The 144179-nt window shown below is 38.8% G+C and overlaps 1 protein-coding gene across 4 annotated transcripts; it reads right to left on the reverse strand.

Annotated features, from left to right (window-relative positions):
• Positions 1-1530: 1530 nt before the first annotated feature.
• Positions 1531-75689, reverse strand: LCLAT1 (lysocardiolipin acyltransferase 1). Of its 4 annotated transcripts, none has more exons than XM_087717883.1 (7): positions 75571-75686; positions 66212-66306; positions 55880-56048; positions 45746-45944; positions 39730-39876; positions 35163-35279; positions 1531-3466 (listed from the first exon to the last, which is right to left on the reverse strand). In XM_087717883.1, exons 3-7 carry the CDS (start codon positions 56042-56044, stop codon positions 2967-2969), a joined length of 1128 nt encoding a protein of 375 aa, XP_087574009.1. In that variant the 5' UTR covers positions 56045-56048; positions 66212-66306; positions 75571-75686; the 3' UTR covers positions 1531-2966. The 4 variants fall into 4 exon arrangements, with proteins under 4 accessions (XP_087574009.1, XP_087574007.1, XP_087574008.1 ...); XM_087717881.1 differs by having other exon boundaries at positions 66081-66306; positions 75571-75685; XM_087717882.1 differs by having other exon boundaries at positions 66081-66276; positions 75571-75683.
• Between the last annotated feature and the right edge of the window lie 68490 nt (positions 75690-144179).

Consider the following 144179-nt stretch of genomic DNA (forward strand, 5'->3'; position numbering starts at 1 on the left):
CGATTATAATTTGCTGACATGTCTAAAGCCAGTTACTTTTAAAATGATTTAATAAATAATAACTTGTTTAAATAGGTTCGAATGAGATAATCTCAGTTTGTATTTTTGCACTCATATAACATCACAATGTATTTACTCTTTTAAGGCTGAGAACCTTAAAAGCAAGTCCAATTGTTAGCAAAAGACTGTAGGATAGAACTTATACACTTATTTTATGAGCACGGATTACTTTTAATCTTATGTCAATCTTAGTGTGTCATCTAGTGTATGATGTGCCCTTTGATTGGGGGGCGGGCAAGCATCATTTGGTGATGGATGTTATGAAGAGATGAAAGAGTAGGCAGTAGTGATGGAGGGCATAAGGTGAAGACCAGGAGTGGATTGTTCTTAGAGAAGGCAGCCTTGATGCTTGGTATCAATGCTGCATTCCAAGCCCTGGTAGGACTATTTTAGGCATCTGCCAGATGTCAGTTGAATTCCCCCCCCCCCAAGATTTGTTGTACAAGTTAGCAGTCCATTTGAACTTGTGGCTACTGATCGAGTTCAGGTGGTAATCATGGCCAGGATTTACACAAATCCCTCTTTTGCACTAGTTGCACCTATTCCTAGAGACAAGATGCCTTAGTCACTTCTTGGTTAGACTACAGACTACACAGGGCCATCCTTGAAAAGCATTTTGAAGCTACAATTGGTTCAGAATGTAACAGCACATACTCGGTTTTGAGTGCACCATGGTATGCTCATGTTGGCACTGCAGCTCTGGGTGCCATTAAAAATGCTGGTTGTCATCTGAGGCCCAGCATAGCATAGAGCCAGGATACTTTAGAACTACAAATATCCAATTATTTCACTCAGCCCAACGGTTAGATTTGGCATGCAGAGCCGCCCAGGGAACAGCAAAGGACTGGCCCACAGTGAAAACAGAGCTTGGGCGGGCCACGGGCGGCTCTCCTGAGTTCCATTTTCACTGGCAGAGGGTTGCATGAGGCTGTCACAGTCAAAAACAGAGGTCAAGAGGGCTTCCCGAACTCTTGTTTTCGCTAGTAGAGGGTTTGCAGGAGGCTGTCAGGGCTGAAAACAGAGCTCGGGAGCATGTTTTCGCTGGCAGCGTGCTCAGGCCACCACTGGTGCCCCTAAAACGAATGAGCTGGCCACACCCCCTGACAATGTCTCCTCCCGAAGGTCAAGCACAACCCCGTTGCAGCCCTTAATGAAATCGAGTTTGACATCCCTGTGCTAGAGGATCTAAGAATAGAAAATTATGTAATGTCATGAGATTTGGACAATCCAGTCAGTCTTCTGGAAAGCTTTAGAGACTATGCTTCCTTCTCAGACAGGGGAATTAGGATCTTTATGGACCCCAGTATGTGTGTCTATTCTGAGTCAGGATACAGTTTCGTGAGGAATCTTGGTTGGAATTCACTTTTAAAGACTGTATTGGCTTATAACTTTTATATTGTGCTATGTTGCAATGTGTTTTGCTAGCTACCCAGGTTAAGGTATAAAGTCATATAACTTAAATAGTACCAATTTGCGTTTTAAATTCTTTATTGTTGCTCTAGAGTAAATATATTTTATGGCTAAAACATTGACATTTTGATAACATTGGTAATCTAAGACCAGTTTACAGACCTTCCATATGCCAGCAGCTCTTAATACAATTTATTTATAAAATGGTTGTGTGAAAACTTACTATAGGGGCAATGGGGATTGAAAAAGATGTGGAAATAGCTATGACATTTAATATGTTGAACATATAGCTTATAGCTCTGGTATTATTAAAATTCAGAGAAATCTCTTGGCCTGCTGTGTTAAGTGTAAAAGATGAGTGAAGTGCAGCCAGTTCAAGATTTCACCGTAATTCCATTAAAAAAATAGGAGGGAAGATGTGCAGCCATAAAAAGAAAAGAGGGTCCAATTAGGAAATTTGAAAAACAAAATCTAATTCATTACATGGAGTAGAAGCTGGGGGGGAGGGGGGCTGCTTATGGTCAAGCATGGACTGATTTCACAAACGTTCTTCAGTTTTCATGCTAAAAGTATTCTCCTAATTCAGATTTTGAGAAAGAAGACAAACGTTAATAGAAAAACCTTAACGTTTCTTATAGTAATAATCCAATGGGGAAATTTTAAACATTATTTCTATTTTCATACAAAGGGAAAATGAATTTCTATACTTCATCCAGTTTCACGTTGCTTTGCCTGAGCATTTAGCGGTTAGGTTTGCAGGGCAGCTTAAACCTGAATTGGAGATGGACTATGATTTCACCATATGACAAACAATTCACAGGAATGGAATCCTGAAGATAATTTAGGACTTGCAAAAGGACAGTGGGGTCCAGCTCAGTTACCTTTACTAGCACCTTTACTTAGAGGTAAGCCTTATTGACTTTTGGATTCCCCCCACCCCCAAATATAAGAAGTTTTAATAGTTCAAAACTGACTATCTTCATTTATCCGTTTTGTTTTTTCTTTCAGTAGATTAAAATATTTGTTGATTTTGATGACAATAATTGCATCAGCTATTTAACTCTACATATAATGGTAGAGAAATGAAGATAGTCAACTATTAATTGTGTAATAACTTGGGACTTTCAAATCTCATACATTATTTATAGCAAGGCACTGTAAGAATCACAGTCCATAACTTTTAGCTCCCTAGTTTGCCCAGCAATTTAGAGCTATGTATTTAAACAATTCAATGGATATAAACTTTGATTGATCAGCAAATGCTTTTCCAGCGTGGCTGCAGAGGCTAGCTGCGAGAGGAACATTGATACATTCAAAAATTAAAAATTCAATATGAACTTTTGTCCTTTACAAGAAGAGTACAGTGCATTAACCAAAACAGCATTAAGAAAAATTAATTCTCATGCAAAACCTCCTTCCACTATGAAAAATTTATGGCACATCTGAAAAGTGCTCACAAACAACACCCATCCAAACAGTACATACACCAGTTAAATTTAATATCTGTTTACATTGGGTAACCTACGTCTATTAAAAAATTGATGACATGCAAGTTCTATTAATTCAAGTCCACCAAACAGCTTTTCTTGCACAGAGAAAATGACAACTACAACCACAAAATACCATCGTACAAAGTTGTACATGTATAACAGTGCAATCGAAAAGAGTGTGAAAAATGTCCAATACAAGAGGGAAATGCACTTAACAACCAAGACTCTGAGCTCAGATTTACAGGGTGGGATTTTGCTTCTCCCCGACTCATCAAAGTATTTTTTGCCTTCATAGAACTGGCGCAGCCGTTCTTCTTTTTCTTCCCAGCGCTTCTGACACCAGAGTTGCAAGTCTTCTGGAGAGGTTGGCAGGGATTCTACAGAGTATCTGCAGACGTGAAAATGAATTTCCTTGGGAAAATTTCCACACAGAAGATGTTTCTCAGTTTGTGGAATGTTTTGAGGATATGCCACTGTTATGTCATGAACAGCATCAAGGTTATTACCTAAAAAGAAATATAATTATAATTATTAACATTATAATACCATCCTCTCCTCCCCTTTCTCTCTCTGACAAACATACCTAACTTTCTTGCCTCCTATTTTCCCCACCGCTACCACACTATGAAATGGCTTGAGATGACAGGGACAAGCCCAAAGTTATCCAGCCAGCTTTCATATACAGTATCTGTAAGGTCCAGATAGACAGAGAAATGTTGCTGAAGGCTGCCTAGTGTGTAACAGAAATCTGATCTAGTGGCTTAAAGATGTGCTAAATCAGAAAAGTTAATTAGATTCTTCAATGTAGGACTGGCAGATTCAAATATTTCCAGAAAACTATCAAGTAAGGTATGACAGATAATGCTAGGCACACAGGAGAATAATCACCTAAATTGCACAACTTCATTCCGCCAGCAGGTCTAGGACAACTTACCGCAGCCAACTTGTAATGGCCATCTTGCTACGGCCAACGTGGCACAGTCATCTTTAACCGTGGTAAAGGTTTAATTTGTTGTTTAAGAACTGTGGTTTTTCATCCTAGATATACTTAATTTATTGATTTTATTTTTATTTGTGTCTATTTCTGCATTTATAAAGGAAATAAATTAAATTATTAATAAAGTTGATTAATTTAACTAACATAATTAAATACTATTACAATAGGTTTTTTTTAAAGACAACATAGGAATATTAGGAGAGCCCATTTTCAAGAATTCAATTTTCTGCTACTTAAAATATATTATTGTTTGCTAAAGTTTTAAAATTTTAATGGTTTGAGATGAATCTTGTAAGTTAAACCATAAGCTAACAAATAAAATAATTTAAAGCTATACTTACAGTATTTATTTTATTCTTTTTAAAAAATGTTATCTACTGAGTTGGTCTGAAAACGTTTCTAAGTAAAAAAGCTGTACTAAATTAAATGTACCATATGAATAAACTCTTTTGAAGTGAAATTCAAAGACTGAACTTTTTTCCCAACACATGCTATTGCAGCTGGGGTTGAAAGAGTCGCATATGCAAACGATATTGAATATTTTAGAGGCAAAATTCTATCTTGGGCTATTTTTACAAATATGGAGAGCAATTGTTAAAAAGTGTACAGAAGAAACTTTGTATGTGAGATTGTATGCAGCCCTTTGGAACACGACCCAGTTTTTATCAAAATAAACCTCCACAATATTCATGGGATAAATCCATAGTAAAGTCATATATTGAGTTACAAGAATATTTTAAAGGAATAAATGGAGATGTCTGCTTGAAAATAGTGGGCTTTTGCTTTGCCAAAGTATTGTACCCAAGTGGTACTTTAGATTCAGTTCAACCTGCTATTCAGAAGATCAAGTACAAGAACTCAGCTGGTACATCAGTTACAGCCTACCTGGACCAATAAGCCTTAGAAAATGATTATCATCCTTATCATTCATGTTTTGTCTCCTTCAATGTGTTCGGCATGGGTATACTTTGAAGATGGGTCAGAAATTATAGCTGGTGCAAATTGAGCAACCAGATTGTAAAACAAAGCCCATTCTTCTTTTTAAAATTGTTTAATTTATTTTCTATTAAATACATTTCTTAGTGCTTAGTAAACATTGAATTGTCTGGGTATATAATCTCCTTAACAATACAAATTACATTCTTAATCTCAGGCCCTTTTTTCCAACCATTGGTAAAATAAATTCTATGTTTAATAATATCCTACATCCTCTTTCTGTTTAATTTTCAATGTCAATTTATCCATTTATGCACAATCTAGTATCTTCTTGACTATTTCTTCATCGTGGTATATCTTCATTTTTTCTGAATATTATGCAAAAATAATCCTTGCTGCTGTTAAGATATGTAATATTAAATACATACTTTTCTTATCAAGTTTTTCTGATATTATATTACACTGAATAAAACAATTCAGATTTAAAATGTACATGTTTTCCTATGATCTTTGCTGCCCACCTGTGTATCTTCGGCCAAATTTTTGCTTTGACAAGCTGGGGGGGGGAGAACAAAGCCAATTCTGGGGTTCTATACTGTCTACCTGTTGGTTTCCAGGCCCCAAAGTGCTGGTTATAAAGCTATGTTTGACCTAGTACTTGAACCACTTTGCCAAGCATGATTCTCCTAGTCAAATATCAAGAGGAGTCATTCAAAAATACCTCTTCTCCTTTTCAGTTAAGAGCAGTGGGAAACTGAAGAAGGGAATCTTAGCAGTGACTTGATCATTAGGGAACCCAGTCCCCAGAGGGGCATCAACTCCAACTCCCCTTTCATTCTGGATAGCCCTTAAAATCATTTCATTTTGCGAAGCTTGAAGCTCAAAAAAAGACTATGGACATGTTAGCATCAGAAATCTCTCTCTCTCTCTCTCCCTCGCTCTTCCTTCCCACTACCTTTCCCTTTCTAGCAGACAGGTAAGTGATGAAAGATTGCAAGACTTTGTGGGAAACACAACAGTGAAAATGAAGATCATGTGACAGCAGCAACAGCTAGTAAAACTGAAGCAGCCACAACCTCCCCAAATTTCATTTCCTTGCGAGTCATGGGTCCTGGATTGTGGACACATTTGATGTTACCCCATTTGAAATAACTTGGTTCAAAAAATGTTGCACTTTGTATCACACTGACATCCAGCTAAAGATCATGATAAGAAGAGTTTTAAGAGTATATAGATTGCATTCTCTTCCTTTAAATGTTTTAAAATAAATAGCTATTGCTGCCAGCAAATCAGCGATAATAGTTATACTTAAAAAGATGTGAAAATCTGCTGTTTAGATTACTTGTTATAAAAAACATGAAGAACCAATTTCAACAGAAATCATAATGCAAATTACGTGTAAAATGAGATAAGTTTTTTTCGTTCCAATAAAACCTCTAGATACAATAGCATTGCCAGATGTTTCATCAAGATCTAGACTTGAATTTTTCAACAGTCCTTTAAATCAGCCGCTACAGAATGCCTGTAGTTTCTTCCTGATCTTTACAACTAGATTTTAAGCATCATCAACAATCCTTTGAATAGCTTTAAAGTGAAAGACTGAAAGGCTACATGATATATTTACATATTCATTAATGTGACAATTAAATTAGATGTAATAAGATAGCTAATGGTTTTTTAATTCAAGTTTACTGTGAATGCCATAGCTATTATATAATAATCAAATTCTGAAGAACGAAGTAAACATTCCCTAAACCAATGGGGTCTTAGACATCGATACATCAGGATTCTCTTTTGCCACCAAAATTGCTTCTTGAAAGGAAAGTCCTATCCATCAGAGTGATTTATGACTTGGAGGGAGGGGATGGTCATTTCCAGCTGGATCAGCAGACAGAAGACATAATGAAGCTGGTGCAGGAGTTGTAACCCTACTTGGGCAGGAGGACTTAGCTATATGCCTTCATTATCTGGGTGCCCCTTTAAAACAACTAGGAAACTACAGCTCATCCAAAATGTGGTGGTGCGTGGGACATGGAAGCATGTAACATGGATTTCATGCCAACCTTGGTTGTGGATTTGTTTCTGGGTACAATTTAAGGTGCTGGTTTAAACCAACATACATCTTTATGACTTGGAACCTGAGTATCTGCAGTACAATCTATTCTAAACAGTACTAGTTTGACTAATCAGATCCAACAGGGAGAAATTGTTAGTGATTCCCCATTTTCAGGGCCTTGAACCAAGAAGAAAGGAGGTGCTGCTTCTCAATGGCAGTGATGAATTTTCTTTTTCTTTCTTTCTTTCTTTCTTTCTTTTTCTTTCTTTTCTTTTTCTCATTCATTTGTTCCAAACATTTATATACTTGACCATCATCTCCTTGTTGGTATTTGGAACTTTTAAAGAACATTGTGGCTCTGCAGTTGCATCACCCACCCTCCCCCTTTACAGTGTGAAACTTAGCCCAGCCCAGTCCAGCCCAGTAGCAAGGGGATATTTTGGGGGGGCACACTGAGGTTCTGAGGTTGCTTTCATCACAAAATCCAGCCAGGGTGCCTGGTTAGCAGTTGGAGCAAGAGGTTGGTGAAGGTCAGCTGGCAGAACATATGGCATAACATAACATTAGCTCCATCATGCAACCATTGTTGTTTCTTCATGAATCCTTTGATTCAGGCATAGGGCATAAGGCATAAGACACAGAGCCTGATAGCCTTTATGATAAGAAGTGGCTGATTAGAATGCAACCTGTATGAACTCTGAAAGTGACAGGTATTTAAATTCATGAGAGGATGGGGAAGAAGAAAAGAGCTTACAGCTGCTAACTGGCTGGCACTAAAACAGTTTCTGCCATACCAAAATGCACAAGTGGACAAATCTTATTAAGTTCAATTAACCCAGTACTCTGGGAGCCTCCTTAATCTGAAAAGGATTTAATGAAAAGTCTCGGCTTCAATAAACACTCTTTAATTATGAGTAATATTTATTCATAAAGAATTTGTTTCAAGATTAACCTGAGACCTGTAGGAAACCAAATATATCAATATAATAATGTAATGCCTAATTAGAAAATAATTGATTCCTAACTGTAATATACTGCTTTGTAGCACACATAATTGTTTAGTACAATTGCTTTTAAGTTGTTGCATCTGGCAATAAAAATGCAACTCCGTAAAAGAGAGAAAGGATTGGAATTAGCATTATGCCTTACTGAAAGTCTTCGGTTAAGTCAGATATTGCTCCTTGCTTAAAAAGTACAGCCTTGGTAATGGCAGGAATTGGGAGTGGAATTTCTAAGCAATGCGGTCATAAGTGCAATGTCACATGGCCACATCATTCACTGACAGAAATCCAGGTAGTCTTCATTGTGAATAACCAAACCTCACTGGTTATTCGGTGAGGACACAAGCCAAGCCTTGCCAAGCTTGCAGTCCCAAGCCTTCTCTTGAACTTCCCCACCCGTTTATTTCTCCCTATCTCAGCACTTTTGCCCCCACCACCTACTGCCTGCCCCTGCCATGCCACACTGCCTGCCGCTAATGTACCAGCTGGGCTTTCTTTCATTCTGGTGCGCAGCCTGCGCTTCTCTCACGCTCTGCCCGGGGCCTCCATTCGCATGCCAGTCAAGCTTTCTGCTCATGTCCCACCCAGGTCCTTCTTTCACTCTTTTTAAAGATAATTGACAGCTTATGTGCTGAAGTTGGCCTGAAAAGCAATTGCATCAGCTACAAATGTTCCACAAGATATGTTTGTTCACAGCTGTATTCTAAAATAGCATCTTAGTATTTTACAAAATTCAAAATGTGTACGTATTGTGATACGTACAATAGGTATTGTATGTGAACTGTGCTTTATTGTATAGTTTACTCTTCTAGCTAGAGCTGGATCTCACAAGCTATATTTCTATGCACTTTCCTAAGTGTAAACCTTAGCAAACATAGAGATTATCCATCATAAGACAACTGTATACTTATGAATTCAATTCTGCAATAGTTAATTGATCTCTTAAGGTTTTCTTGTTTCCATCAGACTGGTATCAACCTGTTAGCAAAGCAGGTAAAACTAAAGTAGGCATTAAATATAAAGTAGCTAAATTTAATTTCAAATTCAAAGATACTTTTATAAAAAAACTTTATTGAAAGACTGTTAGAAAGGCTTTTAAGCACAAAAGACTTATTCTTTTGTAACTTTCATAGAAAGCTATTATAGTCATCCTTTTATATAATTTCATTCATTTATTTCATAAATAAATAAGAATTTATGTAATTTGAAAAGGTGATTAAACAAAGTTATTCAATTGAAGTGCCTATCATAAATATGTGTTACTGTGTGTGGATGTAAAAAAGAGAGGTATATATAAGCATATCTAGAGAATAAGAATCAGAATAGAGCTGGAAGGAACCTTTGAGGTCTTCTAGTCCAGCCCACTGCTCAAGCAGGAGATCCTATACCATTTCAGACAACTGACTGTCCAGCCTCTCCTTAAAAATCTCCAGTGATGAAGCACCCACAACTTCTGAAGGCAAGCTGTTCCACTGGTTAATTATCCTCACTGTTAGGAAGTTTCTTCTCAATTCCAGGTTGCTTCTTTCCTTGATTAGTTTCCATCCATTATCTGTCTGTCAATTCCATCTATTTATGCACTAAATATGCACTATGCACTAAAAACACATTCATGACTTGAGTTGTGTAAAGGACAAGTGCTTACATTGTGAGTGTATTTTTACAGATGACAAAGAACAGCATTTAGAATTACCTATTTATAGTAAATGACCTTTTAGACAATATTCAATGTGAAATAAAATTGATCAGATTCTAGGTCAGTCTCAAAAATAACCCAATTTTTAAATGTAATGCTAAAATGTCAAATATATCTATTGTTTAAAGTACCTAAGTGTCCTAGATTAAGTAATAGTTTTCTATTTAAATGGAAGATTACTACTGGGGGTGGGGTGGATGGGAAGGATGAGAACGAGTGAGAGTTTTTTAATATTTAAAATATTTACACTAGAATTATTATGCTTCCTATACTATAACACCGCACCAAAACACTGATTTTTCAGAAAAATATCTTGTAGTTACATATTATCTAAAATTGCTTTTCATAATTTAAGTCAAGATGGCATCATTGCATCAATATAAAAGTTTGTTAACCACTGATAGTTATAATATATGGGACAATATTCCAGTTCCCTAATGTCGATAATCAGGAGTCTCCACCGACGGTGGGTTCCGGATCCCGTTGCAACAAGTACACTGCAACGGGGGCGGGCGCCCACCATGTGCAAGCGCACACATGCATACCCACCACCCACAAAGCTCTAGCTGCTCAGCAGAGTGTCGCCAGGCGCCGTGCTGTGTGCATGCGCAAATGGCCCAATCTGGTAAAGAGAGTAGGCAAGCGGGTGGGCCCTCCGGAGCACCATACAGGAACGTTACCTGGTGTTCCCAGCAGGCACAGGTAGTAACCTACCATTGGTTTCTACTTCCTTTTGACAAAAGGGAAAAGGACAATATTTAAGAACATTTTTAGATAAAAAAGGGTGACTAGAGGGAGCCAAATATTAGATAGCATGGAAATGATGATGATGATGTTCATCCAGTGTCTGAAGAGGACCTTGACATTTAACAGTTATGGGCTGTCCATGATATGTCTGCAGGTGGCTGGTAAGCCCTATATAGGCACGCAACATTCTGCCACATGTCGGGCAGATGTGCAGGCACCATGTTGCAGCTCTGGCTTTGCAGAGTGCTAGTTTCTCTTGTCCTATGGTTGTTCTTCTGTCCTCAGATGTCTGGCAGCCTTGGTGGATCAGCGTGTGCCATGTCGGTCGATCTTGTGGGTTCCCCAGGAGGTGGTGTCGATATCCAAGGACTTGAAGGAGGCTTTCATCATGTCTTTCTATCACTTCCTTTGTCCTCCATGCAATTGCTTTCCTTGAGACAGCTCACCATAGAGGAGCTGTTTAGGGATGTGATGGTCTGGAATCTTTGCAACATAGCCTGCCCAGCATGTGTGGGCTTTCATCAGCAGGGTGTGAATTGATGGCAGGCTTGCTCTGGAAAGGACTTCTGTGTCTGTCATCTTCTCCTGCCATTGGATCCTCAGAATTCTACAGAGGCAGGTCATGTGGAAGTGGTTCAGTTGCCTAGCGTGCCTCCTGTATACAGTCCAAGTCTCACTGGCATACATCAGGGTAGTTAGCATTACTGCTCAGTAGACTTTGAGATTTGTAGCAAGGCTTATTCCACGGTTGTCCCATGGAAATAAGTGACAAGGGGAAGCTTTCTTCTTTTTTTAACACTCTAGGACCAGCAGCCATCTAAATGAAACTGACTAAAAGAAATATGTCTGAATTGTTCTTTTCTTGCAGCCACAGTAGGAAAAAAACAGAAAAGAAACAAGAAAACAAGTCTTTTACAAGATAGAGTATAGCAACTGTATGTAGGACAAACAGGCAGAAGACTAGCAGAATGCACCCATGAACTCCAGCTAGCAACCAGAAGACATGACAAAACAACTCCTTAATTTCACAACACATGGACAAACAATTTCTCCAATGAGAAATTGAGCATCCTAGATCAAGCCAAGTCCAAAAATGCCAGAGAATTCCTGGAAGCCCAGCACTCGGCTATCAACAGGCACATAGAGATAAACAACATTTACATACCATTCAAAATATACAATCAAAACTCCACAAAGGAAACAAAAGGATTAAAAACATATCCCTAAAACAACACCCATATATGAGCAGTAATTAACATTAGACCAACAATAAAAAAGTAAATAGCACTCTAATCAAGGAACTACCAATGTAGACAAACAAGCTAACAGTAGCAATAGGGAATAAATGGGGAACTCATCAAATTTGCAGATGACACCAAGCTAGCAGGAATAGCCAACACTCCAGAAGATAGGCTTAAGATACAGAAAGATCTTGACAAAGTTGAACATTGGGCACTCTCTAATAAAATGAAATTCAATGGTAAAAAGTGTAAGGTTCTATATTTAGGCAAGAAAAACAAAATGCACAGGTACAGTATAGGTGATACCTTCCTGAATAGTAGTAACTGTGAGAGGAATCTTGGAGTCCTAGTGGACAACCATTTAAATATAAGCCAGCAGTGTGCAGCAGCTGCCAAAAAAGCCAACACAGTTCTAGGCTGCATAAACAGAGGGATAGAATCAAGTTCATGTGAAGTGTTAATACCACTTTATGCTGCCTTGGTAAGGCCACACTTGGAATACTGCATTCAGTTTTGGTCACCACGATGTAGAAAAGATGTGGAGACTCTAGAAAGAGTGCAGAGAAGAGCAACAAAGATGATTAGGGGACTAGAGACTAAAACATATGAAGAACGGTTGCAGGAACTAGGTATGTCTAGTTTAGTGAAAAGAAGGATTAGGGGAGACATGATAGCAGTGTTCCAATATCTCAGGGGTTGCCACAAGAAGAGGGGGTCAAACTATTTTCCAAAGCACCTGAGAGTAGAAGAAGAAGCAATGGGTGGAAACTAATCAAGGAGAGAAGCAACTTAGAACTGAGGAGAAATTTCCTGACAGTTAGAACAATTAATCACTGGAACAGCTTGCCTCCAGAAGTTGTGAATGCCCCAACACTGGAAGTCTTTAAGAAGATGTTGGATAGTCATTTGTCTGGAACGGTATAGGGTTTCCTGCCTAGGCAGGGGATTGGACTAGAAGACCTCCAAGGTCCCTTCCAACTCTGCTATTGTATTGTATCACTCTGACCACTGCTGATAGGATGAGACATTAGTATATAGTAGCAATAAGCATTTAAGACTTACCGTATTTTTTGGAGTATAAGATGCACATTTACCCCCCAAAAAAGATGAAAATCTGGGTGCATCTTACACTCCGAAGGTAGGTCCACCCACCGGCTGACCCCCATCCTTCGGAGGTTTTCTGCCTCTATGCATCACATTTTTGGCTGGTTCCAGGAGGCAGGGATCCTCACTTCCACTCGGATTTTGATAACGAGCAGCACAGATCTTTTTATCCATTTAAAACAAACGCTATCACCCTAAACCCAGCCTATGGGAAACCATAGCCGGTCACAAGCCCGGATAAATGGGGAGTGTTGGTTCCCGTGGCGACGGAACCGTGAAACAAGCTGAGAATCCAATGGCAGGACAACACACGGATAAACAACTCTGTAATCTGTGACGTTCTGCCTTTGGCCTTCACAATGCAACGGTCACTGCCTTGTGGACGTTGACATTTACGAAGATTAAGTCCAAGTCTATCACCCTACGTGCATTTAACTTAACTGGAGAGAGTGGGATGATTTTCATGGAGGCAGAAGCTGATCACCCTCTGCCTGGGTCATCTGGAGAAGGGGCGGGAAGAGCTGCTAGCCGCCTTGCCTTACACTTCCTGCGCAGCGCCTGCTCCACCAACCAAGTCCCGAGCTCCATGCTTCCCCAGGCCGCTTGCGGAATCAGGCTCGAACCGAGGCAGAAGAGGCATAGAGGGCTTGCTGGGAAGCCCGGCACTGTGTTTACGAGATGGCAGCATCCAGGAGGACTGAAGTGTTGTGTCTTTATCGGGCCTTGGCATGTATTACTGAAACATGGCTGGGCCCTGAGGGAGGAGTCCCCCTCGTCGAGATGTGCCCAGCCGGATTTCAGGTGCTACACCAGCCGAGAGCCCAGGGAAGGGGTGGCAGTGTGGCTATTGTAGTCCGGGAGTCTTTAGTACCTCGTAGGATCCCTGCTCCAGAGCTTGTCGGGTGTGAGTCCCTGCTAGTGAAGTTGGACCTCAAGGGTCAAGTGGGTTTGCTGCTTACGTACCTGCCTCCCAACTACGTTGCAGCAGCCCTCCCCTCGCTCCTCGAGTCAGTAGCCGAGCTAGCGGTTGAGTTCCCTAGACTTATAGTTCTGGGGGACTTTAACTTGCCTTCGCTCGGTGAACACTCTGATGGAGCGCAGGAGTTCATGGCTTCCATGACAGCCATGGGCTTGACTCAAGTAATTCGAGGCCCAACTCACTCAGCGGGTCACACGCTTGACCTCGTATTCCTCTCGGAGCAGTGGAGTTACGATCTTGGTCTGAGGGGTAATGAGATCATACCCCTGTCGTGGTCAGACCACTACCTACTGAGGCTAGACTTCCGGAGGCCAAACCCCCACCGTAGGGAGGAGGAACCGACCAGCTGGTTCTGCCCCAAGCGACTGATGGATCCTGTTAGGTTCCAGACGGAGCTTGGGGTTATTCCTGATACCCTCGCCCACAGTTCGGCGGAGACCCTCGTCGCTGCCTGGCACTCGGCAGCTTCGGAGTCTCTAGACCGGATTGCGCCGCTACGGCCCCTCCGGGTCAGCGGCCCCCGGAGGCCTCCTTGGTTTACTGAGGAGCTCCGGGAGGTAAAGCGCCGGAGGAGACTCCTAGAGCACTTGTGGAGGTCCGATAGGTCCGAGTCGAAACGTGCACTTTTGACAGCATGCACCAAGGAGTATATTCGGACCTTAAGAACAACAAAAAGAACATACATTGCCTCCTTGGTAGCGTCCGCCGAGTCCCGCCCAGCCGCCCTGTTTAGGATAACCCGCTCCCTCCTAAATAGGAGGGAGACGGGGGACTCCTTACAGGGTAAGGCTGAGGAGTATGTCCAGTTCTTGGCGGACAAAGTTGCCCGGTTTCGAGCGGACCTGGACTCCACCCCAGTAGATCCAGCCGAGACACAAGGAGAAAACTTGGCAAACCATCTCTGGGTTGAGTTTCAGGAAGTTGCCTCTGGGGATGTGGACAAGGCTATGCGAGCTGTGAGTGCCTCCACCTGCATACTGGACCCGTGTCCCTCCTGGCTGGTTGCCAACAGCAGTGAGGTGACACGAGGCTGGATCCAGGCGGTTGTTACCGCTTCTCTTCGGGAGGGGTACTTTCCCACCGCGCTTAAGACAGCGGTGGTAAGACCCCTCCTGAAGAAGCCGTCTCTGGATCCAGCTGTTCTTAATAACTATCGTCCAGTCTCCAACCTCCCCTTTGTAGGGAAGGTTGTTGAGAAGGTGGTGGCTCTCCAGCTTCAGCGTACCTTGGAGGAAGCTAACTATCTTGACCCCTTCCAGTCTGGCTTCAGACCCGGTTACAGCACAGAAACCGCTTTGGTCGCATTGACTGATGATCTCTGGAGAGCTAGGGATGGAGGCCATGCTTCCATCCTAGTTCTCCTGGACCTCTCAGCGGCTTTCGATACCATCGACCATGGTATCCTTCTGCGACGACTGCGGGAGATAGGGGTGGGCGGCACTGTCTTGCAGTGGTTCTCCTCCTATCTCTTGGACAGGTCGCAGTCGGTGTTAGTGGGGGGGCAGAGATCGTCCCTGAGGCCCCTAACTTATGGGGTGCCGCAGGGGTCGGTCCTATCCCCCCTACTATTTAACATTTACATGAAACCGCTGGGCGAGATCATCCGAAGGCACGGGATAAAATATCACCAATATGCGGACGATACACAGTTGTATCTGTCCGCCCCGTGCCAACTCAATGAAGCGGTGGACGTGATGAACCGGGGACTGGAAGCCGTTAAAGACTGGATGAGAGCGAACAAGCTGATACTCAACCCAGACAAGACCGAGTGGCTGTTGTGTTTCCCTCCCAAAAATTTGACCACCATACCATCACTCAGGCTGGGGGGACAAAATTTAAACCCCTCAGAAAGGGCCCGCAACTTGGGAGTCCTCCTGGATTCACAGCTAACTTTCGACCACCATCTCTCAGCTGTGACCAGGGGGGCATTCGCCCAGGTTCGCCTGGTGCGCCAGTTGCGGCCCTACCTGAATCGGGAGGCCCTCACAACAGTCACTCGAGCCCTTGTGATCTCTAGGCTGGAATACTGTAATGTGCTCTACATGGGGCTGCCCTTGAAGAGCATCCGAAGACTACAGCTAGTCCAGAATGCAGCCGCGCGAGTGATCGTGGGCGCACCACGGTTCGCCCACATAACACCGATCCTCCGTGAGCTGCACTGGCTACCTGTTGGTCTCCGGGTGCACTTCAAGGTCCTACTCACCACCTATAAAGCGCTCCATGGTAGTGGATCTGGCTATTTGAGAGACCGCCTTCTGCCAATTACCTCCCTGCGTCCCATCAGATCGCATAGAGTTGGCCTCCTCCATATTCCATCCGCCAGTCAGTGCCGACTGGCGACTACTCGGAGGAGAGCCTTCTCTGTTGCGGCTCCGACACTATGGAACAATCTCCCCGTGGAGATTCGTACCCTCACCACCGTCCAGGCCTTCCGCACAGCCCTCAAGAACTGGCTAACCCGTCAGGCCTGGGGATAATCTTATTTCGCCCCTCCCGAATGCTGAGTGAATGTTGAGTTTTATTGTCTAATTTACTTTGTGCACATTTCTTTTTTCGTATTGTCCTACACTCCCCTTCCTTTTTGATTGTAAGCCGCCCTGAGTCCCCTCAGGGAAAAGGGCGGCCTATAAATAAATAAAACAAACAAAAACAAACAAACCTTGCTGCAAGAAAGTCAGGCTTTTAACACCTATGGCTATAGGTAGGAAGACGGGGGCGTCTCGGGAGCAGAGCCTTAGGTGCCAAGTCCCTCTTCTGTCCCCACTCCAGTTAAATGTGCATAGGGTGATGGGGTTTGTTTTAAATGGATAAAAATATATGTGGTGACAATGCTGATGCTGGTAGGCAGAGGCAAAATTCTTTTTTTCTAGTTCCCCCCTCCCCCTCCAAAAATAAGGTGCATCTTATACTCTGAAATAAATATGGTATATACCACTTTGTAATGCTTCTACAGATCTTGTTAAACATTTTTTAGAGTCAGCATATTGCCCCTAACAATCTGGGTCCTCATTTTACCAACTCTGAAGGATGAAAGGCTGAGTCAACTTTGAGCTAATCAGGATCTCACAGAGAAGTGTTATTAGTCTTGCAGACTTAGTATTAGTTTACTGTTGGAGACAGCACTCTTCCAGATATGAATTGCAGAGGAACAATGGCAGAAAAGTGTTTTGTTTCCATGCCTTGCTTGTGATCACCATAGAGGCATCTGTTGACTACTATGAAATATAAAATATTGAATTAATATGGTTGATCAGGGTCATATTCATTAGGGTTATTCCTATATTTCTCAATTTTTTATCTTTCTGTAACGTGTTGGGCCAGAAAGCTAGAGAAAATGAAAAGAACATTAGAAATTGTGAAGGGAAGGTTGTGCTCAACTGTATACATTTATTTTGCTTTCCCCACAATAACACTTGGCAATGAAATAGATACAGAGAAAGTTGGAGGTTTGTATAGCCTACTGATTTGGAACAATTTTATAAGTACAGTCAGGCATATTAATTAGCTATCAGAATTATTTTTATTCATTTTATACAATTTATAGATTGTCTGGCTTCCAAGACCGATTTTCAAATTAAAATTACAGTAATGAACTTTCTCTAATAAATCAAGTAATATTATTAATAATATATACTGTCTAGACTCTTCCAATCAGACTTGTGGAATAAAAATAGTTAATGTGAGTTTTTAAAAATTATTATTCTAGTTTAGTGATCCATGGTCTTCTTTTGCGATCACATCAAAATAATAAAAGAAAACAGATATTTTGTTAATTATTAATACAGGAGCCTCATTAGGTCCTTTGAAGGGCTTCCTGTTTCAAGGATTATATATATTTGTCTAATGTCTTCAATGTCCTTTCAGAGTGCTAAAAAAAGAAACAGCAAAACAAAGCAAAAACCCTGATAGCAATAAAAAGAAATATGGAGTAGTGATTTATTTAGTACAGGAGAGGGCTGCAGGAAAGTAGCATAAAGTGTCCTGCAGCAGCACGTTTTACAAAAGGAATTAAAGCCATGAAATTAACATTTTAATGAAGCAGACTACTGACGTCAAGACTAACTCACTGATTGCTGCTTCCAGGTGGCCTAATGAGATGAAAATGAAGTTTATATCCTCAGCTAGTCTTAGCCAGGCTTGTTTAGTTACTATGATTGAATTTAAATGAGAAGACACTTCTGTGTACAAACATGTCTAGGCTGGTTAGTGCTTGCTTAAACTTAAATATAACAAAAAGCTTAAATTAACAATACTTCAGTTAACAAACATTGACATTAAAGCTGTAGGAATTATTTCTTCTTTTAAGAAAAAATGTGTATGCCTGTTTGTGTGTGGATGAAGTGTGCATGTGTATAAGAATGTCAATTTCAACACATACATTCAGTATCTGTTCTCATAAAGCTGCCACCTTTTAACTCTAATTTAGTTTATAGAGTTTTATCAAAGGAGACTATTTCTTTTTTGAGATTCTGAAGAAATATTGTTCAGAAGACAGTGTAATTGGAAAATTTGACATTAAACCACAGATAGGCAATATGAACAAGATGCTTCCTATTTTTTTTAACCAGGTACTCATTCTCTTTTTCACTTTCCCTCTCTGCAAAGGAAAAAAAAAGCAAAGCATCATCTTCCAGCACGGTATTGAGTGATAAGAATGCTTTTAAATCTCCTAGAATGGTGGAGCGTATATGTGGGACAATTTTGTCTTTTGAAAATTGTTTTATAATGGTTATATAAACTGATGTTTCTTGACCTTGGCCACTTTAAAATGGGTGTTGACTGAGGAATTTTGGAAGTTGAACTCTACCCATCTTAAAATGGCCATAGTTTAGAAATACTCACGTAAACCATTTTTTTCATGTAATTTCATTTGTAAAGAAACAAATTTTCCCCAACAACTATATTGCGGTTACATTTATTGCATACTCTCAAAATTCTAAACATTCTCTTCTGTGGATGCCAGAGGAGTTTCATATAATTTTATAATCATTATAACTCTGAAGAACAGCCTCTGTGCAAATGCAAGCCATTTATAATCTTTTCTAGCCATTAATTCAATAAACGACTTGCTATTAGCAATGATCAACCCAAATCAATGTCTCAGATTCGGATGATGTAAGTATTTTCAAATGTAAATTTTCCAAATACTCCAAAATGAACTGCACAGAACTATTTATGGTAACTAACCTTGCAAAAGATATCAATTAAGATGCATAACACAAAAGTATCAACTAAAGGCTCCAAAAAACACAAGGAGAATAGGAATTAAAAGGGCAAATATGGCTCAGTGTATAGGGAATGAAGATCATCATCATCATAGTAATAAAGTTTCTACAAGACTGGTATAGTTGGGCTATCATATTGAGCAAAGATCTTGTAGTGTGGGAAAAACTGTGAAAGGGAAACTGCAGCTTTTATCTTTGCTAAAAGATACAGAAAAACAAAAATAATTCATGGCACAGAGAAAGTAGATTTTCCTTTCTCTCTACTAATGGCTCTCAAATATAGCTCTCAAATATAACCCTATGCAACTGCATATTGTAATGTTAAAGCACAGCAACTGAAGGGTTTCTTCTCAAATTATTTAGGGAAGCAATTTCCATCAAATGTACTGAGGGTCACCAAGATGAACATAAACAATTTTAAGAGAGGAACTGGATAAATTCTTGGAAGCCAAAATTACTATTTGTCATTATGGCAAAGGCCTATTTAGAAATCAGTTATTAAGGTTATTTAATAGTTCTGGCCCATATGATTTAAAATAACTGCCCAGAGAACAGAACATTTGATTTCTTTTAACCCTTTGTTCTAGCGAACAAGAGAATCAGTAGAAAAACATTTTAGAGATCATCTCCTTTAACTGCCTTGACTACAGCAATTTTGTTTTTCATGACAGGTATTTGGTATTTTAAAACCCCATTCAATGGACAAATCTCTAACCTTTATAATTTAAGCCCTTGGGTAATAAGAAATTCCTTCCGTATTTTAAGATCAGTAGATTTTATACTTAAAAATACATTTTATTGTCCTAAGCTTTTTCTATTTTTCTAACATAATTATAGTTTCTATTTTTCCTTATAGGATTCTCTGGATTCTGCAAGAACTACATTTATCTCCTATAAGTTGGATGCTAATATTACTTCAACATTACTTCATCTCTGAATGTCATTTTTTTACAACCACATGAATACTTAACACGAATCAACTCTCTTATGTTTTAGAGATAAATCTTGAGTGAACACTAAAGATGCTTAATGTAGTTATTGAAGAAATCCATGTTTAGGATTCATATAGTACATTGAATCATAAACAAATAAATTGACAATCACCATTAAAAAACAAATTTAAAACTAAACAAGCTGTGTGAATGGAAAATAATGTGTGATATTGTCCTACAATTACTGAAAATTTTCTGAGACTTAGATGCAAAATTATAGTAGGAAAGGAAACTATATTCAACAATCCAATGTTAATAATAAACAAAGTTTGAATCTATTACTTAAACCCAGTATTAAAAATGTATTTCCTTCATCATACAATAAATAGCTGGATTCCTGGCAAGCACTGCCTGCATTCCAAAGCCATATGGTAAATGCTAACAATGTGGAAAATTGCAGTTAAAACTAGCTAAAAATAGTTCCAGAAATAACTTCAGAAATACCCCATTGTTTTTAGGAAGCAATCAACTTACCTTTCTATTTATAAGAGGGGAATTAAGCCCACTTTGAAGCTCTTGGGATGATTCAAATTGTACAGCAAAATTCATTCAGATTCCCTTAGAAGGGACCTGAGGTGTGCCATGACAAAGTTGCAGGAAAGAACACTATATTAATGCACAGAGAGTCAAGATGTGGCTAAGCTGAAGCCTCATTTACTCAAACATGACATTTAGGGGGTACCCATACAGTACCAGTTATCGGAAAAAGTATGTTCAAGAAGAAATGAAACTTTTTCCAATAGGAGTCCCTTCACAGGGTTTCAAAAAAGGAGTTGAAAACTACTTGTTTAATTGTGTGTTGAACAGAATGTAGTTAAAATCTAGCCAAATTCCTGTTATGGATGTACATGGAAGATAGCATATTTGTATGTTTCCTTCTATCAAAATTGTCTTCCATAAAGATCTAAAGACTCTGCAGCTACCAGCTTTCTTGTCTATGGCTTACCAAAACTTTCATTTCCAAAAACATCTATCATTTAGAAATTGATATTCAAATGTCCCCCCTCAGAAGAGTATCCACCTCATAAATAATTGCCTTTTGATGGATTTTTCTAGAAATTTAAAGGAAGCCCAATTGAATATTCTTTCTCCTTTCATGTTTACCTCCTAAGAAGGGTTTGCAATTGAAAGTGATTTTTTGAAATGCTTTTCAAAGAAATTCTGGTCCTTCTCTCTCTTCTATAGATATTTCTATGCACAAGTGCACTTACAAAATTTCCCATTGGGAGCAGTGATTCTCGATGGTTCTGCATATAAAAACAGATTCTTACAGGGTTCAGACTGAAAATTTCCCACCTCTACTTTGGAATTTCTATATACAAAGCACATATTCTGCCTCTGAGCTATCAGCATGTCCTTCATGAGTTATGCTCTCATTAAAGTCCTCCACAGATATATAAATTACTGGATTATTTTTAGGTTTTCATGTTCCAAAATTTGCCATCACTTTGCTATCATACACCTGGAAAAATAGGCTATTTATGTCAAGGCTCAAAAATAAGATAATCTAATTAGTAATGTGTTTTTAAATTGTGTTAATATTTTCCCATTTACAGAAATATTCCCAAATCCATATAACTAAATTGAAATGACGTTAAACATAAACATGTTGGTTGAACTATTTTTCCTTGGGACTAGCACCAGCCTTAAAAAGAGTCACGTATATTTCATTGCTATTCTATGCATGCTATAGTTTAAAATGGAAAGTACTGTTTGTTGAATGACATTAAGTGGATTGTATTTGCACTTAGTTTTCCAGTGGTTTTGCTATATTAATAATGGAACAGAGGGCATGATATCTTTCAAGTACACTAGTTAAGAAAGAGGTTTTCATTATCATTACAATTTAGATTTATCACAAGTAAGAGTAACTCACATATCTGGTGGTTAAAAAAGAATTGGTTGCTTTTCAGCTTTTAATCAGATATGCACTAAAAAGGTTATTCTTAATTCCTGTCCTCAGTTTTTTTCCTTCAATGATGCATGGATAATACACTTTCTCACATAGTTGAGGTTCAGAGCAGATTATTCTTAGCACTCTCAGGCCAAATATATCCTAAATCAGAAAATTGCACTAAACAGGGCTAATAGCTAAATATAACTTGTTGGTTGGGGAAATGCAATTTTAGAACATCAGAAAAATGCAAGATACTTAAGCTGCTGAAAAAGATGTGAGAGACTTGGCTCTATTTTCTATAATCATCTGTTTTTTAAAAAAATTAAAAAGAGATATTGTAAGTTGTTAACACAAGCTTGACTCTTTACAATTATTTGGATAAATTTTGTTAGTTCCAGCAAATATATTCTGCTCTGTCAGCTATGCTGAAAGTAAAGCAAAGCAATGTGGTTTGCAGAAGCCAAAGATTTTTGGCAGGATGCTGAAGAACAGAATTTGAGATTCTGCAAATGTAACATACGTATGATAATGAACAGACAAAGTTAAAGACTAAATGGAGAAAATGGAATCACTGTCTCTGTCAGCCAATATTCAAAGGCATAGCCCTTATTTACTGAGTTGTGCCATCAGGCATCTTTTCATATGTTATATTCTACAAGAAAGCACACTCATCTGTAACAGGCTTAGAGAATGGCCTTTGATAAGTACTATTCTGTACCTTTCTATAGATTTTTAAATCTGAGTGGAATGGATAGTCTAACTGACTGACCGATTGACTGAATAAATGTTTTTAAAGCAGTTCTATTAAAACTGTAAGAGGAAGAGTGGCACAAAATTCTTAGAATTGAAAATACCTTAAATGCTTATGTTTGAGACAAAATATGCACCTGACAAAGATCCCGAGCATGTGCTTCATTGACCAGATATAGTGATAAAACTCTAACAATATTAGCAAGCAAATAAAATGAATGTGAAATGTGAGGATGTAGGTTAAATTTGATATGATCTGGACTGAATTAGGCATAATTTGAACGTTTCGGAAAACAAGTGCAAAGAGAGGGAAATGAAAATTTTCATAGAAGACCTTTTTTACAAAAGGCATTCTATATAGTAGCCTTTTCTAGGGATTTGCAGCTGTTTCTTTAAGTTATTTTAGGTTTAGGTTACTTCCTTCCTTATACATCTGCTTATGCATTAGCAGACAAAACCAATAAACCTAAACCTATTTTGTCTGCTAATGCATAAGCAGATGTATAAGGAAGTAAGGTATTTTAAGGTCATGTTCAATAATACAATCCTCAAACTCCTGCTACCAATTACTAAAATTTAACAAGACTTCAGCAATATCTTACAATTCTTGTAGTATCTAAGCTTAGAAAGTTATCACACTTGTCTTGAAAAATACTGCATGCTGGATTGATTACTTTTTCATATGCAGGATTTATCCAGCAGAGTAATCGGTACCTTCTGAATTTTTCTTCTTTATTGGATGTAACTTAATATCTCTGTCTCTATCCTAGAACATAATTGGTCAAATAAATTTGATAAACAAAAATGTTTAATAATATATATGTTTTGTAGGAGTAAAACTAAATTGAAGTTTGTTTTCCAAGTGTTCTTTATTTTGTGATCTATATTTAGGGAGAGAGATGATTTCTGGCTCCAGGGTAACATTTTCCCAAGCATCTCTGCCCTTTTTGTTTTAACTTTTCAACTTCTGTAACTATGGCAACATGTAACTAGAATAAATATACTTATATTTTAAGAACTCTTCAGGAAAATCTATCAGACTGAAAAAATGTAAGTCGGCTCAAAATAGACCAAAATATGTACAAATCGGGAATAAAATGGAAGAAAGAAAAAAGTCGAGGCACATTCTGCTTTTCAAGGTAGCTAAAATCAGCAAATTAAATTCAGTGTCAATATATAAGGCAAGAAACACATTTAGGATATAAATGAAAAGCAAACATAATGCTAATGTAGAAAAGTAAAGTTTTAAATTTCATGTATTTGAACTGCCTAATCAGGAAAGATATAGTCACATTGTTTAAATGCTCATGGGCAAAAATGTATTGTGAACATGGTTGTCCTCTAGGGGCCAGTACTGTTGTACTGGAGGAAAAGACAAACATTATTCTAAATAGAAAGATAAAACTTTCCCTCCAATGAATGTGTATATCTACAGATTGTTTAAGCTTAGCAATATACAATAAGAGAGGACCTCATGGTTATAATTTGCAAATAAAATAGATGTTAATATCTTCTGTCAACAGCTATTTTTTGGGGTCTGCACTACATATAAATTATTATCTAAATAATCTGTAGACAGAACACTTTTAAGGCCAGGGATACTGTTTACAGAAAAGCAGGACAGCAATTCAGACATTCATATATTTCATATCCCAGTAAACCAAGTTCAAAGAAATCTTTTAACTATAACGTAATATAATATGTTTTTGACTCATTTTTGTTTCCCAAAGAAATCAATTGCAGCCAGCAGGTGTTACATTACTTGCTCTCTTCTGCACACTAAAATCTCTGTCATTTGCCTTATCACAAATGCAAAGGAAAACGTTTTCCAAGTTCTTCAGACTTGTAGAAGCATCATTTTAAATCTATTTTCTTTCTAAGATGGATCATCTCCCATAGGAACTTTCCTGCACAATTATCCTTGTAGCTCTGTAACCGAACTCTGAGTGATATCCTCTTGACGTTATAGGTGATGGGCTGATCTTTCCCTAAAGCAGTGGTTCTCAACCTGTGGGTTGGTACCCCTTTGGGGATCGAACAACCCTTTCACAGGGGCCACCTAAGACCATCGGAAAACACATATTTTTTAAAAAATACAGAAAACTTAAAATAATTTTATGGTTGGGGGTCACAACAACATGAGGAACTGTATTAAAGGGTCATGGCATTAGGAAGGTTGAGACCCACTGTCATAAAGCATGAGAAAGAAGTTAGGGGCTTTTTTGTTTTTTAAGAATACAGAATAACAGAATTGGAGGGTCTTCCACTCCAACCTCCTGCTCAAGGAGACCCTATGCCAGTCCAGACAAATGGCTAATCTAGAGCAGGTCCTATTCATCCCCTGGTTTGAATTTTCCCCAAAACTGCTCTACATAAAATATCTCTCTAGAGATTTGGTTTTGCTTTCTGGCTCTCAAAATTTCAACAGAAATGGAGGCATAAGCCTCAACAGAGCAAAGCAACTGAGGATGCAAGCAGAAAAGCTGGGAGGGTTTGGTTTTTTTGGGAGGTGGTGGTGTTTCCTACCTCTAAACTGCACCCAGCCCTTGCCATTATGATGATAGCTGCAGTAGATACTCTTTTTCCTTAACTGGGAGTAAAGAAGACAACTTTCTATGAATATTACTCACTCTGTATTTCTAACTTCGTCTGTTTCTGTTTCCTTTATTTGTATGCCGCCCTTTCCCTGGGGGGACTCAGGGCGGCTCACAATTCAAAAAGGGGGGGGGGAGACAAACAGTAGACAATACAACATGTTAAAAAAGAGCACAACAGTCACACAGTTCGGGTGGGGCTACAATCTTAACCCCAGGCCAGCCGGGACAGCCAGATCTTTAAAGCGGCGCGGAAGGACTGGAGGGTGGTGAGGGTCCGAATCTCCACGGGGAGTTCGTTCCAAAGGGTCGGAGCAGCCACCGAGAAGGCTCTCCTCCGGGTAGTCGCCAGTCTGCACTGGCTGGAAGATGGAATTCGGAGGAGGCCTAATCGATGCGATCGTATCGGTCTAGAGGAGGTAATTGGCAGTAGGCGGTCTCTCAAGTACCCAGGCCCACTACCATGAAGGGCTTTATAGATGATAAGTAGCACCTTGAAGTGCACCTGGAGATCAACAGGTAGCCAGTGCAGCTCGCGGAGGATAGGTGTTACGTGGGTGAAGCGAGGTGCACCCACAATCGCTCGCACGGCCGCATTCTGGACTAGCTGAAGTCGCCGAATGCTCTTCAAGGGCAGCCCCATGTAGAGCACATTGCAGTATTCCAGCCTAGAGGTCACAAGGGCACGAGTGACTGTTGTGAGGGCCTCCCGGTTCAGGTAGGGACGCAACTGGTGTACCAGGCGAACCTGGGCAAATGCCCCCCTGGTCACAGCTGACAAATGATGTTCGAAGGTCAGCTGTGGGTCCAGGAGGACTCCCAAGTTGCGAACCATGTCTGAGGGGCGTATAATTTGACCCCCCAGCCTGAGAGATGGAACACTTGGCCAATTCGCGGGAGGGAAACACAGCAGCCACTCGGTCTTTTCTAGATTGAGCACAAGCTTGTTGACCCCCATCCAGTCTTTAACAGCCTCCAGACCCTGGCTCATCACATCCATCGCTTCGTTGAGTTGGCACGGGGCGGACAGATACAACTGAGTATCGTCCGCATATTGATGGTATTTTATCCCATGCCGTCGAATGATCTCACCCAGCGGTTTCATGTAGATGTTGAAAAGAAGGGGGGACAGGACCGAACCCTGCGGCACCCCATACGTTAGGGGCCTAGGGGTCGAGCTCTGCTCCCCAACTAACACCGACTGCGACCTGTCCGAGAGGTAAGAGGAGAACCACTGTAAAACAGCGCCTCCCACCCCCACCTCCCGCAGTCGTTGCAGAAGGATACCATGGTCGATGGTATCGAAAGCCGCCGAGAGGTCAAGGAGCACCAGGATGGAGGCGTGACCTCCATCCCTGGCTTTCCAAAGATCATCGGTCAACGTGACCAAAGCGGTTTCTGTGCTGCAGCCAGGTCTGAAGCCAGACTGGAATGGATCGAGATAACTGGCTTCCTCCAAGGACCGCTGGAGCTGAAAGGCCAGTCTAATTTCTTGGAGCTGCTTTCTTGAGATGATCTCATGAGAAGCTGCTATGTGGAACACATGCGGACAACCTTCCATTCTCTGCTTATGTGGAGAGGTTTCAAAGCACAAGTCTATTCATCGTTCTTTGGTCTTTACTATTATTGGTTTTGCAGACACATCTTCAAAGCCATGCCTCTCCTGAAAGTCCTCTTCTAATGCCTTTCCTGATGATGGTCTCACACTCTACAAACTATTTCATGGTTATTATATGTACTCCAAATTAGTTTCTTCTATGATAAGCATATAGATGGTTGCAATTCTCATATATCTCACAATGGGTTCAACAGCATTTTATTTTGTTGTTGTGATTGTTCAGTGTTCAGTAAATTCCAGATCTTGATGCAACGCACATTATTGAGAACCCAGATGGTTGGGGACAATATGCTGACTGTAAACCACTTAGAGAGGACCGTAAAGTACTGTAAAGCAGTATATAAGTCTAAGTGCTATTGCTATTTTACCAGTTTATCAGTAGCTGTTCTTGTCAGCTCATATATATTATCAATGGTAGAATTTAACTTCCTTATCTTTTGTTAATCTCTTTTTTATTGTCCTCAATTTTTCAAAGCATTAGGATGTTCTCCAATGATTCTTGCCCTCATAATGAGTTCAAAAAATCTAGGCTTATAAGCTTAATAATAATAGCAAATAAGTTGTTATAGTTATTATTATTATTGGTGCTGAACTCATACTGTTGAATTCATAGATTTAAAAAAGACTGAACTATAATATTACTATTGACAAATATTAAGATTGAACTGTAAATAGAAAACAACATATTCCACCTTTGAGAATCTGAAACTATTCACACTAGGAATACAAAGTTTCAAATGTTATCTCTGACGCACTCCAAAATCTAGCTTTTGGTTAGAAAAGGTATTTTATCTCACAACAGGTTTGGAGCTGTTGTGAGATAAAATACCTTCCAAGCTGGTTGAAATAGCCCATTTTGAAATGCAAAACAGCTGTGTCGTAAGTCAAAACAACTGCTTCAAATATGAAACAGGGTATTTTGATTTCAAAATGTTCATATTCAGAATATTTGCCTTTGTTTCTTTAAACTTATCACCCCTCTCTTTGGAGAAGCCTATCAGCTCTATCAAAGGAAATATTTCTTCTCAATCCATTCTTTCCATCACTATTTATATACATTAGGGATACTGCCTTGCATAGAATAGTGTGAACATTTGGATAACACCGAGCTTTCATTATACTTATTCTACAATCAAACAATTATTTCAAATATAAAAGAGGTTATTCAGATGTTCACATTCAAAAATCATTGCCTTTGGTCGTAGTGTGCCAAGTCTCTTCTGTTCTTATGACTGGCAAGGAATATTACATATGGCTCTAGTAATGATTAAGGTCAGTAACCCACTTAATAAAAATGTAATATAAAACATTATCTCAATACAAGGTGTTCCAAAGCTCTAATATATATAATATATATATATATATCATGATATCATCATGCAAAGATGAAGAAGTTGCTAGATCCTTTTTTGTAACCCCTATTGCGCCTTCCTACAACTCCATGGAACAGTCTACCTGTTGTTTGTTTTTACGTTTTGCTATTATGTTATGATTTGCAAGGGTTATTGTATATATCATGGGTAGCCATATATGTCTTTTAGATAAATAAATGGACAACTACGACACAGGTCAATTTTCTAAGAAATCTTTCCTGGAATTATTGGAAGTAGATAAAGTGGCAACCTTGTTCCCCATTTTTGCTTTTACTTTTTACTACTTTAAACCAACCCAGAAAAAGAATGGACAAAGATGAAGTATATATATGAAAGTTAAAGAACTAAAGGGAAGCCAAAAGAAGAAAATGACAAATGGGAAAAAAAGAACATAGCAATCATTTCTGGAGGGCTTATCTCAGCCATTGGTTCTTCAGTCAGAACATGAACACACACGTACATGTTCTAAATATGTAACAAAAAAAGGACAAAACAAATGCATTGCATTTACAAAATGATTTTTTATAAAATAGAAACAACATCCTGATTTACTTTTAGCTTTCACTAGTCCTCAAATGGCTATATTTTCTTGGATATCCAAAACAGTGTTTGATTAGTTTTGAGCTCACCTGATATAAATGATAAATGATTCAGCTTTTCAAAAACTAAAGCTCAAAATTAAACACAGGACCATCCTGTCTACTTTTTTAAACTCAGCAAAGAACCATCATCCCATTTCTATCTGATTTCTCAGATTCCTGATGTTTCCATACTTTATTATATCTGCCTGTATCTAGTACGACAAATGAAGTTTTCATTTACTTCTTTCATGTGTGAAATCTCCTTGGATGAGATTACTTGCCATTCAATACAGATGGTTATCAAGTGAATTTAGTTGGAGAGAACATTCCAAACTCATGGAATGACCACTGGAAAGACTCAGATTCAAGTTGCCACTTAACAGAAGCCCTCCCAATCAAACTTTTAAAATATGATCTTGGAATAAAAGTAGGAAATATAAGCAGAAGCATTTTTTCATGGCCCAAGCAATGAATATCAGCACCTTGAAATGGAACCAGAAATCAATTGAGAGTTAGTAAAAAATAAATTAAGAATTGGCATAATATACTCAAATTGTTCAGTCATGATCAGAATTCTGGCCACAATTTTTTATACTATCTGAAATGTAGGAAATATTTTCTTGAGTAGTCTCTTGTATATTGCATTCTAAATAAGAGGTTACTAGAAGAGAAATTATCATAGTGAATCAGTATTTTGCCACAGTGGGGCCATGACTGGTTCAACAGCCTGAACAGGCAAAATATGTTTTGGATCACAGAGGTTATTGCATATTTATTTATCACTTAAATGGAATCACCCCTAAATTTCATCTTTTATGGTTGCAATTCCATCCAATACAGGTTGAACACCACTCACCTGTAGAGATAAATCATCCACTAACATCACATCTTTCTTAAATGGACTGAACTTCAATTTGCTGGCCCTCATGCAGCCCATTATCACAGTCAAGCACTGATTCAGGAATTCAACTGCCTCACCTGGATCCAACAAAAAGGAGAAATAGAGCTGGGTATCATCAATCTACTGATGACACTTTACTCTAAATTTCCAAATGACTTCACTGAATGGTGTTATGTAGATGATAAACAGTTTGGGGAAACAAAGTGGAATACTGCAGAACCCGTACAGTATAAATGCCATGATGTTAGTCTCCCCAAAGTAATACTATTGTTCATAGTATCAAAAAGGGGGTATTAACCATCAACTTAAAATTAAGATTTTTCTGGGCCCATTTATTCCAGGTGGTGGTCTCAATATGTTATTATTTAATGATGAGATTACCATTAATATATGATATCCCAATTTAGCTTAAAAAACCCATTTCTATTAAATATGATTATCATGAAAGCAAGGGTTAAATAAATACATGGTTAGCTGAACCAATCAAACAACATATTTATATCTTCATGCCTTAAAAGCCAGAATGAAATACATCTAAAGAAACCTGATCAAGCAGGCTCCTCAGACTGAACTGCTAGAAATGTAGAGTTCATATCATGTAAATTTAATTGATGTTGCCCTCAACTATTTAGCATGTTACAGCATAACTACCATGAGTTTTAGATGATCTCTACAGAGTCAGTTCCTAAAGATTGCAAACCACTTCAAAAAGCTCCTCTGGATAATGCTGGAGGAGAAAAATGTTTCTTTTTTGCCTCCTTCATCAACACAACAGCATTGGGAGACTTGAAGAGCCACAATAGAAATAGATTCTTCTGGACAAAATCTATTTATGAGGTTGCTAAAAGATGACAAACTTGATGACACATAACCAGTTAAAAATTACAGTACCATTACAAAGTAGGTTCAATAATGAACTTTTTTCATTATTGTACAGCATGTACAAGACACGTTTCCCTCATTCTCATCATCTCCCAGCTTACTTTCTCCCTATTCAATGAGATTTTTACTAAAACTCTAAATAGGCTCTTAATATTTAAAATGCCATATATTCGGAGCACCATCCTTCTGCCCAAGTTAAAGTTAAATAAAGCAAATCCAGAGCACGGCCTGTATTGCCCAAACTCTCCCTCACTGCTTAAAGGTGCACACTCCATCACAGGTCTCAGAAAGAGTGTTTTATAGCCTATAAAGCACTTCTGATTGTTGCAAAACATAGCATGTTCACGTGCTCATGATCTGGGTTATTGGCAAACTGTTCAGACTAACAACTGGTTACCAAGTGCCTTACGATCATCATTTGCAATCTTCTCTGCTGGGTCCCCAAAGTCAATGACGAAGCTGCAGGGAAGGCTACAAGTTTCTGCCACTTGATAGGAGCATTGCCTCTCATCTCTGGAGACAGGCTGTCAAAGGATTTCAGCTCTGTGTCTGCTTGGATTTTGGCAAGCCAAGTAGGCATAAGCTGAAATCTTTGGCAGGCAACTCTTTCAGAGATCCCAAAGTAAAAGAGTAATCTGCTGATAATTTTTGTTTTGTGTTGCTTTGATTGCAAAAAAATGGCTGAATCCTACTTCAATTGTCAAAATTGGTTTGATTGCTAAAATTAAAGCAGGAATGGAATTGAAATCCTTCAGCAGGCAGCTCTTTAAGCTAATATCAGAGTGAAAGAGCTGCCTGTCAAAGGATTTTAGCTTCATACCTGCTTGAAATGTCAAAGTTGTTTGGATTTGTTTGGATTGCTGAAATTGGTTGGATTTGCTGAATTTGCTTGGACTGCCAAAAGCCAAGCATGCAGGGCAGTGGTGGGTTTCAAACTTTTTTAGAACCTATTCTGTAGGTGTGGCCTGTTTTGTGGGAGTGGCTCGGTGGTCATGTGATGGGGTGGGCGTGGCCAACTTGGAAAATGTGGTGAAACTCACTTAACAATGCTCTTGCTTAGCAACCAAAATTTTGTGCGCAATTGTGGTTGTAAGTTCTCTTTCTTTTTCTTTCATCTTTCTCTCCCACTTTCATTTTTCTTTCTTTTCTTTCTCTCTTCCTTTCTTTCTCTTTCTGTCTCTCACTCTGTCTGTCTGTCTCCCCCTCCCTTCCTCCCCTTCTCTGTCTCTCTCTCCGTTTCTTTCTGTGTGTGTCCATCTCTCTCTGATTCCCTCCCTCCCTCTCTGTCCCTCTGTGTTCCTCTCGCTCTCTATCTGTCTCTCTCTCATTCACACACACACACAAACACACACACAGAGAGACACGCATATACTGTGGTCACCTTGTTGAGTGTTCTAATCACATTTGAAACCTCAACACCTGGCCTGCATTTATGGTTTTTTGCAGCATTCTGCAGTCATAGGACCAAAATATATGGTTAAAACTACCTGGCAGCAGCGTTTTCCCCTGGGGGGCTCCGCAGAACATTCCAAAACCGATGCCACCACATTTGTCCTCTTCGGGGACAGGTCCTCTTCAGAAGGATGAGGCCCCGCTGGTCCCCTCACGTTCATCTTGCGGGCGCAGCCCCACACATGGAAAACCTAAGCGCGCGCACACCCGCACAATTACAGCCTGGAGCAGGACCAAAGCCCCTCTCCCAACTGGCCCGTCCTCCTTCAGAGGGCATCAGAGAGAAGCTTCTCACCTGGGCGAGTGAGAACAAGTTCCCGCCGTTACGAAGTCTCCGAGGCTGTAATTGTACGGGTGTGTGTGCGCACATCTATGTTTTCCATGGTGTGGAGCCGTGGTGAGGCTCTGTGCAGCCGACGATGACTCCAGAGCCCCCGCCCTCTACTGAAACTTTTCCATTTCCCAGAGCTATAGTGAACTTCATTCCTTTATGTGACTTAGATAGAGAAGATCCAGTGCAGACATATTCCTTAATAAATAAACTAACATTATTCCACTGAAACAAGTGGAATTTTATGCTACGTAATGATATTAACCAGAATTTTATCTCTGTCATACGTTTCAGAAAAGAGTGGATATTAATATATGTAAACAAAATACTTGATTAGTTGTATTTCTTGCATGCAGAAGGTACCTCAATAAACTTCATGTAATAAAAATGTACCCAAGACACTTTGAGGAAAGAATATGAATCAACTACCTTCCTATAATGGCTCTGATTCAGAAGAGGAAAAGGCATTCATGATCTCATTGCTAACATATGATGAATAATGGAAAAGCAAGTCAAAATACACATATTTTTGCTGCATTAATTATACTAATACATTTGACTCTGTAAACACAGTAAGGTCTTTGCCTTGGTTCGATTTTTATACCAAGCAACTGTAGCCCCAACTTGCTTTGTATTGTTTTATTACATTAAAATCCACTCAAAGTTCAGAGTCAGGCAGGACCGAAATTTAAATAAATAAACAGGATTACATTTAAACACTTCCCACCCTATCTGCCTATTGAGAAAATTGCATGATGATCAGGAAAGAATAGTTGGAATTGTATACATATCATTTAAATAACATAAAAGAGGGAAACATGTACATTAAGGTTCCATGTACAGTCACCAAATTTACTTAACTTACAGGAAGAATGCACCATGGGAAATGGAAGAAATAACAACAGGAATTAAATTTATTTGATGAAGCATCAATCTCAGACATTCTGGTAATAATACTGAGATGGCTAGATGGCTAGAAGTGAAGAAGACTTAAGGAATCTCTTGCTGAATATGAGAGATTAAAAAGCCAGCCTGCTGTTCAGTATTAAAAACAGACTATAAGATTATGCCAACTGACCAAGTTAAATAGCAAAGAACCTACAGTAGCAAAGACTTTAATTTCGTAGGCTTAAATTTTCACTATAATGAAATAAAAAACCTTCTCTTAACTGGGAGAAAAACTATGTTAGAATGAGGCATGCCTGTGAAAACTGAATGAAAACAAACTGATATCTCTAAATTGTGATACTGGAGTAGATTGATTAAAAATAATTCAATAGCCTGCAAGAAAAATGAATAATTCAATCCTAGATGAAAAGTGCTCATTTTAAGCACTTATAATGAAGCAAAATAGATATTTTGAACACACAATAAGAAGACATGGACACTTGAGGTGTTTTTGAACATTTAGAAACACCAAAAACCATCGGAAAAGAGGCTAACAGAATACATAATGCCTACATTGTACTTTTTTTTATAAAATTACACAAATCTATGAAAGTTGTTAAAAGCTCATGCAAGCATGAACTTTTAAGAAATAACAGTCACTGACACATGATGGCGAAATAATGTCCATTGGATCGCAAAGAATTGGAAGAGGCTGAACACATTTTAAATAGCTACAGCATGACGCTCAATATTTAATTCTGACAAAACATGAAAAGCATTTGCCATTTGGGAAATTGTATCAATTTAATTTAAGTGCAGTCCTCGACCTAAAAAAAGGTTCAACGTTTGCATCTTCCTCCCAGACAGCAAACCTCTACTTCTCCTCCTCTTTGAGATCACTAGATCCTTGCTAGTACTAGCAACGATGCTTCTCCCGTGTCTTAATGATTGCTGAATATTTCTTTTTCCCATTATCAACAGAAGTAAGGAAACACTGATGCCTTCCCTCAGAGTATTGTAACTTCATGGGAAAATGGACAAAGCATTCTGGGGAAGCATCAAAAATGATTCAATCTTCATCTAGCCCACAGTTGCCAACCCATAATCTAGAAAATATAAGTGGCCAGTTACTGTAAATGTCAATGCCGAACTAAACCTGGTAGAAGCCATTTTCCTAGTTCATCGTTGTCACACACTAAGGGAGAGAGGGCAGGAGGTTGGAATGCCTTGCTAGACTCAACATAGACTTTCTGGTGGGAACCAAGGTCATCTCCCAGGTAATAGGAGGAGAAGAGTGCTTGAGGAGCCTGTCAAGTAACCTAATTGGCCAACTTGACCAGTGACATTTGGGGAAGTGGTTATTGCTGGCTTTAATTATGCTAAAACCATGGGGAAAGATTCAGAGTTGGTTTTCCACTAAGTGTCCCAATAAGATGTATCTGATAAAGAAGTTATTTGAAGAAATAAGTGACCTTGGAGTTCTGATTTGCCTTGGATCATTAGTCAGAACCTTCACATTAAGTTGCTTTTATGGCTCACTTCACCAAAGAGGCTATAAATGACTTTGAATTTTTACATTATGTTGTGGATAATTCTGGTAATATTGTTTTGACATTATAACAATCTCATTGTTGCCAGAAAGGGCAGAAAACTGCAACAAAACCTACAAAAGTATATTTTGTCTCAATACCAAACTTAATTTCCTTACTTCAGAATGCAAAATTCACATAGAAAATAGAAGCAATTTAATACTGCTGGCAACTTAATTGGAAGTGATCAAATTACTTCCTATTTTAAGCATGGAAAAAGTTTCCCTGTGTAAATAAGGAAGGAAATCTATTGAAACATACAAACCTTTTAAAAGATATTTTAAAGTAATGGTTCAAAATAATTAGCCACCAACAGCATTTCTCATCTAAAATACATTATTTTGAAAAGAAGAGCATCTGAACATGCATTACCATCTCTTAAATGATCCACTATAAAAGTGAAGCCTGTAGTTCTTGGGTGCAAGACATATTCATACTTCTGAAGTCCATTTTTTTCAGCAAATTTATCACTGCGGGCTTTAGTTTCATCTAGACAAAAATAGTAGGAAAAACAATTATTAAAATGCCTTAAATTTCAGCACTACAGAGAGCATCACTAGCATAAAGGATCAAAGAGGTTATAATAGAATGTATTTATTTCAATAAAAAATCATCACAAAAAACTTCTTTCACTTTCTGAGGAAGGAGGTTCCACGTCGCAATGTCATAACGTGTGGTCTCGATACACCGAGACCGCTGTTGACACTTTGGCCAATGTACGGTCCATTGAGACCTAAACCGTCCCATAGAGACGGTGATCAGGAAGACAAAGCCTTGCTGGTCTCACAGACATCGCAATGTCCCTGATAGACCCAAGGGAAGTGCTTCAAGCCAGTGGTAAACAGGCAAGCTCCCAGGCTGATGAAATCGGGATGCTCCGGAAGGAAGGAAGTGAAAAGAGAAAGTGAGTCCATCTGGTGAGGTATTTTTTTCTATTTTGCTAAAGACTTCCCAAAGAAATTTTTCTTTAAAGTCAAATTAGATCCTTAAGCAAAAGAACTGAGTGGCGAAACTAACCCTAATTGGATTGCTGTGGAAAGCTTTGTTTTTCTTTGTAACTATTCTTTGTGGATTGAAGTGCTTGCAACATTGATTTCTTCTTCTGCTTTTTGTTGCTTTATTTTTTGACTTCTGGATTAAAACCTTCCTTCTTATTTTAACAATTCTTCCTATTACTTGTTATTAAATCTCACTAAAAGAAATCTAAAAAACTTTGTTTCCTATAAGCCAGAGATAAATATTAGAAAGTGAGAAGTAGCACACTGCCACTCCGAGGTGAGAGGCTGGGGTTTTTGAAACAACGTATCTCTTTTCTTTCCTTCTTTGACTTCACTGACTTTGTAGCTGAAGGGTTTGCAACTTTTTTACAGACACTGATAAAGAGCCAAGGGCATGAACTGTTTTCACAGGTGCCCCTGAGAACTAATTTGGCAGGGGAAGGAAAGGGGGGGGGGAACAGAATCCTTCTCCTTTGAAGACCATAAAAAAACTTGTGTTCAAGTCAATCTAAAATAAAAAAAAAAAAGGCCTGGAAGGCTAGAGTGGCAGTTGCTAGTTTTTTTCCCTTTTTTTCTTTATTTCTTCTATTTTGGAAACATGGATCAATATTCAGATGAAGAAACCTTAAAATTCCAAAATATCTTGGCTGGAATTCAAAATCTATTGGATATGGGACAATTGAGAAGTTGGAAAGACTAGTCTTCCTCACAGCAAAAGATGATGGGGTTGGAGCCCCAAAAATTAAAGGGCAGATTGAAGATGTAGAAGATAAAAGTAAGACAATAGATAAATTTATCAATGGAGCAAACGTGGGTGAAAGTGGAAAGAAGGGAATATGGAAAAGGGAATTCCAGTAATTGGAGCTCTACCCCAAATTTCAGGACACAGAAGAAAAACAAATAGTAATGATGATGGACTTAAGAGGAGAAATTTTTTCAGAAGCAAGATTGACAACCAAAAACAAGCTAATTTGAGTAGCAGCTGGTGGGCAATGAGATTACCTGAGAGACCCTTCAAGCAACAAAGTGCGGAGAGAAGTCTATACAAACCTTATAAAGGAGATAAAAAGAAGACTGACACCACAATTGGCAAGAGAGATAAGACTGTTTTGTTACTGGAAAGATACAGGTTGACAATGAAAGTTGATAATAAAAAATTAGTTGATTTTAGTGATTAATAAGTAGGAATTTTGTAACTCTTACATTGTTTTAGATTGTTATCAAATGTTTATTCGCTAACAATTAATTAACTATAATAATAATAATAATAATAATAATAATAATAATAATAATATGATAATGGATACAGCATAATGATATATACATGTATTGGCAATCTAGTAAAAGAAATTTGGATATAAATTGCAAATTGTGACTTGGGAAAAAGGCCTATAAATTTTATTAACAAATTTTTATTTAGATCTTATTATAAAAGTGTAAGGTTGTTTTTTTGGGGGGAGGGAGTGTCTGACGAGATGGGACATAAATAGTAAATGATTTTTAGCCAATTATAATAACAACAAGGAAATGTCAATGAACATTGTTTAACAATATATACATGGTATGGTATTGGCAAAAGTAACCCTGGACATAAATTCTAAACAGTGAGTTTGGGGGGGGGGAGGGGGGAGGTTTAGAAACTTTATTAATTGACTTTTACTTAAAAGATGTTGTAAAGGTGTAATGTTATTGGAGGATTTTTTGAAATAGCTAATGAATGCCATTATGTGGTTGTGTCTTTAAGTATGAATGATTTGAGGTAAAAAGCATGTTCAAATAATTGTAGTAAAATGAGAATTGTGATACATTGATAGTAAGATATATAAAGATTTTTGATTTAAAATCTAATATGAACTATAAGTAATGACTGTGGAAGAAATGCACGAAAGTTATCTGTAACCAATCAACACACTTTCTACAAGATGTAATGAAGGATGATTCTTTTTTGTGTTTTTGTTCAATTAAAATAAAAACACATTTCAAAAATAAAAACTTATTTCACTTTATTACATAAACATAGACAAGCTTTACTCCCATGGTCCAATTCTTAGAATGCAGAATACATCTGTCAGGAGACAACTGTCAGCAGCAGTCAAGGTATGCCTTGGTCCAAAAGAGTTTCAAAAATTGCAGGAACCAGTCCCAAAGCTTGAATCAGCAATTCCACCTAGAACCTATTTATTAGGTTTCATAGGATTACAGATCCAGAACCCAATGTTATATTTTTTAGACATTATTTCTTTTCATTAAAAATAAATAAGTAATGAAGCACATACAGATAAGCAATATGTGAGAAAACCTTGCAAATTTAGATATATATTTCCATTAACCAAGAAACACGTTGTTGGTTTTTTTAAACAAAAAACTCAATCTTCAATCCTCAGCCTATCAGATTGTCTCTTCCAAATCAACAGGAAGAATGAAAGAACTATATTAAGTTCAAATACTAAATTTTGTTAGTATTTTTTTAATGAACAGGAAATGTTTGGGACATTATGTATCCAGAGAGAATATAATGAGAAACAGCATTAGCAAAGAGCAATGATACATGTCAGGACTTGTGAGGGAGTACTCTATTGAGTATATTAACATTAAAAACCAAATCAATCCAAAGAACAGAACTCTTCAAAATAAGTTTCATTTTTCTTTTCCTATACTTAAATTGAATAATATTATCACCATCCTTAAAAGTTTGAAAAACAACTAACAATGCCTGAAAAACTAATAAAATAATGTAAAAGACTGAAGATAAAATGTCACATATTTTTTCACTTTAAACATTTTAAATTAAATCTACATGACACAGACTATTATAGATAAAACAACTTAGTATGGCATAAAATCATGCCAAAAAGATCCTAGATATGCCTCAACATAAATATTCTACTAATTCTATTATCAGATTTACAAAAATATTTTCCACTATTTATTTATTCCAAGCAAAAGTAAACATTTAACTTTACTCATTTATTCTAGTCATTACTAAGTACTGAAGTGTGAAAGAACAACTGTTTACTTAATATTATATAGCATTACTTTGCCTGGCAACACATTCTAAGAATGATTTGACTCGGAGACACATAATAAAAATGAAAGATCTTCCACTAACTAGTCTAGTAACCTGGCCAATAGCATCTTGGCAATACTGAACATCTTGATTAATTCTGAACATCAGTGGCCTGACTTGATTTATAAAGAAATAATGCTTTAGTTGAATAGAAAGAACAAAAAAAATATTGCACTTTTTTTTTAAAAAAACCAAGACCGTAATTAAATGCAACCCAACTTGTATTTAATTAGAATGTCAGTATTTTTTGCAAGCCTGATATTGACACATTATCCTTTCAACCATTGTTCACTTCTGTGCTGAATTGTTTTTCTTTTAAGAACCCTATAATCCCTTAATTTGGGAGAGAGTCAGGGCGGCTGAATGGAGCTGAATGTTTACTGGGCAGATGCCCTTCCTGATGCCTATATGGAGTTTGCAGCAGTTATTTACTCTTTGAGCCCCGAGAAACATCCGCCACTACCTAGGATTGAACTTTCAACTTTCTGAGTGGGAGACAAGCATCTTCACCACTCGGCCACCACGCTACTATTCTGTGCTGAATTCTGGATGTGCATTTTTAAAATTCTATCCAAAACTCTTTCACAATGTACATCAATTCTATGACCATATTTTTGGAACTATCAACACTAGATTAATTATATATTTTATATGTGGCCCAGGACAATTCTTCTTTACTCAATACAACCCAGGCAAGCCAAAAGATTGGACATCCTTGCTTTATGAAATGTTTACAAATAACTATTTAATGTTCTGGATTTAACGGTAAAATCTTTTTCTGGTATGATATTAATGTAATTCAACCTACGTATAGTATTTCCAGCAAATGTCTTAAGTGCATTGTAGAGCATTAAATTAAGTAACACTGAGCTACCTGTGAGATCAGTTCCTTCAGGAAAGATGAGGAGCTGTAGGGGTTCATGGATATCACAAAAATAATCCAGCATATTTCCAAAATGATGTTTGTCTTCTTCCCATTTCCTCTGAATGAAAATGAAGGCAGCAACCTGCATGGCCCAACCTAAAACAAATTTGAAGAATTTCTTAAACACTGAATTAGTTATTTATTTGGATGGTCCCTGAACATGATTTAGATTCCCAAAGTATACAAAGATGCTTGAATATAAGAACTAAACATATTTCTTAGTAAAAATATATCATAGTGTCTATGATTATATTAAAAACATAAAGATGTTGAGATATGCTGCTAAAACCTGTGGAAAAGCAAAACTTGTGTTAACTGTTTGTTTTTAAAATCAAATCTGCATTCATACAACAAAATGTTGCAGCAACAATGGCTTGATCCCAAAGAATTTCTTCCTATAAATTATTTTAAGAAAATGTTTCATAATCTATTTTTAAGGAGACTTTGAAGGGGGTACAGGAAAAAATGATCCCCCTTTCCCATTCTGCTAATGTTAAGGGCTAATTAGAAACTTATATTTCTACTGGAATAAATTCTACATTTTGTTCCTCAGGGATGATTTTAAGAGGAAACAGATGTCTAACCAAACTGTCAAAGTTTGCAAAAAAATGCATGCTATTACTTCTATTTTCCTTCTAAACTGAGTTTAAACATTAAATCCTTCAACATTATGAAATATACATGAGTCTAAGCACATTAGAGAATTAGATATTAAGTATAGAACTATCACATTATTGTTGTTTTAAAAAAGGAAAAAAAAATAGCAGGGCCATTTCAACCCATTCCAAATTCTATTTCTATTAGTAGACTTCTGCATTATTTAACATTTACCATTTCTACTGTTATTAATAACTGAATAATTTCATTTTCCAATTTAGTACCCTCAGGATGTATTAGTACTATTACTTCTAAAATTCTGGGGAATTTTCTCAACTCCAACACAGCTGAAACCATCCAAAGTTCAGGTGAAGCTGATCTTGTGGTTCATCACATTTCAATTGTTTTATTTATTTATTTATTATAAAGCAGCCAGATACTTGATATTTCCCTACAGCCAAATAATTCCTCAAAATTATATGCATACTATAAACCATAGATACCATCTTATATGTTATAAAGCAGCAATCACCAATCTTTCCTGCATGATGGACCAGCAGTAGAGGGGGAGGAGAAGGGATGGTTTTGTACATTCATGTGCCACTTGTGCAAATGCAGCTTTGCACACTTGCCCACCAGTTGCCCACCCCAGTTCCCAATGGGCCACAGCCCGGACCAGAGGTTGGGGGTCTTTGTTATAAAGTATAGATTGGTCTACAGATCAGTTTTTGTAGCACCTTAGTGTTGATGAGGCAAAACAAGCTTGTTTCACGAATATTTCTGAAAACCAAAAATTACACATATACACACACACAGACAATATTTGGGAAAGTGGCTGTACAATCAGTTCTAGGCCAAACTTCAATGCTGGATTGCAACAACCAAGAGGGAAACTAGAAGAAATCTTATCAAAATGCTTAAAACGAAATTGTGATTTAAATGATTTTTGTTCATTGAAATTACTATTGATGCCATTTCTTCTAACAAAGCTTTCACTGAAAAAAATGGATTGAGATTTAGACTTGATTAATTATCAAATTAGATAACATGCATCTAATGTATTTACCTCTTATTTTCCATTTCTCTAAAACTCATGTTCTTTCCCCTTATCTGGATCAGCATTAAAATTCATATTGGAAAAAAAAATGGTATCCAAATTTCTGGTGTAAACAATTCAGTAAAAATGATAACATTATAAGGAACACTTTCCAGCATGTGGACTCAAAGCTAATTCACAATATAAATAACTTTAAGTAACTCTAAGTCTGACAGCTCCTGATAGAATTGCTGGAAGACATCATATGACACTGTTGATCAGACTCTCACTTAAAAAGGTCATCACCTACAATCCACAAGCTATTTATACAAGGTTTAAAGGAACACAGGACAGATACACACACACACACACATACACACACACACACACACACAAACAAAACCTTTGACTCTATTCAGATATTGGCTTGTATGGTATAACAACAGACTTCTCTCTAAGGAATTATGGATATGTACAAGCATAGTGACAAATTCAAGCAAAATACAAGGCAATTTCTGGTTGGGAAATCACTTTAAATATAAGTGGACTGTTGCAAAATAAACTGTTGTTTGAACAGTATATGGACTCCTATTTGCAAGGATTTTATTGCACAACCCATCTTCCTATCTATTCCATCTTAACAAACAGGTATTTCTAAATTATTCTCACATGCCAAATTGCTTTGTCTTTATTCCCATGTTTCTTTTCTTACATTTCTGTTCAATTCACCTTTTACACTTTCTCTCCCTTAATTACCCTTAATTATTTATCTGGTGCTAACATTCTTTACTTTCTCCCAACAGGTGAGGGAAAATTCTTTAGCTCTCAGGTACATGTTCTATGGCTAGGCACATTCTTACCTCTTCACACTGACAACACTTTGAGCTTGTTGGTGACCCTGTTCGAGGTGCTATCTCAGCTACTGCTGTGTATTTTTAGGAAGGAGCATCCTGATTTGCTCCCATGTCACCATCACCAGCTTTCACATTAAAGGTACCATAACTCATTATGTTGTACTTGGACACACTATGTCATATCGTCAGTCAACCAGAAACTCTTTGGCCTCTTTTCTTTGGGCACCACAATCATTGTGCCACCTTCTCTTCAACAAATAGCAGCTACCATATTTTTCGGAGTATGAGATGCACCTTTTTCCCTCAAAAAAGTGCGTGAAAATCTGGGTGCGTCTTATATATAGAATACAGCATTTTTGGCCTACCGAAACCCTGCTCCCTTTGCAAAAATGGACATGCAGAGGGTTTGGGAGGCTTGCAAAATGCTCCTGAGAGCTGGGGAGGGGAAAAAAATGAGACCCCAGGAACACTTGAAGAGCCTCCCAAAACTCTGCGTGCCCCTTTTTATGCAAAAAATGGTCTGTTTTTTGCCTGTTTTTGGGCCCACCTAGCCCCCAGGAGCACTCTACAAGTCTCCCAAAGCTCTGCATGCACCCCTCCCCCCCCTTTTTTTTGCAAAAAATGAGGCATGCAGACGGTTTGGGAGGCCTGCAAAGTGCAAAAACCTTTTTTTAAAATTTACCTCTTCAAAATCATGGTGCGTCTTATATTCTGGTGCGTCTTATAGTCCGAAAAATACGGTAGTTCTTTGAAAATCCATCCAAAAACCCCAAGACAATGTAATTCTATTAAAAACAACCAGCTCTACTTATTAGCTTCTAAAAAAATAAGAATATACAAGCGTGATGTACATGAGAGATGGATACAGATTACCTTGAAACTTTGGCTGTCCTCTCATAATGATTCTTCACGTCTCAGCTATTAAGTAGTTTGGAATAATTGTTTTGTAAACATTTTCTCTGACTTGATGCCTCTAACTTTATTTTTTTTATTTCCTATTTTTATGGTATTATCATGATTTTGCTCAAGTTGTTTATTGTTACTGCCCCTTATTTATGACCACTGGATTTTTAGATTGTATTGTGAATATTTTAAGTGTATTTATTCTATGTAAGCCTCGAAGAAACTTTGCTGAATTGTGGTGGGATACAAATGTATTTAATGAATAAAATAAACAGCCCGATACCCGTGTCATGCTTTGATATGATAACCTCACACTGTAATGTTCTATATGCAAAAGTATAAATATATAAGGACTTTATTAATACTAAAAAATAGTATGGTGAAAGGCTCTTCAAGAATAGTAGACGTTGTAGAAATAGCAATAGCAATAGCAGTTAGACTTATATACCGCTTCATAGGGCTTTCAGCCCTCTCTAAGTGGTTTACAGAGTCAGCATATTGCCCCCAACAACAACAATCTGGGTCCTCGTTTTACCCACCTCGGAAGGATGGAAGGCTGAGTCAACCCTGAGCCAGTGAGATTTGAACAGCCGAACTGCAGAACTGCACTCAGCTGAAGTAGCCTGCAGTGCTGCATTTAACCACTGCGCCACCTCGGCTCTGTGACAGTCTTGCATTTGAAAGTTTCATTCTTTTAAATTGATTTCAATATATACATTAATTTAAGTTTTTTTTAGATTACTTATATAATATTACTTGAGGTTTTACATTATGTATTTATTCATATCTGAAGAAATTGGAGCACCATCCTGTACAAGCCAAATATGCCAAAACTGGCCAACTCCACTGAGATACAACTAAAGGCAAATAATACAGACACTTCTAAATAGCTACTCACTTCAACTTCATACACATTTTACAGTTTGGTGCTGCTGTGAAATGAATGAATGAACGAACGAATGAACAAATGAATGCTAAAGTATTTTTATCATAGTTAACAACTTTGTGGAGTTTTTAAACTAGCACATAGCTCATTTCCATGCATCACTGATTATGAATGCTCACTTCAGCAGCAAAGGCTGTAACAACATTCATGGATAGAGACAAAGGTTCTCTTTTTTTCTTATTTTGACAAATTAGTGAATGTCAAATGGTGGGAAGGTAGTTGTCCTATGCCCTGTTTGTGAGCCCCTCAAATGGGTATGGGCTCAAATGGCCACTAGTACAGTAAAGCTCTCAACCAAGGTTACGTCTTCATAATATTGTACATGCTCTGAATAATTTATTTCTAGTGAATTTACATTAAAGATAAAACAAATAAAAGCAATGTTTTGAAAGTTGCTCCATATAAATTGTGGTGGTCGATACCTTTGCCATATCTGAAAGTGCTGCCTGTTTGTATCTTAACTTTAGTTCTGTTCTTGCCAATTATAAGACAAAACAAAATAGAATGTGAAGTCCTTGATGGTCTCTGAGCTTGGTTGTTTACTTGCAGATAGGAGCCAAGTATACCTATATCTGACTTCTTTTAAACAATTTGATTTCAATATTTTAATTGTAGCTTGTTGAAAATGAAGAATAGGAGCACGTGGTGCAGGTCTTATTGTTCAATAAATACTAAGCTGATTCCCACTTAACTCTAACACTATACAATTTCTATACTGTCTCACATAAATGCCAACCAATAATGTAACTACTAATAGCAGAATTTGGAATTCTGAAATGAAAATAAATTTTCTTGATAAGAGCTAAAACATACAAATAAAAAAGACCCAAAATAAACCTACTCAATAATTTCTAATGACAAATGTTATCTATTAACTCAAGTTAATACATTGTTAAAGAGAAGCTTATTAACCCAATCTCCTCACTGTGGGTTTGTCAACAATATCTTTCACTGTGGAAAGCAAAGTAGAAAACGTGAATGATCTAATCCAGTATGGCTGTCATACAAAAGACTAAAAACAAAAATACAAATCAATTTGTATGATATATGAAGAGAAAATTAAAAAAAAACATTTGGAGCAAGATCTATATTTGCTTTGGTAAAATGAAAAGAAGACTACCGTATTTTTTGGACTATAAGATGCACCTGATTATAAGACACACCAAGATTTTGAAGAGGTAAATTAAAAAAAAGTTTTTGCACTGTGCAGGCCTCCCTAACCCTCTGCACGACTCATTTTTTGTGAAAAACAGGGCATGCAGAGAGTTTGAGAGGGCTGCAAAGTGCTCCTGGGGGCAAAAATGAGCAAAAAATGGCCCATCTTCCACTCATTTTCACCCTTCCCAGCCTCCAGGAGCATTCTGCTGCCTCCCAAACCCTCTGCAAGTCCATTTTTATGAAGGACGTGGGGTTTCCGGAGGCTAAAAATGCTGAATTCAGTGTATCAGATGCACCCAGATTTTCACCTTCTTTTTGGGGGGGAAAAGCATCTTATACTCCGAAAAATATGGTATATATAATGTTAAACACTTTTATTATCCTGGGATTTTTCTCTCCAAGAGGCTCCAGAGGGCCCTCAGAGCAGTTAACAAAATATTTTAGACTATTATAAATAAATCAATAACGTACCAAATCCCGGAATGACTTTGAGACTAGATTTGAGGCAGATTTTTTCAAGTCGGAGGTAGCTATATCTCAGCAAACAACTCCATAAAAACATCCAATCCATTCGTGTTCGATGATTCATGATTATGACACTTCTTTCTCCGGGGATGAATCCATCACCTGTTATGACTACTTTTGACCCAAACACTATCTCCAGCAGGGCCTAGATAAAAACAAAAAATATTATATGACAATCCTACAAATGAGCTAAATATCTCAGAGCAAATATTAACACTGATCAAATTTTTAAAAAAGCATTAAATTGCACTAAAATTTTAGACTAGTCTATGCTTACCTCCACAAATACAATATAGCTTTTTTTCTTTGAAAAGTTATAATTTACCTGAAGAATGTGAAAAACTTTTCATAATAATATAACTGCATAAATGAATATAATAGCAACTGCATGGCTAGGCAAGGTGAATCTAATACTTCAGCTAATCCTTTGGTCAGTACTTTTATTTCAAAAAAAATATGTACAGATTCTTATCACAAGAGATAACTGATTTGAATAAAGTGTTACTCTACTTCAGAGGATTGTTAGTTCTAGTTCTGTTTTAGGCATGAAAAATCAGGTGGATGACTTTGGGACAGTAACTCTCAGTCCAATTCACCTACAGACTGCTGTAAGGAAAATAAGCGGAAGGAAGAATATTAGGTACCGATATGCTCACCACCTTGAGTTATTCATAAAAAAAAGGATGGGATAAAATGTAAGAAAAAAATTAACCCAGTTCTGATCTTGAATTTTATGTAACAGGGAACAATCTGCCTGGTATTTACAGAGCTCTATCTGACTTTAATTTATTTATTTTAAAAATATTCAAATGGGTTCTTGAAATGCTTTCTGTAGTTTCATACACATTTAAGAGAAAGTTTATATAATGAATTCATTTCATTCTGTTTTTAACACCTGTTGTATTTTGCTCTTATCTTTCGATGTTTTTATTGTTTTTGTCAACCATTTCAAGTTTCTGTTATTTAAAATAGGCCTCCAGAAGCCTCCAAAAAATCTTTTTAGAACACTAAGCAAGTATCAATGAGCCCAGCAAAAAATAGAGTTAAACTGGGGTACAGAGAAGCACAGAGACCAATTTGCCTTTGGTATATGTGTTTTATAACTGGATTTGTTCCCAAGGCAACCACTTTGCCAGAGTACCCAGAGATGTTTTTAAAATTCTAAAGGTTTCCACTAGCCAAGAAAGGTTGCCTAATCCTGCTCTGGGCTATAAAAGAAAGGAACAATAAGGACATAAGATAATTATAGACAGAAATGCGGGAGATATTAATTTTTCAACCTCTATTTAGGGGGTTGTTGATACATCCAGGAGTTATACTCTAAAGGAGTAAATCAATAATTTTCAGTATTTCTTCAAACTCCAGTGGAAACTTAGCTTAATTTGAGGGTTGGCATATTGTTCAACCACAGAGGATGAAAGAAAATGTTGGAGAACTGTGGGGCAATCCTTACTTGCTAAACACTGAAGCAGTGTCTTACTGAATCACCACATGGTCTGAAAGCAGCTTTAGTTATGTTGTAAAAGTAACAGAAAACAGACATACTGTTTCAAATTAGACGTATTTAGTTATAAAATCATAAACATCTTTTTCACATGAACCTCTTTGCACAGCACTGAATTGGTGCTTGTGGAAGAGCCACTTGCACATTCATAAAGTACGGTGATCAGTAGGCATTATTTGGGCAGCCAATGACCAAGGACTGCTCTATGAGATACCACTCTGCAGATTTCAGTAAGAGGCTTTGGAACGTATTGACCAGTTTAAAACATTTTTTCTCTTGCTTTCCTTCTGAAAAGAAAATGGGAAGTTATATTTCTATGATGTGGCAGTTTGCCATCATATTGTTATACAGGTAATTTTCAAATTACAATCATTTATTCAGTGACTGTTCGATGTTATATTGATGCTGAACAAAAGGACTTGCAACTGGTCTACAAGATGGCAGTCACTGCAGTGCCCCTATTGTCATGTCATCAAAATGCAGGTGTTTGGCAGTGTGCCCTGCACTTAGAGCTACAAGAGCACTACAACTCCGTCTTCCCATGTATCTCACCCCTCCACCTGTGCCATTGTGGCTTTCTGTATTTTGCGGCCGCCAACACTATCTGGCTGGAATCGTCTTTCTCAATACAACTGCTGGCTCTCCGAGGCTTTCTTCCCAAGGTCACACACAGTGGCTTCCTTGCAAGATCTGGGGAAGATGGCCTCGCCTGGCCAGCAGCTGCATTATGAAGTGCCAGGGTGGGCACAGCTCATCAGTAATTGGAGCAATAAGACTGATGGTCAGTTGCAGTGATAAACACAGGGTGGCAGGAGACTGTGACTGCAAGGTGGCTGGAGTGGCTGAGGCCACAGGACACTGTGACTTTGTGCCATGCTGCTAGGTTGGCTATGACTTTCAGGAGCTATTGCTTTGGAGTTCTGTGGTTTTCCTACATCAGACTTCCTCAGTCTTGGATTAAGGAATGCACAGGATGAGAAAGAACGTTGGTCTTACCTGAACGTGTCTTTTCAGTAGAATAGAGGGAGGGGTTATGCGTGGGTTTTGTCACAGCCTGATTCGTCCATAGACTGAGGGAAATTTCTTTAATATTCCTCCTTTCCCACTGGCTCCCAGTTTCCACGATGTCGACGGACCACACCTGTAAAAACACAAGAACACCAAGGGACCTCCCGGCCCTCCCACGGGCCTATCTCTATACTTAACTAGGGCGGGTCGTAACTCCTCCCTCTATTCTACTGAAAAGACACGTTCAGGTAAGACCAACATTCTTTTTCCAGTAGAATCGAGGGAGGGGTTACGCATGAGACATATCCAAGCTTAGTCCCAGGGAGGGAAACTAGGACCCAGGTGAGGGGCGGCTGCCACCCACTGTAGGACCCTGCGACCAAAGGACGCCTCCAAGGAGGCGAATGCATCCAGTCGGTAGTGATGGATGAAAGGATTCATGGACGACCAAGCGGCCGCCTGGCAAATGTCCTTGAATGGGGCCCTGGTAGCCCATGCCACGGCACTTCAGGTGGAATGGACCGTGATCCCTGCCGAGGGAGCCTGACCAGATGCCTCATAAGCTGTCGCTATGGCCTGCCGCAGCCACCTGCCAATGGTGGCCGAGAACATCCTGGCTCCTAAAGACCCGGGCTGAAAAGAGACAAAGAGAGCCTCTGATCTGCATACCCCTGACGTTCGCCTGAGATAGATACGCAAGGCGCGGCGGACATCCAGTCGGTGCCAGAGATGCTCCCTTTTGTGGGAAGTGGCCAGACAAAAATTAGGCAAAATGATCTCTTGTGCCCTGTGGAATGGAGTGTTCACTTTCGGGAGAAATGTAGGATCCAGACGAAGGACCACCCTATCTTGATGGAATTGGCAAAAATCATCCCTAGACGACAGCGTGCCCAGTTCCGAAATACGCCTGGATGACGTCAGTGCGACTAGGAAAGCCACCTTGAGGGAAAGTAATCTAAGGTGGAGCGTTCGAAGGGGTTCAAATGGTGCTACTCTCAGTGCTTTGAAGACAAGGGGCAGGTCCCAGGTTGGAAATCTATGTATTGGGGGAGGCCTGAGGTTTTCCTCCCCCTTTAGGAATCGTTTAATCAGAGGGAGGTGAGAGAGGGTGGAGGGACCCTCCCCCCCAAGAATGGAGGACAAAGCCACCACCTGGCGATGTAGGGTGTTATGGGAGAGGCCTCCATCTAGCCTCTTCTCTAGGAACTCGAGAATCTGGGCCACTGAGGCTCCGGTGGGGCTGATACCTAACGGTGTACACCACCTAATGAATGCCGATCACGTGGAATTGTAGATCCGAGTGGTCGATGGATGTCTCGAGGCCTCAATGGTTGCTATGAACTTGGAGGATAGGTTAGCATTCCTCAGGAGTCGCCGCTCAAATGCCGTGGTCAAGTGGATCAGGACCCCTTGGCACAAGACGATCTCCTCTCGAGGAATCCTCCATGGAGGGGAGACTGATAGTTGGACTAGGTCCGCAAACCAGGGCCTCCTGGGAAAATAGGGGCCAGCATGATGACGTACACCCTCTCTGTCACTACCTTACTGAGGGTCCCCGGGATAAGGGGGATAGGGGGAAAGGCATAAAGAAGGCCTGGTGGCCATCTGCTCCTGAGTCTGTGCCCTTCGCGGTTCAATTCTGGAAGCAGAAGAATCTCAACAGTTGCAAGTTTGCTGGGGTAGCAAACAAGTCCACCCGCAGGGTACAAAACCTCCAGCAGATCTTCTGGAACAACTTGGGTAGGAGTTGCCACTCGCCGTTGTCGAGGGTTGCTTGGCTCAGCCAGTCGGCCTGATGGTTGGACGTGCCCGATATGTGTTGACACCAGTGATGACAAGTATCTCTTTGCCCATGAACCGATCTTCAGGGCCTCTAGCCAGAGAGCCCGGGAGTGGGTACCCCCCTGACGGTTTATGTGGGCCTTTGTGGCTACATTGTCTGTCAGGAGAAGCACGTGACATCCTACAAGGAAGTCCTTGAAGTGTCGGAGGGCCACGCGAGCTGCCTTCAGCTCCAGCCAATTAATGTTGTGGCGGAGATCTGAAGCAGTCCAACGACCCTGCGCCAGCCTGGAGTCCATCAAGGCCCCCCAACCGAACAAACTCATGTCCGTTGTCACTGTTACTCTGTTCGGCTCCCAGGGCCGCATGGACTGACCCTGGTACCTGCTACAGTGCTGGTAAGATGGGTGTTGGAACTGTCTGTCTAACCTAAAGGAATTGTATTTCTGCTGGTGGTCGTGCTCGGGGGCCCTGTAAGAGGGTCTACAATATGGAGGAGGGTGAGAGTCTGACTTTTTAGCATAGGAGGGAAGGACCATTTTCTTATCCTTGTTCTCTATTAAGATGGGATCTAATGCTTCCCCAAAAAGATTAGCGCCTGTGTAAGGGGCCACCACCAAATTTCATTAGGCCTTGTTGTCCATCTGCCAAGTGTAGAACCACAACAAACATCGGGAGGTTACCGACGCAGCTAGAGCACTGGAGGCAAATTTAACGGCGTCCAGGGTTGCGTCAGCCAAAAATTGAGAGACGGCTATGATTTTAGTTATGTCTTGATGCAGCCACTCATCCTGGATCGGAATACTGGAGTTGACGGAGCCACATAAGTCGTGCAGTTAAAGTAAGAAGCCGCCGGCGATTTGATTGCCCAGGCGGATGCGTTAAGGTTCTTGCGCAAGGTAAGTTCCGCATGCTTGTCCTCCGGCTTCATCTTATTAGCTAAATCCCTAGAAGCTACAGAGGAGGAAGAAACCAGAGCTGCTACTGGGGTATCATTGCTGGCAATTGAAGAGCCTGAGCAAAGGCCTGCTCTACATTGTAGAAGCAGTGATCGCTGCTGCCTGGGTTGGAAAAGGTAGAAGGACGGATCCACTGGTTCTTTACTACCTCAAGGAACAGGGGGGGGGGAGCAGGAATCTTCTCCTTTTTCATCGCAGTGTTAGAAAACATAGCCAGATTGGGGTCCCTAGGTTGAGGGATCGTTGGATCCCTAGTTCCGATCTTAGTGGTTTTCCTGGCTTTGTGTAACAGCATTTTAAACATGACTGGTGGAAACAGACCCGGAAAGGCGGGGGGGATCAGGAGGAAACAAATCCTTGTCTTCTGAGAAACCCATGTCGTAATGATTGTCCTTCCCAAAAATGGAAACTTCGCTGACCATGGAGGGGGATGGGGGCCTGAGATGCTGTTGCCTATGAACCCCCGGGGCCCTGCCAGATTGAGGAGCTCTATCTCTCTGGGACATACTGGCAATGCCCAGTGAGATGGCCGTAGAAATGAATTTTTTAATACTTTCAGGCAGAAGATCTAGTTTTCAAGGTCCTCCTGCAATGGACCTGGTAATGGTGGCTCCTGGGGAGCTAACCCTGCAGAGGTATGGTAAGACCTAGAAGGTCCCTCCAAGGGGTCCGCATCCCCACCCACAATGGTTCTTGGGGAGATAGAAGAGGAAGGGGAAACTCTCTGCCTGGAATACCTATGGGATCTAGTAGGAGAGACTGAAGGGGAAGAAGGGCTGAAACCTCTGGGGGGGAGAGCCCAAATGGATGGATGAGGGCCTGATAGGAGATCTGGATCTGCTGGCCGAGTTGGGCCTAGTGATCTGGGCCTGCTTTTCTGCTCTGGCAATGGTTTTCTCCAGAGCCCTCTGTCTTCTAAGTTCATCACTTGTTGCGGCCCTGGAAGGGCGTTGATCAGCCATGGACTTGGAGGCCACGGCCCTGGTTCTGGGCCTATCTAATTGGTCTTCCCTGCCTCCTTTATGGGCCTCTGGTGGGGCCTGGGGAGGCTCAGATCTTGCTGCCATTGTAACACTCACGTGTCTGGATTCTAAGGCCACTGTAGGTTCCACCAGTAGCTTGGCCTATGGGAGCTGTGGATCTGCGTTCAGTTCAATGTCCTGCTGGCCTTGATTAGTGACCACGACTGAGGGCGACCAGGCGGTTCTGCGAATGGCCTCAACGTGGCACCTTTCAAAATGGCCGCCGGAGCCTCCGATCGCGCTGCCGAGTGGTTTGGAACGGCCGCAGATTGCCTTTTAAGTGCCGCGGCTCGTCTTTTTAATCGCTGCACTCCCTGATGATCTGGAAGGCGCGGCAGAAGGCAGCGATCACGAGGAGCTAGAGGAGGACAGTGTGATGGGGGAATTTCCGTGTGCTCCGAGGAGGCTCTCAGCGCCGGAAAAAAAGTTGCGGTTTCCCTTTTAAATTATGCAGCTGAAAAACTTGGCTTGCAGCAAGCTCCCGGAAGCTGCGCTTCGAAACCCGTCACCCACGCTGGACCAGAGATCAGACAGGACTCCTGGCCCACAGAGTAAGAGGGCAGTGCCCCGAAGGGCTCTCCTAAGCTGCGCGAGGCAGAAACAACTGCCCCTAGGGCCGCAGCTGAGGTAATTTAGAATTTAGAAAATCCAATCAATCAAATCAATTAATCAATTACAATTAATTCACAGTAATTTTCCTACCTAAGAGCCAAAGCAGTGCTTGGACCAAAAGACTGAGAGGAAACTGGGAGCCAATGGGAAAGGAGGAATATTAAAGAAATTTCCCTCAGTCTATGGACCAATCAGGCTGTGACAAAACCCACGCGTAACCCCTCCTTTGATTCTACTGGAAAACGCTAGTGACATTAAAGGTGGGACATATGTTAAAATACTTTGCAGGCTTTTAGGCAACAGTGAGATAAACAAATAAAATGGAATCCAGAAGTATCTAATGTACATTCGAAGTATCAGACATTTAGAATCCATTTTGAAATGACAGAAATTGCATATTGTTGAGTCTTCTAAATGCTATTATTACTTAAGGAGACAAATAAATCCTACCCTTATGAAGAGAAGAGTTGTGTTTATATAAAACCATGTTTTAACAAATATTGATTTATCTCAAGCTACACATTAAAAGTTTTACTATTAGATTAATGCTTGCATTTAAAAAAAAACAATCCATTCAATCATGTCTGCTTTTCAGAGACTGCCCGCACAAGTCCCTGCAGTTGTTTTCTTGGCAAAATTTTTCATAAGTGGTTTGCCACTGCCTCATTCCTATGGCTGAAAGGCAAAGAGGCTGATCCAGGGTCATCCAGTTGGTTTTGTGCCTAAGACAGAACTAGAACTCAAGGTTTCAGAATTTATAGACTGATGCCTTAAACAAACTGGCTCAAAAAGTGTGTCTAACCTTGCTTAATATGAATATTAACATCTCTCTACTGACAAATCTGCCTGGTGACTTTATGAACCTTGTTTTTTTTAACATAAAATAACAATAATATTATAATTTAAAAAGTGGAAATAGACCAACCATTTAGCTAGATTAGTCAAGATAACACATTTAAAAAGAGGAAACAAGATTTAGGTGTGGGTAAAACTAAAACCTAGTGAATATTTTTTTTAAAAAGCTTCATTATTATTAATAGTAACACATCAGAACTAACAATAAGTGGTTAAGAAGCTGTTGTTGAGCAGGCAAAGGGCAAAGTATCCCAAGGAGAGGAGATCTGATGGTATAGAATAAGCAAGGTAATCCTGACAAAGGCAAGATTTTTTACCAAAACGATGAGAGATAAAAAAAATATTTTAAGTCTATAATAAACACAAAATGTGTAAGAGGCTATACAGACACCTCCCTAAAGCAATGATTATAAGAATGCGAGAAGGGATAGCACAATTGGACTTCTGTTATTATATTATTAGTCAATAAAATAGGCTGCATTTTAATAATAAAATACTAGTTTCAATAAAAGTAGTTTCAATCTAACAAATCAAGTACCACTGTATTTTCCATTCCAAAGTAGATTAATACATTTTTAATGGTTGATCTTTTTTGATACTCATCTTAGTAAATTGTGGGTATCAATTATTTCAAGGAAATAGCCATTTTCTTTTACTGTCTAATGTTCTTCCAGTTAACTTGCAAATTTTTCTTTGCAGAAAATGACTAAGTCACTGAAGCTAAGTATACTTCTTTAGGAGAAAGTACAATTTAATCCGATGGAATGTATTTCTTACTCAACATGTAAAAGCAGGAGGGGAGGACTAATTATTATATTTAAATTACAACTCCTAGCATGCTTCATTCTTTGTTTGATTGGAACTACTTGAAGATGTGATTTAGTAACATTCTGAGGGCCTTACCTATACCCACACCACCTTCCACTCTTCACTTTTTAATTCTACCTCAACTTGTAGTAGAACGGTCTATAGGGGCTCCTCCTCAGACTCCCCATGGAAACGTTTTTAGCGTAAATCCCTGGGATTTTAGTTTGCTCATCTTATTTGGCACTCAATAAAGCAACAGATTTCTGAAATCATTTGTTGGCAGTATTTTTAGAAAATAATGAAAGACAGAACTGCCATTTTTCCTTCATACCCCTCCTCTACAATCACACTTGCTGCAGATACTTTTTGAGGAAATGGTTTTACATATAATTATTTGGAACCTGGAAGCTCTAGATATTTTCAATTAAAGGAATGAGCTAATCCTCTTCTTCATTTGTACTGGGTTACAATATTACACACTTTGCTAAAAACAGCAAATCCGTTCAGAATAGAAATGGGCAATATTTCCCTATTTTGCAAATTTTATATTCCGTTTCTTAGGAGTAGACAAATTGCCAATTCAAATAGTCAATTATATAAAAAGTGAGAGCATACATGCACAAAAGTTCACTGAAGTGTTGAATAATTCAAAGGAACCAATTTGATGCATTGAATCAACACTCAGTTTAAAGGAATAATTGAATCAAAGCTTCGCATAGCTTAAGAGCTAATATTATTAAGTCCTTTGACACTAAGTTTCTCAACAGCTAATCAAATTTCCATAACCTGGTTATCTGAGATGAATTTGATTCTGATAGTCCTAATGAGGTAAACAGGCTTCTTGGAACTATTAACTTGGCCTCTTGTGTTTTAGAGCTATGACCCTCCTAATTAGCCAAGGCTTCCTGGGAGACAATGTGTTATTGAGCCTTGGGTGGGGAGACAATATGTTATTGAGCCTGGGGGGGGGGATTATCCTTGAAAAAGAAGGTGGTCCCACCAATAATTAAAGAAAGCTCAAGAAGCTACTCCTGAACGATGTTGGACAATTTTCAGCTCCAATTTCTCTTTTTAAGGAAACTTACGAAGAAAGCAGTCATGCTACAGCTTCACAGAATCCTGCAAAAAAGGAAGATCCATTTATACCACTTTTACTCTAGTTTTCTGGGTTTGGGACCAAACAATGTTGTTTGTGTTTGTTGATAACTTCTAATGGAAACAGGATGGGGAGAGCACATTCATCCTACATCTCTTTCATCTTTCAGAGACTTCAGGACTGATTCTGTCTCACACAGTGATCATTCAAAGTTATGACGGTGATGAAAAAGTAATTCTGCAACCAATATCCAACCAATATCTCTAGCATAGTTGTCATTTATTCACCAATCCAAAGCTACTACACCAACCTTATTTAAACATTTTACACTGAGCTTTAAAGCATATTATCTGGCATAACACAAGTAATATATTATTTTGGAATATGGGAGTGGGATGGGGAGGAGTTTATAAATTACAGACATAATCAACTTACCACTGGAAGTGTAAACCAAGTGGCCACAACACGATCAGTAAGCCAGCGATACCAAGCTGGGGAAATAGGCATCAGTGGCAGTAGGGGACCAAGCATGAAGATGCTTCCAAAAAAACTTCCCAAAAATAGTGCAAGTACAAAATAAATTCCTTTCCATAGCACCATGTTTCTGAAATACAATGGAACAAGGATTTGGTAAACAGCTTTAATGCTAGCTTCTTCCCCAAACAGTAACTTTTCTGGCCTTTCTAGTACTGGTTTTCTATTTTTGTTTCTAATTATTTGTTTTACACATTAAATAAAAGCAGTAATTTATGTACACAGAGAAATAATTTATATATGCCAAGAAATAAAAATGATAAATCAACTGATGGTTAGCTATCAGCTGGTGATACCAGTACCCCAAACATTTATTTTTGAAATGAACTGATTCTGAACAGAGTATCTCTTAACAGATTCAAATAACTAATTTTGATATTTTAACTAATTAGAAACAGTGGAATTTTCTAAATTCTGCACCTCTTCTATTGAAAAGAGTGCTACTGGCCAAAATCTTGGTTGCAATACACTTTCAAATAAATTCAATGTATGTCAAACTTAATTACTCTTATAAAATATACATCAATTCCATGATAAACATCTAATACTTAATGAATCAGATGCATAAAACAGATTTCCTGATTAAATGTGACTTAATTCCAGAATAGCCCATCATTTGCTAGGAATATTTCCATCTTAGTAGGCAACTTCCTACCATTACCCAAATTTGGAAACACTAGTTTTCCAAATTACAATCTATAAATAGGCTATCTCATATTATTTATTACAGTATTAAACTAGTTGTTTGTAAAAAGAGGGTGCTCTTGTTCACAACTCTGAAGAGCTCTCTAAAAGATCAGTTTAAAATTGCATACAATAATTTGCACTGGACCGACAGGAAACTGACGTTTTCAATTTTAGGGGGGAAATAGCAGTGGAAATAGCAGTCATAAAAAGGAGGGGTTTGGGAGGTGGTTGATAAATATCAGAATATGAATATGAATATGAAGAATGCAAGAGTGCAATTCTCCCCCCCCCCTATTTATTTTACGTAAATACGTTGCAATTTACGTAAAATTATACCCACAGATTCTAAGATTCTAAAATCCTTTAGCTTTAACATTTTGTTTTCAAAGAACAGGTAAATAATGACAATAATAATCATCATATTAGCCATGCTAGAGGCTAAATGCCACATTTAGTTGAATTCTCAATTTTTCTTCAGATTAACTGCTTTGGTTTTATGAAACATTAGCATATCAATATATAAGTTCTCTACGGCTCTGAAGGGAGCAAGAGGCATGGTTACAAGAACTTTGAACTCAGTCCTTGGGCAGCAAACTGAAGTTAACGCGTGCTTGGACACTCCAAGCAGCGCCTAGGAGAACTCCTTTTTCTTCCAAAAAATGAACAATTACGGTTATGGTAACAGTAATCCTACCTTATCACTCTTATTTGTGACAAATTCTATTATGTGAAATAGGAACATTATATGTTTCCATGACAATTTTGTTATTTCTTCTAGGTTTTCAGATATTTTTGGGTGGGGAAAACCCCTCTCCTTCTCAATTGATCCATTACATTGAGATTTCACTGAAAGGGTTATCATTTTTTTCCTTCTATCTACAAGAAATTTAAACAATATTTACTTTGACAGTTTACATATTTGGGTTATATTACTTCTGTCCTTTATACGATGAAATTACAAAACATACTTCTTACAAGTCACACCTTGTTAGAAGTTATAAAAATAGGAAGCCTAATTCAGATCACTTAACAATTTTTCAGTTCCCATTCAGCCACCAATTTCATAAAAGAAATGAAACAATATGAGATCCATTCTTAATATCAGATTAAAAAGATGTGCTTTTGTATCTAAAATTAAAGATGTCCAAAGATCTGCATAATTTGATTAATTTTACTGTGCAATTCTAACTTAAAAATGATCAGGAATACCACAAATGCCACAAGCTGTCTTCTAAACCGATGAAAAGAGAAGAGAAGAGAAGAGAAGAGAAGAGAAGAGAAGAGAAGAGAAGAGAAGAGAAGAGAAGAGAAGAGAAGAGAAGAGAAGAGAAGAGGTCTGTTAAATAGAATTATCTTTTCGGTATATGACAAATGACTTGAGCCAACAAATAAAATTAAGTTTCATCAAATTACTAAATTTGATCAGGGTAGTATTTCAGTTTAAAGCAACTAACAATAAAACTTTTCTTAATCTTTAGAGATACTAAAATTTCAGTTTATTCTTTAGTCAATTATTAAGCAGAAACCCCATCCAACAAACCATTTTTTTCAATGAACTTTAAAATATTACAGAATATATTCTACTAAAAGAATAAAAGAGAAGAATGAAAACCAAGCCAGAACAAATAATCCAACTCAATTTCAGTGTAAGATAACATCCTATGTTTTAAGCTTGTATGCAGATGGTACTTGCTTCCTCACCCTCTGAAGCTTTCTTTCTTTTACACTTTACGATGGAACAATGGAAGCAGTATTTTAAAAAGCATAAGAAAGAAATGCATATATAAACAGTGCACTGGAAACATAAAGAGCCCATAATTCCCTAGCTCATGCTATAAATTTGACAAATACTGTAATTTTTGGACTATAAAATGCACCTAAACTTAGAGGAAGAAAAAAATAGAATTTGGCCTCCGTGTGTTGCGTTTTCGCCCTCCTCAGCCCCACCCTGAAGGATGCTGGTCCTCACTCCAAATGAACAAAACTTCACCACAAGACACATTGAGTATGTCACTTCAACTTCGCCGAAAGCTGGGAAGTCCTAACAACAGGTGAGTGTCCTAACAGCTCTGACAGACTCAGTCCAATCAGCGAACAGACGAGGTAAACCCATGCCTGGATGCTATCTCCACCTCAATGGAGAACTGGTGTACTTTTGACAAAAACGGGACATATGGAGCATTGCAGAGTGCTTCTGGGGCCAGGAAGGGCGAAAATGCGACATGTGGAGGGTTTGGGAACCCAAAAATGGGCCCGTTTTCAGCAAAAATGGGCTGTGCAGAACACTGCAGTGCTTCTGGGGGTCTGGGAGGGCAAAAATGCAACCCCCAAAGGGCTTGGGAACCCCAAAATGTACCCATTTTTTGGCAAAAACGGGTTGTGCAGATTGCTGCAGTGCTTCTGGGGGCTGGGCGAAAACGCAATGCGTGGAGGGTTTGGGAGGCCAAAAATGCCTGTATTCGGTCTATAAAATGCACCTACATTTTCACCCACTTTTGGGGGTGGGGGAAGATGTATCTTATACTCCGAAAAATATGGTACATATACCCTTTTTTGAATCATTTAATGAGTGTGATTTTAGATTGTGGACTATAGGAATAAACATCACATTTTATTAAGAGCAAAACATGTTCTGTTTGCATTATCTACATATTATATTTGCATTAATGGAAAAAAAACTTTTCCATGAATCTCAGAAAGTATGTAAATCTCAAATTATCTCAGATTACGAAGATTACAGTTAGTATTCACTTACTGATCATATATGTTCAGCAAGGGTAGAAGTCATGCCAGTTCTGAAAAAAAATACTTTTATAGACTATTTATAACCATTTGCAAACTTTGCAGTATCTCTCAGTCATCACTATTACAGTTATTATTCAGTAGAGCAGAGATTAGAGACAAAGAAAATAAGCTGTTGCTCTTCTAACCACTGAAAGTGATCTCAAAGTCTGTGGGCCAGCTTACAGTAGTCTCCTTAAATCTCTTTCTCTTCCTTCTATCCACTTGGGGGGCAGAGGTAGCATGTGATTTCTATAGGCAATAACTCCTTTGCCTGACTCTTTTTATTGGTGTCAGGATCACAATTATCTTGCTGTTCAGAAGAGCAAAAAGCTTACTCTCTTCAAATCTCTCCATTCTGTGACGGGGAAGCAGACAATTTCTGTAGGCCATTTCTCCTTTGCCTGACCCCGTCCGAGTGGAGAGGATCCTGTGGAATAACCTAAGGAATAACCCAAGGAATAAATGAAAATAAAAATAAAGGCAGCTACAATCTCTCACAAGAAGGGTCTGAGTCCAGGTTGATGCCCAAGAACTGGAGCTTAGCAAAAGACGTCCTATAGGGCGACTGAGTTTTTTGAAACTGAGCCTCTGAGGCAACCAAGAGGCGGAGCTACAATCAAATTTAAACTCAGTTCCTTGGGCAGCAAGCTGAAGTTAACCCGTGCTTGGACACTCCAAGCAGCACAATAAGGAGAAAGTTAGATTAAGAGAAAATGAATCATAAGTGAACCAATGAGCATTCATGCTTGAGAATTTTCTAGTCCAGTATCTTAACCAATACACTACTGGCTTTTTGAATTCATTAGATTATTTGCATTTATGAATTTTATAGACATAATAATTTAGTTTGAAAGCTGGCTGCATGACTATAAGCCAGCAACTCTCTTAGCCCAATCCACTACCAGGGCTTTTATTATGAAGAAAATAGGAGAGGGAGCATTATGTATGCCTTCTTGCACAAAAATAAAGATGGGATTTGAACTTCATAAATAAATAAAGCACATCTACTACATATTTTATTAACCTATTGTGCTACAAATTTAAAGTTCATAAACTGAAATCTGAAATAAAACTTTTGATTGAAAATTTACTACCTCTTTCAGTAAATAATTCTCTAAAATTCTTAAATAAGCATAAACAAATTTCAATTATTTTGTTATACTTTTATTTTCTTCCTCCTGACCTTTTTGCTGATATTGTTGGTCAGGTGATCTCAATTTATAAGAAATATACACAAATACAATATATGTATGTGATATATGTGTGTACATATACAAAATGCATAACTGTACATAGAATGTCCTCACTTATATCCATGCAAACTATTTAAATCCATCCATCCACCCATCCATCTAAAAACATTTCAGTGAATATCCCAAAGGTGCTTTTTCAAGAGGCAACTGTTCTGAAAAAACACCTTTGGGAGAACCATAATGTGGATGACCAAGACTCTCCATAGACATTTTAGTAAATACTTTTAAATATTTTGGTGCATCTGTCTTTGCTTGTTTTTATTTTTTGTTTGGAGGACCATTGTTCTAATCCATTGTTGCTAATTTTGAAAAAAAACATACTTTCTTCAAGGAAATTATTAACCTCTTCAAGAACCACATGGAGGGACTAATTCTAAATAGGAGAAACATGATTAATTGCTTTCTCAACTATTCAGAGCAAAGTGAGATGGCTATCAATTAATAAGGAATATTAATTTTTCTACTGACACAAAACTATTCAGAGAAAGAATAAATTCAATTCAACCAACAGTGATGTTTGAGAGCAATCTCACTGCTATTTTCAATAACTAAAGAGTCAACAATAATTTGCTCTGCTAAGAATGAACTCATCATTCAATTCTCTTTGAATTATTCTTAAGAACATGCAATTAAATAATCCTCAATATTTTTTCAGGTCATCTTACTATTTCAGCTAATAGTCAGCCAGCTATTAGTTGAAGACTACCCAGAAATTTCATCCATTCCACAATATAGTAGTCTGGCTGATGTCTGACCAGTCATGTTATATGGCTGCTGTAGGAGCTTCATTGACTTCATTCTGTCTGCATGTGCAATTCAAAGTGCTATTTTTAGCTGTTTGTATATTTCGAAGGGCCAGTATCTAAGAGATGGCCTTTCCCAGACAGATTTAACCTGCCTAGTCTGAACAGTTAAAAAGCACCAAGTAAATATCTTCATCTACCCTGAAGTGGAAGGGATGCGGTGGCTCAGTGGCTAAGACACTGAGCTTGTCGATCAGAATGATTGGCTGTTCAGTTCAAATCCCTAGCACTGCCTAATGGGGTGAGCTCCCGTTACTTGTCCCAGCTTCTGCAAACCTAGCAGTTCAAAAGAATGTAAAAATGCAACTTGAAAAATAGGAACCACTTTGGTGGGAAGGTAACAGTGCTCCGTGCGCCTTCGGCATTTAGTTATGCCGGCCACATGACCACAGAGATGTCTTTAGACAGCACTGGCCCTCTCAAAGTACTGTCTTTGTAATGGAGATGAGCACTGCCGCCTATAGTCAGGAACAACTAGCACATATGTGCAAGGGGAACCTTTATCTTACCTTTACCCTGAAGTGGAGGCCCAATGATGGACTTTCTTTGTGAAGGCCATTCTTTTCAGACAGCAAACATATCCCGTATAGTGAGAAAGGCTCCTACTCCCCCAGCTTTTGAAAGCTGGTAAAACCTAGTTATCCCAGAAGACCTTTAGGATTGACTGTAGAGTCATCAGTGGCAGTGTTAAATTTGATGTTATTAATATTAATATCATTCAGATCTCTACACTACATTAAAATTATATGGACGAGATGGTAAATCGCTCCTATAAAAAATTAAAATAAATCTTCATGAGGACTGATGTATGTATTTCAAAATCACATACATGTTTTCAAATATATATGAATTGTGTGAATATGTATGAATTTATATTCCTATTTTTTTTCTTTTGATTTTGTCATATTCTTTTTCCTTGTTAATTTCATAATGCTTTAAGTATTTGCCTTTATTGTTCATTCCTTAATTTTTTAAAAAGAGGCACTCCACTAATTTCCAAAATCCTTTCGTCTAGCTAAAGACATTTAGCCTAGTCACTGATAGGATATCCCAACAGATTTGCAACCCATTTTTGGAAGCAGTATTTTAATATGTTCATTCTTAATAAAAACTTCCTTAAAATGTTATTGTCATAACTCAACACTGGTTTCAACATTCTTGACAGCCGGCATTTCTTTAATACATGTTTCAAGTGGATTAAGCATTTCATTGTTTCAAGAATTAATTCCTGTTCAAGGTAACTACTAAAACACGAAAAGCTCTGGACTTTTAGTCTTGAAGGCTATATTGATTCTAAATTATTATTATAGAATGCTGTACAATATTTTTAAAAATACAGTAATTTTACTAAATATTTGTTTAGGATATATACATAGCTACTACTTTTATTTTATTTATTATGCTACCATTAAAGTTTCAACTGTTTATACTACAAATACACAAAAAACCGTTATACAGGCAGCCAGTAAAAAGCTTTTAGCACATGTATAATGTAATCTCTTTGAGGCTCCCCTAACTTTTCAATTCTTTTTGTAGTCTAGCTTTAATTATAGCCCCACGCAGAGTGGTTACAGTGATCAAATCTGGAGACAGCAACGTGTTGCACCAGTTTTTTTCCTCTGGATAGAACACTGCATCAACCAAAATTGATAAAGGGTCTTTCTGGCTTGTACCTCTAACCAAATATATTCAGATCTAGAAGTACCCTATACATTCTAGAACTTCTCCATCTGAAAGAATGCAATCCAGTTTAGAACAAGGTGATTTACCACCTTACTGTAAGTATGACCTCTCATAATGAACACCTAGATCTTTTTGGATTCACTTTCATTTAACTTGCAAGCAGGCATTTACATGGGCTCACCCCATCATTTTTGGGTGCCAATACTCCTTCAGAGTAGGAGCCTACAAGATGCCATTCCTTGCGGTTCTTATTGGATAGACAATCCCAAGATAACTAAGTCCTAAACCAACTAGCATCTTTGAACTGCTCCTGGAAGCCAAACCAGAAATAGAAGAACTTTTCAAATAGTAGCATCACTCAGGTTTAATGAAATTTACCCTTAACTTTGTGAGTTGCTGCATTGTGGGTCAGCTATAGCTTCTGGATGGTCTTTAAGAGAAACTTCTGAGACAAACACAGATGGGACTGATCCAAAGAAAAAGAACTAACTCTGAAAAGGGTCTGCTTCAGGGCCCTGATGTTAGCCTTCTGTCAGCAAACATTTTCTTCTAGGATCTGTCTGTACAGGCAGATTCCACTGAGGGTATTTACAGAGTGACCGTAAAATTCCTAATATTATGGACAGTGTATGAGTGGCAGTATGGTGATTATACAGTCTATTAACTGGGCAAGTACAATATGTATAAAATTGTGCATGCGGTCACCCAACATGTTCGTCTTGTGGTGAAAATGCAACCTTATACATATATATTTGCTTAAAGGTTGAAGTAAAAGTATTAATAAAGTAATTGTTTATAGCTGCAAATTTCAAGAAAAATAAGGGTGGATTCCCCTATCTAGTGTAAAACTGCCTAATAAAACTGTCTTCCTCCATTTTGCTGCTAAGTATGTTTATGAAACACCTGTATTTTTTAGGATTCTGGCCCCACAGCACCAAAATCCCATATATAGAGGGAGAATGTGGTAACTTCCAGGAGCCAGATATAAGCTATCTTAGCTGAAACAACAACATATTTTCTAATAATTTGCAGATGAAATCGGAAAGACTTTGAGTGTAGACGATTATATAAGGGAATCTTTAACAAAATTGTAATGGGATATGCTTCTGTTTAGTATTCCAACCAATCATTGCATCTTCCAAAATGTTTGTGTATATATGTATATACATATGCTCTATTTTCCCCTTGCCCCAAGGGCTTCTAAACAGCCAAAAAAAAGGATCTTCAGGAGAGCATGTGGGGACAATGAGGATTAATCTATCTCCACCATTAGATGTTGCTGTTTTAATTACTAATTCTACTTTAATGTTCTTTGTTGCTTCGTGTAACCTGCACAGAACAATAGAAAACTGAACAGCCTATGAACCATATTAAGTAAATAAATAAATAAATATTCTCTGGTTTAGCTGTCTTTAGAATACTCTCAAGGAAGCAGCTTTTCCTGGGTATTCTGTTTTTCTTAAGATTGTATTTCTGCACAACATACCTCTTTTTGTAGGTGATGTTTTCACTTTATAAGGATACTGTATTAGCATTCAACCTTAACATATATGATAGCTATCAAAATAATACTATTAGGATACTCAATCTGATAGCCAGTAAGGGTCAATATAATTTGATGGCACATAATCATCATTTGGATGAGCTTGACTTTTTATGAACAAGTGCAGCAAACTTCTAGGATATTTTTTTTCTATTTAAGTAAAAACATGCTCAATATATTAACATTTTAATGATGGCAATGCTCTGTTCATTTGCTTTGGCTACAGTGGTTGTACATTATTGAATGTCATTCAACATTTGGGATAAAATAGTAATGTATATACTGCAATGTTCTAAGCTAAACCATACTTTGATATTAAATGTAATATTAAAATACTATTTTCATATGTAAGAGAGAAAACTGACCCTTGAGACTACATGGATTAATGTAATTGCAGGGGGGGGGGAGGAAGAATTGCTTTTAGTAGAGTGAATTCTTACTTAAATTTAAAAAGTATTTAAGTTATGTTTTGGGAACTGAAATTCAAGATATGTGGGATAACAAAGTTATAAATTGAAATGTCCATTTTGGAATGAGAATCTTGCCAGATATAAACACTGGAAACAGTGGATACTTGTCAAGTTTTATTTAAGACTTGATTTGAAGGGAAATAAATGTAAACCTTATGTTCAGAACAACTTTCTATTTTATGGAAACATTTTCTCTGAGAAAATTTTTTAACTGTACTGAAAGCAGCTTTAAGAATTTAAATTAGCAAATGGAGAAGGAATATTTCAAGAGAAATAAAAACAGGCAACAGAGGAAGTAGGATAATAGGAAAGGCACTCATTGTCCAAGACAGGAACTAAAATGCGCTGAAGAGGATTAAATGCAACAAAGAGGTGTGGTTACTACACTGAGAAGCAACACAAAGGAAAACTTTGTGCTGGCATGGGAGGTGCTTGGCATGGGAACAGATAAGTATTTGGAGGAAGCAGGGAAAAGACTATAGGATATGCTGCATTATCCAAGGGCAGTCTGTATGGATATCAAATGCAACTCACACCAATGAGCAATCACATCTTTTTAAAGTGATGCCCACCCACCAAATGATATTCATGTTTCTAGCTTTCTCACACGCCATTTACTATATACTTTATACTACAGTCATGCAGTCCTCACTCCTCCTATGTCCTTACAGAAGCAATGAAGTACCAGTAATTCTGACTGAGTTGCATAGTCATTTCAACAAACTGCAAATTAGTTTATGAACAAGATGTCTAAGTCACAAAAATAGACTGGGGGAGGGCAGATGGAGAAAAGATAGAGCTAATACTCAACAAGTCTAAAAGTTTAATCTCATTTTTGGTGTTGGAAAGTTAATTGTCAATTCGCAAAGCATCCCTTACCTGCTCTCGGGTTGCCATAGGCAGGGGGGATGGGAAAACGAACTTTGCAGGTGCAGTGAAGCAGTAAGTCAGTCAAAACAAAATCACATTCCATCCATATCTCTGTCAAAGCTGTCTCCGGGGTTACTCACAGTGGCCAGAGGGGAGTGATCTATACAACCGGCGAAATTGCTGGAGAATGTGATTGATGACACACCTTGGAGGGAGGGGGGAAACAGGATCAGAGCTGGAATGTAAATTACGTTGGATCAGAGTTGGCTTCACTTGGAACAAGCTCCTAATAAATAACTGAAATTATTTTGAAGCTTGGCTCGAGGCTCCTGATTTAATTAGGGCATCATTCGAACCCTGACATTAATATGACCTAGTTTACAAAACTATATCTACTCTTGCTTCTTGCCAGAAAAAAGGTGTCCTCCCCCTCAAGTCTACTGGAACAACTATTTTACAATACAAATAATAAATACATTTTAGATGAAAATTTTACTTGCTAAGAGTTACAGGCTCATACAAGTAGCCCTCAACTTACAACCATTTATTTAGTGACTGTTCAAAGAGGGAGGGAAGGAAGGAGAGAAGGAGAGAAGGAAGGAGGGAAGGAAGGAGGGAAAGAAGGAGAGAAGGAGAGAAGAAAGGAGGGAAGGAAGGAGGGAATGAAGGAGAGAAGAAAGGGGGGAAGGAAGGGGGGAAGGAAGGAGGAAAGGAAGGAGAGAAGGAGAGAAGAAAGGTGGGAGGGAAGGGGAAAGGAGGTAGGGAAGGAAGGAGGGAAGGAAGGAAGAAGAAGTAGGATTGTTGTAAAATAAGATGGGTTTATGGGATGGTAAGAAAGCAACTTCAATTATATTGTCAACTGTAGGGGAGAAAAATTGTTACAAATACATATTATTAATAACAGTTATGAGATCATATAATTGTGAATGTATATATGAGAAATAAAAATTTAAAAAAAGAAAGAAAAAAGAAAAAAATGATTTATGACCATTTTTCACACTTACAACCTTGCAGCATCCCCATGGTCACATGATCAAAAGTCATCCACTTGGTAACTGACATGTATTTGTAATGTTACGGTGTCCCAGGGTCATATGATCACCTTTTGTGACTTTCTGACAAGCAAACATAATTTGGAAGCCAGATTCACTTAACAGGATTATTAACTTAACTGCAGTGATTCACTTAACAACTGGGTCAGAAAACATTGTAAGATGGGGCAAAACTCACTTAACAACTGTCTTGCTTAACAACAGAAATTTTGGACTCAATTGTCATAAGTTGAGGACTATCTATGCTCCCATCCCCCCCCCATTTTTAGAATTTTATATAAGAAAATACAAAATCCAAGTAGTTATTGATTTTTAATGTTTTACCACACTGAGTGTAAAAAATAAAACTGTAAATGATATCTGAGTAAAACAATCCTATGAGAAAGAACTGAAGAATCATCACTTCCTAAGTAGAGTCAGTTGTATGGTTCTAACTAGGTGCCCCAAAACTACTCTGGCCCCAAGCACAAAATGTGGCAATACAATATTTAAGCAAAAATAAGTTTGGCACCTGAAACAAAACGGAATGGTACCCAAGGACCAGAAAAGACACTTGTCTTTAACTCTGGAGATATATATTGGTTTAGATTAAAAAATGAAGATATTTGAACTTTCTTTCCTCAAATTTGTGCAAATGATCTGACCATAAGAACAGATATAACTGAGGATCATAAATGTATCTGTGTATTTTGGAAAGCTAAAATCTATGCTTCAAAGTTTAAACTTAAGCTTGCCACAGTTTTTCACTGGATTTACTGACCTCACAGAGATATTCTGTCTTCCAACAACTTTACTAGAGTATGCAGTTAAATGTTTAGCATGATTTTTTTTAGAAAAAAGTATAGTAAATTAACAGATCTAAATGGCTACTGTAACTATCAAAAATGTTGTATCTTAATAGAAGGCATTTAATTTTTTTCCAATGAAAATTGCCCAAGGAGCTCAGTGAGGATAAATTAAGTATGTCTATATATCAAGAACTTCCAAATATATAAAGTGGTAGATAAACCTCAAAAGGCTAACAGTGAACAACTATGGTTCTGTATTCATAAAACTAGTTTTAGGCCCAAGAGTATCTACACCACTGTTTATTATTCGACAGTACATTCTATTGTGACTTCAACTGTTTTGTTTACATCCATGATTTGTGTGCTATTGCTAACAACTTTTTTTTTCAAATTAACAACAGAATTGAATAAAAGGTTTCTATCATCAGAATGAAAAATAGAGAGATGCTTTTTCTCTCATCAGTCCTGTATATAGTATGTCTTCAAAATCTTTAGTTGAGAAAAAAAAAGTCCTAGCATATCAGCATACTTTCCGCTTGATACTATACTGGGTTCTGAATGAGTTTTTTTGTATAAATGTACATGCTACATACAGATATACAACTTCGGTATAATTTCAATATTGTGGCTGTTTTATATCATGCAGAGAGTTTGCATTAACTCTTGTGGAATTCGGTTTGTGATTCTCACAACAAAGTACAAATTGCTTCAGAACTCTCTTTTCAGCTCCAAGAGCACTTCAACATATGAAAATTCAAATCATTCTACGAGCTTTCAAAATTACTTCCACAGACCTCTGGACCCTATCCTGCGTTCATTTCCAAACTTGTCTTCCAAATTCTTAACTTCAATTTATTTGAATCACAGACTTGATGGTTTCCAGGAAGAAAATAATATTTTGTATTAACAAAATCATATTGTATTCATTTTGTATTTTCAGTTGTGCTATTAACTACATTAGCTTGCCACTTGGTTATTTTTACTGTTGGTAGTCTTAAATTACAAGTACCAATGCTCCTTTTTGAAACCTAAAGTTCTCTAAAAAGGTTTTATGTAATGATCAACATTTATTTATAAAATGAATGGAAAAATGTCATTACAGAATCTATATCTACTTCCAAAAGGCTGCACTACATAATTCAAAATGCTGTGTTTATAAGACACTAAACAATTTTTAAACAGTCTAAAACAAAATTGTCACCGATAAGCAATTATCTTTTTCTTCTCTATACTGCCTGTTCATAGACCATTCTTTCCATGAATTATTTGCAATTCTTGACTTGCATAAGACTTGTATAAATAAGTCTTGGGAAGCATTTAAGGAAAAAGATTCTCAAACCATTTCTGGATAGAATACACTCAAAAATGTTCAAATTACTCTTTGCCTTGCAGACAGGTTTTAAGAAAACAAATCTAAAAAAGGAAGATATTTAAGAATCTGGATTATTTCTGTAATAATCATATAAATGTTCAGCAGACTGGAAATGTTTCAGGTTACCTTTCAAAATTTTATAAGTCTACAATGGCTAATGGAATCATTTTATCATCCTGATTGTTCCTGCAAAATTACTGCTTTATAAAACACCCATTTTCCTGATACAATTTGATAAAATTAACAAAAAGTAACTTGCCAAAAACTTAAATATAAACTTCAAACCAAAACAATCACTTTTGAATTCATGTTTATTCTTTTGCAATCATTTATTGAAGGAAAATTAATATTTAAAGAAACATAAATATAGGCAAAACACAGCATACATTGAAAACAAACTGAAAATAACTGCGAAGTCATGTATCCCATGAATTCAAATATGGAAGCCTCATGCTTGTACACCTATACTGATTTATCTAAATAAAGTTAAAAATTATATAAAAATTTCAGAGGAATATTTCATAGGTTATCTGAGGGACTGTCTCTTGCTGGTCACATCAACCTGACCCATTAGAACAGGGAGTCAGGGAATGTTGCTGGTCCCATCCCCAAAGGAGATACACCTGGTGGGATCCAGAAGAAGGGCCTTCTCCGTGGTGGCTCCCTCTCTCTGGAACATCATTCCCCTGGAGATTAGAATGGCCCCCACTCTAATACTCTTCCAGAAGGTGCTGAAGACCTGGTTCTGCCAACGAGCCTGTGGAACCCCAGAGTGGGATGGAGCCTATTAAATGGCTCATGTGATCGGCTGTCGCTGGGGCGGGAGGTGTGTGGGGGGGAATGATTTTATTACATTAATTTATTTGATTTTTTAATTAGTTTTATTGTTTTTAGATGTGGTTTTTATATTATGTAAGCCGCCTTGAGTCGCCATGGGAGAATAGGTGGCAATATAAATTTAATAATATAATAAATAAATGAATAAAATATGGAAAAGTGCAGTAACAGGAAGACTTCCCTACTTATTTATATTCTCTGCACAACTTAGAAACCCAATTTTTAATATTCCAAAAAAGTATTTTAAAAAATTGAACAATTAGAACCGCCCACCACTGTAGGTGAAACAAACTACACAACCCTGTTTGACCTTGAAAAAGCTAAATAGGGTCAAACCCAGTTAGTACTTGAATGAGATAAGGAAGTCCAAGGTTTTCAGATATTCAGCCAAAATGCAAAGGCCCACAAAAACTACAGGACAGGATTTGATAGAGGACAGGAACAAAAATTGATCTTAATCTTTCTTCTGAATGATTTTGATTGCAAGAATGATACACTTTGAAGAATAAAAGAAAAAACAAATTAGCTAAAGTTCATCATAGATGAAAAGCTATTGCCTCTCTCTCATCATATTTTCCATTTCTTTAAAGATATTTGCAGAAAGCCTAAAGATTATATCAAATATTATGCAAGAAGATTTGTGCTCATGGAGTGGGCATTCCCAAATTCCTTCTGTTCTGTCCCCATTCCCAAAATTGTTTTAGAAATTTCTCCAATCCACAAATATAAAGAACACACAAGAACATATTAGGAAACTGATTCCACAAGCTTATTCTGTTAAACTGGGTATTACTGAACCAACTTATTTTGCAGCAGTATTTTGAATGATGTTAAGAAAAGCCCATTCACTGGCAATATAACGAGCACCATAGATTCTTTTTTTTATCTCTATTACAGTGCTGCTATATGATGCTCATTGTTCTCAAACTGAGAGCATTTTCTCCACAAAAAATCCTAACAAGTGAATAGCTCTTCATATAAAAGGGCTTCATATACTTGAAACACAGGCATCTAACATGAAATACAAGTTTAGAACTGAAGGCATAGTTCTGCTTCAGGACATTTAAGGCCAATGAAGAAGAAATATACACACAAGGCAAGAAATCTGGGACAAATGCAACTGAAAATAATTAATTTCAAAACATCTCAAACACTTTTACACAATCTGTTTATCTCCCAATCAGTGCAACCATCGCCCACAGATTAAGTCCAGAATCCTTGGCATGAAAAATATTGGTCTACAATCCTAACCCTATACTCTAGTTCCTTCCATAAGCCTAATTAGGCAAGACTAATTAGGGCGAGCCAAGGTGGCGCAGTGGTTAAATGCAGCACTGCAGGCTATTTCAGCTGACTGCAGTTCTGCAGTTCGGCTGTTCAAATCTCACCGGCTCAAGGTTGACTCAGCCTTCCATCCTTCCGAGGTGGGTAAAATGAGGACCCGGATTGTTGGGGGCAATATGCTGACTCTGTAAACCGCTTAGAGAGGGCTGAAAGCCCTATGAAACGGTATATAAGTCTAACTGCTATTGCTATTGCTAAGACTGTGGATCATTTTACACTATCTATTTACACGACCAATCAAAATTATAACAGGCACCCCAAAAGCTAATATATTTTTGGTGGATAAGACACACCGGAGTATAAGATGCACCAAGATTTTGAAGAGGCAAATTGAAAAAAAAAAAGTTTTTGCATTCTACAGACCTCCCAAAAATGGTCTGTTTTTTGCAAAAACGGGCCCGTTTTTTTTGTCAAAAAAGGGCATGGATAGCCTTTAGGAGGCTTATAGAGTGCTTCTGGGGGCTGGGGGGGGGGAATGAAGAAAAAAATGGCCCGTTTTTCGCTCATTTTTGCCCTCCCCAGCCCATGGAGCACTCTATAAGCCTCCTAAAGGTTGTGCACGGCCATTTTTCAAAGGGGGCGGGGTTTCAGGAGGCCAAAAATGCTGTATTCAGTGTATAAGATGCACCCGGATTTTCACTTTTTTCTTTTTTTTTGAGGGAAAAATGTGCATCTTATACGCCAAAAAATACGGTATTTACAACTTGATTTTGAAGTTCTGATGTGGTTCCCCCTGCAATCACATAACCACATTTTGGCATTTAGCAACAGTCTGTATTTACAGCCATTTGCAATACTGTACAGTCACATGACTGCTATTTATAATTGTTTTGTTGGAAACTGATGTTTACTTCCTGTTTCCAGCAAAAATGCACTATAGCAAACGATGAGTTTACTTAACAACTGCCATATCTGCTTAAATACCACCATGAAAAATGTCTGGCTGCATGAAGCAGAGTGTCATCTGTCCATGCCAAGTCAGGTTCTTGGCAGTCTCATGCCACTGCATTCTGTATCAGTTGAAATTTCGGAGTAATATTCAGTGACAGTTCCATACAGAATGCATTGCAATAGTCAGGCCATGAGGTCACAAGACATCTGTAGATTACATGACTATCTGGAGGGGCACTCAATCCAGGATGGGACACAAAAGGCAAAGCTACCACCCACTCTTCCATGATGAGAGAGGTTGTTGAAGTTTTTTTGCATCTAAATTAACAATCTGCTGGTGAGAGTCATGTACAGTATTTACATAACTACATCAGCAATAGAAGACAACACCTGAAGCAGATTGCTTCAGGCCACAGAATAAAAACAAAAAGGAGGCAAGATGAAATTAATCCAGACTTCTGCAAATGATGCTCTGAAGTTGTAGTCAAATTCTCAACATTCTAGGTGAAAATGAACACTGGACATTCAAGTTTAAGTTTTAAACAGTAACAGTCAGAACTAATGCAACAATGTATTTAAAATAAATCTTAAGCAGAAAGCTCATTTTTCTATTTACCCTTTTAGCTACTTTTCCTTTCAATTCAGTATGACTTCAAAGTAGACCTGAAAATAACTGAATAACAGAGTTGGAAGGGACCTTGGAGGTCTTCCAGCCCAGCCCCCTGATCAAGCAGAAAACCCTATGCCATTTCAGACAAATGCTTGTCCAAACCCTTTTTTGGGATACATCCACAGAAAAAGAAACACTCAAAGGATATCCACAGAAAAGCAACATCCCAAAGTATCTAGAACAGTGGTCCCCAACCTTTTTATCGCCGCGGACCAGTCAGCCTTTGATAATTTTACCGTGGCCCGCTGAGCGCGCGCAGGGGTGGGGGGGGCATTGTTCTGCAGCGATCATGGCCCCCAGCCATTAATGTCTAAACTGCTGCAAGATATACTTAAATATTGATAAAATGTGAGGGGGTGTACTCACTTCTGTGATATCTATCCATCCTTGTCTGTCTCTGTCTCTGTCTCTCTCTGTGTATGTATGTGTGTATGCGTGTATGTGTATATATCCTCTATCTATCTATCATCTATCTATCTATTTATCTATTTATCCATCCATCCATCCATCCATCCCTCTCTATCTATCAATCACCTATCCACCATCTATCTATCTATTCTAGCTGGCTGGGCAATTTGGGGAGTTGAAGTCCAAAAGTGTTAAAGTTGCTGAGATTGAGAAATGAGGAAGAAACAAAAGGGAAGAGAATGAAACAAGGTCGTAGAGAGAGATTGCAAAATGAAAGGGCAACTTCTCTTTTTATTTCCTTCCACCCCCACCACCCCCACCACCCCCACCGTGCCTCTCTGGCAATTGGCTGCCCAGGAGGTGGGGAGGGGAAGATGTTTCACAGACAGCTGCCACCCGCCCATCTCTCTCTCTCTCTCTCTCTCTCTCTCTCTCCCCGCCTCCCCATCTGACCTCGGCTGCTCCACGGCGGAGACCCCAGAAGGCAAGCAAAAAAAAAAAAAAAAAGGGCTCAGGAGTGGGGGAAGGAAACAAACCCCATCACGTTCCTATCTGTGAAAGCTCCCCGCTCCCTTCCTGGGCAGCCAATTGCCAGAGAGGCAGTGTGTGTACGTGTGTGTGTGGGGGGGGGGGGTTGGCAGCCCGCAACGCGCCTAGTCCGCTGTGGAACGCGCTGCCACCCGCCCAGCGCTCGCTCTCTCTCTCTCTCTCTCTCTCTCCCTCCCCCCCTCCAATCTCCCGCTTCTGCTTCAACCGGCCAGCAACTTGTCCCCGCTTGCCCGGGGACTGGCCTCTGATTGGCTGGCGGGGAGAAAGCCTCGCCAGGGAAGGAGGCGAGGACTCCGCGGTGACGTCATGGGGACAGCACCCCCAGGTAGCGGCGAACCGAACGCGCTCCGTCTCCACGGGCTACCAAGGCGGCCGGGCGGGCGGCCGGGGTGGGAGTGGGGTTTGGATCGGAGAGGCGGCTCTCGGGTTCGAGTCCCGGGGTTGATCTCAGGCTGCGCGTGTGGGTGAAGAGGCAGCAGCGATCATGGCCCCCGGCCGCTGCGCGGCCCGGTGCCAGGTACTCCACGGCCCGGCACCGGTCCGCGGACCGGGGGTTGGGGACCACTGATCTAGAATATACCCAATCCCCTTTGGCAGTCCTCTGCCAAGCCAAGTCAATGGGGAAGCCAGGAGTTGTCTCACTTAACAACCATGTTGCTAATTTGACAACTGCAGTGATTCACTTCACAGGTGGCAAGAATCTGATATTTTACAGGAAAATCATAGCTATTTATCTGTGCTAATAATTTCATAAGGAGCTACTACTCTGTGAGGTAAGGTGTCACAGCTCAAATGCACCTTCTTTGTGGGGGTTCATTTCACCAGCCCTTCTCCCAGAGAGCTTTGAGAGTCAGCACACTGAGCTTACAATCAGCTACAACTGTTTCAGGGCTTACAGGAGTGGATCCAGAAGACACCAGTGTTCATGCAAAGATTAAGCACCTAAACTATTGTCCACCTGTCTGATTTTACAACAGTGTAGTAATTTGGTCAACAAATTGGGCCAGATTAGTAGAAATTTGCTGACCGTCTTAAGGATATGATGCTTTGTAATAGCCAAAGAAAATGCCATATTAGTCTGTTATTTGCAATTCAAGACTAGATCCTTTTCTTCGGATTCCTACCATTCTATTCAGTTACTTCTCCCAAGAGCCTAAAATGACATCTCACAACAATGATAAGAAATATACACCACTACGATCGAAATGCCAAGTCCCGTCATTTTCAGCAGGGCTTTTTACTTGTCAAAATTCAACACTTCCCCCCCATCTCGAGTCATCGCTGCCTGGAAGAAAACGAGGAAGCTTCCCTTGAGGACCTCGCCTACCTTTTATTAATGGACTATGAACGTAGGTAGCACAGGTTATTAACCACAGCAGGCCTACTCCTGCCGCGGCCCTGGATCCTCTCCCTCCCCCCCCCCCACTTGCTTTTAAAAGATCGGGTTCTTTACAGCTACCCCTCGAGGGCGGTTGGACCAGTGGGTGGGGGCGGGAGGGAGGGCGGGTAAGGTGGAGCCGAAGGAACCCCCGTGTCGAGGACACCTGACCGCCTGCCCTCCGTATTCCCTCACCGCCAGCTTCCTCACCGACAATTTTCCAAGGAGGGAGAGAAGGCTGCGGCGTTTGTAAATTCAAGCCGAGCCGACGCCCGGTTCCACTCAGCCTGTGCAGCCCGCCATCTTCGATTGCCCGAAATACAACGCTCGACCCTGACGCGTTGCATTTTGGGTAGCGAGGGAGAGGCGAGCGGCGTTCCAGATGTACCGGGTGGTCGTAGCGCGGATGAGACCGGGCGTGGGCACCGAGGCAACTCCTATGGCTGACCTAAATCTGTACTCATATTCGAAATGGGACAATACAGGCAGTCCTCCACTTGCAAAGGTTCATGTAGTGACCGTTCGAAGTTACAACGGTACTGAAAAAGTGACATCACCATTTTTCACACGACCCTTGCAGCATTCCCCATGTTCACGTGATTTACATTTGGATGCTTCATATTATTCTAGAATTTAGAATTCTTTATCGGCCAAGTGTGATTGTACACACAAGGAATTTGTCTTTGGTGCATATTTAGTCCCATATTTAGGACGTTTGTAGTGTCCTGGGACCATGTGATCCCCTTTGGGGAATCCCAAAGCCAAGTCAATGGGGAAGCCAGGAGTCGTCTCACTTAACAACCATGCTATTAATTTGACAACTGCAGTGATTCACTTCACAGGTGGCAAGAAAAGTCGTAAAATAGGGCAAAGCTTACTTAACCAATTGCTCACTTAGCAACATAAATTCTAGACTCAATTGTGGTCGTAAGTTGAGGATTCCTTGTATTTTCCCAGGGTGAAAGTTTAGATCAGGTTTCTCCAATCTGGAGTCAGATGGCTTTGGGTTATAGCAACCACCATTGATGGGAGAACAATGGGGAATTTAGCATGCAGCATTTCAAAGACTAAATTGAGAAAGCTTGATTTAGGCATTGGCGCATCTATCCAATATGTGTTTCAATGTATTACACTGATGCTAAATTCTGTCCTGAGTTTTACTGTGGTTACAGATTTGAACTGTGATGTGCTTGGGTCATTTTGAGTACTGAATTTTAGGCTCTGTGCTGAAGAATTCAGGTGCTTAATTTTTGCATAAATGCTGGTGTCTCCTGGATCCAATCCTGGAAGTCCTGAAGCAGTTGTAACCAATTGCAGTTTGATCCTGACCTGCTCAAGATTGATTCAGCCTTCTATTCTTCCAAGGTCGGTAAAATGAGGAGCCAAATTGTTGTAGGTAATATGCTGACTCTGTAAACCATATAGAAAGGGCTGTGAAATACTGTGAAGTGGTATATAAGTCAAAATGTTATTGTTATTGCTATCATTGGAATTCCCAACCATCAGTATTTGTTTTTCTTTTAACAACCCTTACATCGGGATGGACTGAGGCAACTATTTCTTCTATAATAGCTTCAGTTTCTTCACCCTTGTTCAGACCTAAACTACTTCCAAAGGGAAAAAAGATAATGAATTTCCAAATATTAATAATAGCTAACTGAGTAAGCAGAGACATTTGTCAAGGTTTCCACACATCAATCCTGTATTAATTCTTCACAAGCTCAAGGCCAAAAGAATCAAATTGTCCATTCCATTATACATGAAGCTTTTATATTTGGTCAGTAGTGTATCACCATTTACTCCGAGAAGTATTATTTTGGAGTTAACAAACATTTGTTAATACATTTTAAAAGACTGTTTTGAATGGTTTTTTTTTAAAATATAAAGAAGGGGTTTGGACAATCAGCTCAAAAGTGAATCAATAATCCCAAAGAAAAACACAGACAATGAAAAAAATGGCAACTTGGATTGAGATGCCAAGATAGATGTAAACTTAAAGTCAGAGGAATATTCAAGAACATGGCAATGACTGAAAAGACAAGCAAATACAGTAAAAGCAAAAGCTTGACAGTCATGGCTTTGTAATCACCCTGGATCATCTCTTAGAGTGAACACATTGGGAGGCTTAAACCATCTGCTACTGTAGCAACGATGAAACTCATGAAACCTAAACTTGTAGAGGAACTTAAATGTTTGCCACCTTAAGTTATTGTATCTAGCTTTTCTTATTTTTACAAATAACAGTTTATTATTTATAAAATTTATTGGCCACCCATCTTACCATAGCATAACTCTGGGCGGCTTACAGTTACATCTTAATTAAAGCATAAAATGTTAAAATCAAACCTTACAACCAAAGAGACAAGGGGAGGGCAGTGACAGAGTGGGGGAGAGTTGGAATGCTGGGGCTGATGCCTCCCACGGCAAGCATCTTCTGCCACCATGACTGGTATGGGCCAGTCCCAGTAGGGTGAGATGGTCCCTCAAGTAACCTGGACCCATGGCATGAAGGCTTTAAAGGTGATTACCAACATTTCGCACCTGGAAGAGCACCAGTAACTACTGCAGCTCACAGAGCAGTGTCACACACACACACCCAAACTATCCACATTGCCGCACTCTGCACCAGCTGTAGTTCCTGAATACTCTTTAAGGGTAGCCCCATGTAGAGCACATTAAAATAGTCCAGTCATGAGATAATTAGGGACTGAACAGCTGAGTACAGGGAATCGTGGTCCAAGAAAGGCTGCAACTGGTTGCGTAAAGGCTCCTAGCCACAACTGCCTAGAGTAGAGGAGAAGAGAAGAATTGGAAGGGACCTTAAGAGTTATTTTAGTCCAACACCCTTCTCAGGCAGGAAACCCTACCATTTCAGACAAATGGTTGTCCAATCTCTTCTTTAAAACTTCCAGTGTTAGAACATTCACAACTTCTGGAGGCAAGTTGTTCCACTGATTAATTGTTCTAACTGTCAAGAAAGTTCTTAGTTCTAGGTTACTTCCCTCCTTGATTAGTTTCCATCCATTGCTTATTGTCCTGCCCTCTGGGGGCTTTGGAGAATAATAATGCTCATGGCACCCAAGCAGTATGGTGCTGGAGCATCACTCGTGATAATAAAGGCAGCCACAGCTAGCTATAAGGATGACAACAGGTCCTTTGTGAGATCATGATTACTACAGACAATTACACATACAAGTATGTACAGGATGGAGTTTATGTCACAAGTCACTATGTACCTTTCACCCTTGCTTCCTTTACCACCACCATCCCCATGACAATATAGGTTGCATCTTATAAAGTTAAATCATTATATACAACAGTGTATATAATATTAACCTAACATTTTACTTTTTTTGAATGATTTTGACTTGGAGTACACCTCCATTTTAAATGTGCTGATTATATTCATATGTCAAAAATAGAACAGCAATGCAGCTTTAAGATTTTCTATGCATACACAACACACACACACACACACTGATTATTAACTAATTCCATCTGATTAAGCTTACATTAAAGTGACTAAAAACAGCTGTTTTGATAAAAAGCAAATGTTTATTCAAAAACTGGATATGTGCTATTAAAGACTCAGGGACTTTATTTAAAATGGAAACACTGATTCTTATAGCCAAAGACAACAGCTAAGGCAAGAAAAGAATGTTCAGTATTTGGCTAAAAGAAGGATATGATAGACTGGGAATTTATGCGCAAATCGTAAAGGAATTATTTGGTGTAAACAGTTTTAACTTCAAATACATGGACGACTTCAGGAGAGAAACTTTGTTTGATACAAGTAAGACAGGTCAGTATGAAAATCTATGATACAACCAAGGTGGCTGTTACTGTACTGGAGCTATCATGAATGCTATATACAAGTAATCCTTATTTAGCAATCAGAATTTGGGACTGGCAACTTGATTGTTAAACAAAGTAGTTGCTAAGTAAAATTGCAACTATGTTTATAAATTTACAGGTAGACCTCAACTTACAGCTGCTTACTTAATGATGATTTGAACCAATGACAGCTTCTGAAAACATCAGTTATAACTTGATTTCAAACTTTTAACCACTCTATCCCTACAGTCACATGATTGCAAATTTGGGCACTTGGCAACTGGCTTCCATTTATGACTTGCAGTATCTTGTAGTCACATAATCGTGATTTATAGTGCATTTTTCTGGTTTCCAGCAAAAAAACAAACCCTCCACCACTAATTAAGCTGGATACACACTTATGACTTGACTTACCACCACAATAAAATGGTCATAAAATCGGATATAGTCACATGATAATTTGACAACTGCAACGGTCAACAGCCTATGACATAAATTCTATTCCCAACTGTGATCATAAGTTGAGCGCTACCTATACTTCAACTTTCCTTTGCTTTACAGACCTGTGAAGGTCATAAAAACAAGGATTGGTTCCAATGTTATTTTTTCATCACCACGCTAACTCGGAAAAGTCTATCTGAGATAGCAGCTAAACAAGAACTATCTGTAGTTTAACTTTACTATTAATTCAACAACAATACAATGGATTCAGAACAAATACTGTAAAATAACATTTTAAATTAATATTTCTTATTAAACTTATCAAAGTATAAAATACAAATGAAAATAGTGGGAAAATGGGGGAGGGAAAAGAGAAAAGAAAGAGGTGTAGGATAAAGACAAAAAAAGAAAGAAAAGCATTGACTTTCTACATTTTTAGTGCAGTAAAATAACAAATATTACAGCCTCATCTTTTTATTTTTATATACTTGATAATTTATTAGCTGTTTCTATAACAACAATCTTATCTAATCAGCAAAACTCAAAGTCAGCCTTTCATTTTTTTCCATCTCAAGTGCAAACTCCAGAAGCAGTTTCCAAATAGAGTCAAAGTTGAATGTATTCTTTTCTTGATTAAAGTTAATTTAGTCATCTCTATTAGTTCCATCAGTTTTTCCAACCATTCTTCCATTGTGGAAATTAAGGTATCTTTCCATTTTTGTGCATAAAGCAATTTTGTTTCTGTCAGCAAATATAACAGGAAAGGTTTTTTCAATTCTTTGTCCATTAAGCCTAAAAGAAAGATCTCTGGTCTAATCCTTATATTTACTTTAAGAATCTTCTGTATTAAACTATGAATTTTCCCTCAATATTTCTTTGCTTTATCACAAGTCCATCTTCTTTGATTGAAAATGGTTTTAAAAAATCATTCTATACATTTACATTCCCACCATACATTTGAAATAACTTTGTACGTCTTTGACAATTTATCATATGTTACATATAAACAGGCTAAAAAGTAATTGTTAATTACTATCCCATCGTTGTGGTAACTACAATGTTGTTCAACTAGATGATAAATATCCACTTAAATTAGGAGGCAAATAAATTAAGAGGCAAAGCTTACCAGAATAGCTTCTTGGTGTGTCTGGTCAAACACTTAGATCAGTCTTCCTGACCTCAGATAAGCTATGAAGATAATAGCAGACAGTAAAAATGAAATGCTTGAGTACAGCAATTATCATTTAAAGTAACCCTGCTCAGTGTGATGCCTGCCTTTCAAAAATGTTGCACTCTGGCCTATTGCAATAATATTTGAAGACAACTATCCTGGAGAAGAATGTAATATTTCAAAATAGCTGTTAATTCGAATCCAATGTCCAAGAATTTCCATGATTCATCATTTGTAATTTCTACTCTACAATGCATCTTTCTTCAGCTTTTGGAACTCTTAGTTTAGCTATTATATAAACCTAAAGGTTTTCTTTATGCTGCTCAATTTGTCTTGTAGTTGAGCCTTATGAATTTGGACACATTTATCTTCTGAAGAAAGGTAATTACAAACTTTGGCAGCAGCATCTCACTAGCAGTGCCATCACCCATTTAAACATTAATGACAATTCTTATCTCTAGCTAAAAATAAAGTGCCCTGAGGATAAACATAACAATGCGAGCATGCAGCATAAAGGAGAAATATCAATGGTTTTCTAGAAGGGAAATGTTACAAACAGAATTTGTTTTGAATGAGTACACACATGACTTTTATCTTGACCCTCTGAAGCTGTGCCCTTGATTTGTGGCTTTCATTCTTTTGTTTCAAGGCAAGTCTTTTGTCTTTATTTAGCCATCATCTACTTATATACATTGGAAATATGAAAATAGGAAGGACTGTTTTCTTTTTGCACAATGCAACAAGATGTTATTCTTTCTGGCCACATGTACAATGGATTTACATCACAGCATGCCAAAAATGCCTCCAGGAAGCATTAGTCTTAGCTGGATCCTGAAGGTTTTTTTGTTCTAAAAGAAATGAAACATTTTCAAATAGTTTCTGTCAATGCTTTTTAAATAAAACATGGAGTTAAATATTCCTTTGTTGAAGAGCAAGACTGAAGTATTTTTTTTCACTGACACGGCAATGACAAAAGTTATTAAGAAGCATTAGATGCACACTGACACACACGTAATATGTATGAAAGATAGTGCCTATTAAACGAATATGTTTTTTCAAGTTTGGGTCTGTTCATAATTGAATTATTTTATTGCTGTTATTACAGTGTTGTAATTATAACTCATACATCTACCTAATCATGGGCTGATATATATCTTTGACTAACCGCAAGGTCAATTTCGTGACCCATAATATAGAATTGCTTTCATGTGGAAAAGTAGCTTCAATAGACACTATGTTGCTCCTGTGACAAATGAGGTGCCCCTGAATTGAAATGGGTATGTCCCAAGATATACTTTTAAAGAAGGAGTAGGCAACTTAATGTCCTTCAACAGTGTGTGATCATAGCCACTACAGTCCCTTGTCATCCATTGGCCGGGGCTGATTGATACTGAAATGCAAAACTTGTGAAAAATACCAAGGCTTCTGTCCTTGTTTTAGGATTGAAGACAAGTAGTCTGTACTATATTTGTTTGAACACTATCTGTAAAACTAAATGGGGCACTCATGGCCCTCCAGATGTTGAATAACAATTTCCAGATCTACTTAGAATAACTGGGAGCAGAAGTTCAGCAACATCTGGAGTAAACTATCCTCCTCTCTAGTAAACTTCTGGCTTTATAAATGTATTTTGAAAATATTGCAGCAAATTTATTCACATCACTAAACCTTATGAATGGCTCTGGACTAGCTTTTGTATGTGTTTCAAAGGAAATGAGAGAAAAATAGTGGAATATATACCTCTCTTCTTGGTTTGCATCTTAATGGGAGCAGTTTATTTGGGAAGATGCCAGAAAGAATTTGTCTTTAATTTTGTACTATGCAAATCTAGCTTTATCTGTTTGATCTCAATTTGACATCATCAATTACTTGCAGACCTAGTTCTAGCACATCTTGAGGCTTGAGCCAAATCCTTTCCTTCCTAACCAAACCCAGCATTGGAGGTTTCCTACAGCTTAAGTTGGCTGCTAAAATAGCATGTGGCTTTTTCAACATCCTGGACTCTAAACTAAAACCAGGTGCTGTGTTGCAGTGCATGTAATAAACAGTGAGATCCATCAGCGCTGACAGGAGAAGGGACCATTAATCCCAAATGTGAGAGATGAAAAATTAGTCACTGCAGGGGACTGACTTTGTTTATTTGTTTATTTATTTGCTGGGTTTTTAGTTGCTCCAACCGTAGTGTCCCTCAGACACAGGCATGTATGCAGTATGTCTTTGTTACAGACATATTTACATCAGTATCCCAGATACTGTTAAGAACAATTCACATACTCTACAGCTGTTCAGCTGAATGAAAGTGCAAAATAACATAACATCTTGAAAACAAATTGAAAGAGCTGGTCTTGTATATGTTTGAAAACTCAAAAGCATTGGAGGCAGTTTAATCTCTGGTTAGATGGTCATAAAGATACCAAGCCACAAAAGATTTTAAAGGAGACAGCCTGTGCCTTCAATTGAACTTGAAGACAAATTGATAATGAGTGCAATTTTCAGAGCAAGTCTTACATGTGTGTAAGGGCACAAAGGCTAGAAATAGGCCAAAATAGAAAGTTATACAACAGATTTAATGACTAAATAGCGTATTCTTGGAGCATATTTTTGCATACCTGTCCCTTTTTATATTATAGAGAATTAGAAAAATAACTGAATTTAAAATAGTGATGTCTCAGAAAAAAGAATGTAATATTTTTACTGCTGTATATATTATTTTCTGTTCTGAATTGTATTATCCTTGTTAATATAACTACTCTCCCATTACTCTCCCATGAGTAAGTTTCAGAGGTGATATTCAGCCAGTTCTGACAGGTTCCGGAGAACTGGTAGCGTAAATTTTGAGAGTGGGCAGAAAATGAGGATTTTGCAGTATCCTTCCCCTACCATGCCCACAAAGCCATCCCATAGAACCTGTAGCAAAAAAATTTGAATCCCACCACTGGTAAGTTCCATGGTACAATTACCTCTGTGAAACAGTCCATTCAATAAATTCCTTATAAAAGGGAGTCCTCAACTTAAAACAGTTAATGACTGACTGAAGATATAGGAGCAGAGGTGGCGCAGTGGTTAGGGTGCAGTACGGCAGGCAACTTCAGCTGACTGTTATCTGCAGTTCAGCGGTTCTAATCTCACCGGCTCAAGGTTGACTCCGCCTTCCATCCTTCCGAGGTGGGTGAAATGGGGACCCAGACTGTGGGGGCGATATGCTGACTCTGTAAACCGCTTAGAGAGGTCTGAAAGCCCTATGAAGCAGTATATAAGTCTAACTGCTATAACAGCACTGAAAAAAATGACTTTTAACTGGTTTTCACTCGTATGATTGTTGCAGCATCCCCATGGTCACATGATCAAAATTTGGGTGCTTGGCAATGAGCATGTGTTTATGACAGTTGCCCTATGCTGGGGTCATATGATTATCATTTGTTGCTTTCCCAGCTGGCTTCTGACAAGCGAAGTCAATGGGGGAAGCTAGATTCTCATCATAGCCATATGATTCTCTTAATAATTGCAATGGTTTGCTTTACAACTGTGACAAAAAAGTCTTTAAATGGGTTGCAACTCACTTAATAACTGTCTTGCTGAGCATCGGAAACTTTGGGTCAATAGTGGTTGTAAGTTGAGGACTACCTGCCAACATATTCTTGTCACCTGTGATTATTATTATGGAATGTAGAACTAGGATCCCCAAGAAAGTTTGTAAACTGAACCAATGAATGAATAGAAAAAGATAATTACTGAATGAAAGAAAGAAGAACTAAAGCCAAGATCATAACTATTCTATCTCTGAAGTAAAGCAGGACTGGATCTGGTTAATACTGGGATGGGAAGTCACTGGGAAACATCAGCCTGTCATTGAGTTCCTGGTAGGCAGGGTGGAGTACCAAATAATTAGCAAAACAATATCTGCAAACCCAGCTGTTGAAGCAAATACCTCCCTCCTTCATTCCCTGGCAAAATAAACACAACAATACAGTGACATTTTGCAGGCGTTAGGCCCGTGTGCATTTCCGAGCATGGTGTTAATGTGGTAGGGGAAGTCTGCTGGTGGGAGAGGAGAGCTATGATTGTTGCAATTTGTTTCTGGAAAGGGTTGTGATGCTCCGACCACTGATGTTGAATGGATTTTTCCAAGACCTGCAGTTCATAGCCTACATGGTTTTATCTGTTTCTGAAAATAGACAGGATTTTTCTTTACCAGCTGCTCCAATCGGGCTATAGAGATGGGAGGAAGGATTACAGGGATAAATTTGGGTCTTGTCAAATAAAAGTGGCTTTTCCCATCACATGTAGATATCTTGCAACAACCTCACCTAACCCTGTTATCCCCCAAAGAAAGCAAAAAACAAAACAAAACAAAACAATAGAACAGGTGAAAAGCCAAATAAGTTGAAGGACCATTAAGAGCATGTATTTTTGATGCTGTATAAACTGCTAAGATCAGTTATCTGTGTTGGAAAGCTGCTATGGTTTGCTCCCAAACCATCTAAAGCTTACCCTTAAATCAAACATACATTTCCATCCAGTTCTGAGTGAAGAACTGCTTTCAGAAATGTTTTCCCTTCAATCTTATGCCCTTTTTCTAAAACAATCTGGGATCAGAGCTTCCTTGTCAAATCTTGACATACTCAGTTTTGGAGATATTGAAGACCTGGAGACAAAAACATATGAAGAACAGTTGCAAGAATTGGGTGTGGCAAGTTGACAGAAAAGAAGAACTTGGGGTGATATGATACCAGTATTCCAGTATTTGAGGGGCTGCCACAAAGAAGAGGGAATCAACTTATTTCCCAAAGCACCAGAAGGCAGGACAAGGCAAGACAAGGATGGATGGAAACTAATCAAGGAGAGAAGCAACCTGGAATTAAGGAGAAACTTCCTAACAGTGAGGACAATTAACCAGCAGAATAGTTTGCCTTCAGAAGTTGTAGGGGCTTCATTATTGGAGGTTTTAAGAAAAGACTGGAGTCACTTGTCTGAAATGGTATACGGTCTCCTGCTTGAGCAGTGGGTTGGACTAGAAGACCTCCAAGTTCCCTTCCAGCTCTATTCTGATTGAAATTGAGAAAAGAGTATGGACTACATGTTTATGCACAGGCTCAAGCACAGTCAGTCAATGTAGGTACTGTAGCTGATGTTGGCATTCTAGCTTTCCTGACTAACAATTAATGATCTTTAATTCAGACAGGTGCTCATATCTATATGCAGCTAGCAAGACAAATTATATATTCATTAAGTGCTGATGATTCCTATATATAGAAATAGAATAATTGCCCTTGAAACAATTGATTAACATTTAAAAAGAAATGAAAGGAGAAGCAGAGATTCTTACTTTGTTACCAAATGTCACCCAGTAATCATTCATGCCTAGACTGTCCTTTTCATCATCCAGAGATTCAATAGGTCCAAAGTGGCAATGAACAAGGTAATAAATCAGCAGTGCCACATGGAGTGGGGGGGACATAAACTAAGTGACTTTACAAAGTTTTTCAGAGTTTTATAGTGACTGGAGGTACTGTGCTTCCCCAAAAATATGACCTATTCTGAAAATAATTCCTAGCTTGATTATGCTCCATATAAGCCCTACACCCTCCCCCAAAGCCCTAATTAAGACCTCACCCACTCTAGGGTACACAGATAAAAATTAAGCTAGGGTGGGGATGGGGGGTGGAGTTGCCCTACTACTTACCTTTGGACAGTTGCATCCAGGCCTCGCACACTCCAACATCTGTGTTGCTGGTCCAATTCTTCTGCAGCCAGCAAGGCTTTCTTGAAGGCCTCTGCAGCTGATAACAGAGCTTCAGATCAATCTGCTGCAGAGGCCTTCAGCTGGCTGCAGAGGCCTTCAGCTGGCCGCAGAAGAAGTTCCCGAAGGTCTCTGCCAGTGAACATGAGGCCGAGAGGCGATGCGTACAAGTGAGGTGAGTCAATGGACAACATTTCCCTCCCACCCGAAAATTAGACCTGGTGCCTTTTTTGGTGGCAAAAAAATATATAAAACAGGGTCTTATTTTCCGGGAAACATGGTAGTTTAGTGTAATGTTTGGTTGGAGCCTTTGCTTTTAAATATTTCCTGGAGTTTACCTTTTGTCATGTAGTTTGAACAAGCAGACAAATTAAAGCAATATGTATAATTTGCTTTCTGTTGGCTAACCATCTTAACATGTGACAGAATGATGTTGATCCCGTTGCACCATTTTACATAAAAGTGTCCCACATCCGTAAAACAGGCATTTTTGGTGGCGGCCCCTTCCTTGTGGAATGGTTTCTTCCCACCAAAGATCCCCGGTGCTGTTCATCTTAAGGAAAGCCACAAAAACTTTGGCTCTTCCCATGAACATTTGGAATTTGAGCAATATCTGGCACAGAGTCATTTGTTTTTCGTTCTCTCCCTCAGTTTGTACCTTATGTTTTCACTTGTTATATTGTATTTATTGGTTTAGAGCAGAGGTGGGTTTCTACCAGTTCGCACTGGTTTGGGCGAACCGGTAGTGGAAATGGAGACTGGGTCACCAAACCGGTAGGGACGGCAAGCTCGCCATGCTCCTGAACCGGTTCCCTGGTCGCCACGGCATGTTTTTTTGACATTTTTAATGTTCTATGCATGAGCATACCTATTTAAAGGAAATGTGTGCATGCAAATTGCGCATGCACCGAACCAGCAGTAACCAGCAGTGGCAGAAACCCACCCCTGGTTTAAAGATTTTTATGAATGTGACTGTTCTGAGGGTTTCAAAGTGAGCAGGATATACACTGGATGGAGGATGGATGGATGGATGGATGGATGGATGGATGGATGGATGGATGGATGGATGGATGGATGGATGGATGGATGGATTATAGCACCTCTACTACTTGAGCACAGCTTGGAAAGAGTTTGCATGAAAGCTGATAGGAACAACAAAAACAGGTCAGTTTTATCTTTGAGAAAAAAAGCTGTATATTTCCTAAACAAAGGTTGGGGTTAAAAATCTATAATAAGCCATGGTTTCTTTAGTCCTGGCTTGTTTGCTGAATACCACCTGCCTGGCATTAAGCATAATAATTATTAATATAATTTAAACAGGACTTTCTGTCCTCATGCAGATACTTTCACTCTGTTTCACACATAGCAGCCACACTGTAAACTGTGATTGGCAAACTACACTGGTTGTCTTTGTATCATATACTCAACCAAAACCAAAATCTATTCTAGCTTTGTATGACTCCTGTTTATTACAGCTTTCTCAAGTTAGATATACAGGCAATTTGCATAATTTCCCACCATTTCTGGAGGGCACTGCTGTAAGGAAATCTGATACAGTTTATAAGAAAGCAAAGGCCTAAAACTGATTGCTTTTTAATTGATTGATTGATTACATGCCATCAAGTTATCGCTGACTGTTAGCAGTTACATAGAAAGGCTTTATTTGCCCCTAACCTTCAGGTAGTGGTGCTATTGTAACCAAATCTATGCATCTTGCTGCTGGTTTCCTCCTCCTCCTCCTCCTCCTCCTCCTCCTCCTCCTCCTCCTCCTCCTCCTCCTCCTCCTCCTCCTCCTCCTCCTCCTCCTCCTCCTCCCCCTTTTGGAACATCAGAGCTTTCTCCAGATTGCTGGGTCTTTGCATCTTATGTCTGACATGGCATAATTTGAGCTTGGTCATTGGTGCCTTGGATGAGAACTCTGAACTGATTTATTTGATGACCCATTGGTTTATTTTCTTTTGCTACTCATGATATGTGCCAACTCAGGAAGCTCAAACTGCCCAAGGGGCTGCTGATACAGTTCTACAGAGGAATTACTGAGTCTGTCATCTGCACCTCTATAACTAACTGGTTTGGCTCTGCAACCCAACAAAACAGACACAGACTTCAGAGGATAATCAGAACTGCAGAAAAAAACAATTACTGCCAACCTGCCTTCCATTGTGGACCTGTATACTGCATGAGTCAAAAAGAGGGTTGTGAAAATATTTACAGACCCCTCACATCCTGGACATAAATTGTTTCAACTCCTACCCTCAAAATGACGCTATAGAGCACTGCACACCAAGACAACTAGACACAAGAACAGTTTTTTCCCCAAACACCATCACTCTGCTAAACAAATAATTCCCTCACCATTGTCAAACTATTCACTAAGGCTGCATTATTATCACTATTAGTCTTCTCATTGTTCCTATCACCCATCTCATCCCACTTATAACTGCAAGACTGTAACTTTGTTGCTTGTATCCTTATGATTTATATTGATATTGATTGTTTCCTGACTGCTTATTTGTACCCTATGACTATCATTAGGTGCTGTATCTTATGATTCTTGATGAAAGTATCTTGCCTTTTTATGTACACTGAGAGCATATGCACCAAAGATAAATTCCTTATGTGTTCCAATCACACTTGGCCAATAAAGGATTCTATTCTGTTCTATATTTATAGGACTCTTCTTCCATACCAAAATTCAAAAGTACCAAATGCTATATTGCTTTTTCAAAATGTCTTTCACCATTCTGATCTTTGTAGGTCATAGCATTTGAATACCTTTTCCAAGGCCTTCATGGCTGCTCTACCTAGTGCTAGTCTGCAGTGTATTTTTTTGAGCCTAAAACTGAGGCTCTTAAAAGAAACCCGATTCCCTGCTTCGTGAAAGCAGTTGAAGTAGCAAATAACCCAGCTTCCCTTGGTAGCGTTTGCATAGGTCAAATTCTTCCAAAGAGAACTGTATCAGCTCAGCCTATTTTTCTAGATTTCGTCTTACATTTTTGCATAGCACCCAGGGGTGCTGCAAATACATATTCATCACTGCACTTTAGATGGAAACTTTTCTAATGCCTTGCTTTGAAAGTGCTCCAATCATCTGCTTTTCATTTTCCCCTTGTGAACAGGGACATAAGCAAATAATGCTTTTGTGTGACAAGAGGGCAACCAGATGCCCCTTGGGGAGTCCATAAAAGGCATGAAATTAAACAAAAAGCCTTGGCATGTCATTTTGATACTCTGGGGAACACTGCCTTTAAACTTAAATGTTTCTTATGGCTGTCATAGCTTGTAAGCCATGATAGAATTACTCTTTGTAGATCTATCTAAGCCTTTTCCCAGCTAGTGAGCAAATATCGGTATCCCATTCAAGCTTCCTTTTTTTTCTGTGTTGAATCTTCTGCCAATTAGCTTCAATGGATAACTTCAAAAAGTCCCAAATGATTCCTCCCCAGATAAAGCACACAAGCTTGCTTAGGCTGCTAGCAAACCAGAGTTGCACAACAATCAAAGTCTCTGTTAAGCATGTGAGAGCAATGGCAACATAACAGACAAAACATCAATGCTGAGTCCCAGCATTTGGTACATTTGGGATGCATTTGGACTTAATGTGCAATGTGAACCCGGCCACTTGTGGTTTTTCTAATAAAACATGGTTAAACAAACCATAGCTAAGCTCAATGTGAGAACCAGATGTCACTGGATGGCTAGTTTTACATAGCACACTGAATGAAATCATGGGTTTAACTTATTATATTCTAATATTCAGCTCTACCATATGTTCAGTATAATTCTACCTGCAAGCCCATCCTATTTCAAAGTAAAGTCAAATTGATTCCCCCTCTCTTTGTATCTACAGCTGATTCATGAGAGAAGTAAAACTAATCATGGAGAAACAAAAACAAAGATGGTTGGGAGGACTCTATGGACTCTTCCATTAATGACTTCCAGGAATTTCAGACAGGAACTTTCCCTACCCAACTAGCCTGTCCCAATTTGAGATGGGAAGGGACACAAAATGGGGACTCAGCCACTGGCAGAGGGTGCTTCCTTTGAGAGGCAGGAGTCTAAGACAGGAATCCCAGAGGGTTGCTTTGCCAAATTATCTGTCTGTCTGTCTATCTACCTACCGGTATCTATCTATCTATCTATCTATCTATCTATCTATCTATCTATCTATCTATCTATCTATCTATCTATCTATCTATTGTCTGTCTGTCTGTCTGTCTACCTACCCACCTACCTACCTACCTAGCTATTTATCTATCTATCCATTACGCATGTAAATTTCAAAAAGAAATATAAGAACAAATACTTCTGCAACCTACCTATTGCTCACTTCTATAAAAGCTCCAAACAGTTCAAAATAATGTGAGGCTTATCCAGAAAAACCTAAACGAAATTAAAAACCAAAACCTAAAGTCAATTTCATTGATAATTTCCTAGCCGCTGCACACGCTGCAAACATTGACACCAACAGCGATTGGCTACTTGAGGAAGGAACCAATCTTTATCATCAATCCCCCAAGACATTCCAGAATAGTCAGCTTTTTTCAACACCACCATGGTTGCTATCTATCTGATCTTGGATGGAGCATTAGGAAGCAGGTAATGACAACCTGTTTCTAAATCTAAACCCTAAAATGTGGCAAGGAAAACTGATGGTTCTGATGCAAAGAAGGAGCATTTGTTGAAACTTGGTGGCTTTGTCCTAATGCTATATTGCAACATAGGAGTTAAAAGAAATGAGAAATGATGCCATTGCAAGAGACACAACATGGGGAAAACTGAGAGTAGGCCAGCCTGAGCAAATAGTGAAAGGGGAGAAAGAAGGTGGACCTGAAAGAAGAAAACGGGGGTGGGTGGACACATGTTGCTCAGGAGACTGTGTGATTCGGTGGCCTTTACAAATCATTATTGAATCGACTAGAGGAGGTAAAAGGGAAGCTGTTAACCAGCTGTCCAGGCTGAAATGTTTATACAGGTCAGTGACTAGCTGCTGGACTGAAGGAATGTGCCATATGCTGTAGCTAGTAGGAACTGGGTATGAAATGGAGATGTTCCAAAAGGTTTCAGGATGGAAAACAGTCCTTTTGAAGCCAAGCTTCAAAAGTACATTGTAGGGGGTATATTGCAGGGTGTGGGTCATTGCAAGGAATGCATTGCAGTTGGTGGGAATGGGTGTAGGATTATGTAAAATCCTGCACTCAAGAAATGGTGAATGGCTTATATTGGCAATGGTACAAGCAGAAAGTACAGATCTGCCCAAATCCCTAATCAACTATATGTTTTAAAGATACCTTTGGACAGAATAAGGAGGAAAGTGCTACTTCAACTATGGTACAGCTGTGATAACGTAAGCTTTTTGTGGTTAAGACATCAGGCTAGAAACTATGAGGCCATGAGTTCCTTAGGCAGGAAAGCTGGCTGGATGACTTTGGGCCAGTTGCTCTCTCATAACACAACCCATCTCCCAGGGTTGTTTTTGTGGGGGGAAATAGAGTAGAAATATATTTGCTGCCTTGATTTATTTATAAAACTAATAAAGGTGGGATATAAACAAGCAAGCAAACAAACAGTTTTCCACACTATGGAGAACCAGCAACAACAAAAAGGATGTTTCCAGAACATGTTTATGCTGAATTATATGAAAGAAGAGAAAGGTCTTTAGGATTACTGGCGATAGTTTTCCTCATCTATTCCTTGAGATGCTAAGGTTGGATTCTGGACATGTATTTCTTCAATGAATTTTGGCCTTTCTTGCTATGAAACTAACCACATGATTGAGTTTGTTTTTACTTCAAATTTTCCCATGGTTGTGATGAAAAAAGCCACACGGCCTGAGATAAGGTAGGGGAAAAAAAGATGACCTTCATTAGTTTTATTCTATAGAAAAAGGTGGCTTCAGTTCGGATCCACAGTGATTAATCAAGAGCTCAAAGCAAAGATGATTAAGACAACCTCTATAAGACTTAACTTTCCAGTTTTAGTTACCATTTGATATCTAATGGCTACCTGAAAACAAAATGCAGTATCCAAGTTTGCCAAACGCTTCCAAAAAGATGCAGGAAATTGAGCCAAGCAATCTATCTGTTGTGTTGTGAGTTTTATGGACCTGGTGGCATGTGTTTAGTTGTTTCTTCACTCCAGTGATTTCAGATTGGCTCTCTGCTATCTAAATTTATCTTAATTCCCCTTGGGAAGTGCTCTAGCAGACGCTTGCATAAAAATCCTGCCCGGAGCACTTTCTGGCATGCAGTAAGGAGACTTTAAATAGCACAGTGACATACTGCAATAATTACTCATATTAGCACTTTTGTTTAAACTGAACTGTATATGCCTATGTCTGCATGCATGAATGCATAGCACATGAACTGCCACCTAATATCATTCACACAGTGCACTGTTCAAGCAACTAGCTCAAAGAAGGGGCAATGGAAGATGCTAAATCTGAGCTCAGCCTAAGTTGTAGTTCACTTGGGATTTCAGGCATACCTGTGTTTACTACATTCATATACTGCATGTCATTCTATAAATGTTCACAACACTATCTCTGCATGAGGCCATTCTTCTAGTAGTGCTCAGATGTTCATTTTGAACCAGTGTATAAGGTAATAAGGATAGAATTGTATCTACTTGCAGCTGTGGAGCCCACTGTATTTTCAGCAAAAGGTGTCAAAAAAGCATGGGCATGTTCAAGTTGTATATAAATCACTTTGCTGAAATTCTGGTCTGCAGTCACCAAACAATTTATACTAGTTCAGGCCATTTCAGATCAAGCCCGCAATTAGGAGCAAGCAAAATCCTGTTTTCCCTCTTCATACCAATGTGTTTAGACTATATCTGTACAGAACTTTTGTTTTATTAATCTACTGCATATCACTAGAATAATTGCCTTCAGTTCTTCTACTCTGCATTCCTCTCAATTTTATTTTCTCTTAGGAAAGGCATGGCAGATTCTCTTGCCTAAAATATGAAGGTAAAGATTATATTTGATCGTCCCTCTGTGTGTGTAGTTTGTAGGCCATATAGGATTTCACATAATAGAAACCATGTATTATTTTCATATGTAAATGCAGCTGTTGACCTCCCTTACTTTTGGTCTCTATGAGGCAAAGGATTGAAACCTATATGCACATCTGACACAAATAGATGGTTTATCAAAAACAAAACAAACCCATCTTTTAAAATCATTATTAAGTGAAGGAGTCTGATATTTTTCCCCTGCTGGACATAAAATGCTCACTTTTCTGTGTCTCATCTGTAGTATGTGTGTGTGTGTGTGTGTGTGTGTGTGTGTGTGTGTGTGTGTGTGTGTGTGTGTATGTATATATGTATGTATGTATGTATATGTGTATGTATGTATATGTATATGTATGTATGTGTATATGTGTGTGCGTTTGTGTATGTGTGTATGTATGTGTATATGTGTGTGTGTGTGTGTGTGTGTGTTATATTTGTGCTGATAAATAAATAAAGGGAGACCTTTATTTATTTATCAGCACAAATATAACAAATGTAACAAAAAGGCAACAGTAAAAAAAATTGGGTTTCTGTCTGGATGGTCTCTTGTGACGAACTGAAGGACAGAGAATGGAAGTAGTGATCTTCCTCCCATATTTGGGCATACCAGGGGTTGTGACTTTAATATATATATATATATTTTCACGGGTGTAGGTATGCTGGTCTTGTTGTATTTGGCTTTTCCCGTGTAAGATTGAGATTATCTTGGCAACGTTTCAGCGAGGTCTCACTCACTATCTTCAGGCTGGGTTTTGGCCTTAACGTATGATCGGAACTGCCGTCTTTCTATAAATCTTGGGGGGGGTCTGGCTTTGTTTCACTAAGTGGAATGATTGGTTGTGTGGTTGTATCATGATTGGTAGATTGGTGCTACTTGGTGCTGGCTGTGTCCATTGCTGTTTCGTGTTGTAACTGCCTGGGTGATGGGTGGGGCTCATTTGTTGACTAGCCTACCAGACATCTGGAAACCAGGCTAGCCTCACTGAAATGTTTCCAAGACAATCTCAATCTTACATGGGAAAAGACCCGAATAATTTATTTATTTATTTTATATATATATAAATCTATTAGATTTTTACAACCCCTGGTAAGCCCCAATTAAAAATCTAAGAGATACCTTTCACCCTGGCTTCGCTGATAACAGATAAGAGCCTGTGGCCTAATGGCTAAGAGTTCTGCCTAGTATGTAATATAGCCCAGGTTCAAATCCCAGTAAGGGTATGGCTAGCTGATGAGAGCTAAATAGCTTGAAATAGATCTATACTAGTCTCCCTTTATTTATTTATCAGCACAAATAAACACACACACACACATACACACATGTATGTATGTATGTATATAAACATACATACATACATACATACACACACAAACACACATACATACATACATGCATACATGCTAATATAAGATCCACATTTTGGGATATATCAGGTCCTATTAACCATATTATAGTATAGTATTTAGGGGAAAACAGTTTTCATTGTTAAATAAATTGGCAACTGTATTTGATTCCTATAGAAAAATCTGCTGATCAGGGATGATTCAGTAGTGTTTTTCCGCGTGGATTATTATTAGCTGCTTGTATCATCTGGTTGTTCTTTTGAATTAGCTGCTTGTTGGCAGTATTGTCTCCTCAGCAAAGTGTTGCAGTGGTGCTAAGATATTTGGGCTCCAGTGCTAATACCTCCTTTGTACATATAAAATAGCCTCTGTATCTACATTGAGGGAAGTATGCAGTGGAGTACCCCAAGACTCTGTTTTAGGACCAGTACTCTTCAACATCTTTATCATTCACTTGGATGGGGGGATAAATGGGGAACTCATCAAATTTGCAGATGACACCAAGATTACAGGAATAGCCAACACTCCAGAAGATAGGCTTAAGATACAGAAGGATCTTGATAAACGTGAACATTGGGTGCTATCTAACAAAATAAAATTTAATGGTGAAAAAAGTAAGGTTCTACATTTAGGCAAGAAAAATGAAATGCACAGGTACAGTATATGTGCTGCAAAAATAAAAGGAAACTGGCTGGAGCACCTTAAATGTGCTGATGGGCCCTGACCCTGGCCAAGGTCTCCTGGTCAGGATACAGGCTTAGGATACCCAGACAGGACAGGTTTTTGTATGCTGGCAGGCCCTATAACCAGCACCAGGCTTCCCAGAGTTTCATGTTCCTGAGGCACCCTCACATTTGCTACCTCAGATTCTGTCTGCTTAATGATATGCAAGATCATTTAACAACTACAAATGGGAGTGCTAGGATTGCAGTTGTTGAGCAAAATGATCATGTGACATCTTGCTTAATTACTATTTCATTCAATATCTCAATTATGGTTACAATTTGAAGACTACCTGTACTGTCAACTCCTCCATTCATAAGTTCCTCTTTCTTCTTGTTACATGACCCAGAGTGGAGCTGCTATTAAGGCACTGGAAGGAATTTCAGAAACCATGCTCTGCATACTTTCCTTACCTTGTTTATTTATGAAAATACTTTGCTTAACCTTTTGTCCCAGTAAGTTGACTTTAAATTCAGGTGGCTCAAATCCAAGTTCAACTACTCACATTACAGTAAACCCACTGAAATTACATGAGAATACATTGTGATTCCAGAATGGGAAGAAACACAATAGCCTCGAATTGTGATTTAAATCCATGGGATTGTTTAAATCTGCACACAAACATGCAACAGGACCGGTTTTGATCAATAATTATGTTTCAACCTTACCTTCAAAAGTTGTATTACAGAAATAAATTGGGAAAAGAAAAAATGGAAACTTACCTAGAAAACCCAAGAGAAGGCAAGGATAGGTTTGTGTATGTGTAAGCTAAATAAAAATTAAAAGAAATATAGAAATATAAAAATGGCACAATTTGCATTTTCATAAAGACTATTTGGTCCTGGAGATTGAAAGTTGAATAAATAACTTGACTGAATAAAAGCTATATATCTGATGCAATGCAAGGAAATCATTACATTATGATTGAACTATGTTGTCTTGCTTTGAGGATCCATTTACACACGTACCTCTACTTTTCAGAGTGGTAAATGACTCCTGATGAACATCCAGATGTGAGTTACAGGAAAAGCTGAGAATACAAAAACATCATACCTTGGCCTTAATCTCATTTTCAGTACTAATTTTCGTTGTTGCACAATGGGTGAAAATTCTGGAAATTGCAAGTCTTAATACAACTGGAGAAAATCAAGTGAGAGAAAGTAGAACAATAAAGTTATATACAGTAGTACACAACAAGTAAAGAAATTACATTTAAGTAATTTGGCGTTAAAATTATTTAGTTCTGTGTAATTCATTCCATAGTTACAATATTAATTAACCTCTGTGAGTATATATGGTATGTGCACCCTCGGGGTGCACATGCTTTGTGAGCATGAAGAACTCACTAGTATGATACACAAGGAACTTCTAGTGCTTCACAAATCAGTTTCAAATCAATATTTTCAGCCTTACGTTTTTGTTGTAAGAGCTAATATAGAATCTGAACAAATATGGTTTTCCTAGCCATAGCATGCTTTCTCCAGTTCATTGTTCATTGTATGATATCATTTCAGTTGCCTGGCTGGATGTTTGAAACTTAATGGGAGAAGAACAAATGACCCATAATCAGTGGCAAAGAATCAACACATAAATAATTTCGTGGCAGAGAAATGAAACAGCTGCTCATGCTCAAGCTCTCCTAAGCTCAATGCAGAAATGTGGAGGGCTTTGCTGGCACAGCAAAAGGGATCAAGGCAGGGCAGCCCCCTTTTCACCTTCAACCTATCTGGGAGAAAACATGCAGGACTGAACTGTGTAGAGAGACAAATCCTTTCATGGTGAGGGCCAGTTTCATAAATATTAAATCACAGATTAATTCTGCCCCAAATCAAGTGGTCTCTGAGTTATTGAGTCATGTTTTTTCATTGCATTTATTGGCTCTTATTTGCATTAAACAACTTACTTGAATTGGTCTTGCAATTTTCATAGAACTCAAAAATATATGGTTCCTAATGTACATTTATCTAACTCCTTCAATCTGTGATCAGTACTCTGTCACAAAGAGGGAAGAAAATAACAAGAAGCAGCTTCTTACTGACCTCTAGCAAAATGGGATATATCATCATCCACAGCAACATAACAATGCCGTCATCTGGAGGTATGTTTTCACTCTTTTAATGTTTGGAAAATTAACAACCGAAACCCATTGTTCCTTTAATGTAGTGACAAGGTCATTAGTGGCTGAAAAGTAGTCACTTGGCAAAGCACTGGGTTATTTTTGTTTTCCTTTTAAGCTAATTAAACAGGATTTTTCCTCAACTGTCAAAACAAGTTGGGAACATGAGGAAAACAGATATGAACAGAGTAGTGAAAAAGTTAGTACCGGGCTTCAGAGATCTTGTCCAATGTGTCTTTCACTGTGAATGATGTAGTATGTTAAGTATCACAGACATCAATTTTTTTTTATCATCCTGATGAGAAACGTTGTGCATTTGACTATTAGTAACAGTGCAGGTATTCATTTTGGTGCTAGGTATGCTGTTTTTATCCCAAACAGCAAGATATAGAATTCAGGACTTGGTGTCCAACTTTCAAGAACGCATGACTTCACATTTGTGATGAATTATATAGAAAAGCAAAGGTAAGCAGAGTTGTTTTCTTTATTTCCAGTGCTTATATACCACCTACTTATCAAGCTTTAGGTACTGCACAATAATAACAAAACAAAAAAAAATACAATCATAAATCAATCCAGCACTAAAACATTGAAATCTACCAAATTCACCAAATTAAAATACAGCAACATAAACATAAATTACAGTTGTCTCTTTGAACAACTTTCTTCCTGTTCCAACAGCTGGTTGAAAAATCCATGCATCCACTGATTTTTCTGAAGATGACAAGCGTCAGGATGATCCCTATATCTACAATAAAAGCAGTTTATTGTAGGAAGTTGGGGTGCTATCAGAGTGAAGGTCTAACTTTGACCTCCGCTTCCTGATTACTGCACATAAGATGAGGATTCCCACAGCTTTCCTTCTGGGCTAAAGGAATATGTTGGACAGATTGTAACCAGAAGAGACAGTCCTGCAAGGAGTTTGGGTTTGAAGGCCATTAAGGCTGTGTACTTTAATAATATGAATTTGATTAATATCCAGAAACATACTGTTATCTAATACAGTACCCACAATGTAACTGTCCCACTAAAATGGCTTTCACCTTTCAGCATGCAAGATTCTGTCATTAGTTTCCAGGTGATCTTTGGAGACAGATCCAAATAAAGCTCATTGTAATCACCAAATTTAAAGGTGATATGAGACTGGATTACTGCCACAAGGACCGCCAGGTCCAAGAAAGGCTGAAACTGGTGCACCAGCCACAGCTAGGCAAACACACTATTTGGCCTCTACCTGGTGATCCACCCAGGACCAATACCTTTGGAAAGAGTGTGACTCCTTTATGAGGAGTCACTGTGTTTTACAGGCATTCAGCTTGTTTCATCTTGCACAGTCCTTTTCAGCTTCCAATTGAAAATGATCTCCAGTTCTGAAAGGATACTTATAACTGAGTATCATCAGCATATTGATCATATTTAATTCCAGCCTTGTATATGATCTTCCATAATAGCTTTGTGTAGATGTTAAATATCATGGTATGTTGCTGAACCCTATGACAGCTAAGAGTCAGATGCTAATTTTCCAACTCAGGAAGAAACAGTGCAACAGAGATCCTCCAGAAGGACACCATGGTCCATAGTATCCCATGTGACAGAGAGAATTAATTGCATCTGAAAAGCTCTATTCTCCAATCCAGTATCCAACCCACAAAAAATAACTAATCATTTCCATATCTGAATCTGAACCCTGACTGAAAGGGGTTTCCATTAATTTGAATTCTAATGGAGTCAGGATCATCTTCCTCCTTAAAGGGCTTTCCACTAATATGCAGGAAAAGATATTGCCTGTTTGTCCAAATCTGGAATTAATAGACACTTGTCATAGGCATTCATTGGCTGGCTATGGACTGAGGAAAGAAAGTAGTAGTTAACAAGTAAAGACACATGGCTTAGAGAATCTAGAGCATAAAGTACCCAGATGTGACAGTACTGTCTTTGTGGTTCTTCATAAAAGCGTACAGTGGGATGTTAACAGGGTGTTCCAGACACACATGTTTTAGATTATTTTGTTCCCCAACTCTGCTGGTTTAAAATTATACTTCTAGTCCCTGAAAGCTCATAAAGCTTCCTTTAAAAGCTCATAACATTTAACTTACATATGTTTACAGCCTCCAGATATAAACAGAATTCATTTGATTTTGATATATTTATACTATTGCTTAGATGTCAGTTTCTATCCAACTTGATATTTTATTAAAGTAAAGGAATTTGTTTTGGTTTTACTTCATTGAATGAGATCAATTGTAAAAGTAACTGAAGATATTCTTCTAGCCAGAAGCCTGGCTCTGATGCCAAGTGTGCTATTTTCGATTTGAACAAGGAAACATGAAGAAAGTTGGATTCAAAAATTTATACTGTGGTATCTTCAGGATTTGGTAGTTAAAAAGGCAGTGATGTTTAGGAGTAATTTTAATGTAGTATTATTATGAATCACATTAATTGTTATGGCAATAGCTTCAGCACTGAACAGCTATAGATTAGACTCATAGTCAGAAAAGATTGTTTGGCCATCATGTCCAACCTTCTTCTTCGTTCAGGAATCTGAATTTACCTGTTCCTTTGACTGGTTTCTACTTGGACTTATCTAATTCTGGGAAACTCAGCAGTTTTCTCATAATTGAATAAATACTCAAAACTACTCTTACAATAAGGAAGTTTCCCTTCATACAGTATTCATTTTTCAACACAGGGCATTGTGCCCAATGGAACAGAAGACAAGCCCTGTGAGCCTGAGGCTATCTTGCTCACCGATCCATCTCATTTGTATACCAGTGAATCAAGTACAGATGCTTAGCGATTTGCAACAATCAATAATAAAGCATGTATAATATGTAATCAACATTTAGAATGTCTGTTGTAAAGATATAAATGAAAATAATATAGGGCAACTGGAGCAAAATTTGTGCTTTTGATGTTTGACTCAACAATGATTCATTTAACAGTCCATGTCCAAGTTTCCCCATTTGGTGTGATCCAGCTGTTCTTGGACTGTACGCAACTGTACCAGACAGCCCTGCCAATATTCAAGGCAGATAAGCTCAAAAATTTTGGAGACGCCACACTGCTTACCCTTGACCTACTTCTTAATTTTGCTATTCATTTTGAAATATGCACACTCAACATATTTCAACAAATAACAAAAATAAATTCAGCTGGCTTTTTTGTTTTCCCTTGATATTTCTTGTTAAGTTTTTTTCCCTTTAATTTTGTCCTTGGATTTTTAAATTGATTGTGTGCTCTAAGCTTATATAGGCATCTGGACAAAGATGTAACTGGAGTATAATTTGGAGGTGCCAAATGTGCCATTCATGTAAAAAAGGAGTGGGCTTTGATTGTACAATCACAATTTACTTTCTTGAATTTTTGAAACCGCCCTCCACCCCAATGGATGCCCCAAAATTTGATGCAGTCATTCTAGGAGCAGAGATTTCATGAAATAGCTCCTCCCCTTTGTCTGTTCTTCAAATCTTTTTTCTGATCAACATGCTCGTTGAGAGGCATGTTTTATTAGGTTCAATTGTGCATATTTTTAAATAGACATCCATAAAATTGGATTATTAATCTCTGATTTCTCCTGCTCCTATTTCCATTCTCATCCGTGAAAACCACCATGGGATTTTTAAGCCTATGATCAGCTTTTGAATAAAGCATCTTTGCCGATTATATGTCTCTTTTTAAATCCAACCATTGCATCCCCCCCCCGCCCCAAGTTCAGATTTATAAACAGGATTTCAAGTGGAACAAACTGGGCAGCAACTGCATTTTTAACACACTCCTTTCATTTTTGTCCTTTCTTGCATGAATAGCTACCACTGTAACCTTAAATCAAATGAGCTGCTAAAGACATGACTTATGTGTTTTTCCATCAGTGTTAAACTGCTGTCCATTATAACGCAGCTGACCCTTTGTGGCCAGTGCTTTCCAAAATTCAAAATAAATATCAGAACAATTTTTTCTAGGAAAGCAATAATGTTACCCCTCGCAGCCCTTTTCTTTGAAAAGAATTTTTCTTCATTCAACCACACCTGCCACATATACAGTATGTAAAGATAGACAATACAGCTAGTGGGAGTGGACAGTATTTTATTTATTTGTTTGTTGGTTTATATCCCATGTTTATTATTTTTACAAATAACTCAAGGTGGTGAACACTTCCAACACACCTTCCTCCTCCTATTTTCCCCACAACAATAATCTTGTAATCTGAGTTGGGCTGAGAGAGAGTGATTGGCCCAAGGTCATCCAGCTGGCTTTCATGGCTAAGGCAGGACTTGAAATCACATTCTCTTGCTTTCTAACCTGATGCCTTAACCACTAAACCAAACTGACCCTAGCTAACAATTTGTGTCAGGAATACTGTGGCAGGTTTAGTATCAGGAAAGCCAATTTATAATTATAAGATTTATAGAATCTGAAGCAGTGGTGGGATTCAATTTTTTTTTACTACCATTCTGTGGGTGTGGCTTGGTGGGCATGGCAGGGGAAGACTACTGTAAAATCTCCATTCCCACCCCACTCCAGGGGAAAGTTAGTGAAAAATCCCCATTTCCTCCCGATCAGCTGAGACTCAGGCAGCAGAGAATAGGTGCGGTGGTGCCAGTCAGAGGTGGTATTTACTGTTTCTCTGAACTACTCAAAATTTCCACTACTGGTTCTCCAGTACTAGTCAGAATCTGTTGAATGCCATCTCTGATCTGAAGTGTTATGGAATGTAGTGGGCTGCATTCCCAGGCAGGAACGGGTACATTCTGGAGGAATAAGAAGTAGCTCAGTTCCGATAGTTTGTGTGAGAGAAGGGGGTGAAGACAGCATTCCATTTTAAAGAACTACCCTGGTAGAGAGGCAGGGTGGATTGCGGCAGGAACTACTGCCAGCTTGCTCATGGGTGTGATGCGCAGGCATGCGTGCATGCACAGTGCAATAAAAATGAGAACCAGTTTGGGGGTGTGGGAGGCCTGAGTCGCTGCCAGTTCCAGTGACCAGGCCACCAAACCACTACTGGTTTGGCCAAACCGGTCCAAACCTGTAGGAACCCACCACTGTAGAGAGGACAATGCTTCTCTGTTGCTGCTTCTATCTGACCAGAACCCAATTTTATGCTATCATGTGTCCATCCTTTCTACAGTTGACATTTAGCACACATTTTGATGATTGACACTGCTATTTGTACTACAGTTTTTATAATTGGCATTTTATGTAAATGTATTGCTTTTTACAGTTTTAGTAAATAATTACAGGTTTGTGTATTTTATTGTTTTGCTACTTCGGTAGTGGCTTGAACCAATGGACCTGTTTGGTATTTGGAGACCATATTATGGATGCCTCACAAAATGGCTGCCAAAAGAGGGAGATTGCCTGTTCGTCAAATAGTTCTCATAATATTTTCTACATTTTTCAGAATACAAATTGTGAGGTTTCTGTAGGAATTCAAATTCGTGAATCAGGGCCTTTTCTCTGGACAAATAGATACATTGGACTGTGGCCACCAGTTATTTTTTACATTCCATGGACGCTTCCATATCACCCCCCATTTACAATCTTCAGTCCCTCCATTTCTTCAAGTGCACTGGAACAAGGAAATCCAGAATTAACCGTAAACTGCCATAATCCCTTTGCATGGGAAAGTCCATTGTATGGCTTCTGATGTTTATGTGGGCCAAGAAGCATCTTGTAAATAAAGATGAGACTGTTGCGTTACCTGCTGCCTGCAGTTTTAAAATTAAAGGATTCTAAATCACATTAAATGGATTAAGAAGATGAGTGAAACAAAAAAAAATGCATGTGTTTATATTGGAATATGTGTGTACTATGTTGCCTATATCAGCTTGAAACAAATGTAAAAATACAGCTGTTTCTCTCAAGTACCCAGGAAATCCAGGCAGTTCAAATGAGTATAAAAGTTTATTGCAAGCTTAAGCTCTTTACAAGAATCTGAATTACTAATGGCCAAAGCAAATTGGCAGTAGATAAGAGTGAATGAAATTCAAGGTGGGCTGGACTTAGATCTCTTTTGGGCATGAAGGGACTCGAGTCTGATGATGCGTTTGTCCTCTCCCTCAGCTCAGCCTGGTCATCTCCTACAGTTCCATTATTTCCTGTAAGTACAAAGTAGGTGAGTCCTGATCTTGTTTGTTTTGGGTCCTCATTCTCTTCAAAAAAAAGGAGGACCCAACTGAACCTACTCCTTGTGTAACCCAGAACGGCTGTACTTTTCTCCCATCCTCTTCATCTTCATTAACACCATCCTCTTTCCTCCCTGTCTTCTAATCTGCATGTTACTTTCTTTCATCCCTCATTTCCCTCTTATCCCCTGTTCTTCTTCTTGCTCCTCAGGTGTTTGCTGTCAGATCTAATATAAGCTTTGCAGCAACCAGTCATGTAAAGCACTTTCTCGTGACAACTTCCTAGAGACATGCTACATTTCATTATGGTTTAATCAGGTTGAACAGCCAGAGTCTCTTGGAAGTCTCCGTACGTATCTAAGGCTCAAAGCACAGACTGTTCAGTTTGTAGGATAGAAGAGCCGAGGTGGCGCAGTAGTTAAATGCAGCACTGCAGGCTACTGCTAGATCAGCAGTTCAGCGGTTCAGATCTCACCGGCTCAGGGTTGACTCAGCCTTCCATCCTTCCGAGGTGGGTAAAATGAGGACCCAGATTGTTGGGGGCAATATGCTGACTCTCTGTAAACCGCTTAGAGAGGGCTGAAAGCCCTATGAAGCGGTATATAAGTCTACTGCTATTGCTATATTGCTATGATGCTTCCACTCTAAGAAAATGGTCACTTTGTCCACATTGCCCAATGCATTTCTACCTCAAAGGGAGGGGAGTTATAAGGCCACCTATCCTTTGAAAGCAGCACAGGATAGCAGCTTCTCAATTATTTCTCTGTTAAATGCTTTCTATTGTTCCTCTTTCTCCTGAATAATTCATTCTCAAAGTATTCCAATGAGAGAAAGTCCTGAGAAAAATTCAAGAACATGTTATTGGAATGTGAAAAAAAATGAATGCATGCTAGGCTACTTGTTTGCACTCAGACAGAGCAGACTGAAGCCCAACAGATTGGTTGCTTGAACTCTAAATCTATAGATTGCTTCTAATTTTAAAGCAGGCTCAAAAGATTCCAAAGTTTTCGCCAATTATGATCATAGTTTAGGGACATGATATGTCATTTGTTCATTGGATACTGTTATTGTTCTATAGCAAATATATTATGTTTTGTTGTGTGGGGAATACCTCTGAGAAGCAAGGCAAAATTTACCTCTGAGAAGCAAGGCAAAATTTAATGAAATTAATAATAGAAATAACTTTAGTCATTGTCATTATCTCCTCCTCTTCCTCACCATCACAACTACTGCTTTCTCTTATAGGATGGATAAAGCCATCATTGTTTATATAAACCAGACCCAATTCTTATGAGAAGAAAAGAAATGAAGTAAAAGCATGGTTTACTCAAAAAGCAATATAATCTTAACTATCACTCCCATCCATTGCTTGTAAACAGCAATCTTTGCAGTAAAGGGCATGACTGTTTCACATAGATAGGTTGAATATGAGTGCCAATGAGCTTGACATTTGGAACTAAGGATTACCCTGTGTAGCACTGAACTGAATGAGAACTACTAAGAACTGAAGCTATATCTGCTCGTCCTCCTGCTTGATATTAACAGGATTTAGGAACTGGCATAAATCTGCATTAATGATCAAGTCTGGGAGACCCAAGTGAAGTTTGAAGTTTAATAAACTTATATGCCGCCCAATCCCAAAGGACTCCGGGCGGTTTACATAAAAGACAATTTAAAAAGTACTAAAAAGTTTAAAACGTAAGAAAACAAAGCAGGTTAAAAACACAACACACTCAACCGTAGTGGGGCTGGACCTCATTCAAGAGGTCAACAGCCCCAGGCCTGCTGGAAAAGCCAGGTCTTAATAGACTTTTTGAAGGCCACGAGAGTGGGGAGGGTCTGGATCTCTGGGGGTAGATCGTTCCATAGGGCCAGAGCAGCTACAGAGAAGGCTCTCCCCCGAGGAGCCGCCAAACAACATTGTCTAGTTGACGGCACCTGGAGAAGGCCCACTCTGTGAGATCTTATTGGTCGCTGGGAGGTATGTGGCAGAAGACGGTCCCGTAGATATCCAGGCCCTAAGCCATGCAGGGCTTTAAAGGTAATGACCAGCACCTTGAAGCACGTTCGGAGACCTATCAGGAGCCAGTGCAGCTCGCGGAGGATGGGTGTAACATGGTGTATCTAGGTACACCCAATATCGTTCACGCGGCTGCATTCTGGACCAGTTGTAGTCTCCGAACGCTTTTCAGGGGCAGCCCCATGTGGAGCGCGTTGCAGTAGTCGAGTCTTGAGGTGACGAGGGCATGAGTGACCATTTGAAGTGCCCCCCGGGCCAGGTAGGGCCGCAACTGGTGTACCAGGCGAACCTGGGCAAAAGCTCCCCTGGTCACAGCTGACAAATGATATTCTAATGTCAGCTGTGGGTCCAGGAGGACACCCAAGTTGCGGGCCCTCTCTGAGGGGTGTAAAATAAAACCAATAAAATAATTGGTTATTTGGCTTGTGCATGTCCTCATTTAAAAAAAAAGATGGAGTAAAGCATTCCTTCTAAGAAGCTTTATAAAACCATGACAACTTTACCTTCTCTACAAAAAGTGGAATTGCTGCTTTGTTGTTAAAACAGCTGCAAGAAATTTCACTGCAGGCTTTGTGCATTCTTTTGATATTTCAGTCAGCTACCAGAAAACTATTTCCTGGATTTTTTCATGCTCTGGAAGGTGAGGAAAGATGATGTGAAACAAACTGCCTCTTTGAGAAGAATCAAATTACCTCCTCACCTTTAAAAAAATCTGGTCATCTCTATATAAAGCTCAAATCCAAATTGCCTTGCAGAGGCTTGGAGGTTATCAAGATTAATCCTTTATCCATTAGATGCAAAAAAGGACACTAACACACATTCTGTGTGGAAGGAAAGAAGGAAGGAAGGAAGGAAGGAAGGAAGGAAGGAAGGAAGGAAGGAAGGAAGGAAGGAAGGAAATGCATGTGTTTTCCAGATTCCATTTTTATATGAATCAAATCATGTTGAATTCTGCCTTAAAGGTTTGCATATGATAGTTAAATCAGGAAGATTGTGTTAATAAGTTATAAGAGGAAGATAGGTAATGATACAAATCAAAATGGAAATTGTTTTATTTTCATATTTTATGATTCATAAACAGCACCTTTCATAAGGAATTATTAGACCCAATGTAGGCATACTGCAAACACTTAAGTAGACTTAAGTAGACTTGCATTATTTCCATTTATTTCTTTGAAAAGCACTTTACTCAATTTTCAAAGCCTGCTTCTCTAAATCAAATGCTGCTGATCTCACACCTCAGACAAAAGGTATAGGTAATAATGCATGTGCATTATTAATAGCCTATGATTTCTTTCTCTCCATCTCTTCTTTAGTCTTCCACTTTTGCTGTTGCCATGGTGCAGGATAATAAATCATTTTTTAAAATCTAGTCTATGAATCTCTTGACAAACTTGGATTCAAGACCTGCACATTGAGCTATATTTAGAGCCCGACTCCATTCAGGAGTTGATTAATGTTCTTAGATCTTCATTAGTCAGCTACTTCCAGCTGTGAAAAGGTAGCTTTTCTCCAGATGGCAGTTCAATGAGAAGAAATAAAGGATCTAGAGGCATTGTGTTGGCAGAGCCAGGGAGAAAGACAATTACTAGAGCCTTGTGGAGTCACATTCAAACTGTTTACAGAGATAGGGTTATCTATGCATCTCCCCTCCCCCCAAAAAAATCAAAGAAAAAAGAGACAAATTTGCATTAGCAAATTAATATACATAAAAGCAAATATAGGAATGGTTGTTATAATTTAGAAAAGCTATCTATTTTCCAATGGGGTGATGACTATGTGCTTGCCTAATATGCTTTCCAGTTTTTACTTCAGCGCAATGGCTTCCTCTTTTTTTCCCTAACATTTCTTCACTCGATTTGAGCAACTGTTTAGCTAAAAGATCAAACTGTAACCATCCTTAACATCCCTTCAAAGAGAGAATTGATCCATACAAAGCATACATTAAGCAGGTATTGTAAACTGTGAAACTTAAGAGAAATGTTCTATTGCTCAAAGGTTTATTCTTGACACCATTTCTGCACAAGGTGATCCCACACCATTTTTTTTTCACCATCTCCACGATGCAGCCTCTTCTTCGTATTAAGCAATGATTAAGACTTCCATGTCTTGGACTTTTTCATCCATAAATTATATTAACTGTCTGGCAATTTTCAAGCTCTTCTCTTTCCTGAAGGATGGTCCTTCAGTTATATCATGTCCAAAGCTTTCCTTCGCCTACATTATAGAATGGACTAAAACTTGGGAAACCTCGGTGCAGTCACAGAATTTAAATGAGTAACTTTAGGTTAGTCACTTTCATAGGCCAGTTTCATATTACAGAGTTGCTGTTGTGGGGGAAATTGCAGAGTAGTGGAAATGCTACTTGAGGAACCATAGAATATAAATCTTACAAATAAGAATTTAAGCCTCCACAGAAATTAATTCACCATGGATCGTGGCAAAGGAGTAACCTTTTCACTTTTTCTTCCATTTCTTTCACAGATCTGCTTTGAACATATGGCTGGTTTTCAAACATGTAGAGGCTGTTGTTTCTTCTCTCTTTAGCAGCTAACTTTGTTTATAAAGGATTTGAAGTAGAGAAGTGGGGAGAATATCTTATGGCAAGGGCCAAGTTTGTAAGCACACAAGCAGCCTCATTTCCTAAGCTGTTTTGGAAGAACTTTATTTGCAAACAATCACCAGAAAACAGAGGACTAGACTTACAGAACAGGCCACAGATTAGTCAAGGATTGTAGTTTGGACCAATCACATATAGGTTTCATCATACCAGTTGCCTAGACAAAACATAGCAAGATATATCTCAAGAATCTATCTAGTATGAATAAATTATTCTCAAAAAATGTACACTTTTAAAATTTTTGACAGTACTGTATAGTGAGGGCCAGGTAGTAATTGCAAATATTCATGTAGAAAGAATTATAGATATCTGATGGTATCTTCTTATATAACTCTCCCTGCAGTTTTGCATAACCCTTTCCCCTCTTAGCTCGGAAAATCCATTTCAGAGAAAAAGAAACCACAGTATGCAAAGGAGAGAGATGAGTTGTCTGACCAGAAGTACTTCTAATAACAGTATTTAGTTATTGTAGTATCCTTGTAGCAATACTCATAAAAAAAATTGTACTTTGTAAAAACAAACAAGACATGTTTGTATGATATAGGTTGAAACATACAATAGAGAGTGTTTAGGAATGGCATTTGCTTTATGAGTACAATTCTGGTTACACTTTACTATAGTGCCCATTATTAATGTTTTCAGGCATTCACTGAAAAACGTATTGAGGAGAAACAGAGAAAAATGCACCATAGCAATAGCACGTAGTTATATACTGCTTCATAGGGCTTTACAGAATTCTCTAAGTAGTTTATATAGAGTCACCGTATTGTCCCCAACAGTCTTAAGTCCACATTTTACCAACATTGGAAGGATGGAAGGATGAGTCAACTTTGATCCAGTCAGTATCGAACTCCTGGCAGTGAGCAGAATTAGTTTGTAATACTGCATTCTAACCAATGTGCCACCACACATTTTTTACCAATCTTCTATCATTTTAATGGATATTTTTTATAAAAAAAGATTTAAAATTATGTAAACAAGAAATGGAAATATATTATAAAAGTAAAATAAAAAGTGGTGAATAACAAAGAAAGAAACAGAAGGATAGCAATCTCCAATCTTTGTTGCCGAAGTTACAACATCTCAATTATCTTCTCAAACCAGGACAATGAGGTATGCAGAGAAAACATAGCCCTCTCTCTGAAAAAAAAGAAACATATTTTTGAGTCTGTGTACACCCCCCTTTCCTGCTTATATATTCTAGATAAAAGTATTTCTGGATTAGAAAATACTACTAGTTGCAGAACTAAGGGTGTGCCTTCTCCATCCTGATGCCTGTGTTGTCGAACAGTCTCTTCCCTCTTGGAAGGCACTGGAGTCAGGAGGTTAATGGAGGTTAAAGGATGATGGATATGTGTCCAACAAGTTGATTTTGAGATTTCTCCAGAGGCCTCAACTTCGTTTCTTTTAATTGTTTGTGAAAATGCTTTTTTGTCTTCTACCTACCAAAGTTTCCTCAATAAATTGGCAACCATATAAATTTGTTCAATAAATAAAAAAATGATAAATGAAATAAATCAGAGGAGCTGCTGTTGGTCATGATGTTAGTAAGAAAGACTTTGCTCCAACCTCTCTCAAAAGCTAGCAGCCAGGATGCAATGCAGTTATTTTGCAGATGTATAAAGGATGTTTAAAATCCGCAGGTCACAAAAACCACATAAGAGCCACATTAAAAAAGGGCAAGATCTGGGCATTTCAGACTTGGACAATCTGGCCAAGCCAATGTACAATTACTGTTTTGGTAATTATTGGGCTCAGCCTAGATAAGTGAAAGCTGCAGAAAACTATGGTAATTATAGCTTATTCAGTATGTGGGAGGGCTGGCTTGTTTAAACATGCAAGCAGGCATGAAAGAAGCTCATTTTTTCCCCTCATAAAATAGTAACAGTGAACTTTGGAGCTCAAGCAGTTTTCCAGAAGTAAAATTTACCACTCTATGCCAGGTGTCCACAGTCAGCAAAGCAGGAGATGATCCTTCTGAAAGATGAACTATGAGGGATAGGAGTAGCTCTACATTTCTATCCCAAATCACTGTCACCCACTCCCAGATCTAGCCTGGAAGGAACCTCGAGCTTGCTGGAATTATTTATCTTGCTGCTTCCTCTCAAAAGCAATTGGCTTCATCTTGGACCATAAATAAAAGAAAAATAGTTACCTATTTTCTAGGTTCTACTCTGCCAAGTTACATTGGTTGGTATTCATTTTGTAACCTGGCGGGGGGATAAAATGTCAGAGGTTAAAACAACTATTTTAAAGAGTGGGCCTTGTAAAAATAATTCAGAACTAAATCACATTTTCAAAATGTTCAGTAGAATCTGTTTGTTGAAGTTAAAACCAGTCCTGCTGGATTTTAAGGACTAATCAGGTGATTCATAAAACAAGCTTTTAGAGACCTGACTCTTATATATTAATAAGCTTTTTTCCCCTTATTATTTTGAAAGCGTTAGGATTGAACTCTGACCTCATTTGGCCTATATTCAAGCTTAGAAAAAAATTAAAAATAAGGAGGGTGGTTGGGTGAGAAAGAAGACATTTAATCAATGTTTTAGCATACAGAATTCCAGCAAGTAAATTATTTTTCAGGTTTTCATAGCCAGCTGGCATCTTTCAACATGTCGACAAAATTTCATCATTCATCATTCATCATATAAGTAGTTTACTTTCTTTTTGTGTTTCATTCTCTTATACAGAATTGGACAATCTTTTGTTGGCCTGTGACTGTATTTGGATTAGTCCTAGTACAGCCACAGAATTGGGTAAAAGTTGTTATGGGGAAAAGGACAAAGGCCAAACTTCGTAAAGGGATAACACAACATGGATTAGGCCAATCAGACGTGTTGGTTGGATTAGGAATTTCTTTCCTCAGCAAAATAGAAAAATCTTGGGAAATTGTTGTTATGTTTTATTTTTTAATTAAGCTACATTAAGGTTTATGATGCAGTATTCAGGTCTTTTTGTCATCTCAGAGTGGTAAATCCTGCAGCTCATTTTCAGCATCAAAATGCCTAATTTTGGAGAGGGATCCTGTGGGTGCAAGAGTAGATAACTCACCCAACTGTAGTCTCTTGAAAATAAGGTGGCATATAGTTCCTTGGATGGCAGCTTCCTGAAGCAGAATTTAAGAATGTTTCCTATGAAGCTATATTCATAGCATATGGGAATATTATAGCCAGCCTAGTTTCTAGAGCTAGACCCAACTTCTCTACTTGATAGTCATCCAAGACTCCAAACTCCCTGGCTGCATTCTTCAGCATTCTGTCTCTCAGGAGAGTTTATTTAAGTTCAGAGCAGTCAGCTGTTTATTTATTGTATTGTACAAAGGGTTCTGGAGCAACTGTTCTAAAATGTGTATTACCTTTTTATACAGTGCAATGAGCTGTTACAGAGAACTTAATCATAGATTAATAAATATGAAGACTCTGGACTATACCACCATCTCTGCATCTTTCCTCCAATAAGTGTCCAATTTCACAGGCTTTTCAAATAGTGAAGTGTCTTCGGAGTTGTTCCTACAAGGTTAACAAACAACGATTTAGGTAATGTTCCGGTTACTTAATTTTGCTAATTCGACTGGTTAAATGTTAATGCTAACTATAATGTTCGCTTTGTGGAGATAAAGTGAGGTTAGAAATCTTTACTGGTTAAATATTATACGACTGCATTAAAACTTAGATATGCAGCACTGTAATAAACATTAAATGACAGAAAGATTTCCTTTCTACCAGTCACACTTAAACAAATTGTTCTGCTTATTGCTCTTTCCCTCTTTCCAAACTCAACCAACTAATCTTTGATCTGTTTTAGGAAATAAATATTCTGGAAATAAACCAGCTGAACTTTGCTTGTCAAACTTTGCTTGAAAACAGTTTTGACATGTTTTCTTCAGATGGACATGCCCATGATTAGTGGATCCATCAAGGCTGTTGCTATTGAATGACCTTCCTCAAGATGCTGCCCTCCTCAGGAATTCAGTGCCAAGCCTCAAAACCCTCCAAACAGTGTGCCTTGAACTAATGGCTTGTTGCTGTTGTTATTGGATTGTTTCTACCGGCTCTTGCAGCTAATGCTGCATAAGTAGTAGAAATGATTTATAAAAAATTGTGACCAGATTACCAACATCAAGTGTCTTGGGAATTGCAGGCCATTTGAAAATATGTGCAATGATGCCTTCTTACCCCATATTTTTTGTTGGGAAACTTAGATTCTAAATTCTATTTAAGTCCATTCAATTTATGAAAATAAAATGGCTCATCTTCCTACCATTATCATACTGTGAAGATTATTATTATGCCTCAAACAGAAGAAAGCCATGCCCCCCCTCCCGCTTTAATTACTTAGTATTAATTTGTGGAAGTGGAATCAAAACACAACTCTAAGAATGAATCACGGTTCCTTCTGATAGGAAATTTTGCAACTGCCACCTGCCTTATATTAAATACAGCTGCTATCTGTGAGACTAACATGTGAGAATAACAAAAAAGAATGAGTTATTCAAGTCCTCCAGCAGTCAGGCTTCTCTAGCAAAATGAAGTTTCTGTGAGAAATATCAGGAATTCTAAGATATGGGTGGGAGAGAGTGTTATTACAGATTTCATATTAGTTTCCTGTTTCAAACAGGATTCGTCAATCCCAGGAGCTCTTGGGGTCTGAATTAACATTAGCAAGCTATGTCAAGCTAAGAGTTGTGATTGTTGTTGTTATTTTGCAGTACAGGGATCTTCAGGAGGCTGCTTAATCTAACTCAGCCTTGCATAAATTGGTATACATTCAACTGGTAAAGTAGACATGATCCTCAAAAGCTTAGGTGATGTTAAAATGGTGAGACTTTCGGTTCCACCACAAATGCACGCACAACAAAAGTGCGCCTGACTAAACCGCGGTGTCTAAAAAGCGCGCTGTTGTTGGCGCGCTTTTGACATCGCGGTTTTACCACCGCGGTGTTGTCAGCGCGCTTATGACGTTCGCGCTTTTGTCGGGTCACGGAGACTTTCTTCTACCACCAGACTTTTTCTTATGTTTGAATTATATCATATTGCTTTAAAAGGTTTTATTTTATTTTTTTATTATTATTTTATTTTTTATTACACAGACAACAATGGGAAAGGGAGAAGATGGAAAAAAAAGGGGGGGAGGGGAAACCTCCCTAAACCCTAAAGAAAATAACAGAAATGTGTCAAGTTCAAAGAAGATAAATTAATTTGAGTTGCCACAGAAACCATGGAATATCTTACAAAATAATTTAAATCTCTTTTTGGCTGTCATTCATCAATCTCAACACCAGATTTTCCTACCTCCAAGACAATATGCAATACTTGCCAAGAAATACATATTCTCCAACCTGCATTCTTTCCAAGAACACAAGTCATTCACATGTCCTGATAGCTTTATATGGCTGTTGAAAGAGTCATGCTTTATTATTTCCTTTCCTCTAGCTAGGGACTAATGGACTCTTTCTCCGTCTTCCTTCAGTCTGTTTGGTGCATTCATTTTTAATGGGAATCATTCCATTTTAGCTTCAACTTTCTTTGATAATATTTTTGTGGAAATATTCATTTTATTAGCCTTCAAGGGGGCCAATTACTCATGCATTTTTCAGATTAGGCATGTTTCTTGAAAATCATTCTGTGAGTGGCTTAGCAATACTTTGTTGCACTCTGAAATGCAATGTGAGGAATTCATACAAGCCTCTGACTGAAATACAGTTTAACCAGGAACCATAATTGACTTAAAGTATTAATTATTCAGGATGTCTGCATATAATTGAGAATGAATGTCTATAAATAAGAATACCAGTTGAGAAGTTCTATAGAGGGGCCATAGCATCAGTGGTGATCATGATGAGTGCACGCCATTCCTATTTTGAGCCTGGAGCATCCTTTACCCCTCCAATGGAGGAGGAAATGCCACGTGTGTGAATAACTATGTATCAGGAGTGTCTGATACATGAAAAGAATGGAATTCTTGGGGATAAAAATGGTACAGTGTGGCAGTAATCTTAGAACAGCCAGAAGTAAATGATTATCATCTTTCCTTTGAGAAATGGTGATGCAATAAAATCTAAGGTGATTCCTGTTCTGTAGCAATAAAGCTTAACCTCAGTACTGCTAGACACAAAAAGGAAATGAAAAGAAACCCCACAATAACTAGGTTTTTCTGCTTAAAAAAAGGAGGAAACCAACAGACACTTGTATCAATTTACATTGGTGATGTTCGGCTTCTGGACACTATCAATAAGAAGATACAGTGTATTCTTGTACGTTCTATTCAATTGCATAATCAGAATTGGCTAGCTTTTCCATGAGTTAGAATGGCTATTTCATGCAATCAGCGGGTTCCCCCCCCCCCTAATCTCTAATGTACTCTTTGGAATCAATTCATCTTGAAATTACACCTGAAGTGTGAATTCCTGAAATTTAAAAGGTGCTGAAAGAACTCCTTTTGGCAAGACCCTTCTGTGGTTGTAAGAAGTAAGAATAATGTTGCTTAAACTATGGTAGAACTGTGGGTAGATAAAAGTTGCAATATTTGTTTCTTTTGGTGCTGTTGTATTGCACTTACACATAAGCACAGACTAAAGGAAAAAGTACTAGTACTATTATTTCTCTTCACCCCTTTCCATTTGTTTGGGATAGATAAAATATGGAATCAATTTGTTTCATTCCTTTCTATCTGGTTATTCTGGAGATGTGAAACTCCAGTCTTTAGCAAGCTCGTTGCACCACATGTGGCCTATGCAAAATGGTTGCACTTCACCTCAATGAAGCTCTTTGAACCACTGAGGTGCATAACTTGACAATTAGAATTCATGAGCTGTCAGAGCAACACAAAGCAAAGCAATGCATAAGCTTTGCTTTCAGAACTAACTGGGCTTCCCATTGTATTTAATTTTGCCTTTTCTCAAAAAATAAAAAAGTCTTCTCTCAGAACCATTAAATAGTGCTTGTAATTCTTCCAGTTCATTGAACATCATCATGTATGTATGTGCATATTACATTGCTGCTAAATGATACATTATCTGTTTTGTTAAATACCAAATAGATGAATGACTTGGACTAGGGTATCCCGAGTTTAGGATTTTGGAATGGTTTTGGATAAGTAGCCATTAATATAATAATAAGAAATTATTATAATCTGTCTATAAAGCTCTGAGCTATGACCATAATTATGTTAGCAGTTAGATTGGAAGAGATTTAGGGAAACATTCTAAACAAAACATTCCGAGAAGGAAGTAGGACTATGATGCTGTGTCTTGGGAATTGGGGGATGGAGAGAATCAGGAAATATGTTGTAGCTACCTGGCCCAACAAAGGAACATAGATTATTCACAAGTCTGTATAGCCACAGTAATTAAATCACAAAGAACTGAATGCTAGCTTGGTTGTGATTTCAATGAAAGCACAAGGAAGTTAGAATTAAATCGACTCTAATCCCCAAAGAAAACAAGTCACAAGATCAATCAGGTTCAAAACCAGCCTCAAAGATAAGCCAGTTCTCCAAAAATAATTTGAGCCTTATTGCAAAGAGGTATGGTCTCACTTCCAAGCTGGTCTTGGTTCACTAGTTCACTGGGCAATGTAGAAAAATAGAAGAAATAGAAAATCTGTCAGTCTGTCAATCATGCACAATATGGATTTCTTATTGTTGTAAGCCAATGTCAAATTTTCTGTGCTGGGCTTTTACATTTTGACTAGAATGACTATTCCCCCGTTGCTTATTTTGACACACTTCCTTCCACATCGCTGTTAGCAGAGCTGAGGAAGGAATTTTTATAGGCACAATAGAAAAAATGATGGGCTTAGGAATTCTCATTTTGTTTATTAAGTTTAGACTCTGTGGTGCCTTTTTAAAATATCTGTTACAGTATAGTATGTTTTCTTTTTTCTAAGACCTTCTTTTCAAAATCATAAAATGCCCAATCAGGCATTTTAGGAAGAAACATTTTAGAAGAATCATTTTCTTCTTTCATGTCCTGAGAAATCTGATATAGCCAAGTATTTCATCAGTGGTGGATCTGAGTTTGTGCACACCTATACCTAATACATTAAACTGTTCTTAATTTAAGCTGCAGATTTGGGACTCCATATGGGACAGTAGCAACAGTTTGATCAACCATATTTTTTTCTGCATCAACAACACAGCTTTTTCATTAGGACTGAGTTTGTGTTTATTTGTATGCCGCCCTTTTCCCTGGGGGGACTCAGGGCGTCTCACAATCAAAAGGAAGGGGGGAAACAGACTTTTACATATAGACAGTACATAATTAAAACGCAACATTCATACCATTCGGGCGGGTCACAATCTTTAGCCCCAGGCCTGACGGGATAGCCAGATTCTAAGGGCTGTGCGGAAGGTCTGGAGGGTGGTGAGGGTACGAAGCTCCACGGGGAGATCGTTCCATTGGGTCGGGGCTACCTCTTGATGGTAAGAATGATTCCTTTATTTCAATGGTGGAATACAATTACCTTTTACATTTTAAAAGTATGTGCTGTTGATATAGGAAGGAGGAAACTATTTTTTATTCAAATCAGACCTTTGTTCCATTTAATGCAGTGAAATTAATTCTGGCTGAGTTTGTTCAGCCAATATGTTAATTCATAAGTTTGTTGCACAAATGGTTGGGTTTGTGTAACATATTAAGCCTAATCAAGCAAATCACCATTGTGACTTACAAATTGTTATTTATGGTTTAATGTCCAAAGGATAATGGTTGTACAAATCAAGGTCATTGTGGTTTACTCAATAAACAAATATTAAAGAAACCATAATCACAAAATATGAATCCAATTATTGCTACCTGTTCTTTCCTGGACCTTCCTGTTATGGCCATAGAAATAATACTATTTTCAGAAATACACATAATTTCCATAAAAAGGTCCTGAACAAGACCCATTTCAAAAAGAAAACAAAATGAAACATTCAACACTACTGAACTGAGAAAATTTGAATCTTTTATTTTAGTTTGCAACTTCACATTTTAATTCGATTAGTATTTGTAGCTTCTCCTTTCATTTACAAAGTGGCACAGAGACTTTTCCCCAACCCTTGTAACAACTTGTTAAGTGAATCCAGCTTCCTCCATTATGCTTGTTGGAAGTCAACTTGGAAGGTTGCAAATGTCAATCAAATGAGTCCTGAATGCCGCAACTATCCAGGTATATGCCAGTTGCCAAGCAACCGAATTTTGATCACGTGACCATAGGGATGCTATGACCATTTTAAGTACAAGAATCAGTCATAAGACACTTTTTTTCAATGCTATTGTAATTTCAAACAGTTGCTAAACAAATGGTTATAAGTTGAGGACTTACTATTCTAGAGGAAGTGAAATGGGTCACACCTAGTCTGCAAAAGAGATGGGAGAATGCAACCATTGGCATTCAGTGTAGTCCATAGATCTACGCTGGCACTTCAGTGCAAATCCCAGTGGATGGGGGTTGTAAAAGTACTAATTCAAAGAGCACTAGGAACTTATACTATGTCCTGCTTTGAGGAAAAGAAATATGGTGCTTAGTATGAAACTTGTGGGAAGTTTGATGTATATTATTAGTGCATCTTTGTGCATTTGCTATGTATTATTTTGCTTCTATTATCCAGTGAGGTAGCATGGAAGTGGTGCTTTGCACTAGGCATAGCATAACAATGTGTAATAAGTTACACATTAAGTTGTTACACAGGACCTAAAGCTGTGTTCCAAAGTATAAGTAACTTCATTTTTTTCTTCAGTTAAAAGCTTTGCAGCTTATTTTTATCTATCTTGATTAACGATGGTTTATTAAAAGCTATTTTCATTTTGAACGAGGTCTTGACGCTCCTGTTCTCTAGCAGGAGCATAGTCGTTAATGTTTGACATGTGCTCTGCTCTGAATAAAATGCTTGTGAGACAGCTCTGTGGGTCCCATTATCAGTGTTTCTTGCATAGCAATGATAGTGTTTTACATGGTCGGAGAAGGATGCCTAGAATTCTTTCCAAACCACAAACACTCTCTAAGCCATCACAAAGATACTGTCTCTAACTCCACTCTCTGGAACTCTTGAAAAAGCAATTAAAATTCACAGAATTGGAGACTGATATAGCTCCAGTTCAGGCAGGTTCTCTGTTTCTATGATATTCGGTTAACAAAGCCAGTTGTATATGACATTGATTCAACAAAGGCAGCTGTCAGCCTCTGGCTCAGATCATTTAAAGTTCATTAGAGCTCAGTTTCAAAAAAAAGAAAAAAGAAGAAGAACCCAGCTCTGAATAAAGAGCACTTTCCCAGAGGTTGTGGAAGAAGCTCATTTAATGGTTTAATGACCTTGAAATTGCCACTTATGGAGCTGACACCACACTTCAGTGCCACTCCACCCATTCTCTGTTGAGCTGTAGGAGTTGCAGATTGAATCAAGAAAAGTTGGAGCAGATAGGCTGCTCTAGTGTTTCACTATCTAGCATGTACGTCAGATATACGCATCCTATCTGTAATATGATCAGCACTATTGGTAATTGAAAATTATCAAAAGACCATTTTGAGGGGTGGGCTGAGAGGTTGTTTTTTAAAAATCACTGTTCTTTGAAAGTCAGTCTGGCAGAATTTGCTCATTACTTTTCCCACCATGTTTGCAGTGGCTGCCTTTCTCCATTCATACAGCTAGCAACATCTCATAACAGATTTATCCTCATGATGAGTGTGGTTTAAGCATCCTATGGGCACACAAATGCCCTTTTTCTTTCCATATGTTATTGGAAGGCAGGTATGCAAATTCTGTAAAGGAGGAACAGGAAACCATGGTGTTTCTAAACTACAACTAAAACTAGACAGCCTGACCAATAGTAAAACTGAAGGATTGAATGACAAGTGCAAAAATTCAGGTCCACCTATATTAATTCATTAATTGTCCACCTTGAACTCTTATGTGCATTTAGGAGGTAACACTCATAGTTAGCAAGACTCCCATGGAAAATCACAGGGCCAGGGCTCTTTAATGACCTCCGAGTATATGTGTCTTTTCTCATTGCTGTTAGTACTAGTTTCTCACTTGCGTGCTATGATGCTACTGAGTAGTCCAGGGCAGCACTAATACTACTCATCAGAAACCTCAGTAGAGCTGTATAACTGCATAAGGAGATATTGAAGAATGGAAGAATGAAGGATGGAAATTTGATTTATCTAAGGAAATATGAACAACAAAATAGGTGGAAAACACATCTTTGAATATTATAGTGATGAAAGGGGGAAGTTAAAATAGGGATAGAAAATAGTGGGGAATAATACCATGTTTTCCCAAAAATAAGACAAGGTCTTATTTTCTTTTGACTCGCCCAAATTTTGCTTGGGCCTTATTATTGGGGGGGGGGGTGCTTATTGGTTTGGGGTTGCCAGGTGGCTGCTCTCTTGCAAGCGGGTGCCCAAAGAGCCGGGCATAGCCTCAAGGGCAAACGGCTGTGTTGCGCTGTCATAGATAGCCGCCATGAGGTGACCACACTCATAAGCAGCCGCCCAGCAACCCCCGTTTCTAGTGGGACAGAGCGCCACTCACCGACCCAGTAATATCCCAAAGGCTCTAAGCCGCATGGCGCTCTGCCCGGCTGGAAAGAGAGGTTGTGCAAGCACTTGTTCTGCCTCCAGCTCGTGTGCCTCCCAGCCTCACCATGCCCAGCTCTCCCTGCAGGGCTGGGCCAGGGCACCACCACCGCCCCTGCCCCTGCCGCCGCCCTGCTCTGAGCATAACCGGCTTCCAAACTCCAGAGATCCGCTGCCGAGTCTTCTGGCAGCAACTGCTCTGGGACTATGCTCTATGGTTGTGGGCTGGCTGCGGGAAGACTCTCTGTCCAACCCGAGTCTTCCAACAGCCAGCCCACAACCATAGGTTATGCTCAGAGCATGGCAGCGGCAGTGAGGCTGCGGTGGAGGCGGCAGCCCTGGCCCAGCCCTGCAGGGAGAGCTGGGCATGGTGAGGCTGGGAGGCACATGAGCTGGAGGCAGAACAAGTGCTCGCGCAACCTCTCTTGCCAGCCAGGCAGAGCACCACGCAGCTTAGTGCCTCTGAGATATTACTGGATCAGTGAGTGACGTTCTGCCCAGCTAGAGTGGGGCATTGCCAGGCAGAGCAGCTGCCCGGCAACCCCCTGCTCCAGCTGGGCACAGTGCCACCCACCAACCTAGTGGTATCTCAAAGACATCAAGCAATGTGAGTGCCTTTACCCCCCTCCCGGGCTCTTGTGGCTTTATGCCTTCGGGATATCGCTAGGTTGGTGAGTGGCGCTCTGTCTGGCTGGAGGGGGGGTTGTCCAGGGGGCTTATTATTGGGGGAGGGCATATATTTTTGCTCACAGGAAAAATCTGGCATGGTCTTATTATCAGGACATGTCATAATTTTGGGGAAACACAGTAATAATTATATATTAATGTGTTAAGATATACAAAAGAACTGAAAGATGGTTCAGAAATGAAAGGTGATAATAAAAGACATGTATAAATGATATGAAATAATGGAAATGAAATGTAATATTTAGGAATAATAAAACTATAGTTATGTGTAGTGAAATGTATGTTACCAAGTTGCCATAGCATTTATGCACTGATATGTATAAAGATAATAAAAAATTGAGTGGGGAAAAAAAAGAAACCTCAGTATAGCTGCAAATACAGTACTGATCTATTGCCTACTTGTTTGGCTGATGCATGTTCTAGTATCAAATAGACCCCTACTCTCCCTTCTGATAAACCTTGATCTTTAAACTGAGCCTGAACTGGTCATTCTCCAATGAGAGAACTGTCTGCTTCTATAAGTTGTCAACCCAATGAGAAAACCTTTCCCAATAAATCCTAGTATCTTTTGTCTATATGAAACAGGCTTAGTCACCTCCCTTACCTCTGCTTAACCATTGCTTACCAATACCCTTAATTCCTTTTTCACTTTTAAGTTTTTTTAAAAAAAATTCATAATCTAAAATTCCTATGCAATAAATTGAAATCATACCTCCTCAATATTGCTACTGAAGCTAGCAGGTATGAAATATTTTTTTTCTTATCTGGATTTGTATACTGTGCAACCAGATGTCTTCTGTTCTGCTCAATTCAACCTTAATTAAAACCAGTTTCAGCCTGAAGGAAAACCATACCAATATAGCGAACAAAAATAATAAAAATCTCCCTCCCTTATTGTAGGACCCTTTTAGTGAAACTTTGCTACTTCAGCATCATGGAAGGCTAATTCATAGCATCGATAGAGTGCCAGACAATAAGCATAATGCTTAATGACCTTCCCTCTCTTGGTCAGTTGTATTAAAGCACTGGAGATGAAAGATGATTTGTGATCTTTTTTTTTTTTGCCCCTTGTAATGAAACATATGATTTGATAGCTGTGTTGATGCTTGCTAAGCATGAACTGACTCATTATCATCGCTGGGTGGTTAGCAGAATTGCATGACAGCATTGCTTTTGTGGTGCTTGAAGCAAATCAAGACTTTACTTCAGACTGGTTTTCCCTTAATAATATCCTGTCTTTCTATGAAAAGCAAACATCCTTCAGAAGTACCTTTTCCAAAGACTTTATGAAAAATGCCCAAACTAGATATCATGCTTCAACATGAAATATGAAAGCCAGAAGACCTGAAATCAGGGTAGTCACATAGTATCTTTCATTCCCATATTTAAACCCATATATCCAATATCCATATCCATATGTATGTATATAGCATGTATACAATGGTCTTGTTGTATTCAGATCTTTTCCCGTGTAAGATTGAGATTGTCCTGGCAACGTTTCAGTGAGGTCTCACTCGCCATCTTCAGGTTGGGTTTTGGGCTTAAAGTGTGATCGAAGCTGCCATCTTCCGATCACACTTTAAGCCAAAAACACAGCCTGAAAATGGCGAGTGAGACCTCGCTGAAACGTTGCCAGGACAATCTCAATCTTACATGGGGAAAGACCTGAATACAACAAGACCAGCATACCTAAACCCGTGAAAATCTATGAAAACAAATGTGTACACAATATATATACACTATACATATACTGTATACTGTGTTCGCGTGTTTGTGTGTATGTATATACATATACATACACATCACACAAACATACACACTCATATGCATATGCAATACACACACACACACACACACACACACACACACAAATATATACGTCAGTGAGACCTATATGCTATACACATAACATGTCAGCCTCATATATATTATGGAACCCCTGGTATACCCAAATATATATTTTGGCATACCAGGGGTTGTGATACAAAATGCATACCTACTTCCCTGGCTCAGCTGATAAAGGAGGAGAACCTGTGGCTTAGTGGCTAACACAACTGCCTACAGCACAGGTTCAAATCCCAGTAAGGCTAGCTGATGAGAGCTAAATAGCTTGAAATAGATCTATACTAGTCTCCCTTTATTTATTTATCAGCACAAATGCAACATATACATACACACACACACACACACACACACACACACACACACACACACACGTTTTCGTAGATTTTCAAGGGTGTAGGTGTGCTGGTCTTGTTGTATTTGGGTCTTTTCCTGTGTAAGATTGAGATTGTCTTGGCAACGTTGCAAATCCTTTCCTATAATCTCTATCCTAGATTCTGCCTCTATTTATTTATTAAATATTTTAAAACCCCACCTTTATTACTTTATGTAACTCAACAGTGTCAACATACATATTATTCCTTCCCTTCCCTATTTTTCTAACAATAACAACTATGCAGTGAGGTGGGTTGGGGTGGAAGGAGAGAGGGAAGGAGGGAGAGAGAGAAAGAAAGAGAGAAAGCTTGGTGTTAAAAATAAGAAGGAACAGCAGCATTGATGCCCCCACTCCACCTCAACACCTCCAAAGCACCAAGAAAATATCAAAAATGAAAAGCACATGGGCTGAGATTTTGCAAATGGGCTTCCAAAAAGGGGGTAAACTAGCAGTTTCACCTTTGCTTGTTTAGTCTGAGATACTGAGAGGGAGCTGCCTGGCTGCCCAGCCTCTTGACCAGAAGTGAGCACAGAGTTCCATTTCAAGCACAACCAAATAGCAACGATAATCATCAGTTCAGCCATTCAATACCTCTGTTATAATGACAAAAGGGTTTTGGAAGTGTTTTCTAACAACACTGAATCATTTTGTGTGGAAATGCCTTCATCGAAGACATCTAGATTCATTAGGTAAGGGTCGTTCTCCATAAAACATGTCCCATGCCATGATCCCTGTTTCTGTTTTCCAATAGGGCATACAGATTGACACGGGGAAATAGGGTCAGCAAAGAAACGGTCCCTGGTTGCCTCTAATGCCAATCAAGACTGAGATAATGCAGTCTCAGCTCTTCAAAGGGCATACAAATAAATGAGCAGGGCAAGCCATGGCAATAAATGGCTGGAAGGCTTGTTTGCTTTGGAAAAAGGCCTATGAAATACTAAATTTATAACCAGATCCCCAGGGTAACATTATCTTCTTCTGTTTAATTATAAGGCATTGAGTAAAACTCCCTGAGTCTGTCAGTTTCAGTAACCAGACCAACAGACAACAGAACTGGTTTCAGATTTCCATAGTTCTCAAACCTAGAGTTTCTGTTTTCCCCTTGCTGTATTTTCCTTTCTGCATCCCATTCCTTTAAAGCAGTGGGTCTCAACCTTCCTAACGCCGCGACCCTTTAATACAGTTCCTCATGTTGTGATGACCCCCAACCATAAAATTATTTTACGTTTTCCATATTTTTTGAAAATATGTGTTTTCTGATGGTCTTAGGCGACCCCTGAGAAAGGGTCGTTCGACCCCCAAAGGGGTCCCGACCCACAGGTTGAGAACCGCTGCTTTAAAGCATTTCTTTGTTTGATCAGGATTCACAAGCTTGCTGGAATCCAGGAAGCACACATCTACCCGAGAGATGTAGTGAAACAGGAGACATCAGATAATTCACAGAGCTAAAAATGATTGGAAGAATGTTTCCTTTGAGCCTTTCCTGGAAGATGGAGGCACACAATTATTGACAGCTATCAAATGTTCCCATTATAGCCCATTCAATGCTGCTCAACAGGAGCAAAGCTGCTATCATACCATAAGTGCCTGCATTCTTTAAAAGAACAATTTCTTTAAACAATCCAGGCAGCACAGGAAAATCAAGCTGAAAGCACCACCATAAAAGTTAAAAGGGCCTAAAAAACATGTCTCCCTATTTCCAAGAAAAGTAACACATAGAAGCTCACACACATGATAAACCTACTTTAGGATATTCATGACTGACTTATAGCATCTTCATATATCTCCCAATGATCACTGATGCAAGGCCTAATCCTAAATCGGATTGTTACTTTGACACAATAATATAGGATAAATGTTGAAAGTCCTATGGGCTCTTCCTTGAGATAGCATTAGCTGCTTGGCTTCTATGATGAAACTGAATGTAATGAGGACATTATTGATACCCAGATTTCAATTCAGTTCCTCAGCTTTGGTAGCGATGCTGTCAAGGTATTCAGTCTGGATGCTGGTTACCATCGTCCTCCCAGTTGAGTTCCCTATTTCTTCTCCCCTCCCACCTATGCCAGGAAAGTAAGCACCATTCTCTCTGTCTTACTGTCAACTTCGAAACGTGCAGTTGCAGCCATTTTTTTCATTTCTCAGCTGCCATAGAGTAAGAGGGGAGTGAAAGAATTTGGAAGGCTAGCCCCGCACAACAACAAGAAATCATCCTGTGGGAGTGAAGGTAATGTCAACAGATGTTTGGCAAAGACTTGGCAGAATTGCCATAGCAATATCAGAACACCTTATTGGACAATATGGCCTATGCTAATGAAGGGAGGAAGAATCTATTCTTTACTTATGCGAAAACTGCAGGAAGTAGGTAGAGTTGGTTTTGCTTTCATGTGTGCTGAAATGATGTACTCAATAAAGTTTACTTAAAGAGATTGGATCATCTTGACTTTGCTGGCTTAGTTGGGTTCATCAGTCAGAACCTTGATACACTGTTTTCCCCAAAATAAGACCTCCCTGGATAATAAACCCAATCGGGCTTTTGAGTGCATGCGCTAAAATAACCCCTCCCCGAAAATATTGCAACACAGTAGCAGCCATGAGGTGCCCACTTACCGCCTCCTGCACTTCATAGATAATAAGACCTCCCTGAAAATAAGGCCAAGTGCTTATTTAGGGGGGTCAAAAGAAAATAAGATTTTCTTATTTGGGGGGAAACACAGTACTTACATGGATAGGTCCTCGAGGATATGCAGTTTCAACAGATAAATCCTTTACACATCTTGCCTCCCTCATTCTTGACATCTTCTCATCCTACATAACCAGTGGAGGAAAAATATCTCATAGTTTTACTTTTCTTCCCGTAACCTGAGATAGAAGCAGAAACACATAGAATTCTTCTGAAATTAATTGTAAAAAGATCTCATTCTTACAAATGAGCATATTAAAGAAATAGCCCAAATTGTAACTTTATCCGGTCTGTATAAAAGGAAAGCCACACTTTAGCACCTAGCAATTTTGATTGATTTTAGAGAGCTAAGCAGGGTATGACTGGATTAGGATTTGGGCAGGAGACCACTGAGAGATCTTCAGTAGGAAGTGAAAACAACTTCCTAGAAAAAGGTTTCTGAACTGTTTCCAAGAAAACTGTAAGATGTTCCTGCGAAGTCATCAAGGGGCAAGCTTGACTTGAGAGAGATTTTATGTTTTTATAACAGAACAAGAATACAGTGATTCTACAGACAATTGCTGCATTCTTTGTTCACTTTAACCAATATTACAAGCAGCGCTATGATTGTGCAGAACAGGCAACATCTATTTTTTTTCTGATTCCATATTACTTGGTACTATAACTGTAAGTACTTCTGTTCTTGAATTTAGCTAAATGTGTTTGCTGTTTCTTTAAAAGCATCTCTTTTTCCTGTCTGATCAAGCCAAGAACCAGCTAAGATTTAAGGCCATTCACCTCTGGGAAATCAAGGAGTAGGAGAGGGAACAACTGATTTTACAAGATCTTAAAGATCTATTTTCTTTAAGCCTTATTGATGTTTCTTTCCTGGGTTGGCCATTCAACAACACACTAAATACAGCTGCTCAGAAATAAATCTAAATTACCAACTGTGCTTAGTAAGCAAGAGTAAAAGCTAAATAAGCTATCATTTTCAGGACTCTGGTACAGCAGCTCCTCCTCTTCCTCCTGAGGAGAATATTTGGGATACTTTTGTTTTCCATACTTCACTTCTATCTTCTAATAAGCCAGTCTGACTGCTTTGTGAAACCCCAGATGACTGAATGCTAGTTCTTAAGAAATGCTCAATCAATTTCAGATTTTCAAAGCTTGTCCCTTGTCCAATTCATATTTTACATTCCTGTGAAATAGAGAGAGCCTGTTGTTACTCAACTTAGGTTTTTACCATTAAAGGCTCAAAACAACCTCGTTGCAGAATTACAACTATGTGGATTAAAAGCAAGACAGAGCCATCTTTTATTGGTACACATATTAGCTGATTTGAAATGAGAGACACTTTTCTTCCAATTTTTTAAAACTTGGTTCTTCCAATGCTTGTGGTTTGCAACAGCTTTTAAAGGGGGATGGACAACTTCTCTCTACTAAATGTTTCTGAACCACAACTCTCAATTACTCAAGTTAAGCAATGGAAGATACAAAAGCCTAAGATCTCACAAATTAATGTATTAAAAAGGTAATTAAGATATAAAGTAGTTTGACTGAGAAATAGTGATTAGATGACAGAGGCTCATGAGTATTGTGGTCAAATGGGAACTATAACCTAATCTCTGTGGAAAATTGGAATAAGAATATAGCTTGAATTAATTCTCATTCTCCCTCTTTCTTCCCCCCTCCCCTCCCCCCTCTCTCTTGTGTGTGTGTGTGTGTGTGTGTGTGTGTGTGTGTGAGAGAGAGAGAGAGAGAGAGAGAGAGAGAGAGAGAGAGAGAGAGAGAGAGAGAGAGAGAGATCAGTCCCTAAGAGTGAAATTCTTGCTGCCTGTTGATGATTACATCTCTATAGAATTTACACTGTGATATGTGATATAGAGTCAAGGATGTGTATTGCTATCCCTCCTTATTTTTCCCCTTCCTTGTGCAGTAAAGCAGGGTATCAGGTTGTTAGAATAACAATTAAAGCCTTGACATTTCTCATAGATCAGAGTAGCTATGCTGTACACCAGAGAATGTATCTGTAATGAGTTTACATCATGAATAATACCTATGTCTCCCTTAGAGTTATCTTGTTTCCTTATCAGTACAGCATTGCTTTCTCTATGGCGGTCTCTTCTTAAATGCTCAAACTGCTTTTGATAGGCATTATATAAAACATAAGTAAATTTGGGGCTCTTGGCTCATCTGGGTACAGGAGACTGGAGACTCACTGTAATTTCAGAGTAAAAATTTGGATCCTCTCCAGTTGTTGATGTTTTACTGGGTGAGTTTTCCACCATATTCCTTCTATACCCTACAGGTAGTCCTCACACAATGTTTACCAGAATCTTGGTTGTTGAACAAAGCAGTCATTAAAAGAGACATCCATGTAAATGCTTTGTTCCGTGACTACAATCCTCGCACCCCCTGTTGTGATCATTAAGTGGTCACCTGGAGCTAAAATCCTCCTGGCAAGCAAGTCTTTGAAAGCGAAAGGGTGGCCCTGCTAGAGGGTTTCAGCTCTGAATAGAGCTGAAATCTTCCTTGCAGGCAGCCCTTTTGCTCTCAAAAGTTCCTGCAGCCCATGGAAGGATTTCAGCTCCCCATACAGGGAAGCAAAATCTTTCATGGGGCTGCAGGAACAGAGCTGAATCTTTAGAATTTTAGCTTTGTTCCTGCAGTCCACAGAAAGATTCCAGGTCCCTTCTACTTGTCTCTTCCCCGTTTACTTTCTGGGGAAGCTGGCAGAGAAGATTGCATATGGTGATCACATGATCACAGGATACTTGGCAGCTGGTTGTAAATGTTAGCCAATTGTCAAACACCCAAAGTATGGTTGCATGATCATGAGGGGGTGGCACAACATTTTACAACATCTGGAAGTGATTTATAGAACATAAAATTCCCTTTCTGAGACTTTGTAACTTTGAATAGTTATTACACAACTGGTTATAAGTTGAATACTACCTGCAGAGCATTTATTATATTTAAGAGGAAAGCTAGATGGTGGGGATCCAAGACCATAAAATCACTTACCAGAATCTGACTACTCTTTGCTGGCCAGCTGGCTGCTTTCTCAAAATGATGCTTTCCAGATGTGTGGGGTTTTAACTCTCAGAATCCTTTTGATTTGGAAAAGATCGATCAAGATATCTATGGCAATTCTTGAAGGCAACTTTTGCCTTGAAGGCAACTTCATTGCTGACTTGTAGGCATACATACAATCTCGCCATAGTTACCATACAAAATATTAATTAGAATTTTTACATTGTTAAATTTGTTAATCCCATTTAAAAAAAATATTTTTTCAGTTGCAAATAGTTGTACAATCTTTAAGACAAATCTTAAAAGTAATTGATTGTCATTACATTTTACTGTGATGTGTAAAATTACCTTGTAACTAATTTTACTGAGATGTGAATACTTGACTGGATTTATAGCATGTGTGTGTATATAATCAAGACAGTGAGGAATGGAGGTGAACACAATGGTTTCTGACATACAAATATCTAAGTTTGTATCTGTTAACATGTACTTTACTGTAGGTATTATCAAATGTCCTTTCTGATGCTTCTATTATTCTTTAATATCTGAATCAGCATTCCTTTGTATCTAAATATTTTATGGCTGACCTGACAGGTTATTGTCCCTGGGAAAGTGTTTTGGGGAGGAGATAATTTACTTATCTAACATAATGCCATATTTTCTCCTTTGTGTCCATCCACACATGCACATCCTGAATCTCCTTGTGCACCTTTGAGAAATAGCTTTCTTCATTTTCTTTCTTTCTTTTTTGTTTCCAGGGAATGATAACTCATTAAGATAATAAAACTATAAAGGAAGAGCTATAATAGAAAGGAACAGAACTAACTCCCTGAGTAATTAAAGGTTATATCAAGTCACAGCATGATTAATAATGCATTTGCTTTGGTGAGGAACTTTAATGTACTGCCTGATTGTGTTTTTCCCCTGGCATATGTGCATCAAAGCAAGGTCTCCCCCTTTTCTTGGTTTGCAGTGGGTGTTTTGCAAGAAAGCTTAGGGTGCTGTGTCCCTGATGTCTCCCATGAAAAGAATAAAACAGAAGGTGACACAAAGCACTTTTCCCCCAAACATTTATGTCACCACCACACTAGCATAGGGCCACTTCCTGTCCTTCATGGTTATTTTGTCTAGGTTTAGCACATAGAAGTATTTAGCACTTGTCTGGGTTTAGCACTTGAAGTAAATCAAAATCGTATTGCTAGGCCTCTAAGATTTTTTCAGGCTTCTACAAGTGTAGAATGCTGAGAATACATTTGGACTGAGGGTGTTTGTGTGTGGGAGGGGTTGGGATTCATAAAATTACAACCACCAGAGATATAATAAATAAGCAAGAACCATCAAGGAAGAATATCTCAATCAAGGCTCATAAGACAAGCTACTACATCTAAACAACCAGCAAACGTAACTCTTCCATGCACTGATGATGCTATTTAGACTGGTAATCAAATGTTTGCAGGAAGACAAGGAAAGAACCCAACAGGAATATTAATTTATAAAAAAGCATTTTCCAAAACACCAGCTTATAAGAATTTCCCTATTATTTCTCCACTGCTGGACAGCCCCCTACGTTTCCCCATTTCCTTTTCCTAAACAGGTCGACATAGCTCCAAACAAACCACTGCATGTCGGCTGCCCATCATTTTTATTTTCTAAAAATGCTGTGGGCCCACAAGCATTATCGACAAAGGTAGAGGTAGGTGTTTTCTTTATAGTACACCAACTATCCACTTTTTTAATGACATGAATTCATTGAAAGATATAAAAATCAGGGATCCAGCAGGCACCATGGGAGAAACCCACAAGTATTTTGATGTTCTTTGAGCCCATGTTCTAAGACCTAATGCTAATTAGTTCCCTGTTTAATTAGAAAAGTGATGTAGGTAGTTTCATTATCAGACCTAATAATCAGACCTAATCAATCCTGGGAAGGCAGATTTTGACGGGAGATTTTAAGAAACAGGTGATCAATGCCTATTAATATTGATAACTCTTTACTATCACCTGAATAATAAGCAGCATGACCAAAATACTGGACAATGAATAATGGTAGAAAGGCAGTCGTTAAATAAAGAAAGCATGTTCTTATATTGCCTTCAGAAATTTTGGATTATAAATCCCATAATCCTAATAATATTTCTAGGACTGATGGGAAATAAAAACAGGATTAACTGTTCTCTTACCTCAGGAATTGTTGCTTTCTTGGCTTTCCAATCAGTCCTTTTTACCATGAGATCATACTGTTTCCATATCTATCTCAAGATTCTGGCACATTCTTGAAATTACTCATGTTTTGTCTTCGCAGTAAGATTTTGCTTTTTGTGATATCCTTTTGCAACTCAATGAAATACTTGCAATACTTTTAGTTACACTAACTTTTTCTTTTTCAGATGTTTTGCCTCTCTGGATTCTTCCAAAATAAATACAACTTTTTTTTAAATTAGATAAAATTAAGAGACCAATTCTAAGTTAGATATATTCACAAATCTGTTTTTTGCCATGGGGCCAAAGTGAAATTATGATTGATATATAACTATAACTAAGAGGATAAAACTTAACTGCAACTGAAATTAATGAAAAAGGCAATTTCTTCAAACATTTCCTGTATTATTCCCAACACATTTCAAGACATCTTCCAAAAGGAAACTAAGAGAGCAGAAATTGTTTCCTACATGTGCATTTCATCAGGTTCCCTTCAAAAAAGCTAATTTCCAGAAATACGTTGAGGGGTATAAAATATATATTTCAAGCAACTATTCCTGTGGTTTCTTATCTTGTTTGTTTCCTGTTATATCCAAAAATATCCAAGAATTTTAAAAAGTGAGTTATAGGAGTACAAAGTATTATTATGGTTGGTTGCATAGTCAGTCAGATATTGAGACTGGATTTGGCATTTTTACCCATATATCGAGTTGCTTGCAGTCAAATGGTACCTCATACAGATACAGTACATCAATGCATCATTATTGCTACTTTGTTATGCTGTTGTGTGTAATTAATCTATGCAATCTTCTTGCAATAACTAAATTATTATTATGGTCTTTTTTTCTATCTATCTATCTATCTATCTATCTATCTATCTATCTATCTATCTATCTATCTATCTATCTATCTCTATCCATCCATCCATCCATCCATCCATCCATCCATCCCCTAATGCCTCCTATTTTCCCCACAACAATAACCCTGTGAAGTGAATTGTGCTGAGAGAGAGTAACTGGCTCAAAGTCATTTAGCCAGAATTTACAGTCTCATGGTTTCTAGCATCTTCAACAATATACAAAAGTGACTCTTGTAAGAAAACTATAAAAATATATTTGAAAAATTATCCCCTTTTGAAACTTACTCATTAATGCTTACCAAGAACATAGAAAAACAATCTATTCTCATGAGATTAGTCAGGATCCAAATTCTGTGAATATCTATGATTTAGTTAGATATAAGAAAAGGACAGAATAAACAAATACTAAAGTAAGCGGTATATTTTCCTGTTATTAATACTGAGGCACTAAAATATCTCTGCTTTTAACTGTGCTTTCATGATAGTATAATTAGCAACGCTTCTCTCAGAGGAAATGCCAGCAATTCTGCCTAGAAAGCTGGGCTTCCACAGAAGTGCTAATTAGCTGTTGCTTGATAAAACTGGTGCAGACAAGCAAGCAGGTGTGGATGAAAATGGAAATAATAGGTACAAACCTGCTGTCATCCTATACCATGGTGGCACTAATTATATTTTACTGGGTCACCATTTCATTTTACACTATATTTTAGGCAAAGGCAAATGACTGCATTGCATCTGCTTTTGATCAGGCACATTGTTAGGATTAACTCAATTTGTACTTTGTTCATCATATCAGGTCAGCTCTTGACACAAAATATTCCCATGATACAAAATGTCCCATGATACTCTACTATTATGTACTGAACTAAGAAGCTTCTAGAACAGTGTTTCTCAACCTTGGCTACTTGAAGATGTGTGGACTTCAACTCCCAGAATTCTGGGAGTTGAAGTCCAGACATCTTCAAGTGGCCAAGGTTGAGAAATACTGTTCTAGAAGTATGAGCAGCACATATAATGTCTAAATATGCAGCCAAGACAGGTTCTTGAATACACCTCCCCAAAATTTTACAAGACTTTTCTCACTAATCCCACAACATCCATGTTAACACCACGATGAAATTCATGCCCTGTACTAAGATTATAATGTTGACTGTTGCTGATTTTAGGTTAGAATGGTGAGTAATAAAACAAAATTCCCTTTCAAAATTTCTTTCAAAGGGGAAATCAAGAAGCAGCCAAGAGGTATTAGGAAAATCCTGTAATCTGTATTCTTTTCAGTAATCTGCAGCTTCACTGGCTTCCCATGCTTCAGTTAAATACTAAGGAAATATATATTATATTGGAGCTAATTAGTATATTGCCATAAAAATGTCTAAAACCACATTATAGTTGGTTAAATTCTTTGGTAGATTGTGGGAATGAGGTAAACCTAATTTACTTTCATTTCAGTGCCAAAATCATTCTGATTAGTTAGTTAATTCTTATTACATGCGTTTATTTATTTCAAGCATTTATATAGCCACCAATCTTATAGCTAACTCTAGGTGGCTCCCAACCTACAGTTAAAATAAATAACACCACTATACATTACTATACTATACATTGCCACTATACATTAATATATGTTTATTAAATCTACAAACATTAAAAACTGGCACCAAAGTTAAACTTTCATATGCAAATCCACTAAAACTAGGCAAATCTTCAAAGGGGCATTTCAATCCTCTTAAATCGGCTGCCTCTTCAGAATGGCTCCCCAAAGCAAATTAGAGTTTCACTTCTAATCGGTGGAATAATTTGGCCACACCCCTGATTTTTTGCTCAGCCACAGCAGTTTCTGTTGCAATTATAACCTTAAGTACTTCCTAATTGTAAGTTCAGTTTGACATTGGAGCCAGTTACTGAGAGAAATGGTGGTTCTCAATCACTGGCAACTTCAAGTAGAAGCTAGACGCCCTTCTGTAGGGGTGCCTGAAATAGGATTCCTGCACTGAAGCACGAGATTGGATCTTATGACCCAGACAGCTTTTCTAATTCTGATTCTATAAGAATCTAAATACATAATTTGTACCATTTATATACAAATCTATACTTTGTTTCATTCTACCATCCCCTTCTCCCCAGCCACTGCCACCCACCACCGCTGCCACTGCCATTCTGCAGAATCACAAAGGTACCACTGATTTAAGGTGTAATGTTTGTGAATGGTAGTTAACATTGATTTTGTCGTAAGATTAATGGGTTGACAGAATACAAGTTGGAAGAGGCCTTGGAGGTCTTCTAGTATAACCTCCTGCTCAATCTTCATTGTCTAATCGCTTCTTAAAAACTTCCAGTGATAGAGTACCTGCAACTTCTAAAGGCAAACTGTTTCCAGAAAACATGATACTAATGGCTGAAACATGCCTGATTGCCATGGCCAGTTGCCTGAGATGGTTCAGTCATCTATGCTCCAATTGGAAGCTTGTGTGTGTGTGTGTGTGTGTGTGTGTGTGTGTTCTCTATTCTTGCAGTTGGTTAGGCTAGTCAGCATTACAACATTTTTACAGCTAATATAAGTCTCAATAGGATTTATCCTGTAAATATGAAAAGGAGCCCAAATCCTTAAACAAACATAATCCTTCTGTAAAGCTAATTCCAGACATGTTATCCCCAAATGCATGTTGCAAAGAAGCCAGCCATGATTCAGGAATGTTTGTAGCTCTCACAAAATGGGATCAGATGAGGTGGTTTAGTAGCAGTGGCTGACCATTGAAGCTGTTGCTATCAAGAATTATTTCTTGGCACAAGACCTTGAACAAGTCCTATTTTTCTGGGCTATAAATTAGCCAGTCACCTGTTTGCCAGTTGCTTGGAGAGATCCCAAAGGAAATGTTCACATGAGTCTTTCCATAGAGGAATTAACTGCTAAAGCAAGTAATGAGCAAATCTCAGGCCCAGCATGGAAAATGTTGCCTGTTATGAACTTATCACCAAAGGATATGAGACATGAGACAATACCAGCCTTCCACAAAGTATAACTCCTATCATGCCTCAATATTGCTCATTTGAATATGAATTGGGGAAAGCCCCACAGACGCTAAAGGACATTAACCTGGGACAGGTTGATATTGTCCCAGGTTACTTCTTCTAGAAGTAACTTCTATTTCTAGATCAAAGCTTTGCCAGTCATCCCTATATGTTGCTATGAGAATAAAAATATTTTTGAATCTATCCACTTTCCTTTTGTTTCATTCCTTATTGGTTTTTACCTATGTTTGTTTTTCAGCATTCTGGAACTTAATAACTTCTTTAAAATTCAAATAGCCATGTCATGTTTCCGCATTCAGTCTTGCCTTAACAAAGACTCTTTGTGGAATGTAAACATAGTTTCATGGGCAATTTTCCAAGGATTGCAAATTGGCATCTCATGTCCATTTTATACTATCAGGCACCAGCATTCTGGGCTTAGACTGTCAGACCAGGCTGGGAATTCTCAGGTTCAAGATCCACCCATCTATAAAATAAATTGAGTACCATCTCTTAGTCTAGGCTACTTCACATGTGGTGATATGCTGCTTATGATAGTATATTGCTCTGCCTATGGATTTCAAAATGTTGTAAAACTCTTGACTTGAAAAACTTTATTGGGGTCATTAACCAACACAATTAAATTCTCTTTACAAAATAGAATTGGTTTAAATTGAAATATTGAGGCTTGGGGAAAACTTGCCAAAAGAGGATGTGCATATCTTCATTGATTACCAGTTACCAAATAACAACTAACCAAATATTAGAAGCTATGATAAATGATATTAAATTCTCATTTGATTCCACATGAACATGTACATGTGATAGAAATCCAGTTTTCCATAGCATAATGATGCAAACAAATGCCTATCTAAACTATTCTTAAACACATCTATGTTTAAGAAGTAGATGAGTTGATAAAGACTCAAGAGACTTGCCTAGGCAACAAGATTCAAATCCCGCATCAGCAGTGCAAAGAGTTATCCCTTCACCAGTTCATAGAAAGCCTATGAGAAAAAGAATGTCTCCACTACTCTTTATCTATTCCTTAATCTCAAGCAATCTTGGTAAAGAGACTCTGGACATAGTTACACTTATTATTTAATCTGCTCCTGCCCTGTATACCAGCCAGCTTAAGAAAATCCTATGTTATTGGCAACAATTTAGACTATAATCAGTCTGGACTGCAGATTAATATATCCTTCCACTGAGAAAATTCCCCTGTTGCTAGACCCTCCCATATATATGTTCTAGGAAAACAATGGCCAGTCACTTTACTTCCTGTGAATGAGGTTTCCTGGAATGTTTGTTTATTTGAGTTAAATCTGTAACTCACTTACTCTGTCTCTCTCAGACATACACACACACACATACATGGCACACACAACACACAAACATACAGAGACACATTCTAACACATACACACATAGTTAAATGTATATATACAATGCAAGCATGAGCAAACATCATTTTAAAAACTGATTGTTCCTTTATTGTCAGAACTTTTATGTTAATTTCTTATTATTGTTTTTGCTACAAAAGAGTGCTTAAGTATTTTGTGTGATATGTGACAGCAATAGCACTTATACAGCCCTCTCTAAGTAGTTTACAGAGTCAGCACATTGCCCCTAACAATCTGGTTCTTCATTTTACCAAACTCTGAGGGATGGAAGGCTGAGTCAACCTTGAACTGGTGTGAATGGAACTGCTGAACTGCTGGAAGCAGGCAGTCAGCAGAAGTAGCCTGCAGTACTGCATTCTAACCACTGCACCACCAGGGCTCTATATGTGAGATCCAGGGGTGGGTTTCAAGGGGTTACACCCTGGTACGTGTGCACCTGTTTGTCAAATTTAGTGTGTCTTCCGGAGGCCGCATACCGTAATGCTTCCTCCCATTGCCTGCTCCCTTGCTCACTCCTCCACCCGCCCAGTCGCCCCTCGCTTGACCCTCCTGTCCACACCAGGCTTGCCTCACCAACAACTGCCTCATTACCAATGAGGGGTGGGAAATCCCTACAGAGGGAGGAAAACACATGCACTTCCTCCCCCCTCCATTGGAACTGAGGCGGCTGTCAGAGACAAGAGGGCAGCACACACCACATGGGCTTGTGCAGCAGCCGAAGAAGGAACAGGAGGCGAGGATTTGGCTGTTGCACAAGCCCATAGGCGCACACTGCCCTCTTCTCTCTGACAGACACCTGATTAAAAAGCCATCCCCCACAGCGTTTTTCCCGGGGGGGGGGGGCTCCACAGAACATCCCAAGACTGATGCCACCACATCTGCCCTCTTTGGGGACAGGTCCTCTTCAGAAGGATGAGGCCCTCCTGGTCCCCTTGTGCTTCTTGTCTTCCGGCTGCGGCCCCACACCGTGGAAAACACAGGTGCATGTATGGCCCGCACAAGCCCGGAGCAGGACCAAAGCCCCTCTCCCAACTGGCCCTTTCTCCCTTGGAGGGCTTTGGAGGGAAGCTTCTGCAGAAGCCCAGATGAGTGAGAACAAGTTCCCGCTGTTGCGAAGTCTCCGATACTGTAATTGTATGGGGTGTACACGTGCGCCTTTGTTTTCCACGACGAGGCTCTGCCCAGCCGGCAATGACTCTGGAGCCCATCCAACCTTGTCTTCCCATTCTACATTTTTTTTGAAACCCACCACTGGTGAGATCAGTCTCTTGAGGCTAATGGATTTCACAATGAAACTCTGTAATCCTGCACTTTTTGTATTTTATAACTGAGCCAAATAGAAAAAAGTAAGTGGAAGACACTAGTATTTTAAAATAAATGCTTCAGTTACATTTTGAACCAGGAACCATGTACAATAAAACCAATGTTCTCTATGCTATTATAACACTAGTAAGAAAAGAGAAGTCTTAAAAGTCAGTATATGAGGACCATTATTGTCTGTGTTAAGGGAGTGTTCCTCTTTCTATGAAGTGGTCAATGAACCACTCAGTTTAATGGTAAGGAACCAAAACAATCCAGCCTGAATGAACAAGAAAACTGAAGGTGACATAGGAGGAAATGGCTGCTTTCAAACTTCAGCAGGAGGCCAAATCTGCAGTGGGGAACCCAAAGAATAAACACCTCCAGAGAACAGTTGCTTTCCTGTTCTAGGGACAGGTCAATCTGACAATTTGTGGACAAGCCCTCTGTAAAAGCCTCCAGTTTTAGGGAACTGTCAAACAGCCAAACACAGGTTTCTTAACCTTGGCAATATTAAGATGTGTGGACTTCAACATGGTTGATTGGGGGATTCTTGGGGCTGAAATCCACACTATAAAGTTGCCAAGGTTGAGAAACCCCAGGCCTTAAGAGAAGAAGAGCTCTATCACCTCCCCTGGAAATTAATTCTTTTTTCTGATTAAGATATTTTTCCTACAGCTGAGAATCTACTTTCCTGTAATCTAATATCATAACAGTATCTGCAGGATACAGTCAAAAAGATCAAGAAGGCAGCCACAATGGGATGAGGGAAGTTCCACTTGATTTATATGGGCATCCTGTAAGTGAGAGACTTTATTCTTTGGACCATACTCTGTGGATACCCCTGAAGATCACTGTTCTTCCAAGGAATCGTGTCTGCCTCCTATAATACATGGTTGCCCTTTTTTCTGTTATAATTTTTTTATTGGAGTTTTACATAGAAATAAAAGATAGATGTGAAATAATATGAAGTAAAGAAAAAGAAGACAAAAAGGCATGAAAAGTAGTGCAAGTAAAATAAAAAGGGTAAAAATATAAAAGAGTGGCTTCTGATCTTCTCTGCAGCAGTTACTATACATTTATTATTTCGGGCCTTTGAAAGTTTGCATCATCTCTAACTTCCCTTAATGATATTACATGGAGGCTAAACATATTCATTTACTTTCATCTCCCCTCACAGACTTAGTTACCTGATCTTCCTTGAAACTTTCTCATGACCAATTCCAGTCTGCCCAGGGGTGGGCTGCTATGGGTTTGGCCAGGTTCAAGAGACCCATTGCTAACATTATGGCCAGTTTGGAGAACCTACAAATCCTACCCCTGGCTGGCCCCTTCTGCCCTGCCCCTCACACCCTTCCCTTCCCAGGAGTCTCCATACAGCCCGTTTTGGATGTGAGGTAAGTGCAGAGCCCACACAGAAGTTCAGGGAGGGAGAAAAACTGGCCTCCCAGAAGGCCTCCAGAGCCCGAGGGGAAGAGGTTTTCACCCTCCCAGACACTCGAGGAAAGCCTCCAGACCCTGGGGAAGACAAAAACGCCCCTTCCTTCTGATGTGGTGCAGGAGGTCAACTAGGCCATGCCTACCGTCCATCCAGCAACTGGGTAGAGAACCCGTTGCTGAAATTTTTGAAGCCCAACCCTGAGTCTGTCTATATATCGTTTTTCTCTTAAACAAAAACAGATCGAGCATTTTAGTTATTGCTGTATGTATTCCCACAAAGGAGATGCGCCAGACTCTGATACCTTTTCAGCAAATGTTGTGCTTTACAATATCTTGTTCTGAAATGCAGTGAACTGACCTGAACTGCACAGGGTGTAAGTATAGTTGCGGCAGAGATTTGTGTAATAAAAGAATCATGATATGGCCGCTGGTTACCAATTGCACGACGTCAACTGAGAGATTGAAGTGCTGAAAAGATTTGTGAGAGAGGCAGGTTCTCAGCTAAGTCTTGAAAAAAGAAAAGAGAAAGGCAGCCTCAGTAGGCTTCCAATTCAGTCCAGAGTGAAGATTACAAAGAAAAATGTCAAAAAAAGTAACATTTGTACAAACATTTGAAGAAAATGTGGATTTGATTGTCCAGTTTGTCAGGAGTATGTCCTTCCCTGCCTAGACTACTTTGGAAGGGCTTAGGCTACTTTTACTCCAACTAGTAAAAGCCCCAAGAAACACTTCAGTGAAAGGATGGGTTGCCAATCAGTGCCTTTGTTCCAAGGGATTTGACCCAAATTGATGAGCTAATTTTTCCTATTTGCTGCTGCATTGAACAAACTGCGAGGGTTTGCAGAACATAGCTTTATTAATAGCCTACATGTCTTAAGCATTTTTTTTTCTGTTGCTTCTCATGGGTTATTTTCTGTTCATTGCTTCCTGTGATCATTCTGTTCCAAAGCCTGATTAAACCAGTTGGTGAGATGACGATAATATAGACGCTAGAAAATTAAGAATATTTCAATAAAAGTTTAGCATCTCTGTTGCATTTCGGATAGACAGGGAAAAAAAGAACCCAGATTGTGTCAGCTTGTCTGTTTTTGTTTTTGCCTCAACCAAGAAGCAAATCTCTGCTTATGAAGAGCAAAGGAAATTTGGATTGAATTTTTTACTTTACCCATGTTGAAAGGGGGATGCTTCCTAATTTTTATTTAAAATAGTGCTCCTCTAGCTTTTACAGATGTATATGAAGAAGAAAGATTTGAAAAGGGCTGACTACAAAATTTCCAGAGCTGAGAGGTTGTTAAGAGAAATGGAGCATTTCCAGGAAAAACAACATTGGTTGTCCTAGTTCTACATTAGGCACAGAAGAAAGCAAGGACAAAATACTACAGAAAATGTTGCCAAGTAAATTGCATTTCCTGTAGTTGGTGGGTGTTAAGACTAAAAGGCACGCATGCACACACACACACACATACACACACACACACACACACACACACGGTTGGGGTGAAGACAAGATAGGACAAACTTTCTTTTGAGAATTAAATCTTAGAGACATAAAGCCATAAAATACCATTTAGATCCAGGATGGCAAACCTATGGCACGCATGCCACCTGAAGCCATTTGTCAGGGCACGCGAGGCATTGCCCTGTCAGCTGGCCAGTGCACATGCGCGCCCTGGCCAGCCGAGTTCAGCCTTTTTAAAGCCATTTTTCACCCTCCCCAGGGTTTTTTGGCTCGCGGGCTGTAAGGGGGGAGCGCAAGGGGGTCATGCGCGGGTGTTCCATACCCATAATGCAATGTGCGATCCCCCAGTGCACATGTGTGCATGAGACACATGAACCCTCCCATTTTTCCATGCTTTTTTTTTGCCCTCCCCAGGCTCCAGAGGCTTCATAGGAGCCTGGGGAGGGTGAAAACAGCCTCCCCCGTCCCCCCAAGAGGCCCTCCGGAGGCTTCAAGGACCTTCAGGACCTTTGTGGGAGTGGCTTGCCGCCCATGTGACCAGATATGAAGATGCCGACGACACTTGTCAGAACCACCTTAAATTACCTCACACAGAGCACTGGCATGCATAAGAATATGATGTAAACTTGTTTTTTAAAAGGTATCTTTGGTTTGTGTTAAAACAACTTCAACACACGCAATGTTCTGATTGCACCACAAACGCAGTAGTCATCCTTACCTTTCACAGAGGCACTGAGTTTTATAAATATGATAGTGTAGAATAATCATATCCAAGGACCAGTGGTGGGTTTCAAAAAAATTTGGAACCTCTTCTGTAGGTGTGGCCTGCTTTTCGGGTCTACTGGTGGAACCTCTTCTAACCGGTTCGGTAGATTTGACGAACCGGTTCTACCGAATAGGTGCGAACTGGTAGGAACCCACCTCTGGCTCAGTCTCTTGCAAGTAGGTCTCTTGTCTTTCCTGGATATGAAAACATCAGAGAGGTGATGGAGAGTTGAGTTGGCATGTGCATCCTTGAGAGAAGGGAGTATTATCATCATTTCTAAAAGAAGTGATGTTGCATATCCTTCTTTTTTTAAAAAAAACACTCAGCCTAAATATACCAGACAGTTATTGACCTGTGTCTAGCCTTCCTTTTGAGAGTATAATGTTAGAAAATAACAGCCCTAGAGATACAATGAGCCCTGGAGAAAATTACAGTTGGGTTTCAGGCTATTTTAGCAAAGAGGCATCATCACTGATAGTGCTTATAGATGATCTCTGTCAGGACCAGGATGGTTAATGTGACTCTCCGAGTCTTGCTTGATCACTCAGTCGCATTTGAAGCCACTTATCATGGTATCCTTCTGATCCATCTTCAAGAGTTAAGAATGAGTACAACAATCTGCAACGATTCACAATTTTTCTGAAGGGACATTTTCAGTCATTTACACCAGGTTCAAGGAAAGACTGAGCCCCAAGCCCCCTAATGGTAAGGTACTACTAGCTCAACACTCTCCCTTTCCTATTTAATATTTACACAAAACTACTGCGGTGACATCAGCTATTGATATGAGGCCAGTTCCTTCAATATTCTGCTGATGCCCAATTTTACCTCTTATGCCCTAAGTGATTTAATTGAAGTGTTGTCTAGGTACCTAGAGGATGAGATCTGGATGAGAAGAACAGGTTAAGACTCAGCCTGGCAGTGGGAGTGGCTTTGAGTTTGAAGGCGTACCAACTCCAATGAATTTCTATCAGTAACTATATATAGGGGTTTGTACTCTCCCGAGCAAAGCTGGTTCACAACTTCTAAGGCCTATTGGACTCACTCTTCCTTTTCCAGAAGCGCAGGATCAACTTTGACCAAGAAGATTTTTGCACAGGTCCATCTTATATGTAAACTGTATTTTTCCCCTTAGAAACAGAGGCATTATTCATTGTCGCTCATGGCTTTGTCATGACATCTCTCAATTGGACTGTTACAATGCGTTCTACATGGGACTGCCCTTGAAAATACCAAGCACAGTTGTCCAGAACACAGTACATGATTAGTTATAGATGCACCTCAGTGGTGGGATTCAATTTTTTTTACTACCGGTTCTGTGGGCATGGCTTGTTGGGTGTGACATTAGTATATAACTGGCCATTTCTATAACAACACATCAGAGGTGGGTGGCAAATCCTGGCCCTACCGGTTCGCTTGTCCTCGCGTCCATGCGAGACACTTCTGTGCATGCCTGAACTGGGTCGAACCGGGAGAAACCCACCTCTGCAACACATCTATCTAATTGGTAAAACCAAAGTAAAAGTCACTTTTTTCATCACAAGCACAAAATCCAGAAGTGATATCCAAATAAAAAATTATATATATATAATTTTTGTATGTATGTATGTGTATATATATATACACATACATACATATATACATACATACATACATACATGCATACATACATACATATACATTACACAAATACAACAAAAATATACATATACATACATACATACATACATACATACATACATACATACATACATACATATATACATACGTTTTTACAGTCGGGTTTTACTGCATATACTGCACTAGTTACGTGTGGGCTTCCAGATGCAATTCAAGGCACTGGTTGTTATCTATAAAGCCTTTCATGGTTTAGGATCTGGGCACCTACAGAATTGCCTTCTCCTTGTTGCTTTTGCTTGGTCAGTAAGATCTGCCAAAAATAGTTCACTCCAGTTCCCATCTGTAAAACACCATCATATTTTAGCACCTAGGATGCTAAAGCTCTAGAGAAGGGTAGTATGATTCACCTCCTGATATCATACTGGTTTTATCTTGCATGTTACTGGGTTATGCTGTTGGTTACTATTGCCTATTATTATTTTGTGGTGGCGTTTGTATTTTGCTGTATCTTTCTTTAATTCTAAAATAAATAAATGTGGGCCATTTTGAGGTACGCTATTTCATGCAAACAGACAATGGCATGTGATCATATAGATTCTGGGAAATTGGCCATGCCCTCCACAAAACTTTATTTTCTTCTCTTTCCATCCCACTTTCCTATGTTATCTACTTTTCAAAAGTCAGCCAGTTTTGCATGGCATTGGATATGCTCAGCCCTAACTGGGGCTGTGCATTTGTTATTTTTAAACTCTTGGAAATTTCCAGATTTGCTGCTGTTATCTTCCTTTTGTGATTTATGATGTTGTTTAGTCCATGTATGGACCCATACATAGAAAATTCTGTTTTGTAATGGAAGGTGCTATCAGGTTTCTTCATCTGGCCTCTTTTAGATGTGTTGAGACAATTCCCAGAATTTTCAGCCATCAAATCACCTCCAAAGAGGACTTTTGGGAGTTGTCATTCCCAATGCATCACAAGGATGGTAAAAACGGATTGTCTGTCTGTCTGTCTATCACCTATCACCTATCACCATAGACCTGTCATAAGTAACATATTCTATCCTCACTCATTTTTCCATTGCTTTGCTAGTCTAACCATGATTATGATCTTGAATTTCCAGTTCTACTTGCAATTGCTATTTCTGATACCATTCTCTGCATGAACATGCCAATTTCCCATGGAAGATATTCATAAACATTGCTTGATTTTAAAAAGTATGTTGCTAGTTTTCATATGGCCATAGTTCAGCATCATGGTGTGCTAAGGAAATGGAATTCAATTGTGACTCTATTTCATTGTGACTGCCCTCAACTACTGTATTACAAAAGTTGCATACTGAGAGAACAGACTATCTCTGCTTGAGCATGTTTTCACAACAGCCCAGTTAAGAACAAAGAAATTAGATAATTATATCATCACTGTCACTGATTAATTACATTCACATCCTCTCTCACCTC

Source organism: Thamnophis sirtalis, unplaced genomic scaffold, assembly GCF_051295495.1.
Source record: "Thamnophis sirtalis isolate CommonGarterSnake01/CBP01778 unplaced genomic scaffold, rThaSir2_p1.2 scaffold_6, whole genome shotgun sequence".
Classification (NCBI taxonomy): domain Eukaryota; kingdom Metazoa; phylum Chordata; class Lepidosauria; order Squamata; family Natricidae; genus Thamnophis; species Thamnophis sirtalis.

What these genes read in the sequence shown, in the direction of transcription:
- LCLAT1 (XM_087717880.1), bottom strand. Translation starts at nt 56,044, where the DNA reads ATGGTGCTATGGAAAGGAATTTATTTTGTACTTGCACTATTTTTGGGA. An exon ending in CAAAGTCATTCCGGGATTTG is followed by an intron (nt 39,877 to 45,745) that starts GTACGTTATTGA and finishes AATTTGTTTTAG; the next exon opens with GTTGGGCCATGCAGGTTGCT. An exon ending in AGTGGATCATTTAAGAGATG is followed by an intron (nt 3,467 to 35,162) that starts GTAATGCATGTT and finishes ATTTCTTTTTAG; the next exon opens with GTAATAACCTTGATGCTGTT.